Here is a 127,047-nt window from a genome sequence, read left to right as displayed (position 1 = left end):
TACAAACCTTAAACCAGGAAAGACTGGTGCTCTATGGCCATGAATTGTGAGCTCTTTTCTGTTGTTTGTGTTTTCTCTGAGCTGCTATTAATATGTCCTCATGCCTGAGAGATTGCTAAGAAAGTGATCAATCCTTGTTTAGGCTTCTTTCTAAAATCTTTAACAGCACCCTAGGTAGAAATTCTCCTCTTTGATATGAAATCCTAGAGAATTTACGCTTGACAAGCAAGTTCTGGAAGTCTTCATTCCCTGAATTCAAAGGGATAATGCTTTTGTCTCTGGATATTTGAGTTGCTGAAGTTATTCCATAATGTATAATTCACAATCAAAGACCAGTTTAATCTTATTCTTTGTTACTCTAAACATATTGAAAATACATTTTGAAATGTCTACCACACTGAGAGATATTGATAGTATTTTTATAGAAAAAGCTCATTTTTTTTAAACCCCCATGCACTAATTTTTTGTAGTGGGTCTTTCAGCATTAGTTTTGGTAAGGTCTTCTCAGCATATTTCTCATTGGTGTTTCTTTTACAGAAGTATCATTTTGGAAGACAAGAACACTTTGCTGTCTGACAAACATTGTACCTCCTCTACAGGTGAAATGTATACTACAAGAACCCATTTTAAACTTGTCCCAACATAAAAGCAGACGTTTAATTTGAACAAAATCATATATGGGGTTGCATTAACATGTTTGTATTGTTTTTGTCAATTTTTTCCTGGAATTGTTTGGATTCTTTTTTGTACACAAATTTGTTTTAAATTTGTAAGTAAAAATGATGTCCTGATTTGAAATCTGTCAGAGGTGTATTTTATTTTTAAAATAAGAGCAATTACTGAGAATAAAAAATGCTCTAGGAAATTAAAAAAAAAAAAAAAAAATTGTTCCCCAGTTTGCAATTTAAAATATAAAAAAATCTTAGAAAATCTACCCTCAGTTTTGATGTTTAGCTAAAAATTAAACGCTTATGGAGAAGGACCAATGTATGATTATTTGAACAGTTAAATAGTACAGAGACTAACTATCCTCAGAGAAGTTACTCAGCAACTACGGCATGTATTATCACTTCAGTGTTTCTGAGGCTGTTGCTTCATATGAAATCTATACAGCTTCTCCTTGTTTTTTCCAATAGCCAGTAATACAACTTGATTTTAGTAGACTAAGGTCAAAGGGAGGTTCATTTTTTTCTTACATTCTTGCACAAAAGAAAAAAAAAAGTCTAATGTAAAGGTTTTGCAGATGACATTTATCTTCCTTTTTAGACATTCTTGACACTACAGAGACTGGTAGAAGAGGAAACAAACAATTTTAAACAAAAAGTTTAAAATCTTCAGTCAATATACTTGAACTCTGAGTACACACAAGAAGTGATTTTCCTGAGTGAGGGATTTTTTGCATTTCTGAAAGCATATAGCCACAATGTAGCACATTCCTGAAAACTTCCAATGGATATTACCAGGGTTTTTTTATGAAAATAACCTTCTGGCGTGTACATTTGTTTGCAAAATTTATCTCCTTGTAGATAAAACATTTAGGTGTGGAAATATCTAAATTTTGATCAGATAAAATTTGATAAGATACTTCCTACTTGTAGCAGTGTGCTGTATAGAGATTTTTTTTCATTTTTCTTTGATTTTTTCCCAAAATATTGGAAATAATGATTTCCAAACTTGTCTTGAAGGACTGTGTTATCATCAACTGCCATTAGGTACCATGACATTAATGGCTTAAATGGCTTTCATACTAGAATTTGAGAATAGTTTTGCTATTCATCTTAACTAGTCTTAGCAAATAACATATATGTAAAAAGCAGTTACAATATGCCTTACACAGGAAAGCTGTAAAGGATTTCTGTTATTAACTGACTGCAGGGTTGAATGCTGGATTATCTGACTAGGGTTTAGGTCCCAGACCTGAGCACCTGGGAGTCTTGGTGTGGAGAGAGTTGTGAATTACATACTTTTGATTATTATAAATATATGTGAATTATAATGGGTAGAACCAAGCACAACCAAGTCACTTTGGAGCTCATGTTCCCTCTTAACCTCAGCAATTTCAGAACTGTTTCATTCATTCAAAAACTTTTCATTCCCCAGGTGCCTGCATCTGTGTATAAAATGATGATCTAGACTGGTTTGTACTTTGCATATGCCCTGCATTGTTTTGCATGTTTGTGCAATGAAAGTGCTGAGTCAAGGTGTGAAGCTGCTTGCACAAATCTGTTTTGGGGTAGTGCAAAACACAACAGTAGAGGTTCAAGCCAGATCATACCATACCTTGTGCCTTCGAAGCTAGATAACAACCCCTGAGTGATTTTTATTTGTAAGCTCTGCCATGGGCTGAACAAGAGAGTTTTTAAAGCTAGACAGTGTAGGTTATTAAATACACATGGAATTTTACCTGTGAGTGCCATGTTGCAACAATGACTATCTCAGGGCTGTAAGTTAGTGCCTATGTTGCAGAGGGAGGTGTGGCTCATCTTCATCCTTGGATATCCCTGGTGGCTAATCAATAAGAAACCTCATCTGAGGTGCTACGCTCTCCTGCTTCACTGCATGGGGCTCTGAACACTTGACTGGGGTGGTAAATTCACCCTCTGGGACTAGCAGATCAGATCTGCAGCATTTAGCGTGATGACATGCAAAATCCTTTTGGGTGAATCTAAAACGGGAGACTCCGGAGAGTTTCTGAGCTTCTGCTTTCAACTAGACGTTAATCCCTGCTCTTCGATCTTGTTATCTTCTTCTTCCCCCTCTATCTTTCAGCCTTTCTGCCTCATTTGCCTTCTTTTTTTTTTTCTTCTTCTGCATAAAAAAGGCTTGGGGATTGGGCTGGAATGTGTTGTGTCCATCTGGGGCACTGGCTAAGGTGTCTTGACAAGCATTGACACCTGGCATATGCTGTAACTCCACTTAAACTCTGCCTTCCCCAGCAGTGTTGAATCTCCATACCTCAGTCTTGTGCCTTCCTTCTCTCAAGCTCAGTTTCTTTAAAAAAAAAAAAGACAATAAAAAATTATCTTGCTTGAAATGTGAAGCACAATTGCTTGATTTTAACTTCTCAGGTAGCCTGCTAACAATATATACTACATGCACTTGATGATTTTATTTGACCTTTACAGAATGATACCTGAGGTAGACAAATCAATAAGTAAAAAAGTTTATTTTGAACAAAACCAGTAATTCATATGACAGATGCTGGTTCATTTAGGAAAGCTTTCCTTTAAAGCTAATTGTGATTTGGTGTTACTCTGTGTGTGTGTGTATGTGTGTGTGTGTGTGTGTGTGTAAAGGTTCCTGCCGAAACTGCGAATATCTAACATTTCTGACTAGTAAGTTACATCTGAAAAACAGATCCAACTGTGGTTATGGTCAGAAAAGGAAATATAAAAATAGCAATTTCTATGTATTTGGTCATGTCTGCTTATTTTTCCAACCAAAATAATATTTTTCAAACTTTTTAACTCATGTAGGCAGTCCAGAGCAAATAGATCTTTGGTAAAGTGTGTAGTAACTCTTTTTAGATATCTTCTACGCAAATGTTATGCTACTTTCCTAATACAGAGCTACACTGATTTGAAAGTCAGGTTATCAGGGCAAGTTTGTAAAGATGCCAAAAAAAAATATAATAATAATAATAATAATAATAAAAAAAAAAGACAGTGAAAAATCTGCACTCTCAGCTAAGACCCTAAAAAATAAAGAGGAAGAGATTTATAGGTCAGAAAACATGCCCTCAGAAGATCGGAAAACATAACAGACTATTCTTGTATATAACCTAAAACTTTTCATTATCATATTTAGATCTAAAGTTTCTTTATGTGTAAACTGAAATTTAACATGGAATTCAATATTTGCAACCTTCCTTCATATTGAAATTCATTGCAAGGCAAAATTTGATTGAGCTGAACTAAAATATTACGCTTCAGTTATAAAATACATGGGGCAAGAAGAAACAGAAAAAGTATCATACTACATTTCGCAGGATATGATGCGGGACGAAAGAGCGTTTTCTTTTCCCAAATCCAGATGCAAACCTTTGCCTTGACTGCCTACAAATAGAGCATCTGCATATAGCATCTATAGGATCTTTCTCATTTCAGTCTACCTGCTGTGCCTGGCCCTCTACCCCGTATGCCCCAGTTTCCACTGAGAGGAAATATATAGGGCTTATGTACAAAGCAGAGGTGTCCTCCAGCAGGTCCCCAAAACTAGACAAATTGAGTACCAGAACTATGAAGTTGCACTTGCTCAGCATAATATATGCAGCCAAAGAACCTTATGCCCATGACTTGATCTCTCAAGCAGAACTGCAGATACATCATGAATAATACACAGGGCTATGTATTAATAATGGGAACCCATATAGCAAAGTATTTTCTCCATTAGGGATCACCATAATCCTCAGGAGACACAGCAGAAATCTTCCTAAAATTCTGGAGAAATCTGACTACAGGCCAAATACTCCCCTCAGGGAAGTCAGAGGGAAAAAAATCTACTTTAATGGCGTATGTTTTCGTGCTTTATACGAAAAAAGGTCACTCATCACATGCATGGACAAGTCAAATACATCTGGTTAACAGAAAGTGGCTATTTTAGGCTCAGCATGATGCTATGATTATTTTGGTTGCCTATTGTTTATGTCTATCTTGAAGCACCGGGAGAAAAACAGAAAACAGAAACTGAGATATCCATGTTCTTCAGTCACAGTGGACAAGGATTTTGCACAAGGTCATTGGCCAGCGGAATACATCTTCTCTGTTCTCAGTTTCTACATCCTTAATGAACTCCTGTAAAATAACTGTAATTCCTGGGAGAAAAATAAGGACACAAACAAACAACCAACCACAGAAATAATTTTCCTTCTGAAGATTTCAGAAAGTATTTATTTTCTTACATAAACATGATTTTCCTGTTCAGAATATTTTCTTCGCAGAATCTCTCAACTTCTTTCTGTCTCCTTTCTTTCATTTACCAAGGCGATAACTCCCAAATCGAAATTTTATGTTTTGCCACTGGGCATAAATTCAGTGGGAAAAAAAAAAAAAGTTTTAGGAATATAGGGAAAAAAATGAATAAAAGTTAACAATGAACATTTGTGACTTGGGAAACAACCAGTGTTTAAGAAAAGCTGTTTCACTCAAAGGTGTTTATCAGCAGTATGGATAGTAAGTCTGGGCAAAGGAGTCTGGGCTGGAGAAGGAGACCCATTTTCTAATCATGTGGCATGAGGCCACATGCAGGTCTCTGGTTTATTTGTGGAAAATGGAGGGAAACAGTTTCCTGTGTTGTCACACACTCGTGCTATTGACGGTAGGTGGGTGCATGGGAGTAAGGAGTAGTTTAAACTAAGGCAGAACTTTTCCTGAAGTGTTTATTTTTGAACACTTGTATGTCACGAAGGCCGGTCTCATGACTCTAAACAAAAACCAATGCCACGGATTCCACGAGGTTAAAATGAAGTGCAATAGAAGAATCACAACCACTTTGCCTGCGACAGGAGGAAGATCAGACCTCGCTTTGGACTGAGACTCGTCTCCATGGAGCGACGCCAGCCAGCTGAAACTTGACCTTTAGATTCCCCAAAGTTGTCACAATTTTGGGGAAGTGGCATTTGTCAGATGGCCAAAGAGGGTGATAGAAAGGCCAGGCTGGTATTCAGGGGCAGCCACGGGCGGGTTGGAGGAAAGGTGTCCCTGGCCATGTATGGGGGAGTCCTGCTGAAGAGGCTCTGAATGAGTGTGCTACCTGGAAATGGGGCTGAGGGGTAGGTGGAGAGAGAGAGAGGTTGTGAAGGGAAGTATCTGCAGAGAGAGTTTGTTGTGGCTGCAGGTGAGAGGGAAAAGGGGGCTGCGGGAGGCTCTGGGGGATACACCAGCTTACACCACCATACACTCAGCATACACCAGCTCTGGGGTGCCTGGGGTACCCGGCCCAGTGGCTCCTCCTGAGCCCCTAGGTGGTGGAGGAGAGGAGCCATAGGAGAAGGAGGGAGGGCAGGGTGGAGGAAGGGATGAGGCGGTGGGAGCCCACTCCCCGGGCTGGCTGCGGGGCGGGAGGGGAGGCAGCTCCTGGGGAAGGGAGGAGGAGAGGAGACAGAGAGGGGATGTTGTTAAACAGTTTCTTACCGTAAGAGGGAGTTGGGACCCAGATCTTTCCAGTTAATCACACAACAAACTTAGATCATCGCAATAAAAAGCAGCTCGGCTCACTCTGCCTCCTCTAGTGACCGGCTGTGCACAGGGTCCTTCCGAGGAGCCATCTCCCCTTCTCCTCCCCGCCAGCCGCCGGGGGGGTCGTCAGCACCATGTGGGCCACCCAACTCCTGCCAGCCTTGCTGCTTCATCAGCTGCTGCTGCTTCCCTTCAGCATCCCTGTGGCAGGTTAGTTTTCTTATCACTTCGCCAGTGACTCCCCCACCTCCACCTCGCAGCTGCATCAATTTCCCTCTCCCTGTTTTCGTCGTGGCGAGGGTGGGTGCTCGGGGCAATGCACCGGACACACTCCCCGCAGGTGGGGCAGGCGGGGGTACCTCACCACCTCCTGCACCCCTCAGCTCCTACCTGCTCGGTGGGAGCGGCACCTCGCCCAGCGACTGGGCGCGGGATCAAGGTGCGCCGATGCCCGCCCAGCGCCTTCCGCACCCGGGGAGGGGTGCGGAGCGGCGCGGAGCTGTGCGGTGGCAGCACGGGGGGTCGGGTCAAGCCGGCTCTGCCTGCGGCGGGGTGTCCGCGGTCAGCGCTTTGCGGGAAGGCACGGCCGGGGGTTTGCGGAGAGGTCTCTGCGTCCCGCCACTTTCTCCCTGGGTGAGGGGGTACTCGGGGCTCGCTCGGGACTTGGAGCTCTGGAGGCACTGAGAGCGGGAGAAAGAAATCTCGTCGTTGCCCCTAGGTGCTCCCGGCCTTTATCAGGACACGAGGAAACGTGTGTCCTTAATTTCCAAGTGGTAGAATAAATGTTAAACAACTGAAGTTGACAAGGAATACCCAAAACACAGGATAGTATGCTGCTGAAAGGGAATATCCTTGCTGTAGTTCACCAGCATGAACATGCTATTTCCAGACTGAAATGCTTGTAATTTCATTAGATGTTCCTGATGAAACCCGGGAGGTGGAGGCGCGGGGCGGGGGGGTGGAGAACAAACAATAAGTAATCAAGTGCTGGAAGCTCTTTAGCTGAGTTTCTTTCCTGAAGTGTCCCCCTTGGACTGGATATCTGAAGAGCTAATTCTGTGTTTCTATTGGCCCTCTGGGGAGACGCTTAAGGAAAAAAAAAAAAGAAAAAAGTTTGTAAAGGTTTCTACAAACCTTTCCTTCCTTCCTTCCTTCCTTCCTCCAACATTGTTTGGGGCAGACCTTTGCACAGACAGAAACAGAAGACAGCTACAATTCAGGGAAAGGACCTGCCAGGAGTGAGCAGAGCGAGGGCAGGGATGGCAGCATCTGAGTCCCAGGGCAAGGTCTGAGGGCATCAGGTGACATGTATGGTAAATTATGTTAATGGCTTCCAAGACATAACTACATTTTCTAGTTAAAGAAGTAAATATTTTGAAATAGGATTTCAAAATGAAATATTTTGTGATCTGAGTGGGCAAGTTAAGAAAAGACTGGCAACATCATGTGCTGTAAAACCTGTCATTTTTCCTAGAGTGAGAGTATGGTCCTGTAGGATGCTGAATATCTCACCAGAGCTTCTGTGCTCAGTCTGCTCAATTATGGTTTCGGTTTTGTGGGCATACTTGGCAGGTGACACACAGATAAAAACACTATGCGACTAGAGTTTTCTTAACTCCTTTTCCATGTACATTGCAATTTCTATTTTATGAACATGTGACCTCTCTAAAAAAAATGATGACTATGGTTGGCTGGGAATTTTCTAAGTTTTTTTTTTTTTTTTTTTAACTAGAAAATGCTGACCCATTAAAACTATTCACAAAAATATTTCCTTTTAAACAGAAACTTTCTTTGGTATGGTTCACCCAAATCAAATGAAAGAGAAATTTGCAGCAGGAGGCATTCACAATGGTTTGTGGTACCTGCTGTTGAGAATCCCTCACCTGTGCAAGAAGTGATGGACTAATTTGAAAAAAAAAGCAGAATAAATACTCCCCCCCACACTTTATTCTATGGGCCGTAGATACAGAAACTGGTCTTTAGCCAAGTTCATAAGAAGTCAGGTCATGCTTACTTTTTTGATAGTCAGGGTGCTTTTCTTGAATGAGAGAAAGTCCTTGTTCTCCCTGACTGTAGACTCTTAGCACTGGTCTGCAGTTTCCCAAGCTCAATGAATATTTAATCTAATATTCCAACAGGAGAGATTGAGAGACAGTCTCAGTACCGCCCATATCATCAGGCTGATGGTTAGAGTTGTGCCCTAACCAATGGGCTCTCCAGTTTAGGACTGGATCGTTCATCTTCATGTGGAGCAAAAGAAGACTTCCAAAACTTCAGAATTTTTCACAGAGTAGAACTTGTTTTCTGGCCAACTTTCGTACTGACAGTTTGTTGGCAACCCTCCCTTTCTTAACTTTCCTCCCCTACCTGCCTTAATATTAATCAACCCTATTGTTTGCCTTATGAGTGAGAAAGATGGCTCTTACCACATGCTGCCATTGTGCTTACCTTGCTTTTTAAAAACACATGAGCTTTGACAGAAGTGTCTGGATTTTTACAATGTGTCATTCCATTGTGCCATTGTGCCATTCCATTGTGAAAATACACCAATTGCTTTCTAAACATACATTGTGTCTCTTTATGGGGTGTTGAATAATTCTATTTACTAGGAGGTTTTTAAGAAAGATTAATATTTGCCTACATATTTATTATTTTTATATATGAAAAACAAGCTAAGTGATGAAAACAGAATTCAAAAATAGGAAAAAATGTCTTTTGCTAACGCATGTCCATACTTTTTCTATTATTATTCTGTCAAAGCTGATATTAAACCTACCTAATGATGAGTGTTGTTTCTTCTGTGAACAGATCTTTTAGATTTGGAATCTTATAGCCTATATTCTGTGAGAAGACAACGTCTTGCATTACTGGGTTTTCTGATTAATACATTAGGGTTACAATAATGAGTAAAGAAAAGGGATGGTGAAGAAAACTCTGAGAAATTTTCATGTCAGCAAGCTGTGTTCTCAGTTTCTGAGTTTCTTTTTAATATATAAAAGATAAGATGGTGATTGTTGAAAGATAAAAGTGCAGGGTTTCTATAGACTACTTGCCTAGTCATTATCACTATCCTACAAGTCTCTGTCACTTTCAAAAACAAATTAATCTGTAGCTAATAACTTTATCAGGGAGTTTTCTTCCTTGCCTTGATATACTTATTATTGAGTATTCTTAAACAATATCTCTTTAATAATGTTAAACTAAAAAGGACTTTTTAATCAAATCAAAAAGTAGATTGGTATGTTGAAAAAGAATGAATGTTAAAGATTTATTTAAATTAAAGTTATGGGTTTTTTTCCTGTGAAAAACTTGTCAGCCAAGTGTGTTTATTCAAATTTCTCAGCACTTTCTGTATTTTGGATGATCTGAAGCAGTTGCTAATGAAGATATGGAAGTTGCACTTAGTTCCTCTAAATAACTCTTGCTTAAAAAAAAAGTAATCCCATGGTCACAATCGATGTATGAATGTTGTGTATTCCTGTGGTCTGCATAGCTAAGTATATTTTAAAAATTTAACGTGATTTATACTTCCCCATCCCAGCTGTAGATAATCATTATACTATATACTGTCAACAAAGCGGAATGATACTCTGCCAGTTGGAAGATTGTATTCCTTCTGTTTAATGGAATCCTTTTGGTACTCGGTGCCAAGGGCTGCTTGTTTTGCTCTCACATGTAATACAGCACTTACCCTGCTTAACAGATTTTCTGTTTCTATTAATGCCATTTTCATAAGCAACATAGCAGGAGAATATAGAGTTGAAAGATATGAGATTAGAATGTTGCATAAAACTCTGGAAAATTGTGCACTGAAGTTGAGGAAAGGAAAGCCTCTTATTGGAGAAGCTCATCTGTCATTATTGTAATACTTCAAGTGAGGCCACGGTTGGAAGGGAAATGTGCAGTCTCCCTCAGAGAGCATGATATCTCCCCTTTGGATCTTTACTCTGAACATTAGTTTGCCACTTAGGCATTTTGAACTTTTCCAAGGAGATTTGAAAGCAGGATGACTGGACCTCTTGATGGGGAAAAGCTTTATGTGCAGAGGAGAGGGTTGCCCTGAACATTTTGCCATTACTTGTACTGGATGAGTGTTGGAATTTCGCTTTCTCCCCATCAGCATTGAGGTGGGGGTTTGAAGGGCAGAGGCTGGAAGGCAGCACAGAGATGAGAAAGGATTGATCATGGATGTGAGAAAGGATTGAAGTCCTTTTGCTTGGGAAGCATGGATAGTAGGAGAATTGACAGAATGTGAACAACATTTGTACCTCGCAAGTGAGGAAATACGGTAACCACAAAGAACTGGGCAGGGGTGAGGACATCCTTGCTATTACCCTGTCTTTTTTCTGTAGGTTTCTTTGGCAATGCCTTTAAAAGATAGTAGTGCTGTTCCTGAGCATGGTTAGGACCTACATGTAAAACTGTTGTGGCGAAGTAGAGCTAAGAACATGCTCCAGATTAGTCAGACGTGTTGGCAAAATCTAACTGCAGGAGTTTTGAAAGGCTTGTGGGCCTCCACCCATGTGTTGTCTATGAGCCCGGCCATGCCTGGCAGTCCTCGGTGCTGCTGGCCCAGCTGGGGACTGGCTGCTCCCTCCGTCTCCCCCGAGCGCCAGCTCTTCCTACGACTTTTGGCCTTGGCCAGCGGTGCTATTTTTATGTATACAACAGGCCGCAAGACTCTCCATCACTCCTCACAGGGGCTGTTTTGCTGCCCTCAGCAGTCTGTCACTCTCTGTTTTGCCCAAATCCCTGCCCTGCCTGCCTATGCTTATCTCTTTACCCCACCACTTCATGCCCAACCATCCTCAGCAGTGACTGAGACCCCATCACAAAAGAAGGTCACAATGAGCTGGATGCCTCGGAGGAGACACCCAACGCTTGTAAAGATCATGGAATGCAATATGAAATGGTGGGGATTTAATTCTTGTGCAAAATGCATGAAAAGATGACTCTTACAAGGGAAAAATCCCCTCAGAAATTTAGCCAGAGGTTAGATACACCAAGTCAGAGTACAAACTGCAGAACATTTGTTTCTGCCAAAGGGTCCCAGCATCCTGCTGAGCCGATAACCTTTTCTTGGAAGAAAAAGAGCTGTCCTTTTGCATCTACCATCCAATTTTAGAATATACTATCAGTTGTTAGCATTATCCTTAGCTTCGTGAGCTTTCACACTGGCTATAGGAGAGGGTTACAAAGGCAGGCCTTAGCAAAAACATGAAGTTGGGTTCCAAGCAACATGGCAATCTTTGCAGCTGCTTATAAGGGGTATGCGTGCATGGGGGTGTGTGAGAGAGTGGTAGTATGCAATGTAAAGCCAAAAAGAAATATTTTTTTGCATTTCCTGAATCTGCTCTACAACTAGACTGGAAGCCAATGTAAAAATAAGGAAAAAATTATCCCTATATTATATATCTGTATTTCAAAATGCTTTCTAAAAATTGTACATTTTTTTTCATGATGGCTCTTTTGCCGACAAAATAAATTTCAGAAATTAAAACAGCCACTTCATTCTCCAGATACCTTTCTGAGAAACTGTTTAATTGTGACAGTCTAGAGGTGCCTCCTTGGACAGCTGGTTTTATTTTAGTGACTTTCCATCTCTACAGCTGACTGCAGTTTTTATGGGCATGGTTGGTAAACTTCTTTCACGTCAAATTGTTGCCGTACATAAATAACTACTTTAAATTTAATCTGGTATCTAAGTCTGTTAAATCTACAAAGTTCTTTTCTTGGGCACATTTCAGAATTGTTTCAGTTTCTCATTATGTTGGTCTTCCTTTTTTTTTTTTTACTTTTTATTTTTTCCAAATGAGAAGTCATTTGGAAAAGGTGTTCACTTTTTTTGCATTCTAGCCAGGAAACTGGACATTTCTGATACTGAAACAGTCATAAGGAGAAGTCAAAGTAAGTGAAAGCAAGTTAAAAGTAAGTTAAAAGTGCTGAGCATTCTTTCTATCAAAGTGACTCTGTTAGGACTTGCTTTGAGACAAAAATGTCTTGAATGTATTTGTTTAAAAAGTGCTTTCTAACTACTCTCATAAAAGACAATACTTTGATGACCCTGTTAATGACTTTAGTATCAACATTCACCCTTAACATCTTTTCTTTTATTACTGTGACCGTACTGTTATATTAATCATTTAGTAACATCTACTTTTACCACCTGGCCAAGTTTTGGCTTTCTTTTTTCTTAATGAGTCCAGTATATTTACACTGTCCTACTGGGGCCTGCATCAATATGCAATTTACCCTTGATCTTTTACACTTGTTTTTAAACTGTTGTCTTGGAAATGCATCTTTGAATGTAATTAAAAATATCTCTTGAACTCCATTTTACAGAAAAGTTAAACACCTCATTGCATTTGCATACTCAAATATGCTGAGAACTGTTGGTTAATTTCAAACCCTACTCACTGACTTTTCTTCTCACACAACCTTTACCAGATGCAATTTTACACATATAATTAAGCATATTTTTATTTTCATATTAAAATGTCACTAGTTATACCGAGATAGGAAATCAGATTTGATATCTCTTATGAAAAACATTTTCTGACACTGTAATAATCCATGCTTTTGCAGATTTTTGCTTTGTACATTTTATTGGGCGCTAACATTTCCATGGTGGTTTTGTTTGTTTGGGGTTTTTTTGTTGTGTGTGGGTTTTTTTTTGTTTGTTTGTTTGTTTGTTTCCCTTGCATTCAGATACATACTTATCTATGTTTGCTAGCGTGTTACCATGTAATTTTGTTGAGTATTGTGTTCCTTGATAAAATGTTTGTTACATTTATTGTGTAGAACTGGGATTTCCTGAATTTATTTCAGATGGTTTAGGTTTTTGTTGTTGTCATTTGTTTGTCTTTATTTGTTTTGTTCTGTTTTTTTCATTTGTTTGGGTTTGTTTGGGTTTGTTTGGGTTTTTTTGTTTGTTTGTTTGTTTTTGTTTTTTGTTTTGTTTTTCCCTAGCTCATTGGGGAAATCCAGTTTACTTTGGCTTGCAGTGATGATTGTTTTCAAAATTAAGTTAATAGCTAAACTCATTTTGACATTCTGACCTGGTTATCAATTATAACACAAAAAATTCAATCTCCAAGTAGTCCATCTGTTAACTGCTCAAGGTCAAGTGCCTTAATTTCATTAAAAGCATGATGCAAAACATTAAACAGAGATCTGAAATACTAATTGATACTAAGGAAAGGGACTATATCTCTTCTATATTTCTGGAATAGCTGCCTGACTTTATATGAATACTTTTCTTTACTGGAATATATTTTGAATCTTCAGCTTCTCTGAGCTTCCTATGCAGTGTGTGGACAATTACCCTCTTTTCAATTTTTCACCCCGGTGTCATCTTATTTCACATTTAATTGCATTATTTGGAAGGACTGTAGTTGATTCCTGCAGTTCTCCGACAGCATCTTCCAGCCTAAGGAATTTAGTTGTCTTCATTTATTTGATTAGCTTTTTTTTCCCTCGAAGGTTTAATTTATCTCATCTCTGACATCTAACAAACATAATGAATAACAGTTCTGTTATGTGTCTGTCTATATATTTTTCAGAACTGAAAATTATAAAATGTCTTTTTTCCATCCATGGTATGAAGACCTGTATCAAGCATACATACATCAGTAACTATGTTAACAGGAATAAAAAAAACTTTCATTACCCCAGGTAGTTGAAAGAATAACACAACAAAGCAAACGACTACTTAATAAAATGTTGAAGTTCTGCAAGTGTAAACAAATAGAATAAGGAAATAAAACTCTATATTAAGCCATGAAGATTTCATTAGAAGTCTTTATTTAAACATGAATGTTTAAATTAAATGTATTTATCTTCTCATTTGGAAAATTTGGTGTTGAGTTTTGATGTGTTTGTTCTGTATAATAAAGTTGGATGTAAAATTAGAGAGAAACAAACGAGGCCTCTGACAATAACACAAGACTTCACAATGTGTTTCTTTAAAAAAGTACTAACTATTGCATAGACTAGAATGAAACTTGGAAACTCTGGAAGCTGACATGCCAAAGGCATCAGAACTCCTGTTTAATAAAAGCTTTGTAGAGTCTATGACAAGTCCATAAAAGCAAAGATTTTTCTATGGGAGACGGCCAATATGCTCCAGTTGTACTCTGTAAGGCTATAACTCCTAAGCCTAAATACACATCTATATTGGAAAAAGCTGGACTGGCAGAAGAAGGAGAAAGGGATTACCAATGAGGTAGACAAAGTCAGAAAATTTAATTGTAAATTTTGCTGTAGACAATACAAGCAGTGTTTTGATCTCATTATAACGGACAAAGGTGATCTTTGGGCCTGTTGATGTCCTGTGTTCTATTTCTGTTGCCACAACAATGGTATCATATTGGGTAAATTAGTTTTTTTACTACTAAACAGCTAATAGCTAATGCAAAACTAAATTCTTTTTGTGGTCAGACCAAGACCCGAGGGGCTGAAACTTGACTTGCTTAGGTATTTGAACTCCAAATGGCCTGAAACTATATTTATACTCAATTTCTTGCCCCTCGTATAACTTAGTATCAGACCTATTGTCTTCTACAAAATGTAAAGTTTTAATTGATATACAGAACACAGCCAGGTAGTTTCAGGACTGAGTGATGCAGTGGTGTGGGAGCCCAAAGCCCTTTTTTGTGTGGAACACAGGGCCAGAAGAGAAAAATGAAGTTATGTTGCTGCCATTTTCCCATTAGCCCTTTGGTTAGAAAATTGCTTGAAGGTTGGGGAGATCAAAATAGAAATGTCTTTACTGATTCAAACTTATTTCTCTTGTTAATCAAGAAATTATCTTAATCTCTAGAATACTGAACATTATGGTGTCCATTGTTCTCTGTACTTGCTGTTATACCTGTTCTTTCTTGTATAAGTATAATCAAAATTTCATTTAGGTAGGTTCTAGAATACAAGTACTACAACCTCCTAGCGTGTTTTCTCACTAAAAGATGAGAATAATAACTGTCTTTACCTCTGATTATTGATTTGACACAGACTGGAATGACTTCAAGAAAAGGTATGGTTGGAAATCTTTTCCCTCAGATGCTCTATAGTTTAAACAGTCTCAGTTAATGCTTCATATCTATGAAGATTACATAGAAACCTCATATGTAAAAGGTAGTAAGGGAATCCAAAGTTGGGTTCTTGTAGCTCCCAGGTAAATGATTTTCACCGTGAGGAACATTTTTTCTTAAGTAAATATTTAAACCATCTTATGAATACAGAAGAGCTCCAGCAGGGAGACTGGAAATCCCAAATGAGATTATGGAGTACTTGACCAATGCTGCATCCTGCTAGAGCAAATGTGTAACTTCCATTTCCTTGCACACGGGCTGAGTACTTCTTCTTTTTCTGCTCAGTCAAAGTTGATATCATGTCAAGCAACAGAAAGAGGTAAGACCCTCACATTTTTGAGGTATTTTTTAAGTCAACCGAAGAAATATATTTAGTTAGTGGTTGTTTCTGTTGAAGAAAAAAATGTTGATTCATATTTGACTGGATTCTTGTGTGTTTGAATCAGCTGCTATTATTTTCAAATTTAAGTGGAATGTCAGACTTCCTTAGTAATATTATATGCAACTACAAGGAACACCAGAGGACATGACCCACAAAATAACAAAAAGTCCTGATTAATCAAAGTTTAGGAAACAGAAATGAATGACAATCATGAATTAGGAAAAATGTTACTTATTGCATAATGTATGAAAATTTCTAATGTAGAACATTTCTAGGGTGCTATTTAAGATTTTAATAATAAAAGCATTTAATTCAATGAGAAAAACCTCAATAATTTTTATTTTCTTGTTAGAGTTGTAAAAGTAATGCTTTGCATTATTCTGATGGTTCTAACAGTCACACCACAGATGCATTTGGCCCTTTGCCTTTTGGATTATAGGCAAGTCGTAGATTGTTGTTGTTTGAAAGCTAAAGTAAATCGGGCTGTTATGAATTGCTAAATGCAAGATCAAACCCATAATCCTCTTTGGACAACTGCTAGGAAAAGAAGAAAAAAAAAAAAAAAAATAAAACCAAAATAGAACTATGGACCATGTTTTTCAGGCAGAACAGAATTTCCTGATTTTTAAATCATATTCTTGTATGCTAGCTGGTGAGCTTAAGAAGCTGTTGTCATCGGGAATTAAGATAATTACACTTATCAGTAGATGGGAAATGTTAGTATCACAAATGGAAAGAAAATACTTTGATATTTCTGTACTGACTCTTACCTCCATTTGGCTCAGACAACACAGAACTGCTAAACATACCTTATAGGATAATAGATTGAGAAATCTACCAGAAAAAAAAAAAATTATAGAAGACTTGTTTCTCTGTGATTGTGTTAAAGAGCAGATGCAATCCTCTTTGTAGCACTTTGACTCTATTGCAGGTAAAGCAAAAATAAAAAGCATCTTCAATGTACACACAATGACTTCCAGTAACACGGTGCTGATACTTAAAGCGTGTCCTCACAGTATTTCTCTAAATATAATGATTCATTTTGGGTGCACTAAACAAACACAAGGTTGAAAATGCTTAAGAAAACTGATAGAGGTCCCTAACACACCACCAAAACTATTAACATTTGATCTTTTCATCAAAAGCTTCCTCAGATAATAATAACATGGATTTGGAGGCAAATAAATTATTTTTTTTCTGAAAATGTTTGTAGTTGGAATTAAATTGAGAGTTATTAGATGCAGGGGAATAGCGTAGCTCACCTTCAACAGTTTAAAAAGGAGGACAGTAGGATGAGGTGAAGATTATTTTACAGGGACATTGCAGTAGAAATATTCTGCTCCTTTGACTTTTTTTTAAGACTGAAGCTTAAGGAAATCTAATTTAAATGCCTTTGGTGTATTTTTAGGTGTCTTAGGGATAACTCACCACTGAGAGGTGTGATTTAGCTGAACCCAGTGAAAACGTGAGCTCAGTTAATGATCAGGATGGAAGCTCTGCAAAGGGAACACTCTTAAGCCCTCTTTGGCTTCGCAATATGTGGAGTTGTCAGTAACTCCTTCAGAGCCTCAGTTATTGCCATTTACAGAGTTATTCTGAGCTTCTGCTCAGAGTGCACCAGGCAAAAGTTAACTCTGTGCTTCCATGAAGAATTGTCTGTTCAGGATAACTGAGCAGTAGGCTGAGGTTTCATGTATTTGAAAGACTCTGGCAAAATTTATTAAATTGATTCTGAGCATTCATGTTCTATTATTGTTGCAGATTCTGTAGAGAAAAATGAAAGGACAGCTGTTAAAACAGTTATATGAAAATAAGTTATGAAAAATACTATCACCTGCCTTGTAAATTAAGGGGGGTTTTATACACCTAACCTTACCTGGATTAGCCATCTAATCCTAAAAGGTCATCTGGGATCACTGAGTGAAACAGGATGAAGAGATCCAAGGAGTGATTTGTCCTCCCTATGTTACTCATCTGTCAGAGCAGGGACAATCACTCTCCAGAGGTTCTCATCTGCCTTCACTGATGATGGAACAGTCTACACTGGCAGATGGGTTTCTATGGAACAGAAAATGAAAACATTCATACATATTGGGAGAATTGTGGGTTTTTCTTGCAAAAATCAAAGATTTCCTCCTGCACTTTAGCCAAACATCTCTAGCTGATCTTTCCTGCTCCATTTTATACCCCTTCCTCTGGGCCTTTCAATAGTGACATGAAAACCAGAGCAGTGCATTGTTTTGTTGCAGAAATCTTTGCAGTGGTGCAGACTGTTTCCATGCTATGGTTTCTGCTTCCCCTCATCATCTTTTCCGTAGGCTAACAACTCCGATTCCATCACGCTTAACCTGGACACAACACTCACACTGAGTCTTTGCTGGAGCAGAGGGGGAAAAAATATTATCTGTGTCACTTCTATGCTTCACTTCTTTTCACAATTTGTCATAAAATGTTTATTGTTTTAAGAACAATTTATCACATTCAGATAGTGATTCTCTGTAATATTAAATGTCTTTTTATATCTTTATAGCTGTTCATCCTCCTTTGTTCATCTTTTTCACTGAAGTTTTTCATGGAAATATTTATAAGATCTCTGATTATTATTAGGCTTATTTTGGGGGTTCTGAAAAAAACTTTACAAAGGGTGAAAAACTCTCCTCTTACCCTTTTCCAGCATTATACAAATCTTTATTTGAAAATAGTTTTGCTATAATTTCTACTGTTCCTGGTTTTGAGAATGGAGATCACCATCTAAAATATTAAATTCTTCTGAGTATCTGCTTATACATTATTATTTTTTTTTTAATTTCTCTATGCTTTAGGTACTGACGTTCCTATAATTCCTAATAAATGTTATTCATATCTAATGTGATCTTTATACTCAGCACTCTTCTTTACAGTGGTTTTTAATTTCTTTTTCCTTGCTTCTTTCTTAGAGGGTAAAGGAAAAAGGAGAAATCCTCTTCATGACTTCAAAAAAACAGGAGAGTTGATGCTCATTAAAGTCAACAAAACACTGGAAGTAAAAACCAAGTTGTTAAATACCACTGAGCAATGTGCCAAGAGATGCAGCAGGAACAAAGGCCTTTCATTCACTTGCAAGTAAGTTATGTATATCTATTGTTGTTATTTCTTTTTTTTGCTAGTGGGACCTATATAACACGATTCGACCAAAGGTCTCTCTGTAATTGTCACTAGTGGTAGCTTGTACTGCTGGCAACCAGAAGACTGAGCTTTTTGGTTTCTATGATCTTGTTCTACCTGTCCAGAGAGTGTCTTGTCTTTTCTGAAGCTTCATCTGAGTTGTTCTGTCATCTTTGCCTGTCCGATCTATAATCTTTTCCATAACATAGTTGAAAAAATGTATTCATGTTAAGATGCGGATAACTTGTGTTGCACTGGAGTGGTTGGCGAACATTTCTGAGATTTTTATGTCTCTTATAAAATGGTTATTGTCACACATCACAGCTGCAGTATTTCAGCACCACTTCAGACCATATTCTGTCTTCATTCTTTGCACATTACTCCTGCTGAAACCAATGGGAACCTCACACATGGAGCACAGATACATGCACTGCTGAAGCTCACTGGCAACTTCTATGAATCTGATACAATGGAATCAAACCTTCTGGATTGCGTAATCATTACAAGTATTCGATAGCTGTTCTTCAGCATCTGCTGTCTCTTAGAAACACATCATGCAGTTGATTGCTTGTCTGCTTTGTACATATTCTCTACTATTTTTTGGAACAAATCACTATTATTTTTTCCATGTATTAGACTTAAATTATTCCCCTGGCCTCTCTTAGTCTAGACCATTAGCAGTAAATGAAAAGACATAAAAGCAGGAGAATCTTGGAGAGAATGGATGACTTCTGTGCTGGTGAGTACTGGGCAAAATGTGAGCCTGATCTTGAAACATAAAAAAGTTCTGACAATTGCTACAAATGGAAGCTAGACCAAATGTGATAACAAAAGCTCTTCCTTGGCAGAAAAGGTCCTTGACTACAATTTAATCCTTCTTTAAGCCTTTAATTCCAGTGTTGCAAGATCTAGTTTGTATTGTTTTGTACTTTTACTAGTTATATATGTAAACAATGAGCAGAGTTTACTTATTTCTGTCAGAAAATATTTTCCAGGCACTAATATTTTTTACATGGTACAAGCAACTCCTTTTCCTATTGGCAGAACTTCCACTGATACCATTGCCAAGTGGATCAGGTTGTATTCAATACAGCAAGAGATCCTTGAGTTCTGATGGTCAGCAGCAAGGAGTATTGTAAAATTAAGTTTTGCATTATGAAAGATTCTGAATTATGTCGAGCAAACAAAAGTTCTCTATTCCAAATCTGCTTAGGAAAATTGTCTTGAGTTAGTTGTAGCTGCTTTCGCTGGTGTGTTTTGTGTTCTGAAAATAAAAAGTAGGTTAACATATTTGTTGATTCCATTTTACATGCATAATAATCCAGAATCTCTGAATTTTTAAAACTTTCTCATTTGTGAAGAATTTTTTTTTTCTTTTGGGACAGTATGTGATGAATTAATTATGGGGTAAAATCTCACAGCTGTAATCAGTCAATAAAGCAACATAGGGGAGCCATGAGGGACCTAGAGAGCACAGCTTGAAAGAGTCCTACTCACAGATAGAAGAATTGCAATCAGTCATGTAATTATTTTGCACTGAGGATGAAAAAGAATTACAAAACTGAGTATTCATGCCCTGAATTTCCAGATTTCCATGACACATTTTTAGCAAGGAAAGTGAGCAGCAGAGGCGTGGCTGGTTAGATTTTGCCTGTGCTATCACTATGCAGCAGAAAAAGAAGGATTTTCTGTATGTGGGAAATCTGTGGTTTCCCATTTAGCCCCAGGTGAATCCTGGTGTGGTGTATGTAGTTCTTTGACGCTGCTGTAAAAACATATTTGACACGTGTTCACTTCTAAAGGAAATGGTGATTATTAATGTTTCGCTTTTATTCTTATGATCCCCAGTCTTTAACTTCACAGTAGCATATGGTTACTACAAGGTGAAATTTGTTGCCAATTCAAATTAAAACCAATTGGTTTTCTGGTTACCGTGGGAGCATTTTAAAATAAGAAGAGAAGTAACACAAAATGGCATTTTAAATACTTGAAATACGAGACTTAGATTTTCCTTTGTTTATTGACATTTTCATGGCTTGATTCTGATACTCTGTATCCATCACTTAGGTCACAGCAACCATGTTTTATTTTCTAGATGCAAACCCAATTTGTTCAAGTATTAAGATCAAATAAAATAGAAATACTTTGTAACATAATTGTGACAACAGCACTGGGAGCAGCATCAGCTGGGTCTGTGCCCTGTGAGGTGCACAAACAGGAACAGGATTTGGTTTCTTTTCTGCCAGAATGTGGTTAAGTGGCAGATTCCAGGCACTGCAGCCTTAGAGAGGATCAACCACTTTTTTTTTTTTTTTTTTTTTCTGCGGGAAAAAATATATATTAAGACAACTTTTGATTTGTTTAATATAAGTTTCTGTATCATTTGCAAGTAAATTTTGAGTATTATATCTGATAATCATTAATCTTTGTGGTTATAATTCTTATGCCTTTTTGTTGGTGTTTATGTATGTCACTTCTCAGAATGAACTTTTCCTCTTTTCCCTTGCCATCATGTTTGCACAGATCTTGACTATCTCTAACTCAGTTACAAGATCCTTATCTCAACTTGTTTCTTCTTCATGATTCCTTTTCTAAAATACCACATCCAAGTACCCCTTGATGACCATGAGTCAGCACTGTGCCTTTGTGGCCAGGAAGGCCAATGGCATCCTGGGGTGTATTAGAAAGGGGGTGGTTAGTAGGTGCAGAGAGGTTCTCCTCCTCTACTCTGCCCTGGTGAGACCACACTTGGAATATTGTGTCCAGTTCTGGTCCCCTCAGTTCCAGAAGGACAGGGAACTGCTGGAGAGAGTTCAGCGCAGGGACAAAGATGATTAAGGGAGTGGAAAGGCTGAGGTAGCTGGAGAAGAGGAGACTGAGGGGTGACCTTATTAATATTTACAAATATATAAAGAGTGAGTGTCACGAGGATGGAGCCAGGCTCTTCTTGGTGACAACCAATGGTAGGACAAGGGGTAGTGGGTTCAAACTGGAATACAAGAGGTTCCACCCATATTTGAGAAGAAACTTCTTCTCAGTGAGGGTAACAGAACACTGGAATAGGCTGCCCAGGGTGCGTGCGGAGTTTCCTACTCTGGAGATATTCAAAACCCACCTGGACACCTTCCTGTGTAACCTTATCTGGGTGTTCCTGTTCTGACAGGGGGATTGGACTGGATGATCTTTTGAGGTCCCTTCCAGTCCCTGACATTCTGTGATTCTGTGAAATTCACTTACCTTGGCTTTTTGACTTCATAACTCCCTGTGCATCATTTTCTGTTTTCTCTTTCAGCTTTATTAACCTGCTGCTAAGCTATTCTAATTACTTTGTTCTACCACCATTTGTAGCCCATTACTCCCACTGCTTTCCTGCAGCTTTTCCTATTGCATTTCTTATGGATAATATAGAAATATAGTTATTATTTTATTGGTTATGCAGATGACTTTTGCAGACACATTACTTCCTTACCTACAAAGCTATACCTGTCTTACCCTTTGTTATCTGTAATTTCTGGAGTGTCTTTGTATTTACACAGAGAGGAATTCTGGTATAGACCACAGGATTCCAGTATGTGATCAGAAAATTTACTGACTATCTCAGTACAAATAGCAACAGCAAAAAGTGTTGTGATCAACCATATCAGTAGAAGAACATCCAAGAATTTGCTTAAATCTGTTGACTTTGGAAGTGTAAAAATCCTCCAGATTTGGCTCCAATAAAGGGTGGTTAGAAACTTTTATGTGCAGAAGTGGCTGAAGCCAAACTGGAAAGAAACCAAAAGGCAACTGAAAGGCAAAAACTGAAAGAAATGTTTGTAAACAATGCATTCTGCATTCCCACTTTAGGAGGGAGGAGGGGATAGTAGAATGTAATTGGAAAGGCAGGAAAGGTCAAGGATATTTTTGTGAAGATGGAGTTGAAGGCACTTGGATACGCTCATATTTGAGAACTAGCCAGGAGAGAACAGAAGGCTGAACAAGGGCAGAAGGATGAAGGTTAGCAGGTTGGAAACATTTGGAGTCAACGGAGTAGAGAGAGCAGTTGGATGAAAAATCTGTTTGGTGATGGAAACGATAATGAAGAGGATGTTTGAAAGAGCGAAGACTGAGGAGGTTGGATAGGACCTTGTAATATTTTTAGCTGAAGCCAATAAGATCTCACACAGAAAAACTTGATGGTGAGAGAGGAATTAAATGAAGATCAAAGAGGTTTAAGTTGGAGGATATAGTACTGAGGAATATGGCACAGCCAAAGTATGGATGAAATGTTCCAAATCTGTGTATCTTTTGGATATTATTGAGTAGAGTTAAAAGACCTTCCCAGGTCAGAATGAAATATCTCAGAAGGTTTGGGAGGACTGACAGAAATGTAGACTTTGTGGCAGGCTAGAGACAAGAGTATAGTGTCAATGATTTGTTATTTGGTTCTACTGAAAAATTAAGGGAAACAAACAAACAAACAAACAAACAAACAAACAAACAATATATATATATATATTTCCATACTGGAATAACTGTTGCCCTCACCCAGGCAGTCAACTGTGTTTTTAAAAACCTCTAAAATACCTTACCCATAATTAAGGAATTTGCTTTCAAAATGATGTTAGGAGAAAGAGGTCTGCACATTCCATTAAAAATATTGAAAAAGGGTATTTTTACTCCTCTGATTTCTGTTTGTCTGTCTTACCCCCAAAAAATCCACTCAATTCAGCACACATTGTACTCTGTCCTTGAAAGCAGTTAAAAATAAGAGAGAAAAAAAAATAATTAGAACAAAAGCATAGCAAGGAAAAGTGTGGGTACACAATCACAGTTTAGATTATTCATAAAAATAATCTTGTTTTCAAACGACTCTGTTGTTCTAGGCAAGAAACTTGAAAGAAACTTGTACCTGATTTTTTTTTTAAGCCATCAGTGTGAGATACTTAACTATTTCAGAGGCATATTGTATTCAGAGCAAATAAAATGGTTTAGTCTTTCTTCCCCCCCAGAAAAGCAGCACAACTGGGGACAGAAATGCTGTCTCAGTCACATCTATCTCACTTTTAAAATGAAGATCTTAAATGACACGGGAACTCTTAGATTGGTGTGAACAACCAAGCTGGTATTTAATGTAATGGCCACATCAATTTAATTTCTTTTTTTTTTTTTTTTTTGTTCTTGTCAGCACAGTTGTGGGTTTAAATAGTAATTTGGGTTGTTTCTCTGACTTTCCCAGTAAAAATAAATCTGATGTCATTGCATGCTCCTTGGCAGGCCATGTGTCATTATTATAAACCACACAGACATTTTTTTCTCATCCAGATTTTCTTTTCAGGGCCTTTGCTTATGACAGAGTTACAAAACGGTGCCATTGGTTATCCTTCAACAGCTTGACAAATGGTGTGAGAAAGAAGCAAGACCATGCGTTTGATCTGTATGAAAAGAAGGGTAACTGATTTATTTACTGATTTTGTTTTTCCAGCTATGCACAGGGAAAAAAAGCTGAAGTCAGTCAAAGATTTTTTGGCTGTAGGAGCATTCTGGACACGGGGTGGTTGCATCCTACAGTTTTATTTTAAAATATCCTGGTTTTGCTGTCATGCAAGTTCATCTCCACATTTTGGAAAAATTGTCAGTAACTTTATTTGGGAAGTTACTGATCAATATTTTGGGGAAAAAAAAAAGAAAGAAAGAGAGACAAGAATGTATGTGAAGAATTAAACAGTATTTTGAATAATTAAGTGTCTAAAGGCTATAAAAGTATATTATTTTTATGTGAAAACTGATTATGAGGTCTAGTTTTAAATGCATCAACCAAACCCCTAATTTTCTTCTCTTTTCTTTCAATAGACTATGTCAGGAATTGTATCATTGGAAAAGGAGCAGACTACAAAGGAACGATATCTGTTACCAAAAGTGGTATCCAGTGTCAAGCCTGGAATTCAATGATCCCCCATGAGCACAGGTAAGAGTTCAGCAGCAGAGACAATAAGAATAGTGCTCAGACAGCTTCCATAAACCATGATTTGACTTATTAGCAGACACAGAATTTATGAGAAAACTGACCTTAGACAACAACATCTCTTGGGTATATTCATACCTTTCCCCAAGAGATGTCATTTGCCAGACCCCAGAAAATTTTTACCTTCTTGGGCTTTCTCCAAAGAGGTCTCTCCTAATGCCAACTTGTGTGTCTGGATCCTTTCCTCTCCTGTGTCAGATTTTTAGCTGTTTATATCCTTTTGATCTCTGAGCTACTGGGAGAAAAAAACCCAAACATCTGCGTAACTTCAGCCTGAGGTCTGGAAGCTTATCACTCTTTTCTAATCTACTCCCAGGAAATGAGTAATTTTAAAAAGTTACATTATTAGGAAGCAAGGGATATTAGCCCACATATATTATCAGTATATAGTTATTGTTACTACATTTTTTCAAACTCTTAATTCTCTATTATTTTTAGAATATGTTAAACTCTGTAAAGCACTTAGAGGAGGCAACAAATACATGGAAAGGACCGAACAGATTATTGAAGTCCTTTCCTTCAAATCATAAGAGTAATAACTAAAAACTGATGCAGCAGGCATGGAACTTAACTTCTGAGTTTAAGATCTGAGATAGAGAGAAACTGAAGCCATATCTACACCTTGAGAGTAGACTTAGTTCAACTATATCAGCTATGGAAAAAGAAGAAAGCCAAAAACTTATGCCAGTAAGAGTAATAGTAAAAACAGATTCAACCACAACAAACATTGCTGGGAACTAGCAAAAGGACTAAGCAGTACTGATCTACTCTTTGACTGTTTCTCTTTCAACCTTTTTATATTGGCTTTAGCCATTTAGATAAAAACCCCAAAGGTCCAAAATCAAATTGTTCTCTCACCCATAAGCTACTTATTCCCATTCCTGCCTTTTGCTCTGGACACTCAACATCAGCACTTTGTTTAGGAGGAGCCAAGCTGGAGATTCCTGGTGAGAAACTGGGCTGTGCACTGCTCAGTCCTGTCCTGACCAAATCTATCCAGTGTGCAAGATGATATCTTGGAACAACATGAAAAGGCAAAGGATACTTGGGTTTTCTCCTCTTATGATGTGTTACAAAGCTGAGCCTCAGGCTTAGACTTGACTGGACTTGGCTGCTTATATTATAGATGGCAGTGGGTCTGATTTCAGTGTGGGATCAGACCCACTCTTAATTGTGAACATATGATAAATACCATCAGCTCCAAAGCAATGACCTCTGGAGACTCAACACCTTAGAGTATACAATCATAATCTTTTAGAAATGAAAGAATTCTCAATAATTACAGCCTAAGCAAGAATGAGCATTTATTCTATATAATATACACATGACTTTATACTATTCGAGAAATAAAAGTGTCTGGTCTAGTATATATTATAACTAAATTACATTTTAATATACAGCATTCACAGCTTTATCTAGTACATTTGGACAGCCACTCTTCTATGATGTATTTTATGGGAATGACTTTTCTCCTGCCTTGTGCAATAAGTTTAATTTTTAAAAGGTCACTGGATAAATGAGGTGGCTGCATGCTAATTTTGTTTTTCAACATCAGAAAATATGATTTCATCATCAGAGACATGAGGGAGATTGGGAGAACCAGACAGTAGTTGTGTGTTTGGAACTTATTAGTATGAAAGGCTTAGATTTTTAGGTCAGTTTTTCTCAACATCTGATTATCACCAAGTGCCATTGGAAAATAAATTCTTTTTTCATATTCACAGGAGAAATGTACTTTACTGTTTGTTTGTTTTTGTGTTTTTTGTTTTTGTTTGTTTGTTTGGTTGGTTTTGTTTTGTTTTGTTTTGGTTTTGGTTTGTTTTGTTTTTCATTCTCTTTCTAGAAAGAATAGAAATAACTTCAGATTTTAAACTTGTGCTTGGATTTAATACATTATATTTTTATTTATTTTTATTGCAGTAGAACCTGGGAACTCCTAGGTGAAATCAATATTCCATTATTTTCATCTCCATCCTATTACAGACAAGCCGATCTTTTTTTCTTTTTTTCCCCCTCTTTTTTCTCTTGAGAGTTTTTTATCTAAATAGACAAAGCCAATGCAAAAAGGGTTCAAAGATTAAAAAAAAAAAAAAAAAAAGACTAGACCAATACTTCACAGGCTTTTTGCTGGTATCCATGACCTTTGCTGTGGTTGAATCTGTTTTTACCATCACTCTTACTGGCTTCAGTTTTTGACTTACTTCTTTTTTTTTTTTTTCTCCTTACCTAATATATTTGAACTAAATCAGTGTACAGTTTTAGGAGTGGCTCTGTCTTCCATTTCTGGGTGGGTCTTTACTGCATCTCATCTTTTCCTCCCTCAAGAATGTTACTTCAGTACCTGTTGAAGTCATTTGTCTGTCTGACCATCTTGAGTTTCTAATGCTATTCATGTAAACATTTTTAAATGTTCTGAGAGCATATCTGACATAATTTGAAATGTTTTTCCTTTTATTTTCTAACATCTATAATTTCTGAGCAGGAAGATTTTCCAAAAGGAAAATTAAATAAATTTTTCTAATATGCACTGATGTTAACACATACATAGGTTGCAATATCCCATCAGAAAAGTTTGCCTGGGGCTGCCTTTAGCTAAAAATTTTTGAGAAATTTATATTATAAGACTACAGAGGAAACACAGAAGCAACAATTTTATAGGCAGCAGTAATAAGGTGGAAATTATTCTCTTCGATTGCCAAAAATAAGAAAAGGGCTTTTAACTAGAGCTTCCACATTGCCTTCAGTAACCACAATGCAATTAACAGAGGTATTTTCTACTTCAGTTAGTTCAAAGATTTCATTAATGGGAATAAAACATGATTAAAATGTCGCATGGTAGAATATTCTCTCTCTATATATATATATTATTTAATTTTAATTTATTTATCTCTAACATAGAATTTGCCAAGGATAGAAGAAACCGTACATTTATCTTCTGATTTTGCATAGAAATTAAATCAGTATCTGTGTATAAAGACCGTCCCAAGTGTTTAGCTTGGTTTCCTAAGCTGCAAATGTTTACAGTCTTCTATAAGAAGTTAGATGAAATTTTATTGCTTTTTGATTTCCCCTAGAATATTGATACACTTGAATTCCCTTGGTGTTTAAAAAAAAACAACCAAACAAGAAAAACACCAGGACAAAATAAATGAACAAAAAATCTGAAAACAAACAAGCAAGCAAGGAAAACAAATCAACAACCACAAGCAAACACCCAAAATAGAATATTGGGCATTTTCAGATTAAAAGGTGCACATAAGCTGTGATATTTCCACCAGAATTTAAATATACTGAAGAAAAAAATAATAAAAAAAGTCTTAGAATGTTCAAAAATTTAATCAATTTATCAAGTAGAATTGCAAGTTTTGTGTTATCCCTATGTGTTTTGCCCAACTTTTCAATTAACAAAAAAGGAAGTCTTAATGGAATTGAGCATAATTCTGAATTTAATGTGTTTTTTAACTACCAAGATTCAACTTCTGTGTTTACACATCACTGCAATGAAATGGGCAGTGGAGTGTTACTGGGTTTGTCTGCAATGTGCAGCCTGAGCGTGGTCAGGAGCTCTTGCAGTGGCACTGAACACAAACTACTCTGGGGATGAGCTCCTTACTACAGGGTTACTGATTCCCTAGTTTGTGAGGAAAAATAACTAGTATTGCTTTTATGTATAAATATATATAGATACACATTCGCATATGTCTCTATATATTGATGTGTGGGGGGGGGTTTCCCTAGAGGTAAGCACATAATTTTACAGACAGTTAAGAACACAAAAGCTTGACCCTGGGGAGTTTATATTTGATGGACTGAGCATAAGCAGCAAAGTCTCATGTACTAAAAATGCGTGTTAGGCAAAAAATATGGTATTAGCTCACATTTCTACTAAATCACTAAAGAAAAACAAAGTGTTTAGCATTGGCCTGAGAACCCCTAATCTAAGGGAAAAATCTTAAGGGATGTTGTTATTTAATAGCTTCTTACAGCAAAACCAGAAAATATAATGAAAACAGAGTTGAAGTCAGCTAGGTCACTGTTAAATGACATAATTTGTATGATAGCGATGGTGATGGGTCTATAAGTAGCAGACAACAGTGAGGCTTGTGGCAGAATATGAAGCAAGACAGCTCAGGCGGGACACGGGGAAATTTCTGATGCTGAAATGCAAAGAGGTCTGTGGTTTTGGGCAGTGAAAGGCTCTCAGCATGGGGTGTCACACCACTCAGTCACGCTCACACGCTCCTGATGCTCAGTTCGAGTGGCTGCCTGGCTGGGGATGGGAAGAGGTTTTTCTGTGGGCTTCGTGTAGTAGGTGCCCACTAAGCCCAGCTGGGTCTGCTTTATGTGCACAACATGCACAGGAAAGGTAGGTCTGACATGGCTATGGACCCAATGAATTTTTCTTCTGTGTACCAAATACATTTTTCCCCCTTGCCCAAGGGCTTCCAGTGTTGTGTGAATAGTTATGAGCTCATGAAGGAGAGTGCAGCAAGGGCTGCCAGGGACTGTGCTGCTGCCTCTGGCTCTGCAGCAGATAGTTGGTTCTGAACACCCAAGGGATGGGTAAAACTCGCTAGAGCAAGCTAAGGGCTAGACAAATTGTCCCAGATTTAGGCCATTGGTTGAGTAATCCTGACTGAAGATGTGTATTTGTGTGCGCAAAGATGTTTGGGTGTGTGCATTTGTGTAGGCAGGGTGGGGGGGCGAAGGAAGCATAAATGTGAATGTCTCTAACTGTACAAAATAGTATGATTAACACCAAAGTTTGCATGCTCTTATACTGTAATGATTGTCATTTTAAAACTAGCTTTTTACCTTCGAGCTATCGGGGTAAAGACCTGCGGGAAAACTACTGTCGAAACCCCCGAGGGGAAGAGGGAGGCCCGTGGTGTTTCACCACCAGTCCGGAGACACGCCATGAAGTCTGTGACATCCCTCTCTGCTCACAAGGTAACCCAGCATGGCTCTCATGGAAAATTCCCTTTTATCTGTTTGCAGGAGATAAACAGAACTTCCAACAGTTTCAGTGACACTTATTCATGGACATTGGGGAAAGAATAGGTGATTTCTCAGCAAGAATAACTCCTGTAGCAAGAAAAGCAGTTATTAGAGAAAGAGGAGATCTTGCTATGTTCCAATACTCTGGAAGACTTGAAAAAGCTTTCAGGCTTGGCAGCTTTTCTTTAGGTCATGGGGGAACTGGAACCATTAAGTCATGTTGATCACACAAATGTGACCCTTTTTTTCACTTGTCTGATCTATAGTGACTCCATTAACAATTTCAGTATTGTTATATGATAAATTACCTAGTATCTTTCCATGGTAAAATCAACTTTTCTTCTCCTTTTTGATGAAAATATAGATACTGAATTACACTATGGAAACTCAATTTAAGCATGAATGTTGTTTTTCAAATGAATACTGTAAATATGTAAAACTTTTTAGAATTCCAATCCTGTTAGACTTTCAAGTCATAGAGTTCTAAAGACACTTCATGTGCACTACTGCCTTTGCTGACTTTTAAGTTCTGTTAACCTCCAAACTAAGCTCTTATATCTTGCTAATCAGCCAATTCAGTTCCAGTCAGTCAACCCATTTAAATTCTCAAGATAGGATGCTGTTAATTTTCCTGCTAATGTGTCATGTGCAATAGTTGCACAGTAGTGGGGGAAAGGAGAAGGAAGGTGGGAGCAAAAGAAGGAAGAAGAGAATGATTTACAAGGAGCTCAAAAAACTATTAAAAGGTAACATTTAAAGACCAATATAAGTGAACGTCAAATGGGATAAGTCCTGGAGCTTACTGCAGGATGAAGACTTCGGTAGCGGATGTTTTGACTGAAGAATGAGATCTGTAATTGCATAAATTAGTATTTGCTAAGTGATCCTTCATTACAGTTACTCTAATTAGGGGGTACTTGAGAAATGTGTCTATACTTAAATACGGTGAATTTATTTTATATTTTAAGACTTCTCATTCTAAATTATGAAGCATATTTTGCTCAGCAGTGATTTCAAATCCCTTTGGTAGCTTTCACTCACTCTCCCTCCACCCCCCACTTTCCCAAACCAGGGCTGAAAATGTATCTTAGTTTAAGCTGCCAAAAAGAATTAGTATTGAAAAGAAACAGTATCATATGTAGCTGAAAGTTCTGGGAATGTGAAGAGGCAGACTGTGTTGCATTGAAATTCAACCATTACTCTGTACTTAAACTTGTGCTATAATTATGTTATGGCTTAGAGTGCTTTAGAATAATAAATGTTACTTAATTATAAAATATCACCTCTGAAAAATACTCCTTCCTTAGATATGTGTCTCTCAATTACTAATCATAGGTAAGATTAAAAATGTTCTAGGAACATGAATGCCTCTAGCAACTCACAACCACCTGCCTTGAAACCATAAGTGTCCTACAAACTGATACTGAATGTAAGCATCTGGATTAGATCTAAAAAGAGATGCACTTCTATTCCAAAGGACATTTCCCATACCAGTCTAACTAAAAGATATCATTTTTTATACCCCTTCAGGTCAATTTTTATTTATAACAACAGGGATATATATATATGTTATATATATATAAATAATATATTTTATATATTTTTTTATATATATATATATATATATATTTTTTTTTTTTTTTCTGTGTGTGTATGTGCTACAAGTCATCATAATAATAAATGACTAGTACATCTTTTTTTTCTCAGTTGAATGCATGACCTGCAATGGAGAGAGTTACAGGGGGCCAATGGATCACACTGAGTCAGGCAAGGAGTGTCAGCGCTGGGATCTTCAGAGACCACACAAGCACAAATTTCGTCCAGAGAGGTAACCCCTCCTCCCCTTCAAGTAAATCCATGTGGTTATAATTTGAAAATTACACACGTTCTGGAACCAGGTGGACAAAATCAACATTAGGTGAACTGAAATTTGTGGAGTTCACCAGTTTTAGTTGCTTGGGCTTCTGGCCTATGGTGTGTGCAGGCTGGCTACAGTCATGATGGAGATGCAGGATGGGAACTGGAGACTATTTTGTGCACTTGTGGTTGCATCCCCTGGCTGTGTAGTGCAGTGATATACATAGGCTGCATTTATGGATCAAAATTTCATCCCTAGCTTTATTGATAATAAAAAATTAACCTCCAAATGCTTCTGTGTATGTTGTTATGTAACTTCAGTCAGCTTAAAATACCTTATAGAAATCACAAAGTAAATAATAATTAAAAGTAATACATTTTTGTTAAGAGTTTTTAAGACAGTTAGTGAATATAAACTTGCAACCTTGTCAAGTCAGAGTACGTTCCTTTTTTGAAATATTGAGCAGTTTGAAGCTATATATGGTCTTCTGTTGTAATCAGGTTTAAGTATCCAACTTGTTTGACCAAAGTCTTTGTCCACTATACGGTGGTTGGTATTTTTGTTGTTGTTGTTTTTTGTTTTGGTGTTTTTTTTTTTTTTTTTATCAGCCCAGGAAAGGAGTTCATTGTTCTGTCTTGTATTCTATGCATAAGGATTTGTATTTTAGACTTTTTTTCTTTTTTTTAAATTTAGGCATAGATACATAATGCCAAAAGATGAGTCAGAAATAGCAAGACAAATTGCATCCCCATTAGGGTTTGTCCTAGAGGGTAAAATCCACCAGACCGCAAAAGTTCATCTATAATACACCCTTTTGGAAGGATTTTTTGTGAGAGCTTAGGCCACACAGGAGGGCCTTTGTGTTTCTCTTACACTGCACTAAAATTTCATTTTAATTTTACTCTGGATTTTGAATTAACTCCATTTATAAAGTGGAGTGAATAAACTTAAACTGCCAGAGGAACACTGCAGGAATCAATGATCTCAGACTGAATGAGACCTTCCACTGAAAGTATCTTTCTTTAGGTTGAAGTGTTCCACTAAATAAAGCATTATTTTTATACTCAGAAATACAGGTACTGGTAGATTCTAGAAAGCCCAATTATTCAGCAAAACATTAAAGATCTGTGGTTTTGGAGTTTATGTGATAGAACCTTTTTTTCTTCTTTGCTCAAATGATCTGCTTCATGAACAATAGCAGGTTCTCCTATAGTTCTGTTACAAAAAATATTTTGTAGCAGCAGATTGGGACTGAAGAATATCTGTTTCTGAGTTTTGCCATGCACTTGCTTTGCATTCTAGAATGTCACAGAAAGAATTTTGTTCCTTGGGAATAAAACATTTATAGAACTTCTGGGTATAAACAATAATAACTTTACTGTCAGGAGGAAATTTATTTCTTCTGCTAATTTTGGATTGCTCACAAAATGGCTTTTCAGACTAACTACTGTCTCACAAATTATAATTTTCCTCCTTGAAATATTTCTTTCAGAAAACAACTTTTTGAGAGTTTTCAAACTGTAACAAAAATGCTTTTTCTTTAAAAAGGAACAGATCCAGATTGAGCTGATCTGTATGGTTTTTTAGAAGTGAACTTGGGGTCCATTACATTTCTAATACACACTGGCGTTAATTAACTTCATGGAATGGTCACTAAAGGTAGTAAGAATTATATTTTGATTATACTAGCTTTTAAATACATTGTGGTCTTTGGTTTGATTTTTTTTTTATTAGTCATTTAAGTTTGAAATAAAAGATGAGGTCTGAAATAAATTACTCATTAAAACAGAGCAATCTCTAGAGAGGTTTATACTGTATCACCTAGGAGTGATGTGAATAATCTGGAAACTGGAAAGGACTATCTGGAGAGATTTAAACTTGTTTTCCTTTATGAATTAATCAGTTGCAATGACAAAGAAAGGGAGGTGAATCTTTCAAGTTCGTCAGTCTACCTGCAATGCTTTCAGCTCAGGGTGAATACATCTCACTTTTACTTTTTGTTGCCTCAGTGAATTATTCCACATTTATTCCCTTCAGAGGTTACTACTGAAGAAAATTGATAATCATAGAATCATAGAAGTGACTGAAGCTAGTAGTAGGAATCCCCCCCGGAACAATGACCTGTTTTTAGCTATTAGTAGATGCAGAATCATATTCTGAAGCTCCAGTTCTGCGTAGTCCTCATGTGGAGGATTATGCCTCAATATGGAAGGAGGAACATTAAAGATAAGATAATTACTTAGGCATAAGACAGCATAGAGAAGCAACAGTTCTCTCCTGCTCATATTTTCTGCTCAAAATTGAACGTACTGTCATATTATGTACTTATTGCATGGAAGAAAGTGAGGTTGAAGTGCAGTACAAGACTAGAATAAGTCCATGTATTCTTTTATTAAAATACTCTGCCTTATATGTCTTGTATGAAAAATTATACAATGACAACTTTCCAGCACTGCATGTCTTTTAAAATAAAAAAGAAGGGGAAAATACGTATTGGTGAAGAGTTTTAGACACTAAGTTTCACTTCAGTTCCAGGAGAGCTAAAAAACGGCATCCATCTCTTCAAAGAGAATAAATGTTATTTCTTCATCTAACACTTTTTTTTTCCCCCTTAGAAACTGAGAAAAAGTCTTGATTTTGAATCAGATTTGTATCTTAATGCTTCATTTTAGTTTCAGCAGTGAAGTACAGCTACTGTAGTTTCAAGGGGGAAATAAAAAGAAATATGTAGCATTCTGAAAGATGTTGGAAACCTCAGGCTATTTGTTGGGTCCAAGCAAGAAATCTGTGTCCAAGTGTCCTGGCTGAAGAAGGAGTGTGCAGAGCAAAAGGACGAACTCTTAGGAAATCCTCCACATTCTCGCTGCTGAATTGTGGGGAACACTTTGAAGCCCTGTCGTTTATCCCATTCCTAATATTTGCTTCTTAAAAGCGGTTAGCTGGCCTTTTCTATAGGAACTGAGGAACTGTTTCTTGTTGGTTATGAAGAAGGCAGAAGTGTGCTTGAACATTGTGGGAAGAACCAGTGATTGTGGAGGCTGTTGTTACTCTAGAAAAGAGCACACAGAAATAGTAGGTGGAAAGATACATTTCACAGACACGACTCAATCCCACAAGGACAAAGCTTGATCCATCTATACTTCAATTTTAGTTAGTAAATAACATATTTTTTTACATACTGTGGGACCACATTGTACAATGTTAGGAAGGACAAAACATTCAGTGCCATGATAGATATTTGCCTTCAAGAAAGTAGATTCTTAACATCACCAGTTTCTTTTAATGCCTTTTGGAAGCTATGACTTCAGATACCTTACCGTGCCTGGACTCACTTTGGTTCCTGGATATTGCTGTGAACTCTCCATTGTTACTTGACACAGAACATGTGCTGCCAACATCAAAGCCCATCACTGCACCTACCAGGTGGCCAAAGCCATCTCATTTTCTGCTATGTTCTTAGCCCATTAACTGCTTCCAAAATCCTTGAAGACAATTTGTTCCTATACAGTTTACCTTCTACCTAGCAGAAAACAGGGTATTGCTTCTAGATATCAAACTACCACATTCCTGACTGTCCTTAAATTCTCACTTTTGTGAGGTTTCTACTTGTTAGTGTTATTTGCTATTTTTTTTTTTTTTTTATTAAATTCTACTTAAATCCTATCCTTGTCCCTTGTATAGATTAAGGAAACTGATTTTTCCCAAGGAATGGGAGGTCAAGTTACAAATGCATGAGTCAAATTTTGTATGATTGTTTGACAGAAAAAGCATCCTAGCAAAAACACACACTTGTAAATAATATTTTCCTCTGCTTGTGTGAAAGACATCTGCTTGCAGTTGTAAATGGGTTCATGTTCCCAGGTAGTTAACTTTATTGTTCTCTTACATACTTTTTAAGTTTCCCTCAGGGGCAAATTTACTTCTTGTTTCTTTTACAAACATGTTTCAATTAAACTGGAAAACCAAGACAATTTGTATTCACTGGAGGGGAAAAAAGTGTGCATTCATCTCCTTCTCTTTAAGTTTATAGAATTTCATGTGACACATTTATACAAAAAGAACCTCCTTATCTTAAATATCTGCCTGATAGTCCAATCATGGAAGTAGGAACATGGAAACAATTAAATGGCATGATAGTTTGAAATCTTAATGAGATAAGGAATAAACTTCCATCTTGCTTTATTTTTCTCTCTCTTTTTTTTTTTTTTTTTTCCTCAGTGCTTGAAATGAGGGCATGACCTAGAATGAGCTCTATTACAGAAATGGAGCCATCATTAGTAACAGCTATCCAAAATAGCTTCCAGTTTGAACCCAGGGCTGTTGCACTGAAGAACCTGTTTTCTTAATGAGTCCAGCATGCCAGGCAGTGTTTATATAATCCACATTTAATTGGGCTGTTTCAGAAAAATGAGTGGCTTTAGAGTCTGGTCATCAGTTGACAGACACAAGAGCAAGAGTTTAGCAATTAGCAGAGTTACCCCATCCGGTATCCTGTGCATTAGCACAGCAGGGAATCCCCTCAGTGGAGGTTTGATTCTGCTGCATATTTGCGAAGAGATTTTATGTTATTAACTTTCTCAGAGTGTTGAAGATTATCTGCATCCATCCCACAGGATCAGACCCAAGGTTAATAGGAACTGGTTCTTGTTTGCCTCTGCTGAAGACTGTCCTTTAAGTACCTTGTACAAGCCAGTGCAGTGTTGCCAGGAAGAATTCCCTGACACCTTTCTTGTTGTGGTTTGCAGATATCCTGACAAGGGCTTTGATGATAATTACTGCCGCAACCCTGATGGCAAGCTGAGACCATGGTGCTACACTCTTGACCCTAACACCCCCTGGGAGTTCTGTGCAATTAAAATGTGTGGTGAGTTCAAGCAAAATTTATTACTTCCTTTTCCTTTCCAAAATCTGGACAGAGATAGTCCAAGCAATATAGGACCACAGTTAGTTCATTCATTGCTATTCATTGACTTTTAAAACACAGATTTCAAAGAGGATCTCCTACAAAGACATTTTATTTAATCCGGACAGGAAATAAAAGAGTAGCATGTTAGCACTGGAATATGTGTATACCTTATGTACGGGAAATTGCATTAAAATATAGAAAAATCAAGAACTAAAAAGTGAGACAACACCATCATGAAGATCTCATGTGCAGTATTAGTTTGGCCATACTGGGTGTCTGCATTACAATTTGGGAGTAGGTGCATGCACACCTTCCCTACTCAGTGTTCTCTGTCAGAAACTGTTCATTGCTTTGTTTTCCCCTTGCACATTGTGTGGTTCTAGACCTTGGTTCCTGGAGACTATTCAACCTTGTGTTGAAGACAGAATTATTAATCTCCTTGCAGGTTTCTCTGTGATATGCAGCACTCCAGTATCAAAGCACTCCACTGATACTTAATTTCTTTTCATCCATCAATTATTATACAAGATGGTGTCTTTTGTTATCTTCACTTTACAGACAGGGATTTCAGTAAAAGTAACATTGTAGTGCACAAATATCACATGTTTACTTTCAGATGCTTTAGTTTCAAATTTTTAGAGCATTCTGCAACAAGTTCTATCTTCAAAGCTCAGATCCTTCTAACTTTGGTGGTAGATCTCACAGTTTTGTTCTACTGATAATTAGATGTCTTAAACGAGCAGTACAGGAACAATGAGGAAAGTAAAACTATTGAACCTCCCTTTAAAACACAGGCAATTTTTCTAGACTTTCATGATAATCCTGGGGCTGAGGCAGGTGGTAGAATTAAGTTTTGTTGGGACATGCTTTAATCAGGAAATCGAGATTTACGTCCCTGAAATTCCTTGTCTCATTCACAGCTGGTGGGATCTACAGGTGATAAACTCCACTCTTCCATACTTCTCATTGTCAGATTTGGAGTCCAATTTTTTGCCTTTAGTGAACTGAGAACTTGTGAAATAATCAAGGTACAAGTATGATATTAAAGGCAGTCTCATAATACCTAGGCAGTGTGTGGGGTTTTTTAATATTTATTTATTCAAAATACTTTGTAACATTTTTGGAATAAAGGCAATATCTGAAAAAAAAGCATGACTTTGACTGAATCTATACTATAGAAGCCTGTGAGCTTCATATGCCTTGGCCTGTGGCAAGGCCTCCAAGAATACAGGCAGAAAAAGGAAAACAGTATTTTTGCATTTTCTGTGAAGCAGAGGCAAAGGGAAGCTTCTAAAACTGCTCAGTGAAACCCACAGCGTCATATTAGCTCGTGAGAAAGTCAGTTTCTCTTACATCTGCATTTTTCAAAACTACAATTTCTTTTCTTGTCCTGCTTCAATTTTGACCAAAATGAAGTGTTAAAAAATAATCCTCTAAGCCAGACACTCTGCTTTTCATCTAGCTTTAAGTGTCACTTCAGTAGGCTTATGTCATTGTAAAATTCATTTGGCTCTCTGGGGAGGAAAATAGAAAAAGAGAATAGAACAGAATGAAAAGAACAATAAGTTACCTGGAACTGGATTTCTGTGAAAATTCAAAAAAGAAAAAAAAGCAAAAAACTATAGTATACATAAAAGAAGCGATTTTTAATGATTGTTTAATATTTGGGGTTCTCTGTATTTTGTTGTTGTTGTTATATAAACCAAAATAAACCATTATTGAGGTATCTCAAACCTAGACAAAATAGAGACAGTAGTAGATCTTAAAAAAAGTCTGTTTCCGTAATGTAATCCTGTATTTTTCCTATAATGTTGGCACATACATAAATACTGAGTGAGGTAGAGAACTGGGAATAGCTCTGGCATGAACCTCTCTGTGCAAGCATTTGCTGCTCGAAGAGGGAAGCATGGAATTCCTTATCTTCACTTGGAATTTCTACCAATCTAAATTATGTTGTGTTTTCTGCTGCTATCACCAATAATTAGGAATTTCCTCTTCTTGCTTGTCCTTGTCTTAAGCAAATGTAATGTCTTGGAGTGTCAGTCATGTCTTATCAATTAGCCAATAGTCTGATGTCAGAAGATTCAGTAAGAATACTCTGAATGTACTTCCTGATGTGGAGTAATTGAAGTTATTCTGCACTACTGTATGTCGTTGTAAAACCCGTATAACATAGTTAAACCTAGCAAAATTATTCCACTGTAAAACAGTGAGGTTAATTTCCCACTTCAAGCAATGCCTGTAATCTGGTTCTTCAGAGACAAAAAAATAACTTAACAGGACTAGTCCTTGTTTTGTGTCAGACACCCATTAAGTCTCACCCATGTTGTGAATCTTGTCTGTGAACTACAGAACTAATTCACATCATTGTATCTGCAGTTTTTTATTAGCCTTGACAATGGGGACAGAGTGAACACAGTCTTGCTTAGCTCTCTAACTGAATTGTCTTTCTAAATTTTTTAGTTCATTCATTAAGTTGGGTGTTGTTGTGTTGGATTTTTTCTTAATTAAACTGTACTTCCTGTATTTCTCTATTGGATAATATATGAATCATATGTATCATACTAGTTCTATTCTTTTCCCCTAGTAGAAGTGTTTTTATTATGAAAAAAAAAAAAAAAATTCCCAAGTTACAGCTGACTGTTTCACAAATGCAACTTTTATAAACCTTTATCCTTTGGCATTTCCTGAGCTGATGTGTCAGTGTTCTGAGGATTCACATCTGGCTTTGTTGGTCACGTAAGCTTACAGTCCATGCAACTTTCAGTATCTACAGTTTGGCCTAAGCTTTAAAAAATAGTTGGGTGGGAGATCTCCTGCAAACTACTGTAATGTCACCTCTGTCTACTCTTGTCACCATTAGAGTCCTGCAGAAAAGATAATCATCAAAATGAAATTTAAAAAAAGAATAATTATTTTAATGTTATGATTAAAGCCTTTTGTCTCATTTCTAAGCAAAAGTCTACTGAATTAGCTATAAATTCTTCCTTTCATCTTCAGTTAGAAAGTACATTTGGATCAGTAGAAATTTCACATGCAAAGCCGTATTTTCACTGCAGAAAACCATAGATCTTTGGAAATTACTGAAGCAATCTGTATGTGGAAGAATACAAAAGTAGTGAACTTGAAAGTGGTTAATCCAGCAGATATTTTTAAAGGATGTTTAGCACAGGCATATGGCATTGCCCTCTAGATAAGATGTGATGCTTCTCAGTGCTGTCCTTTATAACCCAGAGAGGGAATTTATTGCTGATATTACTCTTATATCACCAACTCAATAACCAGAACATCACCACAAAATATCGGAGTCCTGTTTTCAGTTTTCTGTCTTTCTTGAGGCACATAGAAAAACTGTTTTCCTACCTCCTAGCAGGGAGCCCAAAACACTGGCCTGTTCAGGGTTTCAGTGGCTGCTGTATTTTCTGAAGCTGTGGCTCTGTGCAATCTCAGTACACTAAAAAGAGAACATCATGAGTTATATGTCTTTATAGCTTTGTGGTTTGGATTCTCACACAGGTTTTTAATTCTTGTGCTGAACACTGTTTATATATTTTACAAGAAATACTAATTATAAAAAATGCTTTGGAAATCCAAGTCCTTGGACTGTATACAAAAACGTAGGTGTCCTCTCTTCGGGGGAGTGACCACAAGGCAACATGCTGCTTGTGGCTTTTGCTACATGTCATGAGTGCTAGTATGCTCTATAGCCAAAATGCTGACAACAGCTCATATACAAAATTTTCAGCAAAATTCAGTGGAAGGAAGCATTCAGAAAATAAATATGTTTTTAAGACTGAAGAGACAGGAGGGCATTGTAACTTTATTTCCAAGCACAGAAGGCAGCCTTAAACATTGTGGCTTGCAGCCAGGACTGTGAGAAAGAGATGACAGGAGCAATTAGGGATTAGAGATGGCTCAAGCTGCAAAAATTGGATCTGGATTAAGACTTCAGGGACCCCAGGATTGGTTTGAAGTTGCTCACATATGTGTCTGTGGTTTTGGCTTGAGACAATTTTTAGTTAGAAGAGAGGATAAAAGGACAACTATAACAGCAATAAAAAAGTGTAGGATGAAATGAAGAAATGGAAGCAGTGACAGCAAATATGAAAAAAGAAAATGACTGTTACTTTGGCATGAATGAGGACATGGACTACAGGGAGCTAATACTGCTTTCTAAAAGAAAAAGAAAAAAGGATAGTTGCACTTCTGTGGATGAGCTACAGGCAAAGAGATGCTGGGGCCCAGAAATTAGGAAGTCATTTGAGAGCTGTAAAGCTACATGGATTTATTATGGTATGGAGATTGTTTGGTTGCTGACTGCCTGATTCCAAATCAATCCAGCTGACTTTACCACAGATTTAGCCTTTGCTGTCAGTACTCATAGGCAATAGGCGGGGGTGACTGAAATCCAAAAAGTCCTGAGAGAATTCAGTAAGGGTCTGAGTTTGATGGGAAAGAATATGTAAGGAAAAGCAGAATTGAGAATCTATGTGTAAAATGAACCATTACAGTTTGCCTACAACTCTTGAGAAGGCACCAATATTAGACTACTCATCCTTTAGAAGCTGAGATTTCAACTGCCCATTCGAATGTGAAGTTCTCATTAAAGAGTTATTTGTTGAATCACAGTATGTAAACAAATAAAAGTGCCACTCAGTTTGGGCTTAATCTTTATGTAAGATGAAGATGTTTGAAGAAAGGAGGCACTGAAAAGATTGTGATATTTAGTAGTTGATAAAGTGTTACCTTCCATCTCGCTTCACATGAAGGTATAGCAGAGCAAATTCATTGTATGTGCAACAGCTCAATCTACATTTCCTCAAAAAGAATCCTTCTCAGATCCTTTTTATCACTCCTATAGTAGTTTTGAAAGGGGGCTTCAAGAGCTTGGAACTTGTGGAGATACAAATATGTATATATATATTTTTAGTGGATTTAAGCTAAGAATTCTTTAGATTCAAAGACTAGTTGTAGATATTGGAACAAGCTGGAGAGATCTCACTGTGCTCAAGGACAAACGAACTGTAGGTGTGCACGTTTTACAGGTTTTAGGTGACAATGAGTTAATCAGTACTGTGGTTCTTGAGCTTGGGTCTAATTTATTTCTTTACTTTCTTATATGTTTTTACTCAAAAAAACAAAACAAAACAAAACAAAACAACAAAAACCCAAACACCAGAAATCAGTGTGTCTGTGGGTTATTTTGTTTACTTGGTTGTTTTGGTGGGTTTTATTTGTTTGTTTGTTTGTTTTCCCATGTGTCATGTACTGTGAGATAGTACATTGAAGGAAACACGTGGAAAGAAAAGAACAACCACTATCACACTGCCCGGGACTGTAGATCGTATTGCTTGCGGTAGGGATGCCTGGAGACAGTATAACTGAGCATGAGTAGCTTCTCCCCATAACATCACTCGAGTTTCCTAGTGACATTTGCAGAATTGCATGGATCATGTTTAAAGAGGACTTTGCTATGTTTAGAACACATTCTTTACTGGGTTAGGCTTTAAAATCTACTTTTTCAAATATTTCTTTACAAATAAAGACACATTTTTCTTTTTTTGACTGATACACTAGGGAGACATTGCAACAATATAACCAATGGTAGGAATTTTCCTGATGAAGTTACTTAGGACTCTGCCCCTTTTCCAACTATGTCTTTTTCCAAAAATACATAGCTAGCATTACCATGAAAGAACATGAATACTCCAGCAAAACCCTTACCTTTTTTTAAGTCAGTAGGAATTTCACCATTGACCTAAAATTTGTACAGGATTTTCTTCTGGGTCATTGGGACTAAAGACAGAAATAGTGCTGTAAGTGGTTGCTTCAGCTGTAGAATGACTCAAGGCCCCCGCTGCTTCCCTCATGCTGGTATTACCGTGAGAACCAGAACTAAGACTATCTGTGGCTTTACACATGTAGCTCCGGCTAATGTTTCATCTCTTTACTTAAGCATCCATGAATGCATGAGCTGGCCCTTATTAATAAGTTATGTATTTTGAAGTTTCAAAATTAGGAGAGTTTTATGGAGAAAAAGAAACCCTTGCATAATTGCACGTTGATTGGGGACTTCAGAGTGAGCATGTGAAGGTGAAAGTATTACTTACAGACAATATTCAAGCAGCTGTCTGAATTACATGGTTAATTTTAGTCATACAAAATATGAAAAGAAATTGCAACAAGTTCAAAGGCAGCAAAATGCTACTAGAAAACTACCAAATTCTTCTGCTCTTAATGAAGTTTCATACAGGACTTAGAAGTGACATTTAATTAATTAATCATAAATATTCATCTTTTATAAGATGATATTTTTGTGTGATCTTCTTTTAATGGTACTTTTTGTTTCAGTTCAGAAACATAAAAGCTGAACTGGAGCAAACAAACAAACAAAGGTACTTCTCACATGAAATTAAAGTACCTGCCTGCATTATAAGGATTGGTTACTGAACTTAAATTCATCTTCTAACTTAATTCATAATGTATTTCTCATTGGAACAAGCCCTTGGAGTTGCAGGTCTTCATATGTGTTTTAGAGGAATTGCTAGGATAAGGATGGGAATTCAGCCTCACTTATTTTTAGCTTTGTCTTGTGTCCCCCTTCTAAGAGAACTGTTGAGTGTGTTTTCAGGAGTCTTCCACTAGTACTCTGTACATCTGGTATTTGTACTCAGAGTTATTAAACTTTAGATAATTGGCTATGTGAATAACAAGAGTAATTAGCCTCAAGTACAAGACCAGCACTGAATGGAGATGACCATTCAAGTTGTAGGCTTGGACAACCTACACACGACTTGAAGTTTGGCAACTGCCCTATAGTCTACCTCTGTAACCCTTGGTGAGGTGGGCACTGCTCCTCAAGCTTTTTTATATCCCTTTGTACATCCAGTCCACCTTTCATTCCCATTGACAGGGAGACTGGTCCTGTTCCCATAGTGCCTGTTTGTGGAAATCACCAGCTGAATGAAGGATCTCTTGAGCCTTTTTTGATAATTTTTGAGCTTTTTATGAGACTCAAGAACCAGAATAGGAGAAGTTGTTTCTGAGGGAACAAGCTCTCATTTTTTTTTCAGAATTAGATTTCAGAATCATTTTTCCTGTGTGAAAACTAGACATTTGTGGTAAGTGCACATGGTATAGCAAGAAGAGTTTGGGGAGGGTTCTGGAATAGTAGAACTGCTTTATTAATTAAAACAAAAAAAACATTTTAATGATCCTCTTAGTCACTAGAATTCTTATTGAGGGCTGTCACAATGACAGCTAATCCATCACACATAGCAGATTTTGAAATTTTTTATCTCTTAGCCATATACAACGTAAATCTTTCCAGTAGAGGTTTGGCTGTGCAAGTATTCATGACAATGTGGAAGTTAAGTTTGTCTGGCTCCTTTAAGCAGAACTTTGACATGGGCAAATTGTTTTAAATTCTGACCTATAGATAGAGGTCACTTTATAGACACCTATTGTAAGGTTTAACAATGAGCTGTGTATCTGTACGCATATAAGAAGGAATGCTCTGCGAAATAATTCTATGGTCTTGCTTAGACTGATGCACTAGTTATTTCATTTCAGGCATGTGATTTAATAAAACAAAACAAAACACAAAACACACAAAGATAAATAAATACCAACATAATTACTTTTTCCCTAGTATGACTGAGTACAGAGTAGCTGTACTATACAGTTCATTACAGGTGAAATAGTAACCTCTTTTTTATAAATAAGCTCTTTGTGCTAGCTTGTATTAGGTTGATTTTTTTATGTGTTGTTATCACTATTTAAGAAGACTTTATTGCTATAAGATATAGCTGTAATTTATTGATTTACTTAGGAAACATTATGCAACCAGGATGCCATATGTATGCTGAAATTTATCATGGGGGGTAACTACTTTTTTTCCAAATTTTACACCACATTTCTTTCATTTTTAAGAAAAGTGTTGAATATATATATATATATATATATACACACACACACACATATATATATATTTAAGACTAATATGCATTTAAATGTGACACAGCAATGTCCAGTCCAATCAGCTTAGGAGCTATCTTAGAATCTAATGCCAATTTATTTTCATGTATCAGTGATGATGATCAAAACTTGAAACACACAGCTATGTATTTCTATTAGGTGTACAGATTTGCCTTTTTCTTTTCGTCCAATTACTTATAAAGTCAGTAGTAATTATTTAACATATAGTTTTTAGCAGCAAACCTGTTTGATGAGTCCACCAGGCAGGGTGCATTTGTCAGCCTGCAGTAATCTTCCTGTGTTACTTGCAGTGTGATGCCCTTTAGACTTTGGAATGAGCTTGGAACTCACAATTCCATTTAAACAGGATGATCTTTGCAGACAAAGTGCCTTGGGATGGAAGGACAGGAAACTAATTTGACGGAGTAACACTGATGTAAAAACATCGACCAGATGAAGAGAAAAAGGGAAATTTTCTCCATCATGGAGAAATGTATAATTCAACTGCACAACTTGATGTTATCTTCTGACAGAGAAGTGATCTTTAACATAGAAGATCAGACAGCAAATCAGCCAAACCCATCTGTTATGACATTTGGTTTCCTTAAGATCTGTATTCTCTGCAAGTTCATAGAACTGGCTGAAGTTACCAGGAATGACCTATATTATGAGTAACATATAAATATTGTTCTAATCACTGGGCCATTTGAAGAAAACTAATTTTAAAACTTTATTAACTTATTGCTGTCAACTAATAATTTTAATGTAGTTAATAAAATTAGTCTTTTGAACAATAGCAATTACCAACAGATGGGCAGTTACTTAAAAAAATATGATGTTGGGAGCTTTTTGGAACATTGTAGAAGTGTTGTTCTTACTGTAGTATATTTAATTTTGTACTACTTTTTATATATCTGATGCAACGTCTGTGCCATTAATTTGCAATTTTGAAAATTGCATAAGAAATAAAAAGAGTCTTTTAAGTTATGTGAATGAGTCATTTAGAAAGCGATTGTTTTTCTGAATTTAGTTCAAGACAGCCCACACCAGGGTGAATGCAGAGTATATCAACATCTGTAAAAGATCTTGAGTCTGATGAATTTGTTGGTCTTAAAAACATTTGTCTCTCTGCAGAGAATACTGATCCTTGATTTCCAAAAGCTGGACTGTTTCATTTTTTTTTTCCTCCAACTATATGAGGCATAAAAAATAGAAGCTTCAAGGAGAATTTAGCACATTACTTTATAATAGGATTTTATTTTACTTTTTTTTTTTAATCTGTAACTTTTTTTTTTCCCCGGTGACTTGATATTCGGGGAATTCTTTGGAGAAAATCAATTGAGTTTAATCTTGTGAACATGTATTAACATGTTTAACAGTGTGCACAGGGGTGGTCACTCATTTGTGTAAAGCAAAGCAAATGGGAAAGTGTTTGTTGAACTGGAAAGAGTAACTGAGAATGCCTCCTGCCCTTCAAAGATATAGCATAGGCCAGGTGCCTCACTAAACAAAAGCTTTTAAATGTTGCAGACTTTATAGATTCTTTGCCTGCAAGTGTGTAAACTAGCATGTGGTTCCATACCCGTTTTAATTTCATGGATGTTGTGAATGTGATGAAGAGAAAATTATTCCGTAAAAGACATCAGATTGTCATTTTCACCAAAGAACTTCAATTACTGCAATTTGAACTGCAATGTAGAGTTTGAACCTGACATACTGAGCCAGACTCAATCTTAAGAAAATGAAATAGCACTTCTTCTCTGGGTCTGCAGATGAAAGCGTTGTGAACAGCACGGAGGTGGCAGTCGAGACGTCAACTTGCATTCAGGGGCAAGGTGAGGGCTACCGTGGCACGGTCAACACCATATGGAGTGGAATCCAGTGCCAGCGGTGGGACTCACAGTTTCCTCACCAGCACAACATCACCCCCGAGAACTTCAAGTGCAAGTGAGTAGAGACACGTGGGTATTACTGCAGTGGGAAATGAGCTTATTCAAATGTTTAGAAATTTATGCCACAAAAGTAGACCATAGGATCCCTGTCCCTGCTGTGTAACCTGGTGCATTTAAAATACTTGCTGATGCTGAAAACCACTTGAACATGGGGAAATCAGTTCTTCAGATATCAAAATAATAGTTCTAGATGAACTTGTGTGAAACTGCATGTTTTTTTAGGATCTTTTTCTTCAAGCGTTGATTGTGAAGTGTATGGATGTTTTCCAGACTGGGACCTGAATCCCAATAGTGTTGGTACATTACAATGTCCTACACCCAGGTTGGTGAAACCCCTTGTATCAGTACCAGCTTGGGGATGAAGGTCTTGAGAGCAGCCCCACAAAGAAGGACTTAAGGGTACTGGTGGATGAGAAGCTGGACATGAGCTGGCAATGTACACTTGCAGCCCAGAAAGTCAACCATATCCTTATCAGGGAGGTGATTCTGCCCTTCAATGTCACTCTGGTGGGACCCCATCTGCAGTGCTGTGTCCAACTTCTTAGTGCAGCCTGTTGTGATAGGACAAGGGGTGATGGTTTTAATCTGAAAGGGATTCAGACTAGATATAAGTAAGAAATGTTTTACAATCAGGGTGGTGAAACACTGGCCCAACTTGCCCATAGAGGTGGTAGATGCTCCATCCCTGGAGACATTCAAGGCCAGGCTGCATGGGGATCTGAGGAACCTGATCTGATTGAAGATGTCCCTGCTCATGGCACAGGGGTTAAACCAGATGACAGATCCCTTCCAACCCAAACTTTTCTATGATTCTATACTACTGTTTTTCTTTTATGGAGGTAATTACTTGTTCACAGTTTGGTTAGTGACTTTGACTTAATAATATGTCCTAAATATAACCTAAGTGGAATCTCACTGGCAGTACTTGGAACTTATAATATTTGACAAAACTTCTTTTACTTTCCACCTTTATAATAATTTTTCTGTCTCATTACTAAATGTATTTGCGTCACTAGGACTGCTTTTACCTAAAGGGCCACCGGTCATCTAACCTTTCTGTACAGCTCATTAACTCTCAGAATATGAATAATCAACTTATTTTATGTAGTTACCTTAATCACACTCTTTCAGTCCATTTTGCACTGAGCATAGAGGAAACCTATCTGACCAGCACGGACACAAAGCCCAGACTGAACTCAATGTCTTTATTGATGGCTAAATAGCAGTCTGGCTTCATGCTGTAATTTAATAGTGTGGATCTTTCAAGGTAAAGAAAAGATTCCAGTCGGAGTTTGGATGACTACTGAAACAATAGCAAGTTTAAGCAATATAGTTAGGTTTGTTGTCTTAATCCCCTCACTACTACTGTTCAGTTTATTGATCAAATACTCTGCATTGCAACGCATCTACTGAAAATGTAACAATCACCGTGGTAAAGGGAAATAATACTGATCCTGAGCCTCCTCTGTCAGTCTCAAGACCACCTTGAATTTATCTGGAAGTTAGTGTTTGAGCCTGATCCCACAGGGTTTTCTCAGACAAACCAACACTGAAAACAATGTGCACTGTACCTATGTAATGCTACTGCAGGATTAGGCCCTTGTACAGTTTTGATGATGTTCGCAGCAATGTAGAGGGGTAACAGTATTAGGACTGCTTATTCACCCAGTGCGTGAGAGTGTAGGAGGTATTCAGGCAAATAGCTTTAGCAAAATCAACATAACTGCTGGTACAACTGTCCAAAACTCACTCACTTGAGTAACAATTACAGTATAAGCCCCATTCTTTCCATAGTCTGTTATTGGTAAGTGCTGCAGATGGAAAAATACAGTGAAACACAAAGATACACAGATCATGGCAACAAGTGTCAGGAGATGGGAAATAAAACTTACATTTAAATGGTTTGAGTATTTTATGCAAGCTGTGAGAGACACATAAAGATGTTCCCTTGTGGCTAACTTTTACTTTAAAGGTAACAGCTGTATAGAATTTCAACATACATTTTTTATATTCCAAGATTCAGTTTCTTAAATGAATCACTGATGATCTACAGGACCCTGTTACTTTAAACTCAGCAGAACCGTTCAAAGTACAATGAATTTTAAGCGCTTTGGTAATGTTTCTATTTAAAAGCACTTGTAATGGATTGCAGGTGTATCCAAAGTCAGCTTGCATGCAAATTTTGATGGAGAACAATGAATAAAAATAAGCTATATTGAAAATATTGTTAATCTGCAAATGAAATCTTATATCCAGTCAAAACATAGGTCCACTGAAAATGAATTCCCATAACAATATTCTATTAAAATTACTGTATTTTTCTGGAGACTGCGTTCTTACTGGCTCTTCATGTCCTTGCACTTGACACTGATTGGTAACACACAGACCTTAAGGAGCCTATGTTATTGCTAATTCATAATACAAAGCAATAGAATGCATCAGTGGTTTAGATTATCCCTGCTGTGAGGTAACATATTTATTTTTATAGGGATTTGAGGGAGAACTACTGCCGAAATCCAGATGGATCTGAAGCACCTTGGTGTTTTACCACTGACCCAAACATCCGGATTGGTTATTGCTCCCAGATTCCTAAATGTGGTGTATCAAATGAACAAGGTAACAGAAGGAAAGGCGATAATGTGATTTCAAATGAATGCTGTACTGTTCCAAACGGCAGATAGGCAGGCTTGTAAACTAGACAATTTGGTCTCAGTACATCTGCATTACACCTGTGCAGTTCCGCTTTGTCTTTATTTGCATATTTGGGATTCATCATGGTGTAAATGAGATTCATTTCTCAGTTCATGTTTCAATTCCAGCAGGGAAAGCTGTAGCAAAGATTTGCTGTTGGATCTGTTTTTAGACAAGGTGAATCTGCATGCCATTTTATATTAGCTGGAGATTTGCTACAATTTGAAAGGCCATTTTCCAGATTATTTTCTTGTTTCACAGTATTTTTATAGTTGCATAAGAGGCCACAAAACATGACTTCTTTTTTTTTTTTTCCATATACCCTCTTGTCTGAAAGGACTTGTGCTGAAAAAAATACATGGGACTTCCCATATAGCCTCTTAGCTTCAATCTGTTACTTCTGCCTGTTAAGTCTACTCCGAGTCTTCAGGCAAATGTTTTTCTCATGAGGTCTTGGTATTACTCTAAGTTGTATTAGTGTATCCTGAGAGATAATGTCAGTCCTAGAGTAAACTGAGACTAAGACCTCAGGCATGCAATCTTAACTCAGGATGCATTAATTTCTCAATCTTTAAATTTTAACCATTTCTCTTAAAATGTGGAAGAGTTGGGGTTTCAAGAGTTCTGTCAGAGCGAGGATTAAACTTAGAGTTTAGTTCTGTGCTTTAGTTTTTTGGTTGGTTGGTTGGTTGGTTGGTTAGGTTTTTTTGTACAGTATCAATTATCAAAAAGTAAAAATGAATATGAAATGAAATGAAATTCTTAATACAAAAAGTCTTTTTAGTAGCGATCATTTCAAACAATTCTCTTGAAAATTCTCAAAAAGGCTTGTGACAAAAGCTTATGAATTAAACATGACTTTGCTGGAGCAAACATGTAAGTTTTTGAAATACATTAAAATTGAAGTCATGTTGATTTTTTGATTTTGCCAAAGCAGAACTGTAATTTATAATAATATACTGTTGTCAGTATCCAGAATCTACACAAAGATAAGTTGTTTCAAACAGGCTAAGAGTGCCTGGTTTTTGAGGAGGGAGGATTAAGGGGGCATTTTATTTTATTTTGTTTAAAACAGATCCTGACTACTTTTAGAATATAGTGTGAGTCTTCTAAGTCAATCATAAGCTAACTATTTATGCAAGAAATTTGCCCAGTTTATCTAAGTAAGACAAAATCTAAAATGTTACTGTGTCAAGAATGAAGGTCTCAAGCAGCAGATTATGTATCTAAATTTTAAACTTTCTCCTCTTTTCTTTATGATTTGATTTATACAGATGTCTGATTTTTATTGCATAGTGTTTGCTAGATGTAACACTTATCTTTAATTATTTGGATTACTGATGGGAAGGAAGAGTTTCTTTTCAATGCTGCACAATCACCCTCCGCTTCTTTTTGTCTCAATGTTCTTTATTCAGATTGTTATCGTGGCAATGGCAAGAGTTACATGGGGAATATATCCAAGACAAGATTTGGGCTAACTTGCTCCACATGGGACAAGAATATTGAAGACTTACGTAGGTGTGTACATACAAAACAGAAAGAGATGGTTCAGTGAGTCCTGAATAAATACTGCCTCCAGATGGCAGCTCTTTTTCTTCTTCAGTGGTTCTAAAATAGCCCCTTATGCCCTGGAGCTTTTAGTATCTTTTTTTTCTTTCTTTCTTTTTTTTTTTTTTTTTCCTTTTCCTTGGTGTCTAAATGTATTACACAACATAGCTTTGTTCAGGATAACAAGTAATTACAGACTATGGGATGTTTCTTAGCATTTAGTTTACTGGGTTGGTTTACCTCGTCTTTGTCCTTGAAAGTTTTATTCTATGAGAGGGTAGCATTACTAAAGTAACAAATGGTTATGTCATCAATCTAATCTCATAGCTCATGCTGCTTCAAGCAGGAGGTTGCCCTTGAAACCACTTAAGGTCCTTTACAACCTGAAATTGAATCATGAGTCTATGATATAGTGACACTGACATCAAATGCCATTAAAGTGACTTGTAATTTCTGTTGTTTACCATTACTTTGGCTTCATATTCAAGCAGTGGAAATGGCAAGTTGCTTTATCTGTTAAAGTACAAATGAATCAGCAGTAAATCCAAAAGAAGTTCTGAGTTTCCAAGATTTTTTAATCTTGCCAGGATCCTCAGTGTTGTCTCTGCTGGTTCAGAACAGTAGATTAATAAATCTCAGGAGTGACAATAACTTCCATGTACTGCACAAAGACAGAGATTCATCAAAAATTTTCTGTGTGTGAGATATTACACACCTTGGTGGGCCAGATGGAAACAGTTTTTCTTTTGTTTTCCCTTAGTTTCTGAAATTACTGTGGTTCTGTCTGTATTATTTTCGGTACTTGTTCTTGAGCTAGTGCTCATGACCGCCATGGTCATAGTGCCCAACATGATTGCCATTTCCCCCTGGAATTTGGCCATCCCTTATTCCTGATGCTGACTTGGTGGTCAGTCAGGTGAAGATGTGTAATTCAGTAAGTCGGCCTTTGGAGTGGCACTGTGGAATCACCAACTGGACTATGTGTGACTTTCCCCACAGAAGATCAGAGACAGTACACTTATTCCAGTGTGCTGTCCATGTAAGAGAGGCAGAGGTTAAAGATCATGACTTCTGAAAGCTATGACAAGTCTTCAGTCTGCTGCGATTGAGGCAGCTCGAACCTACTGGATACTTGATGCAATTGCATTCATATAATCTTGAGCAGAGATCAGCCTTTCTATTCTTATCCCCACAGATTTTCTGTCTGTGAACTTCTTTGGGGAGTTATCTGTCTCACTTCAGTATTTACTCCGGTTATGAGTGTGCCAGAAGGAGAATGCATGGTTGGTTATGAACTAAAAGAGCAGTGCAGCTGTAATAAGTGCTTCTGTGTGCTTCTGTCTGTCAAGCCAGACAGTTTTCTCTGCTTCAGATTTTCACCCCCAAATTTCAGCTTTAAAGTACCTGTGTAGGCTTCCATTTTAGGTGACCTATCACTGCACTTGGAGCCAGTCATCCTTCTCCTTGCCTGATGCTCAGTCTTGCTAAGTTTCTTGTGTTTGTCTTTCCTTTCCCTAAGATTCAACTTTCTTTGCAAATTCAGTGCTCCCTTGTGCTGTTAATCTGCAGGGAGAAGGTACCTGTACTGCTAGAGAGTCCTACAGATTCACTGAGAGCAACATAGATGCTCTTCTAATCAGAGTAATGATCCCTCCTGAGGGTATGCAGGGATTTTAGCTTTAGTGGGAGATCTAGAAACCTCCCAGCTGTCTGGTGAACACAGTGCTTAAAATACTGACCAGAGGAAACTTGGACCAAGATCCAGCAAATATTTGGGTCTCATCTTCCTTTTGATTTTAACCAGCCCTAAACCCTGACCTATAGGCTTCTCAATCAGCTAGTATTACAATGTGGAGCAAAACAACATTTAACCTTGGAAAATTTGGGCTATAGTATAAAGCTTTTCAGCACTTTGAATTTTTTTTTCCCTGTAGGCATATACAAATATTCAGAGAACCAGATGTTAGTAAACTGAAGAAAAACTATTGCCGCAATCCAGATGATGATTTTCATGGTCCCTGGTGTTACACAGATGATCCTCTTGTTCCCTGGGATTACTGCCCTATTTCTCGATGTGAGTACTTGGTGTGCCTCAGGCATTGTCAACTGTACAGTCCCAGTGAAGCCGTGGTGTCACATGCATATCTACACCTTTCTGTTGTCACTTGTGGCAGCAGAAAATGTGTAATTCAATCAAGAATCAGCTGTGCATGTCTGAGAAGGAACAGACAGAAGAGCTTGTGCAATATGCGAACAAAGGGTCCTTTTCCTTGACCAGCTTGGAGATTTCAAGGGTTATTTATGCAGCAGGAGCACAAAAGGGCTATTAGAGATGGTCAAACATTTTCCAACAGATCTAGCTATTGAATGAGGGCTGGATGGAGACAGATAATTGTCTAGTGGTCAGAATGCTGGCTGTGACCTCAAGAAACCCTGGGACAGTTATCTGCTGTGCTACAAGCTTCATAGTCTCTTTGTGTGATCTACATTTATTTGTAAAGTTAGGATAATTCACTATGTATGTGTTGAAATATATATGTGCTGTAAAGATTAGGTTCTTTTTTTTGATGTTTATTAGAGAATTTAACTCCTGGCAAGAATTAGGAATATCACTGCTTCATAGTTACATGTTACAATCTAAATATCTTACATAAACAACTAAAAATCCTGGGGAATTCAGTAATGAATTGCTGAATGGAAGAAGATAGATTTATGCCAAAAATGTGCAATTCACATTTATGTTCAAAATTTTTCTCTGCACTTCTTATTTCTAAATCACCATGCTGTATATCCTGGGAGAATATTTAAATGGCAAATCAGGCTTTTGAATGCATGTCTGTGATCTCTAGAGGTTAAAGATAGTGTTACATCCATTCGTAGTAGCAATCACCTGCATTTCCTCAAAATCTGAATTGCAGCATCTCTAAGAGGTGATATTTGAAGTCTCAGTTGATATTTTGCCATCTATGTGAAGAGTAAACAAACTCTGCAAAAGGTTATTTGTGTCGATGTGGAGAAAGAAAAACAGCTGAAGAAATATAAATATTATTCACTCTGAGTTAATGATCTGGATCAGTGAAATGCTAAGGAAATATTCAGAGCAAACATTTGTAGGGTATATGACAATGGTGAGTATTATTTCAGGAATCAAACTTCAGATCTGTAATATGTCTGTTTTGTGGCTATAACTTGTGTGGACTAGTGTTAAACTACCATCAGCTCACTCAGGTAGTGATAGCTGGCTGTACCAGCATAGAAAAAATGTTGGAAGTTTCCAAGTGTGCTTACTTGGTGCCTTTAACTGGTCTCTTCAAATTGCACTGTATATACATATTTATGTGTATACATTTTACGTACACATATACATATGCACACACATACACATATGCATGTGTGTATACATACACATTAAAATTTAACTATGTATATAGCTGTGTTGTGGTTTAACCCAAGCTAGCAATACAACCATGATAGTTGCTCACTCACCCCCTCTGCCATCCCTTCCAACAGGGGAATCAAAACAGAAGGGAGAAATCTGGATCGATATGTACACAGTTTAATAAAATAACAAAATATTAATACACTATTAGTAAATATATATATATAATAGAAATAAAAGATATTCAAGGCAATTCCTCATGAACACACTGAGCAACTAGTTCTGGGAAACAGTACCTGATTCCCAGTCGAACCCAGAGAGAGAAAAGAAAGGAAAAAGACAGAAAGGCTCAGAGGCCTCTGCAAAATGGCAAAGGGCTGAACTAAACATCCCGCATCAAAAAAATTCCTCCTGCTGTTCCCAGAGAGAGAACAGAAGAGAAGAAGAGAAAGGGAGAGAGAAACTGGAAGGGCTCAGTCTTAAATCTGGATCATGATGCTAATGGGACGGAATACTCTTATTGATCAGTCTGGATGTCCGTCAAGCTCTGCCCCATCCATGCCCGCCTTCCTCAATGCTTCTCACCTGTGGGCAGAGCGCTCAGAGTGTCCTTGGGTCTCAAACCAGAGCAATTGAAAACATTAACTCCCTGCTGGGGTGTTATCTTTTTGTTCTCAAACTAAGTCCACATAACGAGTGTGCTAGCTATGAAAAAGGAAGGTTTCTGACTGCAATAAGGAAATTAACCCATTTTCAGTCAAACCGGCACAAACTGTATACCTTAATATGTACACATTTGCATAATCATGGAAATCTGGCTGGATGAGACTGTCTAAGCTTTGTATGCACAAGTTTTCAGTAGCTACACCTAGATTTCTAGCTCATAAGGCTGGGTCCCTCTGCAGACATCACCGAAGGCACAAATTTTGAAACAAGTTTAAGCAAACTTGTTTCAACTGTATTTTGAAACAAGTTTAAGCAACCTTGTTTCAACTGTATTTTGACTTGGACTAGATGGAAGAACCAAACCATATTTTGGGGAACATGTTTCAATAAGGATAAATTTTTGATGATAGCAACATAAACGAACTTTTGAAGTTTCAAATATTTTTAAGGAAATTCGAAGTTTTCATTAGATGTTATTTGGCCTGAATCACATGCCTTCTATAGTTCCTAAAGGCTTATAGAAAAGTCACAACATTGTTTTTCAGCACTTGCTTGTTTGAATAAAATATGTAATTTGAACATAATAGATAGCTTGATATATTCAGGATTCCACCAAAAAAAAATACTTGAAACTCCTGTTGCAAAAATTTTAATTCTTATATTAATCTTTTGGAATGAAATCTTGCGTTTTTGTTAATTCATACCGAATTGTGCTTTTGTAGAGTATTAAAGAATCATTGAAGTTTAAAACTTTGAGAAATATTGCAATTAACAATATGCCATTTGCTGTTTACTTTTATTCAATTTTTAATTTTGTATTATGGATATCTTATGTGTCTGTCTAGGTGAAGGTGATACAACTCCTACTACAACTAGTTTGGATGGTAAGTAAATTTGTAGATTCACTGTGCAGTGCATGTATTGCATCCTCTAAGATAAACCATTTCTTTCTGATCAGGAAACAAGACAAAGATCAGTTAAAAATACAAAAAAAAATCATACAACTATGGAAAAATTGCTTTTAGAAGAGGAAAATGTATCATATCTTTATTATAATCCTTTGTCTATTCTTACTGTCCAGTCTTGCCAGTGGTGAGATGTGGTGATGGTTTTCAATTATTGCTTTATAACTATATCAATCTCCTCAATAAATGTATTTAAATATATATATATATATTATATTCCCTATGAATATTTATATAGACTGATCCAGCTTCACTGAAGTAGTTTTGATGCTCTAGAAATGTATTTCGTTAGTGTAGGAAAGTTAATACATAATGAATATTGACCTTCTTGTGGTCCTTATGTGCAACTGTACAGGTTTCCTACCGCTGTTTTTAGTAAAATGTGATCTCTGGACCTGCTTTCAGATACTGCCATTCCTTGTGCCTCAACAAAACATTTGAGAGTTGTAAATGGAATCCCAACACAAACTAACGAAGGATGGGTGGTTAGTTTGACATACAGGTAACTATCACTTTGATTAGAAAGACAATACATCTACTAGGATATTTGCTTTTGAACTTTAGAAAATGATGACAATAATAATAATAATACTTCTAGATTGCAGTTAAATCCTATAAAAACAGAAAATTTGCATTTCTGGAACATCAGGTGATTCCATACTATTCACTCTGTCAGTGAAATATCTATATGTTAATTATCAGTAGCTTACATACATGACCTTGTAAAGTATTCATAGAGTTCTACTCTTTTATTAGATATTGCAGACCAGTACATAACATTGGCTTAGTATGCAGCATTAAACTATTTTAGAAGCTGCCACCAAAAAGCTTGAGTTTCATATCAATATTTTCACTTTAAGAACAGTGTATTTAGTTGTGAAGTGTTGGATTCAAGATTTATATCTGTGTCAAATTTAGCTTTCTCCTCATATCATTGCATGCAACGGAAATTTATTTTGTATTACAAAAATAATAAGGAGCTATAAGGAAAATCTTTTCATTCCGTAAAACAAGACCCTAACATGTACAGCTGGAAATGTGTATTGCATTATGGCAGATTTTACTTTGTTACTGTGTAAAAGCCAGAACACAGAATTACTGTTTCCTACACTCATTACTCTTGTTCATAACTCATCAGCTGAAAGTGTGAATCATTAATGTATAACAGGAGATACACCTCATGCATCAGCCCTGTATCTGCTATCATAAAAAAAAAAAAAAAGATAAAAAAAAGAAAATATTTTAAAATGTTTTTATCTGCTGATACAGACTAAATAACAGATCAATTCTATCAGCTTATGATTCACACAAAATCACAGAATCACAGAATTGACTGGGTTGGAAAAGACCTCAGAGATCATGAAGTCCAACCCTTGGTCCAACTTCAGTCCATTTACTAGATCATGGCACTAAGTGCCATGTCCAATCTCAGTTTAAAAACCTCCAGGGACAGTGAGTCAACCACCGATTTGTCATCTCTTTCAAAGCTGTGTTGTAAAATAGGTCTTAAATGAATAACTGGAGTAAAAGAAAATATAAAATTGCATTTCCTACATTCTTTCATTGCTAGAGAAATTCCTGGGGTCCTTCCCGTTCTTCATAATATTTGCATCACATGAGTGCCATTTAGAACTAGACCTTTCTGGAAGTCTAGCAGATGGTGCAGGAATACATTTCTAGAGGAACATCAGTCCATTCCTAGACTAAATAACCAGAACCACTCTCTGGAAAAGTTTGTCTTTCCTCTATTTTTAAAGCAGCTTTAATCTTTCAGGAAATTTTAGATGGGTAGGGCGAATTACATCTGTCTGCCTAAAATTCAAGTAGCTAACGTTAAGGTAGTTGAACCTGGTTTTTGTGCTATGCAACAAAATTCCCTTAAACAGATGAGTAATTAAATGATTGCAGATTCTTTTGTGGAAAAAGGATTCCTGGAATACTCCAGCAGCAAAATATATTTTTAAGTATTACACGTGGACATAAAAATGTAGTTTTATTTTGTATTGTTACCAAGGAAGCAAATAGAATGTTGTCTGAAACAAAATCTTCATGACTTCATGACTTTCTGCCAAAAATTATCTGTACACCTCAAAATGGAATACCCATGTCTGAATGGTAAAGGCCTAGTGATACATAGAAACTTCTATTCACATTGGCAACTCAGATCCACCTCTAAATGTTAAATTAATCAATTATATGTTTTCTTATATATTTGATCTGGGTTCTGTTATCAGCTATATTTAAGTATATTTGGATTGATTTTGTCTGCTTTATGGAATAGTTCTGGATTTCTGCTGCACATAAATAAGAAGTTTAACCTTCCTATGTGTACTAGTCAATCTTCTAAAGTAGATGATGAAATCTTATAAATTTCTTTTAATAATTAGTGTTGGAAATAGAATATGCCAGAACACATTTATACTCCTGATTGTGAGATTTTTATAATGAAAGTTTTCAGGATCTATATTTTAAAAATAATTCAGCCTTTTGGACCAGATATTTTGTCCCTCAATCAAAGTACAATTGAAAAAAAAAAACAACGGAGACAAGCATCTGTGTTATTCTGCTGTCTTTGAATTCCATATAGTCTGGGTTTCTTCCAGCAGTTCTTTGCAAAGCTTCGAACATTTGTGTGATTTGAATTTATAAATTGTGAGATTTTAAGCTTTTCCTAAATTGCTGACAATTCTGATTCACTTTCCAAAAGACTGCAGAAAATAAATGTGATTTTGAAGGAAAGAAGGAAACTAATTAATCTGCATTCCACACTTGTCTTTATTTTTGAAAGAACTGTCATGTTTAATTGCTTTAATTTTACTTGATATATTATGCTGCAGGTTTTCTATAATCACATGTAGGATGTCATACACTGCAGATTGTTTCCAACTGAAGTATGTGGGGACAGAAATCTCATAGGCAGTCTCATGGTAATCGAATAGGAACTATCCGTCTTGAGGTCAATGCTTTGATACCTACATGAATAATGACCAATTGTTGTTTACATCTGGTGGCAGTTTGGGGACGTAAATGTTTCAGTCTAGTTCCTATTACAAAGCATTAGTCTTTCCGCCTGGTTTATACATATTGGAGTAAATCTCTGCAAAGTCATAGTTCTATAAGTTTGGAAACTGAGAACAAAGGGACAGAGACAAATATAGACATATTTTCACAGACTGACAGTCAGCTATTTTTCGCCAGCAAAAATATGTTGGGAACAAAACTACTTTTCAAAATTTTTGACTGTGTAGAAACTAACACAATGACTTTTTCTATTTTTCTTTTTTCCCCCAGGAATAAGCATATCTGCGGAGGTACTTTGATAAAAGAAGAGTGGGTTCTAACAGCAAGACAGTGTTTCCCTTCTCGGTACAGTAGTCTCAGTAGTCTGTAGCTTTGCAATATTGAAATGCACCTATTTTCAGTAACTTATCAGCACAGCAATTCCTCAACTTAAATGTAGAAGTTTTCCCTTCTGTTTGGCTTCAACACTGTTTTTCTGATGTAAAAGTCCTGTGGGACCTTGGTATATTCTGTTGTTGTTGTTGTTAATCTAAAAGACCTCTGGTTATTTTATATGGAAGTATAAATACGTTTTCCAAGTGTAATGCTTAGACAATTGCCTCTTTATGAAAATAATCTCATACTCCTGCTTAACTGGACAAAAAAAAAAAATAGAAAAATTGGGTAAATCTCCAAAAGTTCAAAGGTTCATACTGTCCAAGGATCTAAATGGCTGGATACTATTAGGAAACAAAAATTAGATTTTAGTCACAGTAAGAGATAAAACTGTGTAGTGGCTTCAGACCAAAAACTTACATCTGAGCATGTTGATTTTGGAATAACAGTTGGCAGCAAAAAGCTATTTCTGGTGAAGAGTATTAGTTAAGATCTTCTGGCATAATCATATTAAGCAGAGTTTATTGAGTTATTTTATTATACACTCAGCAAAAATCATAACCAACTTTGCCTCATTTAGGTACAAAGATCTGAAAGACTACAAAGCCTGGCTTGGAGTTCATAACATCAAAGGAAAGGGAGAGGACAAGCATAGACAAGTTCTGAATATCTCCCAGTTGGTATATGGCCCTGCAGGGTCAGATTTGGTCTTACTGAAACTTAGCAGGTTAGTTGCTATTATTGCCAATTCCAGGGTTTTTAACTGATGAATGAGATTCTTCCTAAATAAGATTTGCAAATTCAGTTCTCCACCATATCTGATATTGCATATGATGTCTCCATAGGTGAACCTTCAATTGATATGCGTAGAAATGCAGGTTCGCCTACCTTAATCAGAAAACAGATGTTACTTCTGAAAAATCGTCCTTACTTTTTTAATTTGATAATCAAGTTTAGGTTTGCTGGGAGTTTGTGGGTCTTCTTTGTTTGTTTGTGATGTGTGTTTGTTTGTTTGTTTTCTTTTAAACAAACAAACGAACATGTATATATATGAAGTTTCAAACTTCTTCCATATTAGTGAAAATATATATTAAAATGAACTGCCATCATTACTTCTTTTTAAGATGAAAATCCAAGTTAAATAGCACAAAATTCGTGACAGCATTTCAAGAAATCTTTTGACAGTTAACAGCTGTAGCACAAAAAATGGGTAGAAGAAACAGTAGGTAGAAGAATCCATCATATTGTTCAAAGATGGAAAAAAAGGAAAAGAACTAACAAAGTTTTTAATTTTTATATTCTGTAATAGATTTAATGTCAATTTAAATATACATTTTAGAAGTTTTAAGTAAAATCCATTATATCTATTATTTATTTTCTATTTTCAGACCTGCCATATTGACAAATTTTGTAGAAATAATCCGATTGCCCATTTCTGGATGCACCATTCCAGAGAGGACCAGTTGCAGTGTTTATGGATGGGGATACACTGGATGTAAGAAACTATTTTTAAAAACTAAATGAATACGTTGACATCTTGCTTCCTCTTGTCATTATAGGTGAGGCTGCTGGTATTGCCTGATGCCACACTTGTCCAATAGTTTTTGTGTTATAATGCAGTTTCATTTTTTTTTTTTTCCTAATTTTGTGAATCTTTGAGCATTTTCTCTAGGATCATTCCATATGAAATATTTTCTACTAGTCTATCCTTTTGTTTGTTTGTTTGTTTCATCTACAGGCAATATGATTCAAACATTTCAAAGACTGAACTAGAGAAAAATATTGTTCCACATATTAAAAAAAAGACTGGCAGAATTGTTTGCAGAGTTCTAACCCTCTTTTGAAAAATTCTGTTTCATCTACTTGAGCAGTCTTTGCATGTCAACTAGAAGAACTAATATAGAATCATGTAATCAGAGGCATAAATAACAGACACAAAGAGTCTGAACTATGGATGCACAGGCAACCTCATGTCTGACATTTCCTAACTTTTGAATATTGCGACTTTGCAGCCTGACTAATGTTTATTAAACACATTTTTTGTGTGAAATAAATACAAATATGTGGGCAAACAGACCTTTATTTAGTCTGGTAAATACTATATCTGGCTAATTAGGTGTCGGTGATAAAGTTAATAGCTGCCAGTTGACATTAATTACTTCAATAATTACCGTGCTCAGATGTCGTTTTGCCACAGACCCTGAGTAAGCAGCAGCAACATACACTGTCCTGGAAGCAGAGCAGAAACTAGACTGTAACTCCGAGGTTCTCTTCCTTGTAACCGTTACTCTGCATTTCTTTGTGGGCGGCAAGTAATCCACACCAGCCCTCTCCCAGATGACCGCCTTTGATGTTCCCAGCATGGCCATATTTACCATCCTCTGGGGGCCAGGGAAGCCAGGCTAGAGCACGGTGCAGCAGCACAGGAACTCTGAGCTTAAGAGAACTGATAAGGAATTTGCAATGTTGTGGAGTTATGTAACATAGTAAATACATAACATCTGTCATCCAAGGACTGTACTATATTTTTTGCACTGCTTATTAGAATCCTCACAGCGTCCTGGTCAGGGAAGGAAGAAGTGTTACATCCGTTTTTTTCAAGAAAGCAGGATAATAAGTCAGTAAAGGGCAAGCTTGGCATTTTCTTTTGATGGCTGTGCAGAGAACAGGCAGGTCCAGGCCCTTTATTTATCTTCGCAGCTTGTACAGACTTGTCTTTCGACATGTAGAACAAGAGTAAGCTCCATGGGGCTCCTGCTTCCTGACCTTCAACACTGATGAATGGAGATTGCACAAAGCTGCGGCTCTGCCCTTGCAGGCACAAAGTCATTCAGCGTAGCTGAGCCAGCACAGAAGGAGAAAATCTCCGCTCTGTTACAGTATTTTTCAAGTCACACGTCTTTCCCTAGGCCATGGCAGACACTATTACACATTAACTTGTGTTTAAGGCAGGGAGCAAAACCCTTGTTTTACTGATGGGAATGACAACATTCTCAGGCTCACTTTTTCTGATATCTGTGATTGACAGGGCAAGCTGAAGCGACCTGTAGGATAAACCCGGTTACCTAAACCTTTCTTCTAATACAGCAAAGATTCTCAAAATATTCTGAGAGAGCTAAACTAAATAAATTTATCGAATATCTCATTTGTAGCAAATATAAGAAATCCAAATGACAAATGCATAATAACAGCGAGAATGAACAAAAAAATGTCAGTACTGGAGAGAAAAGACAATAATTGAAGTCACATTAATAAGTTTATCCAGACTGCATCTTCTTACCCCCTCCCTTCTCCTCCCCCTCCCCTCCCCCCCCAAATAGACTAACGTTTTCATTCTTTTTTGATCCTAGTAGTTAACTATGATGGCCTTCTCCGGGTAGCAAACCTGTTTATTTTGGGAAATGAGAAATGCAACCAATATCTCAAAGGGAAGATCACTGTGAATGAGTCAGAGATCTGTGCTGTGGCTGAAACCGTTGGTGCTGGGCCTTGTGAGGTAAATATTATATTTCGAAGTACATTCTTAGGAGCCATCAGCCTGGTTATTTCTTTCCTAGAAATAATTTATTAGAGTTTTTTATACTTATTTTCTTTGCATTAAACTTGTACACACACACAACAACAACAACAACAATAATAATAAGAATAATCATCATCATCATCATCATCTTTTGTGTTGGAAAACAATTTGTGTTTCTAGTAATCTGTTTTCTGCCAGAGTGCAGGAACAAGTTGCTTTGCTTCAATTTCACTGCACCACCACACCGGTGATGGATTTACATAAATGTTAAATATATTTATATGAATAAACACTTTGCTAGGCTGAGATAAATCTGAATTCTCTATAATAAGGGCTAAAGCGCACTATGTGCCAGCAACAGCAGTATATTTTGGTTGAGTAGAAAGCAAGGCTGGAGCAAATTTAACTACTTAGTCAGATGGGGACTTACATGAAAAATACTAAAAAAATCACTGCTCAAGAGAGTCAATGAAGTTACGAAGGAAGGAAAAAGATCCAAAAATGTGCTGAGGTTCAGTATTAGTCAGAAGGCTGGAGCGTTTGGTGTCCCTAGTGAAGCCTGAGCAACATATCAATGAGGACAGGGGAACTACTTCAGTGAAAGCACGGTTTGATACAGTCATTTTGCTGGGGACTGGTTTTGATGATAGAGAAAAGACACCTGAGGAGAAATGTTGTAAATCATTTAGTACAGAAAGATATCATTTTTTGTGTGGAAAATCTTCCTGATGAGAAGATGTCTAGAAGGAGGGTAGTCATGAGTATTTGGTATCTGGAACTGAATGCATTTAATATCTAGAAAAAGGCAGATGGTTTCCTAATACTGGCGTTAACTGAGCAGTGAAGCTTTTCCTGTCAAGGAGTGCTACCAAACTGTGGGTAAATGAAGTCTTCATCGGGCTGAGGCCCTTCCATTTATTAATATTGCACAGGATCATTTTGTTATTGCAAAGTATTTTCTTCAAAATCAAATATTTAATCATAACTGAGCTCTTAGACATGTCAAGGCTCATAAACGAAACATCTGCATGGAAGTCTGCTGGGGATCCTGCACATTTTTTTTTGTCTGCAAGAAGAAATGGACTGAATTAATATTAGCAATCAGTCTTAATCACTGCATGGTTTCCTGCTCCCTGAGTTCCCCTTTGAAACTACTTTCCTCAGCAGAGAAACAAAATCAGATTGGCAGGTGAAACTCCACTCCTGAAGTGTTTTATGAGCCACTCTGAAGGTTCTGACATAGTTCATTGTTCATGTGGGAACTAATCTGCAGTCAGTCAGGAAAGAAAACAAACCAACAAACCAATTGAAGGTCAAGCATTGTTGTTTCTCTGGTGATCTGGAGAGAGTACAATGCTAATTGTCAGCTTTGATGTTTTGAAATGACATCTCACTATCCGATATGAACACTCACTCTCTAGTTTTGCAGCTAGTTTGCTGGGTTCAGTACACGTTTTGCCTGGGTAAAAACTGAATCTATGTTCATATTCGATCCAGGTTAAAGGCCCAAATCTATGTGACTGTATCTAAATTACTGTTTCAATCTCATTTAAATTGGGTTTATTTTAGTGCTAAAGAAGACCTCAGTCTGAGTTGGCTGTACTCCAAATGTTTACTGAATGCATGGAGTGGTGCGTAGATGTCTCATTCACTTAGAATTATGAAAAAGAGTATTTTAACAAGTTCTGTCTCAAAATTCTGTCTACAAAATATTACCTTTTATTATGTTTGGGATTCCTCCCCTACCCTGACATCTTAATACGCATAGATTCTCACCCTAGGGCCTTGCAAGATGATTGACTGACAGATGATATTAACCTGGCTCTGTCAGTAGTGTCTGATGCAAAGCCTGTTATCACAACAAAGATGTTTATCAGTCAAGTCACTTTCTGCTCCTATTGTGTATATGCACATAAACAAATATTATGCTTGCAGGTAACTGAAAGAGGAGAGTAAAATATGGTAGTCTGAAGTCACTAGAATCATGTATAAAAATGGATCAGAAGATTTAATTTGCATGGGATGCAATCAAAGGTTAAAGACCAACCTTGACATTGGTTCACATAAATTCTGGTTGTGAAAAAGATATAGGAAGTTGGGTTTTGTCCTATGGCAAGAATAACTCTATTGCCTATTCATTGAGCTAAGTTATGCCCAAAAGAAACCAGTCTGTAGGAGACAAGTGGGACCTGTGCCTTAAAGCATTTTGATAAGAGACATTATTTATTTTTTCCTAGCGAGATTATGGTGGTCCCTTGGTTTGTGAACAAAACAGGCTGAAGATAGTAGTTGGTGTCATTGTTCCTGGTCGAGGATGTGCAATTCGAAATCGTCCTGGGATTTTTGTTCGGGTCTCATATTACTCCCGCTGGATACACAAGATCATGATGACTTACAGAAAACCCTGAAAATCTCAACAACTTCTATTCAAAGAAAGATTTTGGACAACATGGAATTAATGTGTAATGTAAAAATCAACAATTTTTTAACTACTTGATAGTCAAGTTTATTGAGCTTCTTTTAATATTTATGAGTGTTTTTGGTGTTTTTGTCTATCAGTGTTTTATAAATGTTGGAGTGATTTACAATATATGCAAGTATGGTGACATATCTCCTGAAGATACTTGAATGGGTAAACAATTTTGCAAAGATATTATTACTGGATGATAAATGTTTTTGTAGGAATAGATCATATGACCTCTTTTATGCTGCTCTTCAGAGTATTTTAGAAGGAGAAAAAAAGATGTAGTTTTATTTAACATACCTTATCTTTCTATGAACCATGTATTTCTTTTTGTATATGACAAAAAACCTGAGAGATATATGCATCTGTCAAGGACAGCATATATGATCATATTTCTCTTCTCCCCCTTATAAGAGGTCAAATATTTCAATATTTCATTAAAATTAATCTCTTGAGAAATTAATCTTTTCATTATTGATGGACTTTGACAAACCTGCCATAAGCAGAGCTCTCATAGAAGTCAATATAACTTCCTTTTACACAATGCTTATAGACCCTAGTTCTGCACTTGGTTCTTTCAGTGTGAATGTTGTCGCCTAAGAGACATCTCAAAAACCCTTTTGGATGATGGAGGAGACACAGAAGTGGATTACTTGGCAAACTGTTGATCGTTTGTTTAAAGTTAGTTCCAGAAATAACTGAATTTACAATGCTAAATAGAGTATGTAATGCAATTTGAAAAATTAATCCTGATTAGCTGATGACAGACTTTGGCCATTAAAATAAATTTCAACCAAATATATCCAAATCTTTCTGAACAGATAAATGCTAAAAATTCACTTGATTCTAGTTATTTCATGAAAGCAACTCTGTATTTACAGCAGGAAAAAGAATAGTCGAATCTGGCATCTGGCTGAGAGACTTAATATTGGGAAAAGTAAGTTATACATTAATAGTTTTTCAGAGACTTAAGATCTTTAATAAAAGCTCACCTAGATTTGGACAAAATTATATCTTTTATATAATTCCTTTCAGTGTAATAAAAATATTGTAGAGATTTATATGATCTTGTATGTAATATGGAAAACGTCACCAATAGTTTAGTAGCTTATGTTTCCTGCCTATATGTAGAACCATCATTTTCCTTTATGTTGATGAGGAAAAGGAACAGATAATCAGCCACTATGAAAAACGCTTGTTCTCCTTCAGGCATTTAGTTGTATGGTTGGAAGTATTAACAAATACATTGCTGTAGGTGGCACCAATTACCCTGTAATTTCTGGAAAATTGGTACAACATATATCCAATTGTTAGTTTTACTACTGTACATGTAATTACATAAGTAACTGCACTGTTACTTCACTCATGACTATGTAATTGTAAATGTTTCCATAGCAAATTGTATGGTATGTGTATCCCATCTAACTGCATAGCCGCTAAAGCTGACATCATGCTGTAGACATACAAAAGGACATTTCGCTCAGAAGACGCAGGGTTGAGTTCTGCCCTGGCAGAAAGTAACCACTTCAGGGGAGCTGTCTTTGGCGGCAGCCCTTGTGTTGACTCACCAAATTATTTTCTTCAGCAGTGCACTTTGACTTCAGCGGGACTCAAATATGCTTACATCTTCTGGTGAACTGGGATGAGGTTCAGCCCATGCTTAAGTGGCTTGGCTTGCTGAGATTTGTGTCAAGCATCCAGCAAATTCTACTGGCACATGGGAAGAATTCTTTCAGCAAGCGGAGCTTCCGAAATTCCTCCTTGATGTAAATAGTCTCTTTGGACAAGATGCGACTTCTCTGTACAGCGGTTCTGAGGTTGTGGGTGCTATGCAGATAGTCTGTCTCAATTTATTCTTGCTGCCTCTGGAGGCTTTGTGCTCCTTTTGGGCATTTTTACTTACCAGGCCTAAAGAGGGCAGGATTTAGGCTGTTGTATTTCCAGTTAATTCTTGCCATGTACATGAATACTGTATTCTTCCTAAGTATATACTGACTACATCTTATTGAAAGGATTAACTTTTTAAGAGAGACATCTGAAAAACTCCAAGTGAGTTTTGTTTTCAGCCACAAGTAGAACGTGGATAAAATATATAATTCCATGTTCACTCTTTGTATTCTAAGAATTGTTATGTGCTCACTGTATTATATTTGCAGGCATTTTGTTATGTCTATCTGAAAAAAAAAAAAAAATTGAATCCTAAAATATTTTAGTTATAAGCTTCTGCTGTGCAGAAGACTGTGATTTTTATATGTATATACACATATATATATTATAAAAATACTGTTTTTTGTTAGACAACGTGTAAGGATTTTTACCTGTTTGTTCTGGGCAGCGCCTCAGTAAAATAAATTGTGCAGAGTTGATGCTCCAGAACTTAACATGTTTGCATATACTTGCTTATCAGGTGCTCTTGCTCTCCCTATCTCAGCATGGAGGGCACGTGAGACTCTGAAGAGCAAGGGAAGAGAAGGATAATGATATGTGGTAATGAATTTGTACTTCATTTATTCCTGTGAATATTTCTTGTTGGTACCAATGGTACTGTACCAGGCAACTGTTATAACTACAGGATTCTCTTAAGAAAGGACACTCTATAGATTTTTTTTTTCCCTGTTCTAACATTTTTCTCTCTGTAATAGCAAGGGAACCTGATCTAGTGCCCATCTAAAATGTTGGAAAGCCTGTTACTAACTTCAGTAGATTCTGGAATTTACTTTGTAAATATGATTTTGTTCATATTAGAATTAAAGGGTACAGAACTTAAATACTTATCTAAGGATATTCTTAAAATACATTGATTTTCATCTTCATTCTTCTTGTTGCAACTAATCCTTGGTCTCAGAAAAGCACAATAACTGGATACAAAATTTTGGAATTAAAACCTAAGAGCTGATTTTGTGCTCTTGAAGTTAGTTTGACTTTATTACTGATTTTCTTTGGCCATTGGAACTGGCTAACACTTCTTTCTTCCGTTAATTAAAATATTTTTCCCTTAAAATAAACTTTTTTTTTCCCTATCTCTTTTCTCATAAACCTCACAACCCTCAGAGAAACTGTAGCTCTCATCAGGAATGTACTGGTCCAGATTTTTGCTGCTATTGCTGGAATCTTCTTCTCTAGTTTAAGATTAAAATTCTCTGAGGTATTCTACAAACCCTGCTGCAAGCAATGCCAATGTACTTGACAGAGCTGCTCTTGAGCTAGAGCTTTTCAGACAAGGGTCCAAATACAGCTCTGAGGGTCAAAAGCTACTCAGGCAAAACATTCCTTGAAAACACTGAATGTGATTGTCCAAAGAGTGGTGGATGAAAGTTGCTCAGTGCTTTTCCCTATGACTGTGTACTGAACTACAGGCATCCTTATACATTGAAAAGCACCCAGGTTTTCTACCCCATAGCAATTACAACAGAAGGTGAGGCTTTTCTGCCATCCTTCTGGAAGGCTGGTTGTAAATGAGTTGACCCCCGTGGAACCTGTATAAAACCTGTAGCATTGGTTCTTTAGCCTTGTTTCCTAATCAATTATTTTCTTCCTTCCTCATGTGCACTGGCATATTGTTGTTTTATGAATGTTGGGGCTGCTGGCAGGAACTAACATAGCTTTTCACCCTCAAATTTTGCAGTGTTCCTTTTTAAACATACTCTTGAGCATTTATGTATGGTGTTTCATTGCATGGGATCTAACTTGAGGGAGCTGCCTGTGGAATTCAGTGTATGATAAAAGTATTTTTTTTTTCATATTTAAGTGAGAAAAAATGCTTCCATTAAATACAACTAGCAGAATGCCTAATGAAAAGGGAACACTGTGGTTATAACTCGTATTACAAAATTTCTGTAATTAACAGCATCTTCATTAGTTAATAAAGTTGGTATTTTTGTAACCTTGCTTACTCTTATTATTCTTAATAAAGTATTTTATAAAAAATAACTTAATTAGCATTATATTTCTTATTTAAAGAAGAAGGTATTGAACCCCATTGCTAGGCAGAACCTTAGAATAATGAGTGGCTTCGAATTCTGATTTCTGTGAGGGACTTTAGTATGCCGAGTAAGGAGGACTGGTACTTTAAGGATCTTTATGTGTTCAATAACAGAATCAAACTTAAAATGAAATCTACAACCAAATCCATTCTGTGGTACTGTTGAGTTTCCCCAAGAGCTTCCTGCTGGATTTCTGAACTGAGAATGTCCTGCATATGTTATGGAGAGAGTATATTTGTGGTGGAAAGAATGTAACTAACCTAAACATGAGTATTTGTCAAGAGGTTTGTAGTTCCTTGCAGTTTCAGTATGGGAGTCTTGGAATTTTAAGTATTTCTTTTAATGTACTTTACACTTCATGAAAGAGCTCCCCTTGCTGTGTCACAGAGTACTATGGGTGGTACATAAAATGTTGAAAAGTAGACCACAAACCTAGGTGCTGCTGCTGCACTTAGCATCACAACCTATCACCAACAATAGTTAGCAAAATAGGAAACAAGCAACACCCTTACTAGTACCACTGAATTAGTGCCTCTGTCCTGCCAAGTACTGTCAAGTTCCTATAGCATCGTGGCACTCCGGTTCAGTAAGTTCAAATAAGGGACAGTAAGTTTATTACTTTTTTTTTTTTTTCATTATTCAGCTGAAATTTCAAAGTTCTAAGCCTTTCTGGTTACAATGAAATTTTGATGATTTAAACATATATTTATTAACAACTCCAGCCATATCAACAGTGAATTATTCTTCTAATAAACTCATGTGCAGAATGTTTGAAGAGTGATTCTGAATTTTCCATGGTAAACATCACTTTCTTTTTGTTTGTAGTCCAAAAAACAGGTTTCCTAACTGATTCATAAAATCAGTGGATTTTATCAGGAACTTCTGAAATCAACGGGAGACTTGCCAATGACTTTAACATGCAGAAATGTTTCCAAGGTTATAAAAATTTAGAAATAGCCCATATGTCTAGACCATATCTTGCTATAGCTTTACATTCGAAGTGTTAAGGATGTTCAAGTGACCTGTCTGTCTCCTGGGAGCCATGAGAATTAACTGCTTGTACAGCAATTTGGACAATAAAGGTCTATAAAGTGATATTGCTTTCATATTGCATTCTGTTATGACTTTATCTTTTTAGTTGCAAGAACACTTTAATCTGCAGATGATAAATGATGAAAACCCACATTGATGCTCAGTACTTGCTTCCTGATCTTTGTTATTCAGCAAGCCTGGTGTAAACAGAGCAGGTCATTTAGTAGAGTTCATTTGTGTATCTCTGCCTTCAAAAGCACCGATTTCTGGACCACTATGTTCCAATAAAAACCACGTGCAATAAATAAGAAAGAAAACAGCTGGGAGGAAAAAGGCAAACCATAAAAAGGTTAATACCAAAGCAAGCCCTAAAATGAACAGATAATTTATTTTTCTATGTTGTCTCAGTTTTTATAATGTAAGATATGTGATCTGAAAAGCTGCAATAGAAAAGCTTAACAGCCTTAGCTTTCCTAAAGCTGTTTCACTTTGGTTTAGAACACTAGGAAGATGCAATGACTTTTTCATCCAGTCATAGAGGATGTAGGGCAAGTTGTGCTTCTGTGTCTGAGGAACTGATCCTATTTTCATTGAAATCACTGTCAAAACTCCTTCTAGGGCTAATGGGTAGGTCTTAAAACCTCCTTCTCAACCCCTTGGACCTTGTCATGGGACTGTTTCAGATCCTGTCTTAGGGCACGTTCCAGACTGGTACTGAGTGGCAGAGGACAAAAGCGAGTGTTTTACTTCAAACCTGGGCACCAAAGTTTCATTAAGACTATCAACTTTGCTCAGTCAGAATCTGCTTTAATATAATAAATGGTTGATTTGCTTACTATTAAAATATTTTTTAATAATAATAATAATAATAATAATAATAATAATAATAATAATAATAATAATAATAATAATATAGATGCAGTTAGTATGAATGAATTTTTCATACACATAATATTCCTTATGGAAGTCCTTAGGAAAAAACTCTCTACTAGGGCAAAAACCTGTACCACTTCAAAACCCAAGGGATGTTGGTGTTGCCTTGAGATATCTCAAGTTGTGTCTATTTGAGCTAGTGTTGTTCTCAACTCTGGGTTATTTGGTGTATTCTATGAGGAGAAAAAGTACAAACAGAAGTAGTCAATTCATAGCAATTTGTTAAAAAATAAGGCAGGAAATAGCGCATTAAAAGCACGCATTGGATTAGATGAGGCTAGTGTAAAATACAAACAAGGATACCATCCTCCCCTCCACTTGAGAGTTTTACCTGGAGTAATATGCAAGTTTATAGCATTTAACTCAGTTCAGATTATACTAACTGAAAATTTTCCAGATGGTTTTCTTTCCTAGAGGATTGATGTCAGCACGATACACAGACTGAGCAAATATGCATTTACATCAACATTTCTATTACAACCCATGTCAACAATAGTCTCATGTCTTGGGCGTAAATATGCCATCTGCTGTTCAGCCTTGTGTTTAACAGTATTGCAACTTCACATGGCAGTTACAAAACTGCCATCGCATAGTTTCTTCTCTCCTTTTTTTTTCTTTTTGATTAAATTAAAGCTCAGAAAAATTGTTGTTTACACAGTGTACATTGCGGAAGCTTTGCATGTAGCATTCACTTGAAAGCCTCTGATTTTCATTGCTTTGCATCCTCATGAGGCGGCTGAGTCCCAGTTATTGCCTGATCCTATAATTCTTTGAAATCTATGTTTCTCTTGGTAAAGTCAAGTCCCCACATAGCCTTATTTTTTCTTGTTGAATATATTCAGAGTATGTCTCTAAAATGCCTGCAGGAGGTGAAAACTCGTAGAAGACCTGCAATATTCAGATACAAGCCTTCAGCTATCCACACTGATGTTCCTAGCTTGCCATTAAGGACATTAACATGGGGAAGGGAATATGCTGGGGGCTAGATGGTTTCTATATATCCTACCACAGTGAGGTTTGGCTTTCCCTGGGGATGTGCTCCACAGCCCTCTCTCTATACCAATGTTTCCATACATGGCCACACACTTGATGTGACTGACCACCAAAGCACACAAACTACACGTGGACACACAAACAAATGCACACCACACTCATATAAATGCCCACAAAATTTTTCACAATCATATTTATCTGATTAATTCAGAATTTCTTGGTCTGCACAGACAGTTCAGGAAAAGGGTTATAAACTGAGATTTTCCCTGTCCCCCAGATCTGGAATAATTGAAGTATTTTAGCACAATAATAGGACAATCTGAGAAAAAAAGGTTTTCCTACTAGGAGCACTTACCTCACTTTACCTAATAACCAAGAGTGACAAGAGGAAGCTTAATGGTGACAACCAAGAGTGTGAACTTTTCACATCCTGAATTTGCACATTTATGATGTAAACTTTTGCAGTGTAAGCCTGAATTGTGAGAAAACATCTTATGTGCTTCAGCTTGTTCACTCGCACTCCAATCAAATCCAATCAGTTCTACAGTGACAGCATGTGTCCATATGTCTTTGTGTGTGTGTTCATGTACGCATCTACGCACTTACCTGTTTTATCTGAAGCAATGTAGCAGCTCAGGCATTGGTGTTTATTTATTGTCCTGGAAACAGAGGAGTTGACCTGATTAGTGGTCAGCCAGCTGTGTACTAGTTTGGACCTGTGTAACTATAATCTGTACGTGAAAGCCCCAAAAGCTGGAAATTAAAAAGCTCAGCCTTGGCTCTTAAGGTGCTCAAACCCTCTCGAGAATCAACACTGCTCAATACATTTGCATCTACACTGCTAATTGAAATGGTGCATGGGCCTTGGGAGACCCTTCTGAATGCTGGTTTTCCTCTTATTCCACTTTGATTTTATTAGATACCATTAGAGACTGGTCTTAATGTTAAAGCTGTCTTAAAAGCAAGTGTTACTCCTGTAGAAACCTAATACCTCATTGGAGATCTTTCTGGGCTGTTATCTTAGTCAATTTGGTTAGGAGTCTCTTCTAAAGCTTTGGTTGAGTTTTCCAGGCTGACTTCTCACTGTATCTTAGCAGAGAGGCTGGGCTGTATTTGTAAGCATGCTGTTCTTTAATCTTCTCTGATGCCACTTAGTGGTAACAGTCTTTTAGTTCATATAACTCCCTAACACTAATCCCTGAGCATTAATTCCTTTAACTTTATCCTGCCTGGTTGGCACACATACATGGAAAAAAAAAAAAAAAAAAAAAAAAAAGAAAAAAAAAAAAGATTAAAAAAAAAGCTTTTCAGTTTCCTTTAGCTGGCCTTTGTGTTAAAGATAATGCATTTTCTATCGGTACTTTTTCCCGTCATGACATCCAGATCTTATCAACCCCGTTTGCAGGAACATGTCAGTTTTATTGGTACTTTTGACAGAGCCCAGGCTGGTTTCCAACTGAAATCTATTTGTTTTCCCTCCAGCGTGCTCACTTACCTCCCCAGGCTTCCACTTCTGCAGCTTCCTCTAGAGAGGTATTTCACTGCCTAATTAATTATGGATTATGCATTCTCTTTCAAAATGGGCAGCAGGGTTTTCTATCTTTTGCACTCCACAGTGAGGAGGACAGACTTTTCTTCGAATTCCCCTGACAAATTCTTCAGAACTGTAAAATACTCCTTACCTTTAAAGCAGTTTAGAGAATCTGTGAAGCTGATATGAGCTCAGGCAGCCAAAACTTGCAGGAGAACACCTCACATGGGCATAAACCAGAAGTTTTGCATGTGCTTCCCTTTTAAATATTTAAAAACAGTTTTGGCATTCCCCTGTTCCTCTGAATGGTTATTTCAAACTCTTAAGAAGAGTTTGTGAATTCCTTTCTTGGATTAGATGTGGTGGGGCAGTGCTGTTTGCACAGACTGCAGCACAGTGTGATCCAAGTGACTCCACAACATTGCTGACAGACAAGGATACCAACGCTTTCCTCTCTACTGGGTTTTCTTGCTTATGGTTATTTTCTTGTTTGCCTTGTTTGCTTGCTTGGTACTTTATTATTGTATTTGAATGCTGTCAGGAAGAAAATAAACAGGGAAGAGTAAGGCTGGTGCAAGTGATGTGTTTGAACTGTCTGCTGGGTAAGATTTACAGTCTGCTAAGGACAGCTTTTTGGAATGTTCTTCTCTTCACTTCCTCTCTCGGCAGTTTTCTTGGCCTCCTTAGCTGCCTGAAGACACTTCACTTTCTCTTTTTGGAAAGTGCTTTCCTCATTATCTTCTCTGTAAGGCTGGAAGTGCTGAAGTCACTTTGTCTCTCTTCCCCCTTCCTCCCCACCCCACACTGCGGATTCAGCAACAGTACTGAGAACTTCACTGCAGGACATTTTCCTTCTGCAAAACACAGAGCAAAGGGCTACATATGTTGAAGAACAAAATATAGCAAATACAATGAGCGAAGTGGCATTTCTACAACATCTGCCTTATCCTCTCCAGAGACTATGCCTGTAAAGACAGAGATCTGTGGTATGTGAGAGAGCAGAAAAAGAAAACTGACTGTGGCAAAGGGAACTGTGTGAAAAGGCTGTTCCTTACACAGCAGATTTTTGATTGTTCATCAAGATGGGCTACTACCTGCACAGGACTAGAGAACTAATGCCTGTCGTGAAATAGAGAAGTTCTGTAGAGACAAATGAAAAGTTAGGGGTTGACCTCAGAGGATTTTAGGTGTGAGAAAGTAGGGTAGTAATTTTAGATACCAGCCTATAGGAGTGGCCACTGAGGAGCAGAAGAACGACACAGATTCTGACCACAACTCATGACCACTGCTGTTGTCAGGTCTCCTTCTTTGAAAGATTGGCTTATGAGAAGAAATTCAACTTCAAGAGAGAAATTTCAGAAAGTTCTATTGAAAACACTCAGCAGCATGACACTGACTTCCCGGCAATCAGCCCTTTACACATGGAGCTGGTTTGGTTTAGTTTGTTTTTTCTCTCTGCTATGGGCAGATTGAAAAAGTGGCCTGAACCAGTTCATGTCTGTATCTGAATTTAGTCAGTCTTTTGACTCCAGCTTAGGAGATGGAGATCAAGAGAAGCTTTTTTTTTTGTTTTTAAAATATTCTCTTTCAGGCCACATCCTTCTCATTGTTTTACCAATTTCACACATTCATTAAAAGAAGAAATGTACATCATATAGAGAACAAAACAACCCCTCCAACTGAGAACATATAGCGATTTCATTCAGAAACACTCTTTTTAAGGCAGAGAGTCTATAAAAACCACACCAAGAGAATTCTGTACTCTGTGGTCATTTGTTAGTAAAGCTGACAGGAAATCAAAACTGAAAGGATTCTTCTGTAACTGCCAACTTGCTGTAATGGAAGCCAGGGGAAATATATTTATCTGTTTACTTGACTAAGAAGAAAGAAACCAAAACATATTTTCCTCCAATAGTAGAGGGGATTAGACTGTTACTAGTCACTTGTGTGCTAGACTTCCCTCCAGGCCTTTCCTAATGTTTTGTCTTACATTCAAAACAAGTAAAATATCAGCTCTTAGGAAAGTAAAACGTTTCACAGAATAGAGAAACTAAAAAGATGTTCAGGTATCTAACATTTCACTTTCACAACCTTGAGGCTGTGCAGTCCATCGCATCATTGAGAACTATGATTTTGTAGATTATTTTTGCACAATAAAGATTGTGTGTCTGTAGTCTGGTACAAAACTGCAGCTGCAAAGACGGACAGCCCATTTAGAGGTATGACTCACTAGGTTTGGTTTTTCCTCCAAAATTAACTTTTATTCCATCGAAATAAATAACATGAACTAGAATGGGTCTGATTACAGGAGATTCTGTGACTTTAGCTTGGACTTATTGTAATTGATGCTAGGTCAGTTGGATCACATAGGATGGAGGCTACTGCTGATGGGTTACTAAATGTGGTCTTTAAAGTTAGGATCTGTGTAAGAAATAGTCAAATCATGATGTGAAGAATAAAAACATCTGAATTGTTCCAAGGTCAGGCTCAGTAGTGGATTTTGTCTTTGCTACATTACTCTAGTGATACAGAACTGCCTGAATCTCCTCAATTGCTGTATTGGCAGCAGTTTTGCGCTGCCATGTGACACTCAAAACGAGTTGGCAAATCTCGTCAAAGATATTTCATTTGATTAATTGTTCTGTCTGGGCAGATGCAGTGCAGTCTGTCAAACCAGGAAAACAAAAAGAATTAAGATGTAACTCCTAGAGACTTCTAGCTTTGGTAGCTGGAAATAAGCAAGAATCAAAAGTGGATATATTTCTAATGGGGTATCTTTGATGTGAATCTCAACATATATGCTTTTGGGGATGTTGCATGAGAGAAATCATGCAGTTTAAAGTGTACAAGAGAGTTGAAGCAGATAATCAATGAATTTAAACATTCCACAGCGGGAACTATGACAAGAGGTGAATTTGTCCATGCTATCCTCATGTTACGTGTTTTTATGCTTTTCAAACTCTGTCACAATATTCAAAATGTTGAGAAAGAATCTCACATATAGACTCGTGTGACTTTGTGATATTATTCCTAAGTATTGAATATAGCCACAGAAATTCAGCCAGAATAGGTAGACTGTGCATCTTCTGACATATTTAGCACCATATGAATGAATTATGCTGTTACAAAAGCCGCAGGTCCTCACTTGGGACCATAATTAAATATAAGTTTAACTTCAAGCATAAACTTAACTCCCATCGACAAGTGCCTTCCTTTAAAGATGCAAATAATCCAGTGAAACCTATAAAGCATTGTGACTTTGGCTAAATGTGGGTAAGGATTCTAGTTGGGGATGAGACTTGTTTATACAGTGCCTGAGCCAGGAACACCATAAACATAAAAAAGACTTCCAAAACTAACATAAAAAATGTTAATGGCTCCCTTTCATTCCTCTTCTCTTTTCAAACTAACAGCTTAAAATGGCATTCAAAGACTCGACACTGCAACTACATGGGAGAGGAAACACATTCAAATTTACTTCTGCTTTAACCACAGTTTGTGTAACTCCTGTGAAAATAGATGTGGTCGTGTGGTTTAGTCTTCAGAGTCTTATTAGATGCTTTGTTATGTGACTTTGTGTAGCTGAAAGGTAATGCAGAGACCTTTTTAATATAGTTGCATTTTAGTAGCTTTCAGTCCAATCACTTTGGAGTCAGTGGGGAGCACCTATAACCGGCCTGTGATCTGGAGCTGAATTTAAAGTTTATATCTGCAGCATCTATATTACTTGTCTAGAGACATCTCTTAGGATTCAGAATTACAAATGACAGATTGTATACCAGGCCTGAAATTAATTTGATACAATATAGAGATAAATTTATAACATGATGATAAGTGTATCTGATACGTGCTTCATCTCAGATGAGAATGAAGTCCAAAACATTCACATGTGGCAGGGTCAAAAACCCCTTTATGATTACATTATAGAATAAAAGAATATTTGTATATGTGTAAAAGCCCCAGATCTTGGCTTTCCAAATTTTTTCTATAAATTAAACTCAGATCCATCCTCAGAAGGAATTCTGAAGATTAAAAAAGACTTGAAAAGACTTTAAAAATGTACTACAATACCCAAGTCACATGAATTATTTGACCAAGCCAACTGAATTATATTAAAGAAATTATGCTAAATAATTTAGCTAAGTTTAATTGTATAGTTCTACAAACACAGCAATTGATTTGAGATTAGCATGGAAGATTTGTGGCTTAAAAACCAATGTTAAAGACAAGTGAGGATGCCCGTGGAAGACCTTTAGGACATGCTCCTCCCTAGAGGAAGAATAAGTTCTTAATTAGTCCTTTGCGATTAAAGTATGTATAAATTCTTTATTACCAGTAAAGGTTAGCTTTTGTTTAATTATTAATATTATTTTAATGACAATGCAGATAATGAAATCTATTAGAGTTGTAATCCCTTTTTGTCTCTGCATCTGCTTTGTCAAGAGTCACTTTATCTTTGACTGTCTGTTGAGACCCTGAGTGCACTCAGGGGCACTTGTATCCCTGCTCATCTCTGGGGCTCCCCCAGCCCTGCCCCAGCTCAGGACTCCATTCCAGCCCCCAGGACCATCAATTTCTGCCCCAGTGAGACTGTAGGACACTGTCAACACATACACTAGCCCGTCCAAAGGTCAGGCTGTCCCCACACCCAGGGACATGCCTGAAGGTCAGGGCTGAGCCTTTCCTGGCAACCCCCTACCCTGCCCTGGGATAGGCCCTGGCTGATAGGCTGCCCTGGGTAGCCCCTGTACCACTGGCCCTACCAACATCATGATAAAGTTGATTCTTTGTTTTAAAAAAATTATAATACCTTTTTTGTTTTTTTCAGCTTAGTATAAAGTTTTTTCAGCTTTAGTATAAAATCAAGAAGCTTCTGATACTCATTCCTGCTGTGGTCAAGGTTTTGTGCCTGCAAAAATGAATGTCAGCCTGAATTGCTTTGTTTGACATCCTCCACTTCTTTCCCCTGTTCAGTAATTTAACTCTTATATTTCCTTTTTTTCTACTAAAGATCATTAATTTCTAATGGTCAGTCTTTGTTTCAAAATTGAAATAATTACAAAATTTTAAAATCTATAAAAAATTGCTTATAGGTTCCTTAATTCAGACATAATTTAATCTCATTCTAATAAAAACGTTTCATTCTTTGGGTTTGAACATTGAATTCAATGGCACAACTTCATTACAACTCTATTATGTTTAAGACTCCAAAATGTTCTACAAAATGTTATTGCTTCCTCCTGAATCCTCATGAGATCGTAGAAATAGCAGATTTTGTCTTTATTTAAGAAGACATAGATGGATCTGTGCTTCTAAGATTTGTAAGTTTAATTATCTCTAGCTACTTAGAGCAACAATTTTGAGTAGAGCTTGAAAAACAGGAGAAAACTGGTACGGTGTTTAAAGAAAACAGATGGTAACCTAAAGACCCCAAAATTCTTTATATGTGCAAACACACAACAAACTATGCCTTTGTGTTCATTGGTCTGTCTCTCCTGAGGAATATTTTTTCTATTTGGAAATTATTGACTAGTTGAGATTTTTACATATAACTTTAATGAACTCTATTTCACAGTTGCTGATATATAAATATGGAAAAAAAAAAAAAAAGAAAAAAGAAACCTACCTTTCCTCCAATTCAGTGATTATCAGGCATGAAGACAATAATTTTCAACATCTTTGAGAGAAAGGAAATGTAATGACACCTTCTTTTTAAATTATTCTTTCTCTTTGAGAGTCACTAGAACTCCACTCCAAAATTAAATGCACACGTTTTGTACAGCACCTATGTACACAAGTTTGGTAGATAAAAAAGTATTGAAGTTGAACTGAAAGCATAAGGGAAATTCTAAAGAGCTAGAATACAACGAACATTGAAAGTTGGCAAAGAAGTTATAGTTTAACACAAGCTGTTCCTCTCTAATATCGTAGTGACAGTTTCGTATAAATGACATTTTGTGAGTAATAAAATGGCAAATACATCATTAAAATTAGAGACAGATTGCTAAATGGATTAAACTGCATGTATCTTGGTTTTTTCTTTCTTCTTCCACATGCATATTTCATCTTGCTGAAAAATTATATGCCAATGTTGTTCAGATTGCCAGATTTTAAAATGAGTTTTAAAATTCATTCAGTTCTACCATGCAACAGCTCTTTGAGGAGGGGAAGTTCAGCACTGACTTATTTTGGTATCCTTGAACAAACCGCCCCAAACTCTGTTCTGCAAGCTTTTAGATGCATGAAGTGCCAGGCATATGCAGGGCCTTGTACGTGCTTAAAGTAGTTGAAGAACAAGCAAAGAGCCTCTCTTTTTAGACGATATTTCAAAACCAAAGTCTTCTTTAAGGCTCAGGTTAGAGCATCAAAGGGTGTTGTTATAAAGCTTGATCTCAGAGTATGTAAATGCTTAATACATGTGAGGGTTTAAAGAAGCACCCAGTCAAACCACATTCACACAGACAAACAGAATACAAAATACAAGTAAGAAAACAAAATAAGATAGACTTCTATCATAAAAGATAAAAGAATCTAAGAAACTAAACACATAGCTATTTAGAAGGACTTCTAAAAGAGTTATACACAAAGAGATGTACACAGAAAGTATTATAACAGTTTGTCAGAATTCTATAATATAAAAATTTTCTTTTGGATGTTTGGCTTATTAAGTTTATTTAGTGTAACAAATAATATTAATTATAGAATATTTTAGGAGTAGTTTCCTTATTATCTTATTTAAGTCCTCCAGAACTCTACTGATTTTATGGTGTATTTTCATAGATAATTGGATTTCAGACTTGGGCAATTTGACAAATGTGGTCTTAGTATGTCTATAGCCATACTATATAGGCCATAGTATTCCTATATATATAGTCATAGTGTGTGTATATATATATACACACACATATATATATATATACACACACACATATATATATATGACATAATAATAGTATGCTCATAGCCCACGTAATTACAATAAACAAGATATTATTCTGTCAACCTGGAAATAAGGGAATTTGATTTCCTATGAGACTTCCTTAAATATCTTCCTATGTGGTAGCACAAAAGCTACCTCACCAAAATCACAGTAATGTGAATGCTCCAAGGCAATGCGTGTGCTGAAATAAAATTGATTTGTAGACCCCTACCCTGCCCTTAAAGTGAATTTGGTCAGAGGGTTCAAAAGTTGTTAAGGAAGGATAGACGAGCAGATACCTGAACAGTGGGAGTTTGACCATGAGTCAGCCATGCACCAACACAGCAAAGCAGCCCAACAGCCTCCTGCACTGCAAGGCCACAAACATGTTTAAGGTCTTGGAGCACCTGACATATGAGAAGAAGCTGAGAGAGCTGGGACTGTCCAGTCTGAGGAAGATAAGGGCCAGGGAGTAGCTTATGAATGAGTATAAATACCTCACGGGATGGTGTAAAGAAGATGGAAGTAGACTCTTTTCAGTAGTATTCAGTGACCAGACAAGAGGCAATAGGCACAAACTGAAATACAGGAAATTACATCTAAAGATAAGAAACCCCCTCTACATTTTTACTGTGAGGGTGCTTGAACACTTGAACAGGTTTCCCACAAATGTTTTAGAGTCTCCATGCTTGGAGATATCAAAAAGTCAACTGGACAGGGTCCTGGGCAACCAGCTGTAGGTGACCCTGCTTTGAGAGGGGGAGCTGGACAAGATGCCCTTCAAAGGTCTCTTCCAACCTCAATCATTCTGTGATTCTGTGATCCTGTTTCCTTAGGAAACCCATCTAAACACACATATTTATAAAATCCTCAAAACATCTGTGCAGTTGGTTCTTGTTCATTCATTCTCATGGAAGAAAAAAAATTGTTTACTGGAAGTTACTCACATTTGTAGAATATACAGAGACAGCATTTGAATGAAAAAAACTTATCGGAAGCCTCTAGATTTGTTGGAAGTATATGCTTATCTGTCAGTGATTTGTTAATCAAAATCCTCTTTTATTATAACATTAAAATATCTTTTACTAGGGAAACTAATGGTCATCTTATCAGGCAACCTTCTCTGCCATGTTCCAGTGCAAACAAGCACAGACTTGTTTTAGAACTAGAACAAGAGAAAGGAAGCAACCTTTTTTCTTAGGGACTCATCCTCTGGAAAAGTCTTACTTTAGACTGCATAATTTATATATTATAATAGCAGCCTGTAGGACTAAACTTAACTCACTTCGAACTGTTTCTATTTTTTATGATTTGCAAGCTATTAAAATGGAAGTGAAGATTGCATAAAATTGATCACACGGAAATACGTACATCTTATACAAATCAAGGTTATTTAGCTGCTAGGTAGGTTCCACATTTTGTTAATGGATTGTAGTAATGAATACCTGTCAGACTTGGCCAAGGCACAGTGTCTGCAATCATCTCCAGGATTGCATAGGTCTTGGACCTAGCTGTACAAAACTGTCTCTATGCCAAGGCACAAGTGAGAGAATCTGCACTTAAAAAAGTTTTAGGGCCTTATCATGGAAGGTACTGAGTGCCTCTGGTGAAGTACTAATAAGGGCCCTTGGCTTTAGCTAAAGCAAAGAACTATTCAGGATGGGGATCTCACCCTGTAAAATAATCTTCTGATTAAGCATGAGCTATTCTCTTCTGAAATGAGTGTGTACACATTAACATCTGTAAATGTCAGACAAGTGATCTGCTGTATTGAGTAGTCTCAGTTTAAATCTGTCTAATGCATGCCTTGTCTTAGTAAAGATACAGTTGCTTTTTGTGGTCCTATAAAAACGCATTTTTGTTGATGAATGGGAGGGTTTATAGTTCCAATTACTCTTGTCTCCTTTGAAGCAGGAAAACTGGCAACTGCTTATCTAGACTTTAGCAGGTTGAGATAAACCTTGATAGCAAAAAGTATCTGGATTGTCAGAGCTTTTAGCTACAGTAAACTACTTAAACTAAAAGCAGCTGTTAGTCAAAAAAGAACAATACCCATTCATTTGTAAGATGATCTGTAGTGGCTGGGATAGTATTTAATGAGGTTTTTCTTCAGACGAGACTATTTTAAAAAATGTAAGCTACACACATGGACACTTACATGCACAAACATGCACACACAGAGCTATAAAATATGTAGTGTTCGAAGAAATCCTGTTTGGCTAACACACAGTAGTCATTTGGAAGAAATGATCCATGGAGAGATCACTGTGTTCAGAAAACTGTGGTTTAGTTCCAACAATACAGCAGTGAGATTACACTCATTGTTATGAAAATGTTACTGTTGTTTCTACAGATCTATTATTCCCATGTGATGTCTGGAACAGTAAAATTATCCTCACTGAGAAGTACAATTCTGTCTGCTTCTTTTTTGTTCTTAAATATATTGAAATTACGTGGACAGTGTAGACTTCTATCATGTCTTCTGAATCATTACCAACAAATTTCATTGTATTACATAAGAAAATGATTCTGACTCCCTCTGGGTTTTTGTACTATGTTTCAGCCAAGTTTCTGTAATGTTTTCTTGTGTAAACTTAAGTCTGCGTTTCAGCTAATATGGCAAACAGGGGAGTATATTAATTGAATTTGTAGTATATGTTCAGTGTGCTCACTTTGTTTATAACACTATTCAGCAGTTTTAAAATACTGTGTCAAACCATTTGGTCAAGAATAAAGCCTCCTGTATTAATGAAGTATCTCCCCTAGGTTTCTGAAAAATGTCTATATCATACACACCATCTCTTTAGTTTCCCATGTAAGTCTTCTGGACCTATGAATAACCAAATCTACAAGACCAAAGCTTTAGCTGACAAACAGTGGCAACAATGCACTTGATTTCCAAGGCCTAAAAATTTTCACCAGTAAAAATCCTCATTTCTGACTGAAAGACTCCAGTTCTGCTTGATTCTCCTGTGGTTTCTGTGCAAAATCAAGTTCTGTACTATAATCTCAATCACTTTTACTCAGATTACAGTACGTTTTCCTTTGACAATCAGTTTGGACACTCACGAAGCACAGCCCCTGTTCAGGTTGTACTTCCTATGGCCTCTCCTGATACTTGACTTTGCAATGACAAAGTAATGTCAGTACTTTTTTCTGGGATTTCTGTATTAGTTCACTATTGGATGCAAGACTGGGGTGATGATCTAGTGGGAAGTGTTAGGCTGGCAAAGAAGAGCTTTCGGAAGGTTCAGGTTATTGTATGCTAATCTCCCTGCAATTTATCCACACACATCTGCCAAAGGGTCACCAATAACAACGCAGTTGTGAAGAAGCACAAATTTCCGTTTGATTCATTTCTGTGAAGGTATCAATGTCCAGATGAAATTTGGATCGTTGCTTTAAACTCTGAAATTGAATCCTAAAAAAACAATTTCTTCTGACACAGAGGAACTTGCAGCCCATGGAAAGCTGAGGCTTAGCCTTGCACTTTTCCTCATACTTGAGCATAAAATCAGACTTGCATAGTTGATTTCCAGACAGATTTTCCTATTTTCATAGACGTACTCTTATTGTTGTCATGGCTTACCTTGACATCTGGCAGTTTGATCCACAGTTGCGAACTTCCCTTCCAGACAAGGACCTTGAGCCTTTCATGTGAACCAAAGACTTGTGTTCCTTCTTTCAGGATATCCTGTTTAATACTATAATATGATGGTGTCCAGTCTGCTCAGTTTAGGCACTAGTTTGTTTCCAATTTGAAGTACTTGGCCCCCGAAAAGGGAAGAAAAAATATTTGAGAATTTCTAATGTAGCTTCCTGCATCCTCTTGGACCCTTGAACAGTTTTGAAAAGGAATAAGTACTTCTGACATCTGCAGATGAAATTCCAGTCTAGTGAAACCAAATGTCTGCTCTGTGGCCTGTATATATGCAACTCAGGTACCACCAAAGAACAATCCAGTCTAAGGTACAGGTCTACCATTTTCCACCGAGAATACGGTGAAATAACAGGAAATGTTCATCTCCTCCATTCTCCTGGGATGCACTCTACTGATTTTCTCTGTGCAGAAGTGGAAATCTCTAGATCTGCAAAATAAAAATAAAACTTCATATCTGCAGGCATCTAGGCTCTGCTTAGGATATAATCCAATAGCTCAACAGAGTGTTTCCCACCCCTGGAGCCATGATCTGCTGACCTGAATCACTTGATCCTATGAAAAGTACCGAATCTACATGCAGGTATCTGCCCAGTATCAGAGTTGGATTTCACCTTCTGTTGTTTGCCCTGTATTTCCTGCACTCAGTAGCATTATGGTGTTTATGTGGGAGAGGTAATAGAACTGCTTCTTATATCCTTACTTCTCAGAAAGTTGCCATTGGTCGATACAACAATTCTAGTTAGTTAGATGCCAGTGATGAGTACAGGTGCATCCAATAATCATAATGAGCAATATCGTGCTTTCTGGCTTTTATGTTATCCATAACTCAGCCACATTATTTATTCCCTGTGCCACAGTTCTCTATTTGCCAATGAAGTAAGACATCCTTATATATCAAGATTACTGAGCGTGAGAACCAGTTTTAAAAATATGGATAAAAAGTAAAAGTGGTAGAAAAAGAGAGAAAATACAGACAAACTTGTTATTTTTAACACACTCTATTATAAAATTTTCTTTTCAATGTTTGTATTGCTGTAATGCCAGATATTCTGATCCTGTCAGAGCCAATCAAATTCGATGAGAACATTAACTTAGTTTGGATCGAGGAATAGGTGTAAACATCAGACCTCATTAGATTTTCCTGAACTGTATTGAAACTGAGGTTTATTTCATGCCATGTATAATTAGACAGTTATTGTAATTATTTCCATTTATTTCGCATCAAGACTTTCTGCATTGCATCCTTTTAAGACAAGAACTGAAATCGCCTATGCCTCAAGGCAGGTCAAAACAAAATTTGTCATGTCCTATCCATCTAGAGGACAATCAACATTTGTATCTGTCCTCCAATAACAACCAACTCCTGATGCCTCAAAGGATGACAAAATTTCAGCAGAACGCTTACAGATGACTCTGTACATAAATTTCTATGTTTTTTAAAGGATCATTTAGAACAATAATAATTCATTCATTTCTAAACTTCTCTGTAGACTGAGTCCATCTTGAAACATCTTTCAGATATACCCTTATTAAAAATGTTTATGCAGAACTGACAGGATTGAATGACTTGGGTGTAAATTACTTCATTAAAGTTGAAGGCTTTTTCTATTTACCATCCTTGCATGCTCATCCTGCTTCCTACAAAGATTGTTGACAGGTTTAAGCTGACTGGGTTTGTGTATTTAATTCAGTTGTACACAGTGAGGTACAGCATCTACAGATAGTGTCAGAACTCTGAGGTCAATGGATCAAAAAGAGTAACACAAATATTTTTTCCTAATAAAATCAAATCATCTGCGGGTTGAGAAAAGAGATGTCATTTTTTCATTTGTGCTGCTTTTTGCTGCAAAATCTTGTGTTTACTGTTCATCTGACTCTAGGGAATTCTAGACCAAAATCTACTTCTTCCCAAGCTTTGACTTTTGTGGTCTCTCTGCACCAACGTGGAAGGTAATTTGTACCTAAGTCTCATAAGACCCTTTTTTCCTTCAGTCATTCAAAACACTTAACCCTGAAATTACTGGAGAAACCTTTTGTATTTCGAGGTCACCAGATATTATATTTCCTGTTGCCTTTGTCTGACATGTCTTGAAGGATTGTTTTTTCCAACAGCACATGTTGTTCTGACATTTGAAATCACATTCAATTCCAGTTGATGATTTCTTAAAACAAAACAAAACAAAACAACAATAATAATAATAAAATCACAGTTCTGCACTACCTGGATTATTGTTTTATTGTCATAGTCCATCCACTTTATACTCTCTGGAAATCCATGGTGTAATAAAAAAGGGCAAGAAGTGCTTCAGCAACTTACTGCAAGGGAATGGATTTTTCCTGGAAATGTTGAAGTGGGATATACATTATCAACTCCTCTCAATTAACAGGAACACATCATATATTCTTCTTCCAATCTGTACTGTACAGTACTGTTTACTACTTTTTACTTCATTAGGTGCCAAAACTGATTTTGCAATAAATATGGTACATGTCTTGCCGATTCATATGTTTCTTTTTGAGGAAAAGGTCCTCAGTGATGTGCTGATTGTTACGTAATAAGAATATCAAGATTATCCATAAAATACTGCAGAATCATTTCAGACTAGGAGGAATTTGGAATTTTTAGAATGTAGGGATTAGAGAAAAAGACCAAGTATAAAGTTAGTAATAATTTACCAAAGAGCTTCTAAGCTCATGAGCAAGGTCAGGATGGGCTTCATGGTCTATTGTTAATAAAACTGTCATATTGAAGTATCCTATCAAAATACTTTAACAAAATGTTTGCTTTGGTTCAGAGATACGTCTTCTCAAGGAATATCGTTCCAAAATCATGTTAGCACTAGCAAGATCAGAAGGAGCAGATCCTTGGTTGAGATCCCAAAGCTATTTCTGCAATGCTCTGATTCTGAGACCACATATCCACTGAAATTCAGACAATGTGAACTAACTTTGGTGGTTCAGGGAAAGGTTGTCCAGCACAGAAGTAACATGCAATTGCAACTAAGATATGTTTCATGCTTTGCATTGTAATAGAAAAATGTGTAAAAGCAGGGCTAGATCAAAAGTGAATGTACTACAACCTGTCACCTAGTGTTGCAAGGATTTTGGATTGTGTTACAAACTATACTGCTCAGCTAGAGCATCCGCTTATCCAGTAGAGTAGGAAATGTGTTAACATATTGATAGGCACTGTAAAGCTATGTGTGGTCTCCAGAATATGTGTGCTCTCCCCTGCTGTGCTGACTCTGGTCCACTAAAACAAAAAAGAAAAAGCTCATTCCTGCCTTTTCTCTGGGTCCTGGCAATTTCTTAACTTCCTCTACTTGCAGTTTAATAATAAGGCACAACCTGCCTTTAGTTGACCTCTCGGTCATGGAAACTTTATGGCCAACACGTCTCACAGCCTCCACCACCAGTTATGATACCCAAGCAGCACCTTATCAAAGAAAGCATGTGCACAGAGAGGAATTTTGAGTAACAGATAACAAAATTAAAGAGTAGGTCACTATTAATCACAAATTTCATAAGCATGAAATCTGCATGAATGTGGAGCAGCAGACTAAGAATCATGGAAGCTTAACTTTCAAGGGAGAATACATCACTTTGAATGGTATTGTACTATGGAAATTAGAGGAGCATATGTACAAATAGGTTTTGTTTTGATACTTCATAATGTTTTTATCCATACCAAAACCTGAGGACAATAATGGAAGTAGCCTTTGATTACAACCCTGTTGATGATATCAAACAATAAGCCCAAAACATTGTACTTTTCATTATACGCCTGCCTAACCCTTTGCCTTAGATTAAGTACAGTTAGAAAGACAGCTGTACTGGGTTGAGTGGTTAAACATGTCTTCGGAGATTAGAAACAAAGTCAGGCAAATCAGGATTGATAAAGTCATCACAGCAGTTTATCTCTTGTACAAATCAATTCTTACTGCTTTGTCCCAGTGTTCCTCCCCAAGTATTAGGGCATGATATGAACTTCATTCAGTGAAGATCCACAGTGACTCCCTGAGAAAAATGATTGACCTGTTAAGCCATTCATCATTAAGTCTAGATACCAAAGACACAAAGGCTGATTTGGAAGAAAAATTCTAATTCCAATGTCTTTATTTGAAATCTGTTCTATTTCGTGAAATGTCTTATAATATGGACTTAAAAAATTAAGAATAAAACAACCGTTGTGTGGTTTCATCCCTCCTTTTTTGACAATGTAAGTCTTCTCACAGAGCTGTTACAAAGTGAGATAACATTGCACTCAATGGCAACTGAGGTAGAGAACTTCTACCCAAAGATAAGTACTTTCTATCCACAAATCTGTCATTTTTTTGAAAACAGTACTAGGTGTAATATTGTAAATTTTATTACAGTACCTTGCTTTTGTAATTCAAATTCTGATTAGACTTACATTACATTTTAGACATGTTTTCACACATTTTTCCACAGCCTTCAGGGCAAAATACCCTCACCTGCTTCTTGGCTTACTCCCATTTCATTTTGTGAAACTTAGACTATATTGAGTAAAAAATGGAAGAAGAAATAAAATCTACGTTCTCTCTCTGTTTCTTTTTTTGCACTCTCTCCAAAGAGCCTACTACCTAGCACATTTACCACTCCCTAGTCCTAGTAATATGAAGTGAGTTCAAGGTCTACCATGTGATGGTGGAATAAAAGACTGAATTATCCATCATCTCAGCTATCAAATAGAAAAAAAAAAAATATGTAAAAGAAAGGCAGTACTTCATCCTCCTTTACCTCTGCAAGAATTTGCATGTAGTCTGAAATGGTTGGTCAACAGGTGTCAGAGATTGGAAAACTGTTTTTCAAGTCAAAAAAGAGTAAAATATGAGATAGTCGCTAAGCTAATTTATGATATTTTTCTTAAGCATATGCCTTAGAGCAGGATTCTAAGGACTTCACAAGGAAACTCAAAGATTTTTAGGAGTTTGTGTGGGGATCTTGCAAAGTTACTATTTTAACCTAGTCCCCTATATTAAAGCTGGAAAAAGATGAGAGAGGTGAACTGGAATCTCTGACAGTTTTAAGAAGGATTTGAAGTTACATGCTAGTCTGTTTCGTGAGTCAGTCCAGAGTGCCTGTTATGACTAAGGAAGTTATCTGAGACTTTCTAGGGGCTAGATCACTGGAGACTTGCTCAAATGGCTGAGTCTTCACATTCTCGTCTAGCTGATGTCAAAGGCACTTCTGAGAAAGGTCAAAAACTTGACTGATTCTTTTCAGCTCCTTAGTTCCACACCACTTTCATATTATCATAGTACTAGACGAGGATGATTCCTCATTAGCTAAATGGGCTGTCTTAGATTAAAGGTTAGTTGTGGAAGGGAGGTCCATCATCAGCTAATTTGTTTGTCTGCCTGACAGGCTATTATTTTGCTGTGGAAAAACCTTAAGCCCACAGTATAATGGCATTATGGTCTGGTATTCGTGATTCTAGCCACATAGTCCTTTTTTCTTCAAAATTCATCTGCTCATTATTTGCTCAAGCCAACTTTATTTTTTTCTGCAAGATGCAAAAGTACAGTAAACAACATATGTTGTTGATTCAAAGAATTAACAAAAGACTGCATTTCTTCATGCTCAAAAAGCCTGTGTTTTGAGTGTGTCTAATATACTTTCTGCTTTTGCTAATTTCTCCTGCTTCTAAGTGTTTGCATTCAGAAGCCGAGAGGGACTTAGATGTTAATTACACATGTGCTCTGAGTCATGAATTTATCCTTCTAAATATATCTTATATACACTCACACAAATTCTTTTTTTCTTAATCTATCAGTCATTGTACAAACAGTACAAGTACAAACATTTGTCTTGATCTTGAGGAAACAATTGTATAATACTGGTTAAGTCGAATTTCCTATTTTGTGCACTGGAATGTGATTTCATCCCTGGATTAGTGTCATTATATTCAGTATACACGACTTAAATGTGCTCTAACAACAGTCAGCAGCTTGAGCCTGCTCTTATTAACATTCTTTTTGGTGTTGCAGAATTGTTACTCAAATGTCATCACATTTACCTGCAAAGATTCCAAACATCATGAATATGAAAATGGAAATGAACTCTTGCATTATGCCAAAACCCATATTGAAGATCCTACCATTAAAATCAATAATGAACATTTAGTTAAAAGACATTGATAGAAAAATCCATTTGATGTTTTTATGGCCCTTTTCAGTCAGTAAAAGCAAAGGTATAACTTATTGTAAACTCAGTCATTTCCAATAATCTTACCCACCCACCCAGTTTGCAAAAAAACCTCTGACTCACATTTTTACTAATATTCTCCGAGTCTTACTTTGTCTAAACTGTTATTTGGCTTACAAGAACATTTGTGTCAGTGTAGTGTTTGTATATGTGTTCCTCTAAATCTCCTCACAGGAGTTTTTATGAACAGAATTATGATTAAATACCAGCAAATGTAATTTGTAAAATAGTCATCCAGACAGGAGATGAAGCCATGTGAGACTTAGTTGGCCAATCAAAAAGTGTGAGTAATGAGTAAAGGGTCACATGTATACTCAGACTGAGAAGTTGGCAAAAAAACAGTCTGAGAAATCAACTAATCAAAAGTAGAAAAGAATTAAAAGTTGAAGAATCATAAAAAGATCTCATTTACTAAAATTAACCTATACCCCAGCTTTTCCCAAGCACTTTGCTAAAATCTCTCTGTTACCTGAACATCAAACCTCTTTTCTCAATGCTCACTGTTGTGCTTATTACTGGTAAAATATTCTCATGCTTTATAGAGTGTGTATTGTTGTCTTCTGCTAGCCCTGTAAATCCTTCTATGAGAAAATATATTCTTCCAGATACAGTTTAGAACATCCTTTGTTTAAGATGTGCTGCATAAATTTAAATCTGTGTCATACAACATATGATTATTGATATTTAGTTTTCTACACCTATCTGAATCAAGGAGGAGAAGGAGGTGTCATATGTTTCATATGTTTAATATTTAACCTTCAAAGTGTTGATGGACACATGTGTGAATATTCAGTACCCCTGAACTATGGAAATGGATTGTGAAAATGATTAGAAGAGAAAAAAAACGCATGCTATCCCCTAATTTAGCTCCTATATTCTTGGTTAGGCACTGATACACCTTCTGCATAGGAATTGTAAAACAAAAACAAAGATCTATATCAGTAATTATAGAAAGGTTTAATGAAGTTTCATTAAAATTTCCAGAAGAAAGCAAAAAAATTGAGATAATAAATACAACAACAAATTTATTTTGCAGTTATTGTTTGATTTTTGACTGATATTCAGTGGTAGGATCATTTTAAAATGTAAAATTACTGTTTAAAATTGTTTTAGGCTAAATATAAACAAGTAATACTGAAAAGTATATTTTTAGTCTATAAATTAATTACAAATGCTTGATTCTAATGGTGCTATCCCACAGAAAATTAGAGAATGGGAACATTATCACATAGATCCATTTTAATTAACCATGTTTACATGTGATGTACACGCTAAATATTATTCATTTATATTACACAATCACCAGGTAGAAAGTCAGTTATTTTTGTTATATATATTCTCTGTGGACACTGTGCATTTAAACTATGCATACCTACTTGCATAGTACTCTGTCAGTTGTTTGTACTATAATGTGGTCTGCATTTCATTGTCTCCATCTACTCAATTATTTCTAATCTTTTTTGACATCTTGTCCATGAAGACCTGTCTGAAATCAGGCATCTGCTTCTGATTAGAATCAGTTGTGATTTACACATATCAACTTCTAATCTTGCTTTAGTCACTGGACCTTCGTGTGGTCACTAGTCCCTACAGGCTGAATGATTTCTAATTTGATTATCCTGCATTAGTCACCATCTACCAGATGTAGACATGAAAAATTTCCCAGTAGGTTTGTAAAGTCATTTATGACAGGAAACAATTTTTCAGTGCATTCATCACTTCTGTCTCCATCACGCCATTTCTTTCAACAAAGAGTTTTTGAAATATAATACCAAAAAAGGTGAAGTCATACAGCTCCATCTATAATTGTTCAGATGTTACCTTCGAATTTTTGTTCTAATCTAAGCTCTGCCAGGTTGTTCTTTGAAAATTTATTTTATTATTTTCTAAATCATTGATACTAACTTCTGTATACTTCTGATTTTACTTGTAATTATCAGTAATCATTACATTTGTGAATACATTAAATGTCAATGGTTATTCACAAAGTCATGAATTATTTATTCTTAGTGGTGTGCGATTAGTTGCCAGTCATATCATGCTAACTAAATTATATTAGCGCTATATTAGTTGCTAGTCACATTTCACCTGTTTTTGCTATTGAATTAAAACTAAAAGATGGACTAACGGATAACTGAACCCAGATTTTTTTACTAGTGAATTAGTGTCCTCACTGAGACAGACAGCTTCCTGTAAGGGAACACCTTTATTAGAGCAGCTGATATATTAATAGTATGAATAAACAGGATTTCCAGCAGTGAAGTCTTTCTTCAAGTGTGAAATGATGCAATCCTCAAAACCAGAAAGAGATTGCTCTAAAGTTTATTTAACATGCTATCAATTAGATCTTTAGGGAGAAAAGACAGTAACTGTGAAACAAAGGTGAGGAAGGAGGTGTTTGCAGGAGAGTTACTGTTAGCTATGTTGTGCAGGCGAGAAAAAATTGAGGCAGGTGACATAGTCTATGGGACATGAAAGAGAAAGAAATATTATGTGTCATGATATTCATGTGAAATATTCATTTTTCAAATAGTTAAGAGAGGTAAACCCAAACATAATATAAAACTTGGCAAATACAGAACAACATGGGATGCAATGAACACTGAGATCTGTAGAAGAAAAAAATGGTCCTTAGACTACAAGCGATTTTTTTTTTTTTCTTTTTTTAGCGTAGGCATAACAGATTATAAATATATAAAATAATTTAGTTTCTGTTTTGGAGTCAACTTAAATGTTTTGTTCAGCAAGTGATAATTTTGAAGGGGAAAGTAGCTCTGGACCAAGGAGCCATCACAGGATCTGCCTACTCACGGCTCAGAGAGATCTTCAATTTCTTTTGCAGCTGATGTCTACATGAGAATAAATAAAATATCATCTTAATTTGTGTTTTGTTATTGCTCATGGCTTTCGTATCTTGATTTCAAATTTTATGTTTAAATCTAGTCTTGCTCTGGCTTCCTGGAATTCTAAAATTATGTATTGTGCTTAAAGCAAACTCAGTTGAATATTTTCTTTTTTCATCCTCCTAAGTGAAAAATGCGTGTAAGAATTCTGTGGATACCACCACTGCATCCAGCAGCAAACAGCTATGAGAATCTTCATTGTTCCCCAGCAAGATGAAACTCGGGTTGACAGCATCAAATGAGATACCCAGAGTGAAACCTTTCACACAGGAACTAATCTATGCCTACATAGCAAGAGGCAGAGGCACCGTTTACATCCCCCATCTTTATGTTGTCCCATATTGGAATATATACTGAAGACTGAATGCAGATAATTCAGTATGAATATTCAAGAAACTATTCTTAATCAGAACTGTAACAAAACCTTGGAAATTCAGCCTATCCCTGAAAGCTTTAGCTATACAAACATTTCTATGTTATATGACTTCAGTACCTCACCTTACCTATATAGCTGATTGTCCTGTTTTTTACCGAAAGGGTACATAAAACAGCCGAAAGCAAGGAACCAAATTAATTCCCAAAGCACATGTGTTTTGTGGAGATTCTGCTTAAAAAATTAAATTTTATATTCGTCAAATCTTGATCCAAAAAGGATCAATGAGTGCATGTGTGTGCTTTTAAACATAATAAAAATAGTGTTTTGAAAATTAAGTAAATAATTATCATTGAAGTTCAAGCCCAAGGTATCTAGCTAGCTAGAAGTACTAGCAATAAATGTATATTTGTGGTAAAAATATAAAATAATAAAGATGTTACCAAATGGACCTTTCAAAGGAATGTAAAGTCAACATCATAATAGAAATGGACACTTTTACTGTCATTCAACTATTCAAAGGCATAGCCTTGCAATTATGTCACTGAGTATTGAAACACCACTGGATATCCATTAAATATACAACAGTCATTTTGCCTTGATTAGTTTTTCTTTAAACTCAGTTTCATCAATAAATATTTTTGTCGTTTAGTTTTACAGTGAAATACAATATGAGATGGTGGTGGTTTTGTTTGTTTTTGTTTTGGTTTTGTGTGTGTTGTGGTTGTTGTTATTGCTGTTGTTTGGTTTTTGTTTTTTGAAGATCACAAATATAATTGCTGTGATTTCTGTTACTATATAGTGCTTTTTAAAACTGGAATGGAAGCTTTACACATAGATTAGGATCTCTCCAATAATTCATTCCTATTTCTTTGCACTGAATTGTGTGAATAATGATTATCTCATTCATAGAAGAACTCCCTAGAAGCTCTTTAACTACTTAACTGAGAAAAGAACATGTGATGACCTACTAAGGCCTATAAAATTTGCTCATGGCTGAGTCTTGGACTGAATGAAATGAATATTTTAGAAAAATATTAATCTTGACTTTTCATCCAAGAAGGGCAAGATGTACCTTATAGCCAGGACATTTCAAATATCATGCCTGAAACCCTGTCAGCCATTCAAGACTTATTTTTCTCATATCAAGGAAGTTAGTTCACCTGTTTTTTCTGGAATACTTTATTCCCCAGTGTGTATCTAAGGAACTACACCAAAGCAATCATTGTGTAGATTTTGTTGAATGTCTGAGTCAAGACAAAATTAGGTTTTATGAAATAGAGAATGGAGTATGATTAAGGGGGAGTGAAAGAAAGAGGAAGTGGAAGCAGTAATAACATTCCTCCTTTGAGTTTTCTTCCTGGAAGACATGAAACTTTGCCCGAAGAAAATTTCTTAATACATACATTTTTGAAAAAACAAACAAACAAACAAACAAAAAACTAATGTTTTCCTTTGTTGAAACAATGAAGTAATAAGGAAAAAAAATCCATGAAAAAATTCCTAATGACATTTCTTTTTGTCAGGACGGAGTCAGTCTGAGGGGACTAAACTGAATCCCTGGTCTGCCTTGTTAAAGGATGGAGAAAGCTAATCACTTGTAACAGGGGAGCTTTCTATTATTCTTTTCTTCCCTGTTTCCAGTATTTTCTTTTCTCCTCAAGCTTATTTTTTTATTATTTTAATTGGATAAATTGGAGAAATCTATTTAGCTATGGCAAAGGAAATTAATTATATTTTGCTGGACCTGGTGATAAGCTTCAGTTCTTCATGCTCGTTTTTTTGTTGTTTGTTTGTTTGTGTTTTTTTGTTTTAGTTTTGCTGTCTTTCTTTCTTTCTTTTTTTTTTTTTTTTTACCCAGCGGCAGGGAATACCCAAAGTGGTATGAATTTCAGCATTCACTGTATGTGTTTGTTCTTGAATCCCAGAGCTTATTTTTATATAATGTAATTAAGCATTCCCTAGGGCAAGGAGATGTGTGCACCTTTTCCTTTGAGGGGTACACTGGTTAAAACATGTGATAGTCTGCACTTGGAAGGCATTTCTGTTTATTCTCATAGCCAGCGCTAGCTCATATTTCTGTTTGTTTCTCTGTGGGCCACTTTGGGCAAAGAAGATATGTATTTACTCCGTGATTCACAGCTAAGGCATATTTCCTTAGCTGAGAGCTGGCTGAATCTGAGCTGAAATCTGACATGTGGTTTATTTTAATGGGAAATTTCTTTTGTTTCATCATGATATTTGTCATCTGAAAGTAACTGCAAGTTGTACTCATATATATCCTCTCCCTTGTGTGGGATTTCCCCTGTGATGGGAAAAAAATAGTAGAGTGTCATGAAATCTGAGTACTGAAAGGGAACACCTTTTCTCAATCTCCAATTGTTTGAAACACAAAGTAAAGCATCCCAGCAAGAGGACAAGCAGTTTATTATCAAAACCTTTATTATTTTTTTTTTTCATACTTTCATACTATCATAGAGGCAGAATATCTGTCACAGAAGCTCCCTCACAAACACAAACACACACACACAAAAAGTTAAAAAAAGGTATTATGCCAACATTTTCAAACAGAAGTAATTTTAATATGTTTTGAAGTATCTAAAGAATCTTGCCTACTTTGGGCTTAGTTTTTTAGGTAGAAAAGCTTGGTAAAGGTTCATTGTACATAACCTATGAAAATCAAGACACTTTTCTGTAAATAAATATTTTTCACCGAAGTTTGAAATTATAGCCATAGCTAAAGTAATTCAAAGTGTTACCTGACTTATGGGTGACAGATTTTGCGAACTGACTTCAGCGGTCTAACAGAGACACTTGTAGGCCCTGGTACCTAGACGTATGTAGATTGGTCAATTGGTGTGAATCCTCAAACTGTATAAGAGTGACTTAATGACTTAGTGAGTTGTTTCAGATGAGACTGGGCTTGCCTGTGAAGTGAGTATGAAAGCACATTCTACAAAAGCTGATGCTTCTGTCACATTCTTTGACAGCAAAACCATGACATAAGTATAGGTCTCTTAGTGAAGAAAATGAATATTTCTAAAACACTGGTTAGTCATTCACCAGTTCCCTAATCAATTGGAGTTGGAATTAGAAGAGTCCTCCTGAAAATACTGTCAATGAACTAGAAGATGTTATAGAGCAGAGGAAATCTCTGTTTGGCTGACCTCTTTTATCCACATATGGAGAAAAACATACACCTTCCTGAATTCTTGTGCAAGAGGAGGGCAGTGATGTGCCTGGACCAAAGAGAAAAAAGAGGGGGTTGATGGCATACCTAACAGATAGAAGCCAACAGAGAAAACACAGTAATCTATTCTCTAGAAGGGCACTGGTTTTATATTACTTGGTAACATTGTAGCTTAATTAAACCACATTATTGCATTGTCTTTTTCCAGAATGGTCAAGTCAACTGTGATTTTTATCCTATTGAATGCATTTAGTTGCCATATTTGAGGCAAAACTGATGTTTGGGATATGGTATTAATCTCCCCTGTTCTCTAATTAACACAATATCTTCAGGCTGATGTTTTGTATCTTATGTGTTTTGTAGTACTATTTGCTGTTTTCTGTTTCTGAGCTGGTTGTCTTGAATCGTTTTTTTGTGAAATGATCTATATACAAATACCATGTAACATCTGGAATAGAATGCAGTGCATATGATGAAAAAAAGTGTTAAATGCTACAGTTTTGGCCTAGATTATTGGTTCATTTTTACAAAACATGAAAATAAATCTTCATTGCACTTTCAGCTGAATTCTTTTTTAAATTGTGACTATTTTTCCCTTCAATAGGATTCATCTGCAGTCCAACGACAAGGAAAAGGATAAACGAATGTATAATTGTGTTTTATTCATACTATGCAAGCATGGGAGGCTGGAAAAGGTGGGTTAAAATAAAAGTAAAGATTGAAATTTTCATGTGTGGCAAAAGGTTGCACATTTAAAAAATACTAAATCTTGATGTTTTGGCCAGTTCAAATTTTAACAACGAGAAATGAGTTTAACTTATTTTGTGACTTCTTTTTTATAGTTACCCTCTCTGTTTCTAGATATCTTCACATCTTTCTTCTTACCTTTTTTTTTTTTAATTTTAGTTTTATTTTGTTTTAATAACCCTAAAGGAATCTAAAACCACTCTATCATCCAGGTCTGTCCTACCAAACTGTTACCATGGAACTAAGATGCCTAATATAAAAACCTGAGTGGTCAAAGGAAAAGCACATGTACATCCAGAGGGAGTAATGTGGTCCTGGGTGGACCAATGTGACCTAAAATGAATGGCAGTTTCTCTTCATGGGTATAACACCAGGGTCAAAGACTAATGAGGATGTGCATGTGCAACATGTAGGCCCAACTAAATTGAGATGAAGACAGTCACTACAGACTGAACGCAGGGTTGATGTACCTTGGGAATTATGCTCAGGGTAATGGGAACTCACTGGAAACTGTGACAAAAGTTAAGTGTATAAAAACATCTGGTTTTAGTGAAATTTAAAACTCACCTGTGCCAATATTGTAATATTGTATTGTATTGTCAATGGTAGTCAGCAAATGTTTTGTTAACAGCACAGTCATGCAGCTTCCAGTCGTCCCTGATTGGGGCTTTCTCGAACTGAAGATTGTACCACATCATCATGTTTATCAGTTTTTGATGGATCTTTCAACCCTTAATTTATTTAATGTGTTTTTGAACCCATTTACACTTCTGGCAATGGAAGTAATCTGTGGCAGTGAGTTCCACAATATAATGAGGTGTTCTGTGAAAAAGTACTCCTTTTACCTACTGCCTGATAATTCTGCTTGGTGCTTTCTCACCTCCTGTTACAAAATGCCATGAGTTATTATCCCCTAGTCACCTTCTTCAGCCTGTTCACAATTTTACAGCCTATCAAATCACTCTCAGTTCTTTATTTTTCTGAGAAGAGTTCTAGTCTATTTAAGATCTTCTCATATGGAAAGCATTCCTTACCTCTCATCATCCTTGTCACAGCTCTTTATACCTTTATGAGTTTTACTATATTTATTTGGAGAGGGGAAAGGTGAGGAGTACTTTACATAGGATGGAAGGCCTGTGCTTGCCATGGATTTCTGTGGATTTCTATGGTGGTACAAGGTTTCTTATGCTGTCTTTGCTAAGCATCCGTTTTTCCTTTAATTGTGGGTGATCACTGAATTGGTGATTCCAAAGAAATAACAATGATTCAAAGACGTTTTTCCTCATTGAAAGCAGTTTGCTTAGGTCCTATCATGGCATATGAGTAACTAGTTTTCCTTTGAACTGTTCTGGATTTATCAACACTTAATTTTCATTTGACCTTTTTGATATCTAATCATCCAGTATCATATGATGCCTTCAACTCTCTGAAGTCAGTTTTGTGTATAACTGGCTGCCTTGAAAAGATGTACATGGGTTCCTCTTCAGCCCAGGCCATTTATATTTAGCTACATGCACTGAAATGTAGATCTTCAGGGGTTACCACCAGCAATATTTCACATTATTTTTTCTCATTGTTTGTTTCCCAGATTTTAAATGACCCTTAATCTGTGAGGAAACCTTTCCTGTTAGTTTAAGAACTTTGATGCAGCAAAATTTCCAGCAAAACTAATTTTGAATATTCCCTGTGACATCATATTTATTCATGTGGTTTGCTATGCAGTTCAGTTACTTGGTCCAGGATAGAAGTGGTTTATGAGTGTGTAGCCTCCTGGATTTCTTCTGACACATCCTTTGAAAACACACCATTTAATTCAAGCACTTTCAGTCTTTCAGCATCCAAGCTGATTTGAGTAATTTTGACAATCACAAATATAATCCAATTTTGAATTTTCAATGGAAAAATATTTCACTTTCAATGATAAAAATTCATCAAGACTCTCAAACTCTTCTAAGCCTACTTCAGTTTGAGTTATTTCCTTGGATTTGTTTGCCATAAAGAAAGGCTCGATGTCAGAGCTTACCTATGTACCTCTATAGTGAACACCAATGCAAAAAATTCAAGTAGTATTTCTTCTATAACTGCACCTTGTTGGAGAAATTCTTCTATACTTTTTATATCATCTATCAACTCTAAAGACAAATTCATATGCTTCCTGCTTCTGATACATTTAAAGAACTTTTATTTGTATTTTTTATCTGTTATGTAATTATTCAATAAAGTGATTTTTGGCCTATCTTATTCTAGACTTGCCAGAGTTTATGCTTGATTCCACTTCTCCTGCTTGAAAGCATTTTCCACTTCTTGAAGAATGCCTTTCTGTTTCTAATACCCTGTGTTATTCTTTTGTGGTGACTTTCTGGGGATCTTTTAAGGTCTCTTTGGGTAGGTGGTTTATGCTTACTCTGACTCTTTGTTAGAGTGTTTTAAAACAATTTCCTTGCCACCTGTAAGCAGTTTGTGGAGTGTGCGGGAGGCAGACATCTGTTAATAACATATTCGAGGAAAAGAGAGATTTTGTGTTGCAGATGCTCATATGTTTCACTGTATTTGAGATTAGGATTCACAGCTTGCAAAAGCCCTTAAATGATCCCTTTCAAAACAATTCAAGACAAGTATTAATGATTGGAGTCGATAGCCCTAAGGGTATTTTCCAACCTAAATGATTCTAATATTTGTCTTTAACAAAGCAATACTTGAAGCATCATTTCAAGTTATATAAAATGTTAGTTCCCTATTTTTCCTGCTACTGAAAAGCTCAATATCTTGTCTTCTGTCTTTCAGAGAAATCTTCAATAATTTATTCAATGTGAAGAAAGGAGCATGATTTGCTACTCTGGACATCAACAAAGGATTGTAAAATTTAGTTCCTCCTCCAGGGCTGTTTATGCTTGTCATACAATGAGGAATAATTTAAAACACAGAAACGATAGCGGGAATAGAGACTCTTCTTAGGTGAACAGTGTACTTACAGACTGGGAGTTTTTTTTCTCCAACTCCAGACAAAGGCTACTTTAAAAGCTTCACCAGAAGGAGCAGGCAACATCTTAAGTGTTTGGTAATTGGGGCCCTGTTATTGAAAGAGGAAAATGTCTAGTAGAGTTTGCTTTTAAAGATCTTTGAATCCAAGTTTCTTGCCTCTTAGTGTATGATCTGGCACCGAGATAGACATCAATAAAAGAACATAACTCCTTCTTCTCTGACAGCTGTCCTTCTGAAAGAATGCCATGGCATTTGTGTTTGCAGGATAAGTCAGCACTTCTAAGCTCAAGAAATGGCACTTTCAGGATACAAGCTTTTACAAGTTATGAGAAATGTTTGACACAATGTCTTTTATATCAGTTAGCATTTAAAGGTGTAAACCAAAAACATAATGAGTACATGACATGTAGGATGAGGGGTTCTTCAGTTTGTAGGGATATTTCCAGTGCAACGGAGAACATAAACAGATTCTAAGTAACTCATATTACTTTTATTATATAAAATTAAATGTACTTTTGTTGTGAAGATGACTGCTACAACTCATTTTTCCGGTCCTGTGACTTCAGACTAACATTTCTTAGCATATTAGTCATTATCTCTAAATGTCTTCTTCAGGATGAACCTAAATGAGGTCAAATCCTGTTTTATGCAAAAGCTGCTTTTGAGTCAGTGGCATTGTTTGAATTAGAAAAGTGAACAATATTTAGACATATGGTAGACAGGAAATGTATTTATTCTTTGCAAGAAATTATTTAAGTTTTTCTATATAGTAATAATCCTCTGCATTTTATTAAGGGAAAAACATTAAACATAAGAAACATAGTTGAGGGGGGAATTGCTCTGTAATTTAAACAGGATGATTTCACCTACTTAACTGTCGTGAGCCAAAAAATAAACATGTTCCAATTTCTATTCTGCATGGCACATCATGATTTCAGTGCGGATTGGCTTAGAATGTCTAAAGCAGTAAAGTCCTAAAATTAGTATGGACAGATTGAATGGGAAAATATTAACTTTAATGATCTCTTGTTCCCTACGTGAGCCTATGCCTTCAGGAAGAACAATGTGTTCTATGAGTTTCAACTGTTAAGTTTATGATTCACTCTTTTTTTTTAAGATCCTTTCTACTGTACTAGTTTGCAACTGGGAATCTAGATCTTCATGTAAAAAGTGCTAAACAGAGAATGAATATAAAAAGTTTAATTCTTGAAGCTCTTCAGAGGTGCGGAAATCCAATGCGCAATTAGTCAATTTGTTTGTTGTTTTGAGTCACTTGAATTTCAAGTAAGAGTTAGTAGCTGATTCAGCTTAGCACTGCCTAAGATTCAGGTACCGCAAACATCGGTGTGGGACTCACAATGCAGAGTTAGATTTCCACTCTGTATCCTGCATACTGAGTTGGAGATCGGCTCTGAAACTGGCTCAATAGCACTAAGACAGTTAATAAGAAATGTCAAAGACAGGAGTTTGTTTGACATTCTTGCACCAAAGCCTTTCACCTACATCTCAAGGCTGTTGTTAAGAATGCTTCTGAAACTACAGTTCAGTGCTTGCAACATTCTTCTGGATTTCAGTGCCAAACATTTTGTTTTTCTTAAACCTAGCTGTTGGTGGAATGATTTCCTCCATCTCACATAATACTCTGTGGGTCAGACCATTCCCACCAGTCTTTCTATACATAATTTGTTCTCAGTAAAAGACAGTACTGTGATGAAAGCCTAGGAGGGATCCCACGTACTGATAACCTCCCCTTCATATACCGGAGCTGGGTTCAAAACAAAAGATGTTGGAATCAAAGAAAGCAGGAGGAATCTTTACTCTGTAATTAGTGGTTAGGGAGAGGAATGACTGGAGTTTTATTGGTCCAAACTATTTTAGAGGGAGTTCTGCCCAGGATTTCTTAGAAAGACACTAAGCACCTGGCTCTGGAGAGAGACTTAGGATGAGGATCTCAAGCAGAGGGACATAAAGGTCCTGTGACTACAAGATTTTTTCTCAGTACACAAGCTTTCAGAATTATTGTTCAGAGGCATCTGACCCCATTTGTCGGCTATTTTTATTAAGTCTGGATCAGTCTGCTAAGTGTGTCATGCAGACTGACTGGATGTTCTCTTAAACTCCTGATGTTATTCTCCTGTCTCACTTAGAATTGTTACTGGAACAGAGCACCTGATCCAGAACACCTCTGAACAAGTCTTTCTTTAGTGGAAGGATGAGAAAGAAAAGTGAAGAAAGAACGCCTTTTGTAGAGGTTACTTGGGGACTATGCTATTCAACATTTTTATGTCTGGAGAGGTGTCTCTAGATGTCTTTGGAAAAAAACGAAGAACTGATGTGCAGGACTCAGTTGTTTTCACTGCCTAGTGTAAATTCCAGTGCTATGGGGATCCTAATTCATACATAGCTTCTATTCCACGGGAACATTGGTCCCATAGGTCCTGTTGCACTGACTTTCTATGGTGTTAAGAGGTGCTAGCAATGAATCCCACGTCATAGGCCTCCTTGTTGATTGTCGATTTCCTTCCAACAATCCCACACAACATAGCTAGAAGTAGAACTTGTTTCATGTTTGAAAGATATAGATGTTACCTTATCAAAAATTTGCCTTTTTGTTCAGAACCCTGAGGTTTTTTCTTTCCCCTGATTGTAAACGACAGACAAATTTCAACCCCTTTTTCTTGTGCTACCTCACTGTCACAGTAATTTTAGAAAATCATTAATGGCATAACTCTGTGAAGCAGTTCAGGCTATGAAGTAGCAAAACACATTTGTTACTGTTATAATGTATGGAGACTGTTTACAAACTAACCTGGATTAACATTTTGAGATGGACCCACCGATCTTTTTTCCATTTGAGCTTCTGTCACCAGCACATTAGGCAGGACAGCTGACTTTCCATTGCTGTGCATTGCTATCTGCATCTAGAGGAGGAGATTACCGAAGTAACGGTTTATAGGGTAAATGTCTTTCTTATGTCAGTTAATTCGTTGAACTGTTGACTTATGCTTTGAAGGCTGTTCGTTTGTTTCAATATGGTTTAAGTTATTGTACTCTTTTGTTTGCTTGTATATTAATCTGTTCTTTGAGTCTGTTACATAACTGTAGATTTAATTTATCGGTTGTGCTGTCTGGTTTTAAATCTTTACCACACAAGAAAAGGAGCAGTGTGAAAATTCAGAGTAGTAATATAAAACAATTTTCCCGGAAATTCCTATGCATAGACCATGATTAATTTCACAGCTATGAATCAGACCTGGCCTTGCTTAGTTTATACAGTCTGTAAACAATGCATGTACATATTTATACATAATGAAACAAGGAAAGTAACACAGTTTACTTGGCTAAGAATAAGTATTGCATCAGTCTAATATCTGAAAGTCCTAAGAGACACACAAAGTCAGCTACCTTTGCAAGATGATAGTTTGATGCTCTAGTAGTTCTTTTATCTTGGCATTATAATACCAGTCAGATATTTAATTCACATGTAGTCTACAGTACTGAAAGCATGCCTCTTTGTAATTTTAACTGTCAGCAGGATGCAATAGTTACATTGGCTTTTAATCAGCAAGTTTTTTTTTGTTTTCAAACTGTGTGCTATTTCAAAAAAGTAATGTATGGAATAAGAACACAAAGCTAATGTTACCCAAATCCATCCTCTTTGTTCTACTGTGAGTGGTGATAAGAATGGGAATACACTTGTTGCATACATTTTTATAAAGATTCAGAAATTTAAAAAAAATAAATAATTACAGGAAATCAGTATTTCAGAATAAAATTTTATTGGAGAGTTCTGAATAAAAATAAATTTTAACAGTCTAAAATGAGGGAAAACATCTATGAACTGAAGTATGTAAAATGTGAAATTTCTACACCTGTTCTTGCCTTAGTTACTTAAAACTATATCAAAATTGGTAACAGGTTCATTAACAGAAAAGTGGTCATTAGTCCTTGAGTGAATTTTTACTATGTTCACAATTCAAAAATTTCTTTGATGTCAAATTTAGGTTCTAAGTAGAATTAAGACACAAATTTAATGCTAGAAATGACAGTTCTGTATTCTCTCCTGGGTAGTGGTGGATTCCTCAACATTGGGCATTTTTAAGATTCAACTGGCCAGGGTGATGAACCATCACGTTTAGATGGTTCTTTTGCCAAGAAATGTTGGATCAGATGATCCTTGATGTCCCTTCCAACATGGTATTCTGTGATTCTATGATAAATGGCACTAAACACCCCACTATCAGGATCACGAAACTGAGACCTTATACAGTGTCCCCTTAGCACTATTCAACTTGTCCTAAAGTGAATATCTTCAAAAAAACCCACCTATTTTGGGCAAGATTCAGTTGCCTAAACATGGACATCTAATGTTGTTGTAACTTAATCCATTTAATGGAGTTGGTAGATATGATGCAGCATTTCTGGGACACCCAGAGTATATCCAATGTCACTGATCGCCTGTGCTGATGCACAGGTCTCATCCCACATAGCTCTCCAGATTCCCTTGACTAGATTTTAATTTACCTCATTCACATATTGGTGTTTAATCTAGGTGCCATTGTGAGATGGATTTCAGCCTCCATTTTCCTCTTCCTGTCTGCTCCAGTGACTGTCATGTATCTTATATTCTAATAATATGGTTCATTTACATTAAAACATCCTTGCATCTACTGGTTTTTTTCAGGGAAGAGGTATTTTAAAGTATTGGGTAAAACATCTAGAAGGTTTCTCTGCCATCCATCCTAAAGCGAAAAAGGGTATTAGAAAACTGACAGAAGTAGAATTGGTTAGTCCATAGTAATCCAGTGGGCCAGTGTCAGGGCCAGGAAGAGCACCTGAGTCTCCAGAAGCCCCAGCAAGTCCTGATGGATGCAGCAAGTCATCTTTAAGGGTATCATTTACCTAGTGTGTCTTCACTTTCTGTACGACCTAAGGTAATTCTGGAAATTGCATTCCTTGTGTTCAGCACAACATATAATTTTTCAATTTGCAATTTTTTATCTATCTATGTATAAATTTATTTATTTATTTATTTTCTTTTATTCCAAGTTAATTTATGTGTTATCTTGATAGATTAGTATCTGGTTAGTATAGAATTTTGTGGATTTAATGAATCCCATAACTATGACTTGTTTTGGATTATGAAAAAAAAAAAGATGAAACTGAAAATTATTGTTTGTCTCTTTGGGATACTTAAGTTAGTTCAGAAGATCTTCAGTTGCTCTCTTTGGGATACTTAAGCTAGTTCAGAAGATCTTCAGTTGCTCATGATAAATCTGAACTTTTGTTCAGAGAAGAAAAAAAAGTGATTCACCGACTGAGTCAGAGCTCCCTTTCCTTTTCCCTCTTCCTCTCTCCCTCCCCATTACTCTCCTCCTCTCATGTACCTCTGGCCCTCTTAAATTATTTCTTTTCTTTTGAAAGTTGAAAATAAATGATTGATAGCAGCAAGCTACTTGGCTGCTGTACTCAGTCCTCTTTTCTTGGTAACCGAATCAATCCTGTTTTCAGCTGTTCTGAGGAAGTCTGAGACATGTATGTGTTACTGAGTGCTGTCTGGACCAGTCACTCTGCATCTGTGAGTTATCATCCTGGAAAAGCACAGCAAGTCTGAGATGAGGTTGTTTCTATCTGGTGAAGAAAAAGACAACTCCAGCTCTTACATACCCTAGCCATGGAGTACCTGACTTTTTAAGTTCATTGGATTTTTAATACAAGTGCGTTTTTTAAAGACAATATTGTATGTAAAACACATGGGAATCTGCTGACCTCATTTGAAGGTGTGCCTGATAGCTTTTCAACAAGACCTGAAGGGAAAATTCCCGCCTCTAGGCAAGTATTTAAAGCTTTATTCACATTGGATTGCATCTTGCTCTTTGAATGGCTTCAGTGATTTTAAAGTTATCTAACATGAACAAAGGAGAATTTGATCCTAAGCAAATGTGTGTGTGTGCATGAGACAGAGAGGTTGGAAGCGCTTTTCTGAAACTGGACCCTTAAATGATTATGTTTTTAACATTCCTATCTACAGTAGAAATCCTTTCCCCACAGTCAATCCAAAGCCCATTCAAGTCAATGGGTTTTGGATCTCTGTCATCTGCAGCTAAGGCAGACAAACAAAACAAACTACTATCAGCTGCAATATGACCCAAGTATTTGCAGCCCCTTAGCAAAAAGAAATTCTGGCTTTGGGTCATTTCAAGGAGCTTACTGAAGTGTTTGTTTCAACTGTGCTCTGTTTCTAAGCAATTTCATATAAAAGAAGCAGGAGAACATGTAAGTTTGCATTCAGTTGTGCTTAACATCTCATGCAGCAGTAAGTTTGAAAACAGCTTGAAACATGCTTTTCCCTCTTATTGTGATATTAATAAACTAGTTTAGCTGCACTTTGAGTACAGAAAAACACTAGATATCCAAATGAAAAATGTGAATTATTCTTAAAAATGTCCAAAATAAATATTACATGTTGAGCTGGCACAAGCTGTTGTTGTTTCCTTGAAACACAGGTTAGGACCTGCCTCAATGTGTTTCATTTTTTCCAAGTGCTTTAAATCCGGGGTGACAAGACCCTGAATACATCATTAATCTTATTTATGAAAGTATAGATATTCTGAGAATGAAACAAGAAAACCTAAGAATTGGAGACAACAGCTCACCAGCTTCAGTTTGTTCTCTTTTGTCTGCAAATTGCTGGTGTATCTCCTCACTTTTAACAGAGAGGAGCTAGGTTGGCATTCACTGTTGTAAGCTGACTTCCTGGTAGGTGAACGAGAGGAAAAAAGAGAGGATGCAAACATCAATTACTTTGTTCCTGGTTCTCATAATGCACCTAATGAGTTTGCAAGCATATACAAAGTGAGTTTTTATTAATTTTCTGATTGTAATATCAGAGAGAACAGCTCTGCATAAACTATATTGGAAATTTTCTTTCTCTTGAGTTGTGCTATCATTGGAGCTTTTTGGCGAACATTGAAATGAAGACCTTATGTACTGAGAGAAACAATACAAAAAAGTGGAATATTTAAAAATGGATTAACAATAAGGGGACTTAGATGAGTCACTAAAAATAATAGGACTGAAACCATTGGCACCACCTGTGGTGGTTTAAGATTAAGTTAGGTTTTTACCTTACCACTTTGCCAGACAGTATGAAAAGGGTTGTCAAGAAATGTGTGTTTTCACCTTTGAAACCAGAAATGGTGGAGTTGTACCAATTAGTACGTACTGAGGCACAAGCACATTTGCTTCTATTATCCCGCTTCCATTGCATAATTTCTGGGAAAAAAAAAAAAAAAAAGAAGGTTTTATGCCTTAAGCTGATGCAGCTGCCTGGTCAGGTGCATGCAACTCATTGCCTAAATAAGATGTTCATCTAAGAGACTCCACTGATGCTAGGGGGAGGAACTTGTATTATAACTGGAGATCAGTTCAGTTGTTATATTCCAAAGATGTCACTATCTTTAGATAGTATTCTTTGGAAGGGTTCTCACTTGCTCCAATCTCTTTGTTTATCTTGGTATCTAAGGATACAACTGATCTCTTATTTATCACTAACTCAGTGAATCTCAGTAAGATCAAGCCTGTTATCACAGAACTAGGCCAATCTTATGATCCTGTTGCTGTTGGCAGGAAAAGATCTTACTGAACTGTTGGCAGCTTGCAAGAATTCAGCGCTGACTCAAGTGCTCTACTCAATCATCTAAGTACATTTCTCATTAGCATCTTCACAGGACAGAGTCAGATTTGGAAACCATGTTCATTCCATGGATGTAGCTTCCAAAATATTTTCTTTTTACCAAAGACATTCCACAAACATGATCAAGTAGACCATTTTCCTATTCCACTGCAGAGTTCTTCAGTAAAGGAAACTCTTTAGAAGAATTGACAGTAGAAGTAGGCAGAAGTTCCTTTAATGCACCATAGTTCTACCAGGCCTCATGCACTTTTTTGTCTCTTAAAACATGGCAATTCCAGGATAAGTTTAAAATTACAGTTTGTAATTAAAAATTGATCCAAAAAACCCTAAGATATGCTATCCCATTGCTGGTCAATCCAAAACAAAGACATGGGAATCTTTCACTGAGAGAAAAGGGGGAGCTTACCTCCATATGTTTCCCCAGAATCTTCTTTTGCTTAATACAGTGGACTACTGTCTTATTCTGTTTAATTACAATCCAGAGAAATTTCATTTATAAATGTGAACATCCAATGTATCTGGTATGCATGTGAAATGCTTTAAAATATTATTTTAAAGGAAAATAATGCTTCATGTCATGGTTTAAGTGCAACGGGGAACTAAGGACCATGAAGCTGCTCATTCACTCCTCTCTCCACCCCCTGGTACAATGGGGAGGAGAACTGAAAGAAAGTACAACTCATGGGTTGATGTAAAACCAGTTTAACAGGACAGCAAAGGAAGAGAATATAATGATAATGATAATAATAGTAATAATAATAGAACATACAAATGATGCACAGTGCAACTGCTCACCACCCATTGATCAATGTCCAGTCTGTACCCAAGCAGTGATAACCCAGATAACATTTTCCTAGTTTATATGCTGAGCATGATGTCATACGGTATGGAATATGCCTCTGGCCCGTTGGGGTCAGCTGTCCTGGTTGTGCCCTCTTCCAACTTCTTGTACATATCTAGCCTTCTTTCTGAAAATTCCTTGACTTAGTATAAACATTGCTTAGCAACAGCCAAAACATCAGTGTATTATCAACATTATTATCGTACTAAATCCAAAACACAGTACTATACCAGCTACTAGGAAGAAAATTAACTCTATCCCGCCAGGGCAAGATCTCAAGGAAATTATGCAAATTACGTAAGTGTGCTTATCTGCATTTGTTTTGTTTGGTTTTTTTCAGGTGCTAGTGTCATTGCAAATAACAGCATATTTAGATCTGAAACTGGTGTAAAAAGGTATGAACTGATCACTTGAAAGAATGTTTTCTCTATGAGGAAAGAAAACATTTCACAACAAATATTTTCTGTTTTCCTGAAAAACCCTCATTTATTGGAGGAACATGTGAATGGTGATGCTTTTTCCCCCAAACCTTTTTCTCTGTAACTGGTGAAATATGAATGACAAGAGCTTTCTGACAGAAAAAAGCCCTACCTGCTGTACGTCAGAGACATACATCATGGCCTTTCAAGGAATGATCCAGGGACTCTCCCAGGACAGGACCCTGGGAATGTTCCCAGGCAAGCATCCCATCTGGCATGCTTTGAGTCAGTCACGGGATAATATCGTATTAGGATTTAGGAGCAAGTACAGCTGGATTTCCCCTGGAATACAAAGGCTGGTCAGTGGAACGCTACCGAAGATAAATCAGATATAGAAGTAAAAACTTAGTTATTAGTCTTGAGTCAGTACCAGTTCTACAATGTTTCCAACTCTAATGAAGTGGTAATACACAATGAAAATCTTATAATATCCCAGTCATTTTCTGCTAACACATCTGAAACACAGGGAGATCTCTTCCTTATGCAGGAGAAACTTTAGATTTTATGAGCAGTCAGATTTTGGCTTGTCTTCAAGAATGCTCAGAAAAGGTTGTCAATTAGCTAGTGCTCATTGTAATGAAGTACATCTTCACTCGCAGCAGAACTGGAACTTATAACTTAGAAACTGAGATAAATTATTGATTTTTCTGGCTTACTGATTCAACTTAAAGTAGCTTCAGATTCTTCACATTAGTGTATTGACTGAATCTATCATTATAACCTTACATGTGTATGTGGAAAACCCTATCAATAGCTCCCCACTGTTATAAAAAAAACAGTTCAGGACAGAACCTGTTCAATTAACGTCCTTAAAAGCTAAATTAAATGGAAATGAGGCCTAAATGATGTTTAGATAAGGATAAGTCTGGATTGACTAAAAACTCAGCAAATACTAAGGTAATAATTAAAGTTGTCACAGGGAAAATAGATGGAAAAACCTTAGAATTAGGCCCTGGCAAATTTTCCAGATCAACCCAGATTAACTTTCATAAGCTTTCCAATGCAAAAGGTTAAAATATGTACTAGAATTTTGAAAAATACTTTCCTCTTGGACTGAGTTTCTGGAGCATTTTTCAAAACATAACTTTAGAGGAACATGAAACAAGAGACAGATACAAGTGTGCCTGCACTGCTCATATTTTACTGTAATACTTATGAACAGTATTTGAAAAACAAAATAAAACAAAACAGGTTTTTTTTTTTTGATTTACATCCAAAATAGATGCTAATGAGGATTATCCAATTTTTCACTCAATCTTCAGAGTTTTCTCTACAGATGAGAACAATGAAAATGGTGACAGAGAAATGGTTTAGGGAATAATTTATCTCTTCATCTTGTACTATGTCTGAAACAGAAATGCTGTATGCAATTATTAGTTACCCACTCTTTTTGAAGCATTATGGAAACAGCAAATAGGAGTTTCTGATAAGGGTGGAAAAATATAAGGCACAAACATATGATATATACAGAATCACAGAATGGTTGAGTTTAAGAGAGACCTCTGAAGGTCATCTGGTGCAACATTCCTGCTCAAGCAGGGCTACCTAAAGCTTCTTGCCCAGAGCCAAGTCCAGGAGTCATCTGAATATGTCCAAGGAGGGAGACTACACAACCTTCCTGGGCAACCTTTGCCAGTGCTCAGTCACTCTCCCAGTAAAAAAATGTTTGCTGAGGTTCAGATGGCAGCTTCTGTGTTTCAGTTTTCAGCCCATTGTGCCCACTCAAATTACTCAAAAAAACATGCACACACAGATATCTTCTTCAAGTCAACAGAGTGACTACAGCTTTAATACTTAGAATAGAAATATTCTTTTAGGGAACTAATTCTTCCTTCCTCAGTATTCTGAGTGTCCGTTGTTGATGATAACTAGGAAATGCAAAGCATGCAGAATGATGCATTATTTAATATTCCAAACCACCTTATTTTACCTAGTAAAACAGATGTTCACCTCAATCTAATTACAGGAGTTCAGTTTTGCAGTAGTACTTTCTCTAGAGTAAACAAAACTTTGCGAGAAATTATTCCATTGTATTTTATTAATATGACTGAAAATAAGCCTGCTGGAATGAATCTAACCAGACAAAAAGGAAGAAAGAGAGATACAAATAGTGTTATCACCTGTTCATTTTCTGTTCCACAGACAACATTTTACTTGGATACTAGTAAGTCGAACATTTTCTATATCTGTGGCTAAGGGATCCACAAAAGAATTTGTAGATTCATAAGGTTAAAGTTCATTTAGCATTTAAGAGACAAATGAGGTCAGCATTAGTACTGCAAACGTTTCTCATTATAAAAATTTAGTCACAGGCTGGTTCAGAAGTTGAAAATACCATAAGGAGAGTGCAAGACACTAATCTCCTTCATGACAGTGACAATTCCCAGAGCTGTTCAATACCAGTAAATGCTCTCATGTATTTGAAAAAGAGCAGTATTTCATATGGATAGAATCCAAAATACCACAGTTCTTGAAATTTTAAAAGCATTTTATTTGGTTTGTTCTTCTAACTCAGTTGATAATCTTATATTTTATGTCCAAAATAGATTTCAGGTTGATTTTGGCAGGTGTTTATAATCATTGAGAATCAGCAGAACTAACACAATCTGAGGAAGACCTGTGGCTGAGTAACCACTCTAGAAAGTTACTGAATTATCACCTCTTTTGAACAGATTTGAAATTTGTATTCTTTCTTCAATATGATTCTTTGAAACCCAGATGTCTTTTCCTATTTCTAAAACAGTGTTATAAGCTGCTGTATATTCTATATGTTTTTAGTCCAACTACTCATGCTTCTTACGTCATCTCTCGCACATAAATTTTATTCTGGAAAACTTCTGCCAGCTACGATCTCAGATTACTTGACTGTCTTTCCATCTTCAAAATAAATGAGATATTTTTTTTTTTCCTCAGTTCCTGTAGTATTTCAGTTTTTACATCTCTAGTATTTAGTATTTAAGCCGTGATTCAATATTTTCTTGATTTTGGTTCAAGGATAAAATTGTTATTTTTTCAGCACATTCGTAACTTTAAATGTGGGATTTCTTCAGTTCTGAGGGTTCTTCGTAGTGTTGATAAAATAAATTTCAGCTAAGGACTTCAGTACCAAAATATTTTTGGTACCCAAGCAAGAATTAATGCTACTGTCTTCATCTGCTCACCTGCTTTTATACTTTACTGCTACTGAGGTTAACACAGATTTCACCAAAAAGGACATTGGCAGTAATAATACGAAGATGTTTGGGATTTTTATGCTCACAAATATTAAAAAAACCCCACATTAATGAAAAACAGCCTCTGGCTATTCCCACCACAAAACACTCCCTAACTAGAAACTTTGATGGATATTAACTTTGAGCCTGGAAATGATATAAGCCAGCTATGTGGACTCTAGACTACCTGGAAATTTCTCTACCGTGAAAGAACCTTAGTTGTCCTGTTGGCTTGTGGAGAACAAGGACCTGCTATATTCATTATCAATGCTTGAAATGTCTCTTTCTGTATAAACATCATAGATAAATTTTCTTTTCAGTCTCAGCAGTTCTGGTGGATTTTAACATGACTACTGCTAAAAGAAGTTCTTTGATTTCTACTTTTAACCTGTTCTCTTTACAAGCCACATTCTGAAATTGATTTTTACATAGGACATACGAAGCATATATTATTATTTTATTTTAAAATAGGTTAAAAGAGATCATAGGCTGTCATTATCAAATATCTGGGAAAGACTAATTTGCTACCATTATAGTAACAAATGATGGTATCTTTCAATGAGATCTTGTTCATTTTCCTTTCTTAAAAAATGAGTAAAACACAAACCAACCAACCAAACACACAAACAAAACCATACCCCAAAATACACAGGCAAATAAGATGATATTGCTTCAGCCTCGTTGACAGTCTTGAGAAGCTCAAAGTCTATCCCATGCTTCCAGAATTGAGAGACACTGGAAATGTCTCTATTGCCTTCTACACACTAACAATATTTCTAAATAATGTGAATGTAAATCAGGTCTTTCTATGCGAGCAGGCAAGTTAGCATTGAACTTCAAAGTTTATTCAGTAGAACAGTGCAGTACTACTATAAGTATCTGTAGAAGAAATATAAAATAAAAAAAACCCCAACCTTTCATAAATCTTGTGTAAACAACAAAGCTAAAGTGATGAAACCAACAGAAGACTGTGTGTTAACATGACAAACAAAAAGCAGATCCTGTAGCGTGCTACATGGTAGCTAAACAAGCAACGCACACAAATATTACTGTTTCTGTTGCTGTGTTTCATCATGCCTGTTCAGCTGGTGTCTTGAGAAGAATTAGGTCTAGTCACATAAATTTAAAGTAGATTGAATCTATTTAGGTGGACTGCAATGGAACTGAGGATCTGGAAATCACTGCTGCCAAGATCAGAGTCAGAATACATGCCTTTTGCATAACCCCTAACTTCACAGCTGCTTTTCAAAACACAGTCTGGTTATTTCTCTTTTGTGCTCGCTGCACTAAGAGCCAGGGGTACTGGATCTGTTTGAACAAGTGCCCTGGCCTCTCTTTTTAAGTATTAAGCCAACCTTCTGTAGCAGCCAATGTAGATTTGGCTTAGAGAATTTTTCTAGGATGCAAAAAAACAAGTATGCTATGCAAACCCTTACTATAGGTTTTCTGGGTTTTTGCACAATACAAAAGGTCTTTCCAATTTGGTAAATCAAATACTTTATGCACACCTTCAACTATCCCACTGCCATGGATGCAGCATATCTATCTAGGAAGCCAGTGTTTACATAGTACTACTAAATGAATTAATACCTTAATTAGGCAGCATCTGATCCAGTGGACCACATCCATAGCATACCAGGGGTCTGAGGGTACAAAAGAGTCTCTGAGCTATGGAACGTAGGCTAGAATAAGAAAAAAAGGCTACTGACACATGCTAAATCACAGGGACACACTGTAACAAAGTTGTTCGGCATGATAGTCAGCAGGTAAATTTCTACAGTATTTTTTAGCTAAAGTAGAAGTATGAAAAACAGCATGAATGGAATGAGCCTTGTATAGTTGTTCAAAGTAAACACACTTTCATTTACTCTGAAAAGGGTAAGCAAAGGACCATTTCTAAATTTACAACAGGCATCTTTTAACGTTCATACTAGCTCTTCATTCTTGTCCTGTCCTTGCCAACTTCTGCTGTTAGCTTCTTAACTGATTCTTACTTGATACTTTGAATGTTGGTGGTCACAATTTTAATGTAATGCATATTTATATGTAAATAAAATCATACCTTTCAAAAAATCAGACAAACATGATTCACTCAAAGTAATTTTATTTCATGGCCTAGGCATGTCCATTTAGATTCCTGAAATGTATACCACTTTAGTAACTGTCTATGCAGTTCTTGCAAGAGATTCCTATCCTGAAGAAACTCTTGAAACAGATTATAAAACATGCCGAAAAAAGTGTCCTTCATAATCAACAGAGCTTCATATTTTGTCCTGATTTCTCATTGAGAATGCCTGGATGGAGATTCTCATGGGAAAACTACTAAACTGATATGATGTCAACCTTCAACAAAATGACTTCTGAACTTCAAGACTTCTGTGCAGTGCACACTATGCAGTCTAGGCATGCCTTTTCCTCACCGTTTTCCCCAAGAAAATCCGAAGATGAACAGAAACTAATCTAAGTCCTTGTGGAAAAATGATGAGGGAGATATTCCTGGAAAGAAGATATAGCCTGTTAGGTCTGTCAAGCTGAATTTGAGTGTCATTGGTTGAAACCTCATTTGAGCAGATGGGCTATTGAGTAGAAATGCCATTTAAAAGTAAGTATTAGGGAATTCACTCAGCATGGAACACAATAATGCACATATGTTGCAAGAGATGAAGTGTGCTTTAAGCAAGGATTTTTGGCTAATTATATATGTGGATGACTGAAAATATCAATTATTTCAATTACTCTATAGTAAAATAAGTATTTTTCATTTACTTTTTCTTTTCTGTTAAGATACAGTAATTGCAATGTAGTGACAATTGAGAAGACCTCTGTGTCTGAATGCAACTCTGATTTCAGTCAGACTTCTGTAGGTACATGAGACTGTCCTACAGAAGACATAGTATGATCAAGACCTCAGAAGTCCTGCTAACATTCCTAGCTGGTATTAGACTTTCCATAAATTTAAAAGAAAGGAAAACACCACTGAGCCAGGATTTGTTCGGTTTTTTTTTGGTGTCATATGTTCCTAATCTTTCTCCTCTTGACCTAGTCAATCCAGGGCTGAGTCGTGAAGCCCACAGTGCTCTTGTGAAATTGTTTTGGCTCACAGCAGGAGGATGGTTGATATGTCTAAGTCTAAAGATATGCTCTTGAAATGTTATTGAAAGCAATCTTAAGTAATAACATTTGAAATATTTCTATGAAATCCCGTTGGAAAAGAGACTGTAAAATGAAGAGACATTTTCTTGTGTCAGTGACTTCAGAGACTGATTCGTCTTCACTATACTAGCTTCAACAGATACTTAATATACTTTTGATATTGTTTGTCATTCTTGCTCAGATTTACATTTTCAGCATTTGAAAGATCACATATCTTTATAAAAGAATTCAGTGACTACAGAAATATCTTGTCTATAATACTATAGAATTCTAATTCTGTCAATGAAGTCTGTATAAAATGCACATATTTTCTATCAATTTATTTATTTTTTAAGCATATTAGGAGCAAAAGAAAAAAAAATAATAATTTAGGCCCATTGCTATATGGAAGGTTTTTTATATTAACTTGGAAAAGGCAAGTACATTCATTACGTGTTTCAGTGCTGTATATAAAAACTATAAATACTATAGGAGGTTGAGAATTATTTATTAATATTCTTATTTTTTAAAGTGAGAAATCCTTGAGGAATACATAATAGTTTGCACTGGAAAACAGTAACTTAGGTGCACCATAGAATTTTTAACTGAATCAATTAAGGGAACTTACAGTCCAAGAAAAATCTATGCCCAGACTGGGAACTCACCGAGAATAAAGTTGCTATAAATTTATGTTAAATTGGGAACACTTGATCCTCAGCATTTGAGTCTTACACTGAATTAGAGTCACAAAACCGAAACAGAATTAAGTGTATGATATATAACAGAATGAGTATACAGTATATAATGAGATGAGATGCTGATGAAGCCTGGGCATTGCTAGAGCTACCATGACCCCCTCCATCTCTGCACAAAGCAGCCTGGGGAGTACAAGTGACCAGGAGCCCTGGAACGAGGGTGGGCAAACAGGGTGTGACAGAGGAGAGATACTACCATGGACTTTGATCTCACCAACAAGGACGGGCTGGGGGAGAATGTGAAACCCAAGGGCAGCCTTGGCTGCAGTGATCATGAAACAGTAGGGTTCAAGATTTTCAGGGCAGTATGCCCCCCTGCACACAGCAATTTCACTACCCTCGACTTCAGGAGAGCAGACTTTGGCCTCTTTAGGTATCTACTTGGTAGAGTACCATGAGATAAAGGTCTGGAGGGAAGAGGTGCCTAAGGAAGGTGGTTAATACTTCAAGGATCACCTCCTCCAAGCTCAAGAGCAATGCACCCAACAAAGAGGAAGTCAGGCAAAACCACCAGAAGACCTGCATGGATTGACAAGGAAATCCTGGACAAACTCAGTCACAGAAAGGAAACTGCAGAGGGTGGAAGCAGGACAGTTACCTGGGAGAAATACAGAGAGATTGCCTGAGCAGCCATGGATCAAATTAGGAAAGCTAAAGCCCTGGCAGATTTAAATCTAGCCAGGGACACCAAGAACAACAAGAAAAGCTTCTATATGTACATCAGTGACAAAAGGAAGACTTGAGAGAAAAGTGGACCTTCTCTGGAAGGAAACAGGAGACCTGATTACCCAGGCTATGGAGAAGGTTGAGGTACTCAACAACTTTTTCACCTTGGTCTTCACTGGCAAGAGCTCTAGCTGCACCACCTAAGTCTCAGAAGGCAACAGCAGGGACTGGGAGAACAAATAACTGCCCACTGTCAGAGAAGATCAGGTTTGAAACCATTCAAGGAAATTGAAGATGCACAAGTTCATGGGACGTGATGAGATTCATCCGCAGGTCCTGAGGGCATACAAAGTTTCTAAGCCACTATCCATCATATTCGAGGAATCATGGCAGTCTAGTGAAGTTTCCACTGCTTGGAAAAGGGGAAACATAAACACCATTTTTAAAAAGAAAAAAAAGGGACACTCATGGAACTACAGGCCAGTCAGTCTCACCTCCATGCCCAGCAAGATGGTGTAGCAGATTCTCCCGGAAAATATGCTAAAGGACATGGAAAATAAGAAGGCAACTAGTGACAGCCAACATGGTTTCACTAAGGGCAAATTCTGCCTGAAAACAGGGTTACAGCATTAGTGGATAAGGGAAGAGCAACTGACATCATCTACCTTGTCTCTAAATTGGAAACACATGGTAGATGAGGAATTGACTGCATGGTCTCACTCAAAGAGTTGTGGTCAACAGCTCGGTGTCCAAAGGGAGACCAATGACAAGTAGTGTTCCTCAGGGGTCGGTATTGGGAATGGTGCTTTTTAACACCTTTGTTGGCAACATGGACAGTGGGACCGAGTGCACCGTCAGCAAATTTGCCGATGACACAGAACTGTGTGGTGCGGTCATCACACTGGAGGCAAGAGATGCCATCCAGAGGGACCTTGAAAGGCTTGAGAGGTGGGCCTGCGCGAACTTCATGAAGTTCAACAGTGCCAAGTGTGAGGTCCTTCACGTGGGTCAGGGAAAACCCAATCACAAATACAGGCTGGGTGGAGAATCGAGTGAGAGCAGCCCTGAAGAGAAGTACCTGGAGATGTTGGTTGATCTGTTCTTATCAGTTCTGTGATGAGAAGCTCAACATGACCCCGCAATGTGTGCTTTCAGCCCAGAAAACCAAGTATATCCTGGGCTGCATTAAAAAAAGTGTGACTAGTAGGTCGAGGGAGGTGATTCTCGCCCTCTACTCTGCTCTCATGAGACACCACCTGCAGTACTGCATCCAGATATGAGCACTATGGCAGGTGGGTTGGAACTATATGATCTTTAAGATCCCTTCCAACCCAAACCATTCTATGATTCTATATGGTCCATATATGTTGGAATAATATTTATCTTCTTGTGAGCCAAGAACTTTATTTATCTTTATATATTTCAAGTAAAATAGCACACCAGATCTGCCCAATTGAGGCTGACTAGTCATACCTAAGCAAGGGTGCCTTCATATATTTTTGTATTATCACATTTGTATAAGGACAGATTTTCTTCTACTAACATGTAATCCCAAACAGTAGAACATACAAATAGGAAACAGATTTTCTTCTGTATTCATAAATCCTAAGACTCAAGGGTTATAAAGTAATATGATCTACAGTTTTGAGCATTATCAAAAAATAAATGTTACATTATAAAAATGGTTTGGAAGCATAAAAATGAAAATGTGAAAGGATTCACAGTCCTCCTGAAGTTTGGAACTAGATAGGCTTTGTTTATGTGATCTGTCCTCATATGATTAATATTAGCTCACAGTATGTTATTTTCAAGAGTACTTTTTTAAAAGGCAGAAAGAAAAAAAAAATAATGTTGCTCATTTAACTGTTTTGGTTTTCATTTTTCTTTGCTGCATTCTTTAGCTAAAACAACTACATTCTTTTTAGTGGATCCAGATAGAAAATGATTTATAAAACCTCTGAACCAGTTCTGGATTATGAAACTGATCCTAAAGTAAGACTACAAAATGATCTGTAAACAATGTTTATTCCAAAAAGATGGTTTCTTTGTTAAAGTCTTCCTATTTCTCTCTATTGATTTTAAAGAAGAATTTTGCTGTAAGATATATTGTGCAATAAAAGTCCTGTGGAGAGGGGAAGAGGATTAGACAATAGGAGTGGTAAGTCTTTAGAAAGAATTTATGCCAGCAATTTCCACGATCCCTCTTCATATATGAAATTTACCTTGTAGCTAAGCTGTTAACATCTAACTGAATTTGATATTTATAAAAACATGTTCAGTCCAAAACTGTATATTAACATGCATTTTTACCACAAGCTCCTTAAAATTGATATTGAGAAGAGATTCTTTGGAAAATTACTGCCTAGGAAAAACAAACAAACAAACAAATGTAAACCACCAAAAAACCAACAAATCCAGTGCACAAATTTGGGAGACTTCCAGTTGATTTCGTTTGGGTTCAAACTGAGTCATAAGACATTTAATGCTACCTCTAAATGGATTCTGCCAAAAACCTGAAGTATCACAGAATGTTTATTTATATGATAAGCTCCTCACTGTTCCAAATGCAAAATAACTCAAAACAATATGTGGAATGCAACACTGTTAGAGCCTTCAAAAAGAAAGACACAGAGAATAAAACTCATGCAGGGAAACATTTAATTGACCTTTAGATGAACAGGTGTCTGCTTTTGAGCTAAATAAGCTTTATTTATATTCAGCGGAGTAAAATAGGTAATTTTGAGGTGTATAACCTATTTATTTCATGAATCTCACACTTGGGGTTCCTAATTCTTTTCATTAACCATAAGCAGAGCTTTCTTGACTACATAATATACGTTCATCCTCATGGAGGCATGAGTATCACACAAAAGTGTCTTGCCATGTGTCCCCTGAGGCAAAGCTGAGGATGCTTTTCCTCCTGGATCTCACTAGGCAGAGGAAGGGAATGAAAGAATGCTTTACAGCTGCTCGGAGGAGAGGGGAAAACTGTAAATATTTTCAGAAAAGCTGTATAAATTATAATAGGGCATTGTCATTCTAGTTTGTATGGGTTCTTATACCACATGAATTGCTCTGCTAACTGTGCACATTTCAGTTTTGTTTTAACTAACACAACTAAAGTGTTCCGGTCTGTTTTTTTCCTCTAATGATCGACCCGGGGAAAGCAGCAATATAGGGGAATTTTTTGGCTGTCAGTAACATTTACCTCCCCTGAGAGTATGTGAAAGGGGATGGGCAGCCTATAGGGTTTAGGGTTTGTCCTGACTGAGACCTGAAGTATGTGATTTTTCAGTGTATTCCACTTTAAAACAACTGGGAACTAACTTTCAAGTTATCATAGAAGTCCAAGTTATGTGCAATTTTGGTGCTGGTCTGTGTACACAGACTCCTGACTGCACAGCTCTCTTAGTCATACCACACTTCGATAACGAAGCAGAAAAACTAAGCAGGAACACTCCTTGCAGAGCCAATAGCCTGGAAAGATCACACGGAACCTCCTCTCCCAGCTACCTTGTTTCCCTGAAAATAAGGCTGTGTCTCATATTACTTTTTGCTTCAAACCTCATTACTTTTTTACATGTATAGCTGCCTGGACACTATTTAAATTGGCTTTTTAAATGAACTGTAACTAAGGCTTATTTTTGGATTAGGGCTTATATTTTGATCATACTCAAAATTCCTGTAAAGTCATGCTAGGGTTTATTTTTAGGATAGGTCTTATTTTTGAGGAAACAGGGTATGAGCTATAGTTGGGAAAAAAACATCCTGCAGATCTCCAGTTAAAGGTGTTCTCTGTTCCGTTTGATATTTTCTGGGAGCTCTGTGAATGCATCCATCCATCAGCAATGTGACACACAGCCTGTGCCCTTTTGACTTTCAGCCTTCCAACAGTATGAACTGTTGCCTCTGCTCCGCCTGACCCTTCTGTGAAGTGTCCATCCCTCAGCTTTCCATACTGTTGCTTCAGCCAGTCCACCTTTGAGAATTTCCTATGGAAATAACTATAAATAGGTATCAATTACTTACTTTAATTCTAGTTTCCGTCTCCTCTGTCATTGCTTTTTGTATCTGCATATCAACTAGGAAGGGCATAACTGTCAGGGAGAACAGAGAACAGTCACCAAATGCTTTGCAAAGGCAGCAGGAAAAATCTTTGCCAGTTACAGCTTCAAGTACTTTACTAGCAAGTAGGCTGCAAGAGCTTAGAAATTGGACAAAGGAAGGATTGGTTATCCTGGGATGAGATCCCAAAGTCTGTGGCTGAGGGAATTTCTCCCTTGAGAGACCAAAATTCTGGACTCATGCATCATATTTTGCAACCAAGCTTTTATCAAGTTGACTGTTATTCTAAGTTGCACGATATTGACAAAAATGTCAAATTTATAGAAAAGTTTTACAGTCTGAAGCATGAGCTTGCTTTGATAATACTGTATTTCAATTTTTCTTAAATAAAAGTTTTTTACAATTCCCAATTCTCTTGCAAAAATACGGAAAAGTTTCTCAGTCTGAACTGCACATACCCCTTGAATTTCCTGTAAAGAGGCCTATTATTTAATCAGCTGAAGCACTCATTAATACACAGAAGCATTCACAGAATTATATACTTGAATCTCATGGTGATGACCAATTACAAAAACAGAAACCAAATGACAGTTGAGAAGAGCAACTTGCATACAAAAACATAGCCCAGACTAAAGAAAGCTTGAAGAAGGGGGTTATTGTTTCTGCATATAAATCCTATTTCTTTTATACACGTTTAGCATTTCCAGATGGCAAGCTGCTGCTACAGAGACAAAAACAATTACCAAAAAAAACCTCCCATATAAACCTCCTAAATAATTCACTGGCACAATCACAACACAAATCAAAACTATAAATAATGAAGATACATTTTTTGAGTAGGTAACTACTTCCTGCATCATCCTTTTGGGATTCCTGGACTGAAACATACATAACCACATAGTAAATGGCCAATGGAGTAATGTCACTAGACATGACTAAATTGGAAAACTTTTCTTTTTTTTTCCTTTTTCTCTTCATTAGTACTCTAGTAAAGCCCCAAAATCCAGTACTTTTAAATTACTATAATTTTTCCAAATACTAAAAATCACATAATTTCATTACTAAGTCATATACAAATCAATATAATAATTTAATCAATATTCTTTTTGGAATGAGTCACAATAAAAAGCTGATATACAGATTATTTATACTCTTTGTTGTGCATAATGGCAACATCATTTAAAGAAAATCAGATTATGTTAAGCCTTAATTTGTTTTGTCCTTTTCTTTGACACAGATTTCAGAGGAAGGTATACTGAACATGGGGAAGAATGGGAAATAATCTGAGAAGAGAAAACAGAGGAGAAATATGAGAAGATATTAAAAAAATGACAAAGTAGGAAAAAAGAAGAAACAGCAAAAAGCCTATGAGGCTGAAATGGAGACACAGACTTAATATTTTTAGTAAGGTATTTCCAGAATAATGTCAGGTATCTCTAAGAATTTATCTTGATTATGTTTGTTACGGAACATAATTCCATGGTGGCTGGACTTCCATGCTTGTGTTCCAGTCTTCAGATTTTTGGCACTTTTTGTACCTTCCTTCCTATGTTATTGGTCTCCAAGAAGTCATTATATGTTTTGCCGAGCTGAAGTCTTTTTCCCTATTTATCCAGCTTCCATTTAGAACCCACAGGGCTCAAAATTGTATGGTTATCTTGTAATACAATTTTATTTCATAGGAAAAAAAAAAATTCTTGCATAAATTTTGGCTAAGACAAAAGGATGTAGGAACAGTCCCAAAGCATATGGGTTAAATTAACGCCTGCTGAGTTGCAGTGCCAGCATTTGTCTGATTTAATGACATGATTTTAAATAATTGGAGGGGGGTCTTGAGCATCCTCCATGTGATTTTCTGATGGATTAATTTTAAACAGAGGCCCAGGGAACATTTGGGACCACTAGTGTGAATGTGTTTCTGTTGTTTAACAGTGAATAATTGGCCTAGTTTCTTGTCCCATTTTTTCTTCAGGATAATACATTTAATTCAAATGTGTTACCCAGTGATACACATAACACTGCTGCAAACTATAATAATGCTAACCTCTGGAGTAATAAAAACAGGTCAGATGGTCAGGAGTGGAACAGGCAATGAGAGCAAATCAATAGGAGACAGCTTGATCAAATTCAACCTATCACATCTTCTTAGGCCAGGAATATCTAAAAATATGAGTAGTTATTTACAATTAATCTGCAGTACTAAAGTAAAAGAATGTGAAAGGTGACATTTTAGATACTGATCGTGCTTCTGGAGTTAGAGAATGAAAATAAAATGAGAAAGTTCTTTTCTTTCTTAGTGTCTAAGGAGTTCTTCCTAATAGGTGAATGAAACATAATTGCAATGTTATTTTCAATGATTACTTCATAAACAACTTTTTTTCAACATGTTATTTTGCCTTCAACAAGTCTTTTTTTATTTTTTTTTTTGTTTTGTTTTGTTTTGTTTTTTTTTTTTGTTTTGTTTTGTTTTGTTTTGTTTCAAATAGGAGCTTTTCAAACTATGAAAACTAATAAAATACTGCAATCATTTGATTTTCTCTTTTGGTTAAGTTAATGGACAGGCATGTAAATGCAGATGTAAATCTGGAGTTTCAGTGATGTAACATGGACAAAAATTCCACCTAAAAATTGTTTCATGAAAATGTTGTACAGAAATGCATGTGTGTACATTAAACAGGGAGAGTAATTTGGGAAGTGGAAGTGTTTTATCTAACCAGAACTAATATATTCCATTGCATTTTCGTAACTGCTCTCTGTTATAACACACAAACAGAACAGTGGATCTGCACTAAATCGTGCTATACTGATACTACTTTGTTTTTAGGATATGGAAATCTGGGACTACGAAAATGAATGTGCTCATTACAAATTTCAAACTGAGCATGGGATGTGGCCTACAATGCAGTAATCACAATGACTACAGCTTTTCTTGGAAAACTGCTCACTTTAAAGCCCCTTTTCTCATATATTTCTGCAAGTTAAACACAATATCCCCAAACTTGGCTGGAGTTAACCAGCCTGTTATTTATTCCTGTTCTTGAGTAAGTTTTATAACTTATAATGACCTCCTGCATACCATAGCTAAATAACAAGAAGTACTCAGACTGTTTAAAAAAAAAAAGAAAGATTTTTTTTCTTTCCTAATGAAAATCCACCCTCTTAATAGTCCTTGAAGATATAAAACACAGCGAGGTGTGTCCCATGTTCCTGTGCATCTGCACAATGGTGCCACATTTTAAATGAAAGCAGAGGTTGCTAGAATCTAGAAAGAACAAGTGACAGAAGACTGGATGATTCGTGAGTGAAATATTTAGCTCATGAGCTAAGAAAAATTTTGAACCTTGAGTACAGCAGTCAGAATTTATAATTTCTACTTTGCAAAAATCTTACATTTCCTGAAAAAGATGAGGTTTCTTGAATGAAAAGTCTGCATGCTTTGTTCCCTCTGGAATCTCAGTTTCTTGCTTTTGGATGTATTTACAGACTGGAAGAAATTTCACATGTTTGTACTTTAAAATAATTTTCCCCGCGTCTGACTAGTCAAGTGAAATAACACAAGAAATGAAAACAAATTTCCCATTTTTAAAGTGGAATCACTTTAATTTCAGAAATATTTTTGCACAAAACCTTGTAGGAAAATGAACATTTTTCAGTGCATGTAGAACAATCTTCCTTGACTCAAAAGTGGTTTTTCAAACCAACTCCAACTAGTTGTACTCAATAATAGCAACCTCAGTATGACCTCTTGCATCGATATAATTTACATGAACCCAGAGAATGCAAATCAGCCTAAGACTAAATGTTGTTTTGGGTTTTTTTTATTTACACTTGCTTCCCCTTTGAAAAAAGTCATTTGAATCCTTGTATTCTGGGGAAAAAAAAAAAAAAAAAAAAAAAAGTAATAATTATAGAAGTTTTAAAGGCAGGGATGACTTCTTCAGTCAGCTGGTCTGAGTTTTTTCTTTAACACAGTCCAAACTAGGAAGGTACGGAACTGACTGCAGTCCAGACTCTGACCTCAGCCATCTGACCTGATTTACAGAGATGCTGATCACACATAGTTTAAGCTGAACAGGCCTTGCAGCTGTGTAGTTTGCTTGCCAGTCAGTCTGTTGGCGTGAAAATAAGAAAATAACACTAAACTGGCTAAGGACTGCAAAAGACAATAATTGATTATTAACAGTAATAAAGTGGGATTACTCTTCTAATAGCTTGACCTACTTTATTTTAAGAAAGAGTATGCAATACAGCTCATTTGGAATACACTGTCATGAAGCTTAAGCTTAAATTCCATTTTATTTAAGATAGTAGTATTCATATTATCATACCTAGGATAGCATTATATAAACTTAAAAGGAAAACACTGTCCAATCTCTGTATCATGGGGGGGCCGTGACAGAGTCAAAACATGTCTTTTCATTTTACTGACCTGTTTCATATGATACATCTTTCCAAGAGCCTGAAAGTTTGTTATCTCTAAACTGCATTATAAAATTAATTCTCAAAGTATTGTCTAACATTCTCAGAATACTAGAACTGGTGAAGTAATAAAAAAATATATTTCCAAAAGTGGGATTTGGAAAAACTTGTTTGACAATCATAATCTGCACATTTTAAAGTATCACTGCTGCTTTCATGGTACAATGACAATGCACATATAACATCTTAAGTTACCTTAGATGGTGCCTAAAAGTCCATCGTAAATTCATGAAACTGATAGACTCATAATAAACTTACTGGAGAAATAAATGATTGCTTAGTCACTAAGCTTCACTCTGTCGACTTTAATATATGCTGGCTGAGTCTCTGTTCTACACCTCCACAACTTTTAACTTCCAAAGACTGGATTCCAAAAAACCAAGAACAATTCCTGGAGTCAATAATGCTTATCTTTTATTTTTAATATTTAAAATATATGAATTTATAGGAAAAGACTGAATTATTGAAAAATCAATGAATATCATGGTGCTTTTCATGATGTTTTTTCTTCATGTTCTCCTCTAGTCCTCAATGAGCACAATGAAGTGAGCTTAAAATAGCTGCCCATGTGCAGAACAGTCCTTCACTAACTCCTTATTAGTATAAATGAAGAAATGAAATTGTTTCCATCAGCATCAGACATATCCCTGCACTCCATTTTGTCACCACTATCAGATGGGAAGGTTTCTGGAAATGTTGAACCATGGGAGAGTGAAGTTATGCTATGCCTAATCTTCCTCTGACGTCAACTTTCTTCCAAAGTCTAAAGACCAGTTTGTGTGGATCTTTTGCATTCCTAATTAGTCCCAGGACCAGATCTCAGATGTACTTGGTGATAATTTTCTCATTCTGGAAATGCAACTTGGGGAATTGAATAGCGGCTAACATGCATTTTAAGAACAAAAAGCCCATTGGAATAAGTTCTAAATTAAAACCCAAAGCGCAAACAAAATGGGTAATCAAATAGTATAGTACAGTAGACAATGGAGACCAGATCCCTTTCAGTTAGCTTTTAGATTAATTAAGATAATAACAAAATATGAAAAATCTAGTGAGTAATTTCAGATAAAGCCACCTGATTCATGTTTTGAGTTATATTTCCAGACCCCTTCGAACACAAGTTATAAAGTAA

General features: G+C 36.6%; 1 protein-coding gene across 8 annotated transcripts; it reads left to right on the top strand.

The window, feature by feature from the left end:
• Positions 1 to 6,103: 6,103 nt before the first annotated feature.
• On the top strand, positions 6,104 to 69,045 carry HGF (hepatocyte growth factor). 8 transcript variants are annotated; one of them, XR_011737088.1, is made up of 20 exons: positions 6,105 to 6,386; positions 18,584 to 18,749; positions 24,109 to 24,221; positions 24,624 to 24,738; positions 29,603 to 29,745; positions 31,501 to 31,621; positions 36,397 to 36,515; positions 46,307 to 46,481; positions 48,975 to 49,102; positions 50,593 to 50,695; positions 52,660 to 52,799; positions 55,616 to 55,654; positions 56,141 to 56,237; positions 59,027 to 59,101; positions 59,712 to 59,858; positions 60,520 to 60,626; positions 62,482 to 62,627; positions 64,889 to 65,118; positions 65,997 to 66,052; positions 66,701 to 69,045. XR_011737088.1 is itself a non-coding variant. In XM_065862643.2 (18 exons), exons 1-18 carry the CDS (start codon positions 6,311 to 6,313, stop codon positions 65,057 to 65,059), a joined length of 2,178 nt encoding a protein of 725 aa, XP_065718715.1. In that variant the 5' UTR covers positions 6,104 to 6,310; the 3' UTR covers positions 65,060 to 69,045. The 8 variants fall into 8 exon arrangements, 5 of the variants coding, with proteins under 5 accessions (XP_065718715.1, XP_071659587.1, XP_071659588.1 ...); XR_011737086.1 differs by having other exon boundaries at positions 65,997 to 69,045; XR_011737087.1 differs by having other exon boundaries at positions 64,889 to 66,052.
• The last annotated feature ends 58,002 nt before the right edge of the window (positions 69,046 to 127,047 follow it).

The sequence above is a fragment of the Patagioenas fasciata genome, chromosome 1, assembly GCF_037038585.1.
Source record: "Patagioenas fasciata isolate bPatFas1 chromosome 1, bPatFas1.hap1, whole genome shotgun sequence".
Classification (NCBI taxonomy): Eukaryota; Metazoa; Chordata; class Aves; order Columbiformes; family Columbidae; genus Patagioenas; species Patagioenas fasciata.
The sequence above is the reverse complement of the archived record's forward strand: the minus strand, read 5'-3'. Positions and strand labels throughout refer to the sequence as shown.

Bases quoted from the DNA above. Each gene is read 5' to 3' on its own strand.
- HGF (XM_065862642.2), top strand. From the start codon at position 6,311: ATGTGGGCCACCCAACTCCTGCCAGCCTTGCTGCTTCATCAGCTGCTG. The intron at 24,739-29,602 runs GTAAGAGTTCAG...TTTTAAAACTAG, and splicing joins ATGATCCCCCATGAGCACAG to CTTTTTACCTTCGAGCTATC. The intron at 52,800-55,615 runs GTGAGTACTTGG...GTGTCTGTCTAG, and splicing joins TTACTGCCCTATTTCTCGAT to GTGAAGGTGATACAACTCCT.